The sequence below is a fragment of the Vigna unguiculata genome, chromosome 3 (genome assembly GCF_037176805.1).
Source record: "Vigna unguiculata cultivar grain cowpea cultivar isolate G323 ecotype 2 chromosome 3, ASM3717680v1, whole genome shotgun sequence".
In the NCBI taxonomy this organism is placed as follows: domain Eukaryota; kingdom Viridiplantae; phylum Streptophyta; class Magnoliopsida; order Fabales; family Fabaceae; genus Vigna; species Vigna unguiculata.
In genome coordinates this window covers 57,047,453-57,185,906 of record NC_140794.1, presented here as the reverse complement: position 1 = coordinate 57,185,906, position 138,454 = coordinate 57,047,453, and the positions used below count along the sequence as shown (strand labels likewise).

Genomic DNA, 138,454 nt, shown 5'->3' with positions numbered 1-138,454 from the left:
ATTTTAATCTCAATATATACTATTATAAATATTTAGATGAATGTAACATTAACTTTGAAAATTTATTTTCCATCAAATAAGCTAACTAACTACTGAACAAACTAAAAATAGATCTTATTAGTTAACTACTTAAAAAATTAAATAAAACTATTTAATTTTATATATAGTTTTGAAATGAACCTGAGGGCAAAATCAATGATAACACAACTTTAATGAAAGTTATTAAGTTTCTTATATGATGTGCTCAAAATTAAATTAAATTATATTATATCTTTGAGAAAACCTTTTTGAAAATAAATTCCACTAACATAAGTTAATATTGTTAATCTCAAATCACCAAACAAAAAAATAAATTTAAAATAGGAACAACAATTAATTTTAAATGAGCGAAATATTTTTATTTCAACAAGATGTTTACTACGCTAAAAAGAATTAATAAGTAGGCACCTTTATAATGCAAACACCCATCCAATATTAGTTTAAATATACTTTTTCAGTGTTTTCCTTTTGATAAATATTAAATAATAAATCATGTATATTATAAAAAATATTATCAAGTGTCCTTTTTTTTCTATTTGAGGTTCATTAATTCATCTAATACAAAAGTATAATAAATATTGAACTTTCAATAAAATAATAATTTCCCTTTAATTGTTTAAAGAAAATTATATTTTGATTTTGATTTTAACTATTTTACTTCTTGACATAATTTGACAATGATTTAAGGTAAGTCATTACTTTTTTAAAAAAAATATAGTATATTAATTAATAATTTTATAATAAAAGTAAATCACATCATAAATAGTAAAAAAATAAAAATAAAAAAGTAAAAGTCATATTATTATTCTATTTGCTTAAAATTGGGATTCTCTCGGTAAGAAAGAAAAAAAAAAAAGACTGATAAGTCAAAAATCTTCAATTTCAAGTCTCGCCAATAGGTAAACCAGTTTATACATGGGTATTGCCTGCAACTCGAAACTTTACCATGATTTTATTTTTAAAGAATCCATGGAAAGTTAAAAGAGAAATGTTAAAATAGGAAATGTGAATGTAAACTGTGACTTGTTGATTTATTTTATTTTATTTGTCTTATGTGTGGGATAGCATATGAATTTGGAAAGAAATAAATGATCTAACATAGTCTCAAAACCCTTATTATAAGTGACAAAGAACCATCAAACATAAACGAGTTAAGAAATTATAAAAAAGATTTATACAAGTACAAGTTGCTCAAATAAAAGAATAACGATATACATATGACCTATAATTTTTATTTCATGTATATTTCTTATGCACTTAGTTTTAGTTTTCTTCCTTTTTCTTTATCACCTCTTACATCTTATAAATTTATTATTTTTGTTTTTGACTAAATATATAAAAATTTTAATAAATCCTTTTCATCTACATGAATAACTTACCTCATTCATTTTAATCAATCACCTCAACAACACTTGTCTGTCTTTCTTTATTTAATTTTGTTCTTTTTAAAGTCTTTTGTAAATGAAGAAGATGTTAGAGGAGTATCGGAAAAGATCCTTTGACAGCACTATAGAATGGGACTACAAAATTTAGAGAGCTTCAAGTGATCAGTGCTCTTTATCTCTCTACTAAGATCAATTTGTAGCCAAATGCTTTGGTCTTAATTTTTTTCTTTTTCTAATTTGGGATCTCAAACAGAAGGAAGAAACTATTAGTGTGAATTATTAAATTTTTTTAAAAAAATAACAATACATTAATCAAGAGTTCATACTAAACCAAATTAAAAAAAAAGAAGTCATACTATTATTGTTCTATTTATAAACCATCCCAACCATGTAAACTTTTTTGTTTTCTTACTACGAGTACGCATGGTAACTCATGTTGCTCTGTCTTTTTTCTCTGTATAGTTTGTTCAACAAGTAACCTTATAAAGATATTGGATTCTAAAGAAACCAGTATATTGTTGAGGAAGCAGCGAAAGCAAAGCAAAGGTAGGGAGAAATAGAAAAGCCCCAAAAATGTCCAATAAAATAAGAACAACAATAATCCGTGGTCCCTACCCCAACATAAAGCGAAGGAAAACCCCCACACAATTCATCTAGATTCCCCCAACATCAAAATAAAGCTTCCTCATAATCATCACGTAACTGATGCAACAAGTGAGTATTGAGAAGCATGGGTTCAGTGGTGTTTGGAGTGTGGTTTCTCTGGGCAGCAGCATATGCAATGACTCTAAGTCGGTGTTACCCCAACACATGCCGTTCATACTGCGGCAACATAACCATAGATTACCCCTTCGCACTCCAATACGGTTGCGGCCACCCAGGCTTCCGCGACCTTCTTTTCTGCATGAACGAGGTTCTCATGTTCCACGTCAGCTCCGGCTCCTACAGGGTCCTCGAAATCGACTACGCCTACCAGGCCCTCACCCTTCACGAGCCTCACATGTCCACCTGCCACAACCTCGTCCTCGGATCCCGAGGCAACGGCTTCTCTGTCGAACCCTGGCGCGCTCCTTACATGAACCCCGCCGCCGACAACGTCTTCATGCTCATCGCCTGCTCCCCCCGCTCCCCCCTCTTCCAGGGCTTCCCCGGAAAACACCTCCCCTGCCGCAACGTCTCCGGCATGGGCTGCGAGGATTACCTCTCCTGCCCCGCCTGGGAGATGATGGGCCACAAGAGATTGGGCTCGGCTGCCTTCTTCGGCTCCGGCCCACCCGAGTGCTGTGCTGTTCCCTATCAGGCTATTAGGGAGATTAACCTCACCAAGCTTCAGTGTGAAGGGTATAGCAGTGCTTACAGCGTCGCTCCGCTTAAGGTTGATGGGCCTGGCGGCTGGTCCTACGGGATCCGTGTTAGGTACTCCCTCCAGGGGAATGATGAGTTCTGTGGCGCTTGTGAAGCCACCGGTGGCACCTGTGGCTACGGTTCCGATGGGATTAGACAGGTCTGTATGTGCGGGGACTTCAACTCCACTTCCAATTGTGATTCAGGTTCCTCCTCCATTTACCAACTTTTTCGCTAATTCATAATCATTCTTTGAAAGAAAAAAAATTGGTTTTTTCACTCTTTCTGTAAATTTTACAGTTGGCATACCGTCAGGAGCAAGGTCTACCTACAAACACGATCAAGTATTAGCAGGTACTGCCACTAAAGACTCTGTTTTTGGGGAAAAAATAAAAATTACAGTTTTAATCTTTTGGATCTAGGTCTTATATTCCAATTGAATCTCAAGTACTATAAATCAAGTTATCTGAACTTTACTTACATTAAATGTTAGAATAAGTTGATGAATTAAAATTACAGAATTATAGTATTAGGAGATCCAATCATACATAGAAATATTTACATAGAAATGTCAGTGCTTTTACTTTTTTTATGTAAATATTTTAAATTAAGATATGAAGTGAAAAAAATCAGATTCTTGTTTTCCCTATTAAGGAATCATTTAGCATTGGAGTGAAATTGATCTTTTTTTGGTTGTGTAACTTACCTTATTGTACAGGACTATTGACGTTTGTGGTATTGTGGATGACGACGACCATTCAGATTTCAAAAGTATGATATGTATAGTGTGTGAGACTATATCATCGTGAAATGGGTCAAGTGTTCCATATGTAAATGCCATTTTTTTGCTGAAGACAATGGTTATACAATGAGACTGAGAGTGAGTTTTGATTTGTATCCCGTCTTCGCCGTTTAAATGCTTACTCAAACAATTAGTTGAAGTTTGCTAATGCTGCTCCTTCTGAATCTCATTCACTCTACGATGCATGAAAAAAATATGTCGCCAGATCTTGACATGCTTCAAAATTTAACATGATTTTATTAACGATACATACCTCATTTCATTACCATTCAATCAAGTAAGGAAGTTACTTTGAGTAGACACACTCTGTTTTCAACGAATATCGACAAAAATGAGTTGTTAAAACATTTTTTTTTTCACGAATCGGTGTCTATCTAGCACTTTTTTAAAGATGCATATATTGCTGATTCTATGACTTGTCATATAATTTTAAATTTTTATATATGCCATTAAAGTTTTCAAGTAGCCTATCAACACTTAGTATTTGGTATTTACAATCTCAAGACTTAAATTTCATAAAGGAAAATTACCTATTGACAAATTTTTTTTTGACAAAGTTAACAAAGTTTCTAAAAATGGAATTAACAAACTTAAATTTTGATTTTTTAATTAAAATAAAATAATAAAATAATATTTTTTTACCTAAATAAGAAAGATTGTCAAAAACTTTGTTAAAAAACTTTGTCAACCAATAATAGCCCTTTCATAAAACTTTCAATAGAACACAAGTATCTAATAATAGAATCTTAAGTCTTGATAAAAAAATATTTTTTCAATATTAACAACCATATATTCACAACACCAACCAAAATAATTGCCCGAAAAATTGAAGTTTCATCGTTCTTATAAGATTTCAATTATCATAGCAAAAGTTTTTAGGGTTATTTAAAGATTAAGTATTATGATTAAACTGTAAAAATAATATTCTATACGAATTTCTTTGTAGTGTAAAAAAGCTCTAACGAAATAATATTGAATCTCTCACTAGGCTTTGAAATTGAATAATTTGATGAATTTTCTATTCATATAGAGGGTTTTGCCTAACAATCTTCCAAACAATAAAACTCTATAATTTCACATGACGCACTTTTAATGGTGGAGTACAGTCTGTAAGGACTAGTTTTGGAGATGGTGTTACTTACTGCTAGAGAGAGAGAAGGGCCAGCGAATAGCATGTTGAAGGTGATATTCCACTCTATTTTCTACGTCATGCAAACCCTAAATAAGGAAAAACAAAAAACCAAGCCAGTTCATTTCTCCTTTCGTTCATCACGATCTCCGCATGCACAACGTTTTTTCTCTGTTCTTATATCATCTTTCTACCTCGCTGCAAAACACATAAACCTGAAGGATCATGCCTCTGAGGAAATTAATCAAGATCGGGAATACCCTCTCCCTGTCCACCTTCACGGCGGAACCCCACGACAAACACATGTCTACAGAGCAACAAAGGAGTAATCATAACGAGGCATCAAAGCCAAATACCATATCATCACTTGTTTAATTCTCACTATTTTCAAACAAAACCAAAAGCAGAGCAATTGTTGATTAGAAGAAAACAATGGTGCAATTTTTTAACGTTCCTGAAAATCTTATTACCTGGCTATGCCTAATGCTGCTGTCGTCGTCGTTGTTAATCCCACGTGCGGGATGCTCCGGCACGGGTATACGCGAAACGGGTCTCACGTGCGGGGATTATGAGAACCCTGAGTCTACCGCGTCGAATTTCATGGCCATAATGGACATGGTGTCGTTTCAGGTCAAAGAGCGAGGGTGGGGAGCGCAGACGCTGCTGGGTTCTGGGCCTCCGATGTACGCATTGGCCCAATGCCGGCGCGACCTGAAGCCCGCGGACTGCTACATGTGTTTCAGCCAAGCGAAGCTGGTGTTGTCACGGTGCGTGCCCAAGGCAGCTGGCAGAATCTACCTCGACGGCTGCTTCCTCCGATACGACGATTACTCCTTTATCCGCGAGAGCGTGGACCCCACTCATGATATCGGCATCTGCGTGGCCCCAACTCTGGGGAATGACACGGCCAGCTTGGTGTCGGCGATGGTGTCGAACGTGACGGAGGAGGCAACGGAGCGTGGGTTCGCGGTGGACGGAGGGGAGGGGATTTTCGCCCTGGCGCAGTGCTGGTCGACGCTGAACAAAGGGAGGTGCAAGATATGCTTGACCGAAGCGGCGAAGAAAGTGCTGGAATGTGTGCCCAGTGGTGAGGGTAAGAGTCTATTCACTGGTTGCATTTTGAGGTATTCAAGGCACAAATTCTACAACGACGTTTCAACATCTAACGACATCAAGGTTTCTCCTTCTACAGGTAACACACACTAAGGATTTTGTTCTTTTACTTCTATTATAATTATTTGATAAAAAAAAACATGTATGACAGATACATACGAGGTCACTGGTAATCAAGAAACAATAGTTTAAATTAACTTTGTATACCAGATCATCTTGTCTATCAATTAGTACAAACAATAATCCGACATTTCCCCAAGGAAACCCCTTTACATGCACCAAGCTTAGAATACATAAATTGAAAGCTCTTAATGATCCGGTGACTTATTTCTATGTGTATCCTTCGGTGACTAATTATGCTTTAAGGCGACCAATTTTACCATTTGACTTAACTTCAACAGCTTAAACACACTTATACCCAATTGTCTTCTTTTTAGGTAGAAAAGGAATCAACTCTCATGTGTGATAATATTCTGGGTAAGACTAAGCATTTCAATCATTCAAGTTTGTCATCATTCAAGATATCAAGTTCTTTCTTCACATTTTAGGAATAGTTATAACGGACATAAATAAGAAAGGAGAAAACCGAAGGAGACAACCTTTGATAACTTGGAAATTGTAAATAGGATAATGATTATAGGTAGAGCTAGAGCTGGTACTTTTTTGAAGAGTTATATGATAACTAGATCTTCAGTATCAGAAGTCATGGTGTGGGTAGGTGGTGGTGAGGGACTTGAAGAAGAGGACTTACCATGTAATATGAAACCAATCTTTTGTGTTTTGCAATGTTAGGTGATCACAGGGGATGATGATGGTTCTGGTGGACTTGAAGGAGACCAGAAACTTTGAGGAGTGGTTTGATTTGGAGTGTCATGAGTGAGGAATGAGAATGGTTCAAATAATGGGACAGGTACAAATTGTTGGATGGAACTATATAGGAAAGAAGGAAAGAAAGGACTCTCTTAAAAAAGGTTGACACTTGTAGACAAGTACCTTTCAGTTTGTGAAGAATAACTAGGTTCCGCAAATTACCACAATAAAGCACAAGTTGGAAATCCTTTTTTCTGATGATATTTTACCATCATATTCTTCCAAGTGATCATAGACACTTTGGACAAGAAAACAAAGCTCAACAGATGTAGACTAAGGTAGTTTTTTACTTAAACTTCTTTGAGGTAATTGTGAGAGACTAGGTGCAAAAGTGGAAACCTACAAGGTGTTCAAAGAAGACTCGTTCTTCGGCCAGTAGTGAAGGGAGAAAAAGAAGGTTGAAATTGGGAGTTGGCGTGACAAAACTACAACTAGGAGACAGATAGGTATTGAAAAAATAAGTTAAACAATTCCAATAAATTCTCTAAATGAATCTTATGGTGATTTAAGAGATTGGTCATTTTATTTCTGGTCAAGAGATGTTCTGTGTTCATCCAAAATAAAATAAGCACCATTAAGAATGTTCAGTTGATACGCTTTATAATATCTTAATTTGTGATATTGAATTTGAATAAATAATAATAAGTTTAATTACTTGTAGCAAGAGTGTTATCACCTCCAATATTCCTTGAGTTTTATGAATGATATATGTAAACGCGTACCAAATGTGTGTGTGTATATATACAGTTGTTTATTTTGTTAACTTTTATAATAACATCATGCGGTGTAGCTATACATTCCATGCTTTAATTCATACATCCCAACACCAGGCTAGTTACGACAGGACATTGACATTGCTATTTCTTTTACAGTTCAAGTTAATTCAGAAGGGCCTGGTGTGTGGACGATCGTTGCATTTGTATTATCATTGATGGTAGGGATTTCATTCATCGTAATAGCTGCATCTATGTGCTGCCATAGAATGTCGTCACGTAGAAAAGGTAATGCTTGTTCGTTTAATGCCACAGTGGTTGTATTTTTTTGTGTAGTATTTTTCTATGCTCTAATGTGCTAATTCTATTTCAGTAAGCGACAGTGGTGGTTTGGCACCTGATTTTTCCTTCGTAGCTGGCTTCAGTTTTAGGTACGATTTGCTCGAGAACGCCACAGATCATTTTGATCCTGCAAACAAATTAGGTCAAGATGGAGCTGCTTCCGTGTTCAAAGGAACCCTCCCCACTGGGAAGATTGTTGCTGTTAAACGATTATTTTTTAATAAACGGCAATGGACAGAGGGGTTCTTCAATGAGATCAATTTGATTAGTGGGATTCAACACAAGAATGTGGTGAAGCTTTTGGGGTGCAGCATTGAAGGCCCTGAAAGCCTGTTGGTTTATGAATTTGTGCCCAATGGAAGTCTTGATCAATTCCTTTTCGGTGAGTTATACAGTTTGAGCGATTTTAGTTCAAGTCGGTGTTTTTTCTCAATTATTTACTGAGCATGATTTCAATGTCTTCGTTTTACTGGCCAGAGAGACATTTGCTCATATGTATTTAACTGTCTTGCGTATTTTTAATCGAACACATTTGGTTGGTCTATAGGAACTTTGTGGTGTTATTTTCGTTATGGACTGTAACATGTCTTACAATTCGTTAAAAGTGCTACAAGTTGCTATAGAGGAAAATCACGATTTTCATTGGTGACTTGGCGTTTAAGCTTTGTTATTGATTACTGACTAGCACAATTCAGTTTAGCTTTGAAGGGGGGGGAATTGAGGGAACACATGCATGTTATCTTATTCTCCTTTTCTATCTTGCTATGTGCTTATTTTCAAAATTGAGAATAGATCCCTTGTAATTTGCAGGTAGGGGCTCAGAAGATGCTCTGAACTGGGAAAAACGGTTTCAAATCATATGTGGGGTAGCTGAGGGCCTAGCATACCTTCATGAAGGCTCTGGAACAAAGATTATTCACAGAGACATAAACTCTAGCAACATTCTATTTGATGAGAATATGAATCCAAAAATAGCGGATTTTGGTCTTGCTCGCATTGTTACTGGAAACAAATCTCATCTTAAGACAGCAAATTCGAGAACACTGTAAGTAGAAAAGTTCTCTCATTTCAATTTATGTAAAAACACGAGGATTCTGAAATTAGTTACATATATCCAGACTCTGCGATGATCAAAACTGCACATCCTTTGTGAAGAAAACGTTTCTCTTAAAAAATTGTACAAGAATGGACAAAGTTTTAATGTCTTCCAATAAAAAAATTCACTTGTGTTACACTATTGGTCTGGTCGCATATTAAAGTCATCTGCTTTTGTCAGGGGATATTCGGCTCCTGAATATGTTTCCAAAGGACAACTGACAGAGAAGGCAGACATATATGCTTTTGGTGTCCTAATTGTTGAAATTGTGTGTGGTAAGAGGAACAGTGATCACATAGAGGGGTCAACTTCACTTCTCCACAGCGTAAGATTAACTATCCCTCACTCACCGTAACTTATTGGTATTGGTATCAATGAATTTCACTTCATCTCTTGTTCAGGTGTGGAAGAATTACAAGGCAAATAATATAACAGCATCCGTTGATCCAGCTCTGAAAGGTAAACTTACGGTAGAAGAAGCATCACATACGCTCCAAGCTGGCCTTCTTTGTACACAATCAAATGTTACTCTGAGACCATCCATGTCTGAAGTAGTTCAGATGCTAACCAAGAAAGACTACGCTATTCCCTCTCCAAAGCAACAACCATTCCTCAATTTCGGTGGGCTAAGTCAAAGTGACCGCACTGTATCCTCAAATGGGCTTGCAAGTGCAAGGTCCTCCTTCCACAGCACCACCAGTTCACTAATTCCAAATGAGATTTAACAGTACAAGAGAATTCCTTTTCTCATTCTGACAAGTTCATTGCTGGAAGCCCTGATTCAAATATCCAACTAAATATGGGGGCACCTGAGCCTAGATAGATGCACTTGAAATCTTACCATGATCCTAAGGAGTGACCTGAATGGGGATAAGAGAAAACTGAGGATAGTCAGTTATAACTTGAGTGTGTAAAATTCTGATGAGCAAGGTTTGAAGTTAAGCAAAGGAGAACATGAATGGATTTTGCTCAACATAAGACGCAAGGAACAAACTGAAGATCATGGTCATGAAGCAACTTGTAGTAGAATTGTGTACACGAAACAGGGCTTCAGGGGTAGGGAAGAGTAAATTGGGCTGTGCTGTGTCCTTGCAAGTTGTTGATGTATTACAGTTGTAATGAATTGTGGAACTGTTTTCTCATTTTGATCCTCTTCTATTATTAAAATAAATTATAGAAGAACTGGATATGCTATTTTTTTTTTTATGAATTGTGTATGGACCCTAGTTAATTGAAAGTCTGTTATTCACGAATTCCAATATTTCGCTTTGTTTCCTTAGTTTATGTCTCATAATCTCTCCTTAAATACAATGTTCATTTAATTTCAATGTCCCCTTCATTCAATGTACATAAATTTAGTAAATTGGAAAAACATAATAAGGTGTAGGATCCTGTCCCCTGCATCTTTTCTTTTCAAACCTTCTTCTTCCTTATACGTCTTTCATATCTAATTAAGTGGTAAATACATTGTTTTTTTTTTTTTCAGTTTGGTGAGACTGCTTAGAGTATGTTTTAAGCTTGATTGAATTTTGTGTTTTGTATTAGTCATAATTTTAATTAATTTGGGATTTTGAAAAATTAATTAAAAATCAAGATCATGACTTAAAGTCACAAAAAAAAATTGAAACAATTTGAAAGGAGAATATGAAGGAGATTCAAGAAAGTTATGAATTTAATAAGGGAGTTTGAATTGCAAAGGATAAAAAAAAGTCTAAGACAATTAAAGAATGCTCAAATAAATTGTTTGATATTAGTAAAGAGATAAAATGGTTGGTAAAGAAGTTTACAAATGCAATACTCTAGATAAGATTGTGGTGACAGTGCTAGAGAAATATGAAAAATCTTGAAAAGCATAAAAAAATTTGACCACAATTACTTTTCGAAGGTACTTTAATTCATAGTAAAAAAAGTGTATCGAAGTTTCAGACAGAGATGAATTTCAATTTTGGATCAAAGTTCAAGTATTAAAAATATACTTAACCCAAAAAAATAATTTAAAATATTAAGTAAGAAGGAATGTTAAAAATATTTACTTAATATATTTTTTTATTTCAATTATTTTTTTTGGAAATCTTTCGCTTTTAAAAATATTTTCGTATAAACATAAAAATATATTTAGTTATTATGTAAGTTTAGGAAATCAGGATTAATAAATTGTAATATTTGATACTTTTACATTTTGCTCTATAGAATAATAAAATAAAATAACAACTTCATGTGGCTAATATATTTTTTATATCTATCGTATCTTAAAAGAAAACCCTACAAATCTCAACCGATCCTACGTTCTTCCATTCGATAAAACTAAGAATTTCTTTGTATATTCAAAAGAATTTTAATAGTAGTTTTGCATATACTACGGAAACATGAACGCTATATGTATTTTATTATATTCTTATTTTAATAAGCTAAATTTAATACCTATAATAATTATCAATTTATTTTTATATATTTATTTAAATAAAATATATTACGAATTTTAGGAATGATATACTCGTTCTTGAAGAATTCCCGGTGGCAGATACTGCGGTAGGATGATGCTTTTGAATGAAGAAGTATTTCTATTGAATGAAATGATGTTAGCATTTGAGGATGTGCAAGTACTGTGAGATACAATGGTTCCTCAAAGCTTGGAACCCAAACTAATGAAAAATATTTTACATATGTGCATTTTCCATGGTCTCCATTTTAATATTGTAGAAGGAAGTTGCTGCTGAATTCTGCTTATCTGGTGAAGGAATAAACCCAAATGAATTCATGTTCCAATACTCTCCATTCCTTATCTTGTGGGCAACAGTGCCACCTTCTGCACTCGAAATGGCAACTTTTCTCCAGTTGCACCAGATCCTGAGCATCAGGTACAACATCACTAAGCATATCACTGTGGAAGTAAACACAATGGCCACAATGATTGCTGCCACTTGTGTGTTTGATAGCTGCATTTTCCCCTGTGCCGTGGATTCAGAGCATGATCTCAGTGGTGGGCCACACAAGCCCTGATTGTTCAGGAACGAGCTTAGTGGGAATCCTGAAAATGTTGGAGGAATCTGGCCTTCAAGATGGTTGTTTGAGAGATTCAACACGTGCAGGCTTGTGAGTTTGCCCAGTGAAGGAGGAAATTTTCCTTCAAGTTGGTTGAAAGAGAGGTTGAGTCTCTCTAGCTTCATGAGGTTTCCAAGAGATGGTGGAATCTCACCGGTGAAGAGATTTTTACTCAAGTCCAAAATCACTTGCAACTCAGCAAGCCCTCCTAGCTCAACTGGTATGTTACCTGTTAAAAAGTTCTCTGAGAGCCTAAGCTCATACAGTTTTGTGCATTGCTGCATTGTCGGAGGAATGGGGCCAGAGAATCCGTTCCTTTGCAAATTAAAGACATTGAGGGCAGTGAGGTTTCCAAGCTCTAGGGGGATTTCACCGGTCAGATTGTTGTGATGGAGAGAAAGCTTGAGCAATTTGGAGCAGTTACCAAGCTCAGAAGGTACCCTCCCACTGAAGTTATTGTATGAGAGATCTAGTTCACCAAGTTCTTGTAAGCTTCCCAACCAAACAGGTAATTTGCCACTCAACCTGTTGTTACTCATGAGGATGTGTTCAATTTTCTTGGAGTTTGAGAGTTGAGGTGGCATTTCTCCTGTTAAATTGTTGAATGATAAATCAAGAAAGTTGAGCTCCGTGAGTTGGTGAAATTCAGGAGGAATGCTTCCAGTGAGATAATTTTGTCCAAGTCTGAGACGGCTGAGGTTTCTAGAATTGGCTAGAGTGGAAGGGATGGGACCTGAGAAACTGTTGTTGGTCAAGTCCAGAATGGTAAGAGAATTTGAACCAGTGAGAGGAAAGAAATTTCCAGTGAACTTGTTGTGTGAAAAGTTGATGATTTTCAGGCTTTTGAGAGAAGAGAGTGAATGAGGGAGAGGCCCTTCAAAGGAGTTGTTGTAAAGGGTAATTTTGGTGAGTTCCGAGAGGTAACTGAATGTAGATGGAATGGAACCAGACAACGTGTTATCTGCTAAGGCCAATATCTGAAGGTTTTTACAGTACCCCATGCTTGGTGGGATGGGACCAGACAAGTCATTCTGCCTAAGATGCAGAACAACCAAGTCCTTGAGCTTACCTATAGTCTCTGGAATGGGCCCTGTGAAGTGATTTCCAAAGAAGTCAATTTCCTCTAAGCTTGTGCAGTTTGTTATCTCTCTTGGTATGAGTCCTGACATCTGGTTGTCATAGAGGTAAATGGTGCTCAATCTCTGCAGCCTTCCAATCTCCATTGGAATTTTACCTGTCAAGAAGTTACCAAATAGGAAAAGACCCTCTAAGCTACTAATGTTTCCAATTTCAGGAGGTATAGATCCAACAAAGCTGTTGTTGTTGAGAACAAGATCTGTGAGGTCCTTCAGTTTATCCAGGCTTGCAGGAAGTTCTCCTTCAAAACTGTTATCGGAAAGGTCCAACTGTTGTATTGAGGAGCAGTTGAGCAACTCCAGAGGAAACTTGCCAGAGAGCATGTTGCTAGACAAAAAGAGTTGCCGAAGCTTTGAACCTCTGAGGCAGAAGTTACTTGGAATGCTACCGGTCAGAGCATTATCAGACAGAACAAGAGTTTCAAGACTCTGCAATTCTACATTAAGGAGAGGTATTGATCCAGAGAGGTTGTTTTTGGACAAGTCTAACTTCTGCAGCTGAATCAGACTATTAAGCGCAGAAGGAATTTCTCCATGCAGTTTGTTTCCAAGCAAATTCAGGTAAGTCAAGTTAGAAAGATGACTCAAAGCATGAGGAATTGACCCAGACAAACTGTTATTGGCCAGATTCAGAATTTTTAATGATTTAAGCGACCCCATAGAGAAAGGTATGTCTCCTTCAAGCATGTTGTTTGATGCTGCAAAGTTTTGGAGCTCTTCACAGCCTTGAATCTCTTCAGGTATGGGCCCACTAAGGCTGTTCATTTCTAAATCAAGCGATATTAGATGCTTCAACTTACCAATCCCAACTGGTATGCTTCCATTCAAGTGGCAGAATCCTATCGCCAGAACTGTCAATTCACTCAAATTGGCAATACTAGGTGGAATTTCACCACTCAACATGTTGTCACCTATTCTAAGAATTTGCAACTTCCTCATGTTACCTATCTCTGCAGGAATGTTCCCAGAGAGATCATTTGAGTATAGTTGCAATATTCTTAGATTCTGAAGCTGACCCAGCTCCGAAGGGATGGAGCCAGAAAGAGAATTTGAAGACAAATCAAGTGTTTGAATAGAAGAGAGGTGTCTGAACTCAACTGAAATGGAACCGGATATTCCTGAACCAGACAGGTTCAGGGCAATAACATGTTCCTGATCAACTGCACATGTTACTCCATTCCAGTCGCAGACATGAGTTGTCGGAGACCAGTTGCCAAGTGCTCCTGATGGATCTACCAACTCTGATTTGATTCTGATAAGCCAGTAGGAATCTGTTGCATTATTGGCCATACTTGCAATTAAAGAAGTATCTAGTATGAACAGTAACAGAAAGAAATGGCACATCCAAATGGAACCCATTGCAGAATGTCTGACAGGTATGAGTTTCATTTCCAAGGTTCACACAGAAGACCAAATGATTCAAAAGGTATGCTCTAGGAAAAGGTGGTCCATTCTGTATAAAAGAACAGAGAAGAACAACTAAGAAGAGAGCTCAAGTTTTGATGGGTATCAAATGAAAATAGTAAGAAAAAGTAGAATGAGAAACGAAGGAGTAATGAACAAAGACGCAAGTTCAAGTGCTAATTGGTCGTTAAGATACGGTTTTAAATAGTAGCAAAGTTGAAATAGTAGAATGAAGAAGTTCAACCCATTATATTATATCTTAAACATATGGTGACATCTTTCTAGTTTCTACCTTTTCAGTTTAACCATGATGTTGGTGCCTTTTCGCCCTTTTTTTCTCTCTAGGCAACGAGTTTAATAGTATAAGATTCTTTACTAGCTTTTGTTTTGTGGTAGAGAACTTGATAATACAATGAGGTACGTTCAACAGAATTATGCAGCACGAAGAAAAAGATCCCCTCATGGTCGAGAAAAAAGTTGCACAAGTGGGGCCACTTTTATAATCCTCAAATTTTGTTCACAATGCTGCTGGACAAATTCATAGTATCTTCGAAGTAGTTTTTATAAGACGTTTGAGTTCAAGATAAACAAGTTTGAGCATGATTTGACTTTACAAGAGTACCAGTTGTTTAAACTTCAAAAATTGTCAACTAAATTGGTACAAAAACATTATGGCAATCCAAATGCTAAGATTTCACTCAGGATATTCAAGCATAAGATTACTTTCTGCCTTTCCGTGATAAGTTTTCTTAAAAAAGAAAAACCAAAGGCCGTGAGCTTTCAAGCATGCATGATGAAACATGAGAAAGTTAGTTTTCATAATGAAACGTGGAAAACTATGAATGAGGGTAACTTTCACACGTTTTAGGCTTTCCCTATCCGGTTTTTCCTTATTTTCTTTTTTTCTGTTTTATTTCCTTAATTCAGCGAGGGGTGAAAGCACATGACAATGTGTTAGGTTTCTCCATTGTCATCTTCCATATGTTCATTTCTATTATTGTAGGATCAAACTCATTAAGGGTTAAGCATAAATTGTTCTCAACCTAAACGACCTACTTCCAAATTAAATATGAGAAGAAAACATGGAAGAGAAAACAACCACACTAGTTTGGGTCAATTCCAGCTTCATTAATTCGTCCACAATAAAAGCCAAAACCATGTGAGGTTTGGTGTATTATACTCAATAGTTTATACACTAAAATTTTACTGCATTATCGTAATTGATTCAATGAAGTTAAGGGCAATAATATTTGTTTCAAATATCATTGATTCGCGATAAATATGTATATAAGCCAAAATACATGAAGACAAAAGTGCCCCAAATCTTATCTTTCATATTCAGCTCACTAAGCTTTCAGTGTTAGCTTTATAGCATCCACGCCTTCGCCCCAGTTTCCCATGATTCAAGCATAAGCAACCCCTCAAAAAGGAAACATCACATTACATTGTTCTAAAAACTTCAATTATTTCATCAGTATGAGTATGAAACTTTCTCAGAGGGGATAGGAAAATATGAAATAATAAAAATAATCTTCTTTAAACATAAAGATTAGTTTGTTTATTAGTTAATTGGTAGTTTTTTTAAATAAAAAATGTAAGCACTTATTTTTAAATTATACACAAGTTAAATTTACATTTTAGAGAAGTTTATTTTATTTTATAAAGTATTTACAGAGAAATTTATTTAAATATATATTCATGATGTAATGTATTGCATTTACCTTACTAAATTTTACGTTTATTGTAAAAGAGTTTTTGTAACATTTTCCTTATTTTTCGTTTTCCCAATATTGGTGGTATTTATGGGAGTGTTAGAAGAAAAATGTGGTTGGAGACTTTAGTTATCTACTTTGGTACTAACCCAATAGTGCTTGTTTTCAAAATGCTACGCTTTTTTTATTCACGCTTCTATACTTCCACTATATATGTGGTCACTACTACAAAAAGTTTAGGTGCCTACGCTTCGTGCAAATAATTACCTTTTTTCCCTTTCCTAAACGCTACTTGCACGTTATAGTGCATGTCATCATTGACCTTTCTCATGAACTTCTTGCAACCTAAAATTTGAAAAATAAGGCCATTCTAATTTGTTAACCACATTTGCACTAAGTTCACATTTATTTATCATATCTAATAATAGTTATTAAAATGTCATTAGATAACCTATTTAAGTGTAATGTGTTATTTTTTGAATTTTTTATGTCACTTGTTTGTTATCGAATCGTTATCAAATTACTATTAATATGTACTCTTAATTTTGAGATATATATGTTTTATTGTATAAAATATGTTAAAAATTATATATAATATAAAAGTAAGATGAATTTACGGTATAAAATAAATACAAATTTCACAAATTTTATAAAATTAAGTTAAACTATTAAAAATTTATTTCTTATCCTTACACATAGAAATTTATTTATCATTTATCTAATAATAGTCTCGCTCGCTCTAAAGAATGTTTTCAACTTTTAGAGTTTGATTGATAGCTCACAATTCAACAAGAGTTGTTTATTCTTTTTAATTGCTACCTAATCTTAGTTAAAGTCCATTTTTCAGAAGAATGAAAAGGAATAATGTGATGGGGAGATTAACTACTCTTGAATACAAAAATGGAGTAAAACTTAGGTGTAAAATTTTGGATTACGGGAAGAGATGCAGCCAAGGGAGAAGGTGCATTATTGAGGAGACCAAACGTATAAACAAAGATTTAAAACAACATCAAGACACAACAACGCGTTGTTTAAAAGAATATATATAAAATATGGAGATTCTGCATTGGAGTGAGTACGAATATATCGTTCCAATAGAACTTAGAATAACGTCAAAATATTATTTAAAATACTTAAATTCAATTTCGTTGTTTGCAACACGGTATTCTTAAATTTTTCAAAGCTTTTGCATCATGCAGAGGTTAGTTTGGTAGAGAAAAAGAAGTAATTACATTAAGAAGAATACAGTGCAGATTGGCTCAGCGTTGACATCTTCATTCTCTTTAGTAATATGTTGACTTGTGTTGGGTTTGAAGTGAAGCTGTATATATTTTAATGGAGTTTTGGCACCAAGTTATTTGTTGAAGCTGCTTAGACCATGACCAATAAGACAAGTTCATACAACAATTTAAGAATCTAAAACAACTGGATAAGTATTACTGACCTCATTTCTCCTCATTCTTTTTTTAAATGAATATTTTAGGGACTATATGGTAATCTTGCAAATTAAGAAAAATAAGCTATACATATATTACATTCAAATGAAAAATTAATTAGAAAAAAAAAATAGATACAGATAAATGTGTTTGGTTTAAGAAAAATAAATAAAAATATATAAAGAAGTGAACTTTAAATTTAAGTCAATTTTATAAAAATAATTTGTAAAGTGAGCATATCATTTTTTTTATTTGTTTTTCTCTGTCCAATTTTTCTACCAGCAAGCAAAGGCTTTGGAGGGAAAATGAATGCATACAGAAAACTATACAATGTATAGTTAAATTTAAATGCTTAATAGAAAGTGAAACAAATATAACAATAAGAAATAAAATTAAATGGAGCAACCTAAACATTGGATAATTGACGTTATGTTTTGGAAAAAAAGTTTTGAACACCATTTGACAATTTTTATATGAAAAAAAATAATGAACCATAGTAAAAAGAAATTCTAACGTCAAAATACCATTGTTGTTATGTTTTTATGTTTTACTTAGGGTAGAGAATGGAATACCATTGTTCTTATGTTTTACTTAGGGTAGAGAATGTAGTGGTTTGAATTGGAATATAGTAAAGTTTAATGGAATACTCATTAACAAAAATTTAATTCTATTGTACGGAAAAAGATATCTAAATTAATTATAAATTTTCATTTTCCTATTACTCTTTCTTCACAAACATTAATTTTATTAAGTTCTAATTATATTATTTTACTGAAAACTAAATATTGAAATTTGACAAATAAAATTAAGATAGTCAAATTTATAATTTTCATTTACGAAATCAAAATTGACACTTTTACAGGTCTCTTTGTATTCAATCAAAATGTGGTTTGATCTCACTTAACCGATTTGTTATTTTCTGCTGAAATAACAATTATAGGAATTATACACATAAAAAGAATATATATACGTGTCATATATTAAAAAAAAATACACATAACATATAATTATATGATAAAAGCAAGCTAAACTAATGAAGAGTTGACTATAAGTTAAACATTGTCCTGATAATTCATGTCATTGCTAATTTGATCTACAAATTTATGTTCAGTCGTACGACGTTTATCTCTCAATTTACTAGGACAGAGATTAAATTTTTTCTGCAAATTAATATTACTTATCGATTTTAATCTTGGTAGTTAATAAGCCCAGTTTTGAGTTTATATGATCAGAATTTAAGTCACACTTATAGTTGTAATCGGTCTAGAAAGCAAGAATAAACAAAGAAACGAGAAGATGATGAGGTCCAAGCATTAAAGAAAATTAGGTAAGAAATAATTAATAATAAAATTATAAATGTTAATATGCAATAAAATATTACAGCTATTACATTATATAATGTTATATATTGGTACCCAAGTTTTGTTCAGTTTTAAAATAAATATTTTTTTAACGTAAATGTTTCAGTATTACAGCATCTCTCTAAGGCCACCACAATTTCTGTAAAAGATGGTCTCTTCCATGAAACACACGGGTTTAGGAGGCAGTGTCAGACCCATTCACAAGTGAGGGTTGTTTTTTTTTTCTTTTTCTTTAAGAGATACACTCTTTTCTTTCTTCTTCTTCGTTTACTAATTAATTATCTATTGTCTATTGGACATACTATTTGTTAAATGTATGTCTAATTTTCTTTCCATCATACTGCTTCTAACTAAAAAAAATACGCTCACTCTACAGCAAAAAAAGCATTTTGTCTTTAAATTAACGAATTTATGAAAGTTTCCATTTTGTTGAAGTGGATTGTGTCAAAGCTACCTTTTTTAGTTAAAATATATTATACGTCACAACCTCAATTGGATTCTTATATGTCACGCTATGTCATGCAATTTCAGTAATATGCAGAAAGCAAATAATATAGTTTTTGATCGTGCAATTTTTTAAAACTCATTAATGATAAAAAATAATTAAAAAAAAGCCATTTTTTTGTAACTAGGGATCTATACCCTGTTTATGACATTTTGTTTCCACTGACATGTTGTGATTATGAATCACTGCTAATTATTCTAACATCAGGTTCATATTATGTGTTCAACCAACAGCAGATCTTTCTGCAACTATTCAACTATTCAACCAACTTTACACTTGTGAATCTGGAAAGTTTTCAATTCTCTACTTAAACGAATGAGGGTTCCAACATGAAAGTATACACACAGGAAATATGTAACTAGTTGTAAGGGTTATAATTTGTATGGCCGCGGAAATAGAACTACCTATGATATCTCTTCATTTGCTTTTCTACACTGAAAATCCATTATGTACAAGTTCTAGCCATCACAATCAGTAGTAAACTAGCGGGAGGATCAATTCCTTCCAATCAGATGGTTTATCACCAAAAAAAACGACTAAGTAACCCAAAGATGAGTTGGGCTGTTTTCAGCTGTGAAATGATACTAACAAACCTTACATCAACTTGGCATCACTATTTAGTTCCAGAAACAGTCTCATCAGGAAGCTTGAGAAAGACCAAAAGCAAATCACAAGAAGCAAGTAAAGGATATTTGAAAGTGTTACCAAACTGCCTGCAGGCAGTTTGCTTTTTGCAACCTCAGATCTTCCACTTTCAAATGAAATATACGTTAGCAGATTTACAGCACGATGGATTTGGTGAAATCTATATGCCTGCGCATTAAATAATTTGTTAGTGTCATAATATGAATCATCAATTGAGAAGAAGGAATGGGAATATTTCAAAGAATCCTACTACCAAAAATCCAGGAAAAGGTTAATCAAGAGGGTATTGGATTCTCTTACATGAAAGATCAAAGAAATAGCAGCCCATGATGGTGACTTCCAATATCTTGCAAGCCGCTCAAATGTGAATTGGACAAGTATACCAACCAGGTGTGGAACAAAAGTCGTGGGGACGAGAGGGAAAGTCCATTGCAAGGCCAAAATCATTGTGGCTATTGGAATTGTTATACTAAGCACCATGGTAACAACGGAAGAGATTTGATATCCCAATTGTGGGCTAAAAGTAACACTTTTGTTTGCAGAATGATTTGGTTGTCTGCGTCTCATTAAAGAGTCCAGTTGAAGAAGAAAAACCGCAACTCCACTGTAGAAAGTTGCTTCTGTGAAGAATAATAGGAGTAAAACTGGAGACGAAGAATGAAGGGAAGTTCAGAGTTAAGCACTAAATTAAAAAAGTAACAAAGAAAGGATAATAAAGTACCAACAGTCAAAGAAAATAATGTGTCACTCCAGTGTTTGTGGATATTCAACCCAAAGTGCCAACATTGCAGCAAGTATGGATCAAATCAATATTTGGTAATGTTCTACAAAACACTTCTACTAGAAAAAATAAGAAACAAAAGTAAAACAAATTTCTTTATAAATGAAAACTAACTTAAACCTTAGTTAAAAATCAACTTCTAAACATTAGCCTACAAAACTCGTTTATTTGTTTTTTTCTTCAAATTTTATTTTTATGAAAAAAGATTGTCCAATCAAGCAAGACCTCATTTCAAATCTTACATGTACTAGTTTCAACAAATTATTTGTTTGACGGTTCAAACAGTTTTCAAAACTATTAATAAACTAGCAAATTCAAACAAGTATATATATCTATATATAAATCCTATGGAATTTATATAAATTATACTAGGGAATCTCATTTTCAAGAAAGTAAAATATTCTTTCACTTCAATTTTTCATTTCTGTCCAATTGTTCGATGATTCTTTCAAACTGTTTTGTCCTAATCATGAAAGAATGACCGGTTCCCAGTCACTCTATTAACAAGACTCATACTCCAGATATGAATATCCAGAAAGTTTAACGGTACCAGTTCCTTACCCCACCCCAATAAAAGAATTCTGAGGGCAAATTTTCCATTCATCAGGGACATGTTACTTTGAACAGCACATCAATGCAAGAAATACACTACACATTGCATATGCTAAATCGTATATATTGCATGAAAAGTAACACATCACAATAGAATTTCTTTAAAAGAAAAGTTAGTTACTTAATGACGACGACTCTCCAAAATTGTTAAGCATTACTTTAGGCAAAATGAGAGGAGGCAAAATGAAAGAAGCAACTAGGATAGCAGGACCCAACATCCATGATGCGCTGTTCTGAGTCCTCTCTGAATTTGATGAAATGACTTCGTTATCTCTGTTAAGGTCACAAAAGGGGACTAGTCTTGACTTTCCACCATTTTGGGATAAATGAAAACATGATTTGTTAATAGGAAAGATGTTTTCAGAAATAGAATCATGCTTTTCTGGCACCCAAGCATGCTGTTTCTGGTGCCTTCCTCTCAACTTTGGTACTCCGTGTATATACTGACTGGATTTGTCTAACCATCACAAACAGAAGAGTGTTAACAAAGGTCACCTCCAGAAATCAGAAACCAATCTTCCATAGTCAAATTATTTACCAAACTCAATCATATAAAATCACTATTTCTTCAAACAATGAAAATGATTATTAGGTTGTCAAGTCAGAAAATAATAAAAAAACAAAGAAAATTCACAAATAAGCCCAACAAACAATCAACCAAGCTACCTTTGTCATATATTGTCCAGTGAGCGACTCTTTGGCGGTGGAGCGATAACCTCAACTGAATATGGAAGGAAACGACACAATGTAAGAGGAAGAACAAACAAAACAACACTACTAGATGGTGCCATACTAAAATAGAATTTACTATCCAAGAAAAAGAAAAATTTACAAATACATTTAGCAACAAAATTCTAGCGAACAGATTTAATAGACTGATTACATATTATTACTCGCCAATTTTGGGAAAATAAAATTTCTATAGACATTCTTGAATTGCTTAATCTTTATTCTTGAATCTTTATCCCTTAATCTTTATTCTTGAATCTTTATCGCTTAATCTTTATTCTTGAAACAGTGAAAGCTACATTGCAAAAAAATGACAGAGAAAGTTAAGTACCTTGAGATTTATGTTGCGTTGGAAAGAAGAGGGAGAAGAAGAAAAGAAGCAACTAATTGCAGTGACCATTACTCTGAGAGAGAGAGAGAGAGAGAGGGTTTGTGAGAATGTTTGCTGCTGTTAGAATTTGATTTGTTTCAATTACCATTTGTGAATGAGAACTTCATTTATACAGTGGTACTAGTCTTTGAAAATGTTACTTCATCCGCAAGTCTTTGCAAATGTTCTTTATTTAATAAAATTACTTCTAAATTATTATATTTTACTTTTTTTTCAATGTTTCTTTTATTTAATTTCAATCATACTTTCAATATTATGTAATTCCCGGGTAATACATTTCCTACGTTTATATTATTCAAAATACTTTTTTCCAATTTTTTTCCCATTTTGAAAAGAGTCTTATAGGTAAATTTAGAAAATTATGTTTGAATATTACTTTTAAATGATTTTGATAATAAAGCTACTATTTTTAATAAATTATAACAAAAAAAAAATTATTCTTATTAATGAGGAAAATGAATTTTATTTCTACTTATTCATAAATTAAAACATCTTGTAATCTTATTAACCTTTGTTTGGATTTATGAAAATTTTCTTTTATTAACTTTTAATTAAACTTTTGAGATTGAAATATATATTTTACATATAAATTTGTTTCTGTTATAAAATAAAGGTAATAAGAGAGACAAAGGAGAGGAAGAATAGAGAATGAGAGAGTAGGGAGCAACTTCTGTTTTTATGTGTGTCGCATTACTGATAGGACGAGTCCTATTTATAGGTACAATATGGTAACCCAGAAAGGATATAAAATCAAATAGTAAATACAAAATATTACATCATAAAGAGTAATGAATAATATGATTATCAATCATATGAGTAATTGTATAAATCAATGGACGACCATTAATTCATAACACTCCCCCTTGGGTGTCCATTGATAAAAGAATGTGCCTCGTTAAAACCTTACTAGGAAAAACCCTTTGGGATAAAAACCTAGTGAAGGAAAAAGAGTACATCATTCTATATAATATTGTTCTTTGCATCTTCTAATTTCTCCCCCTCATGTAAACTTACATCATTAAGATGGCGGAGTCCAATCCTATGAACCAATTGCTCAAAAGTTCTCCTTGGCAAAGACTTTGTAAATAAATCTGCTAGATTTTCACATGAGCGAATCTTTTGGATCTCTACATCACCATTTCTTTGAAGATCATGAGTGAAAAAGAATTTTGGAAGAATATGTTTTGTTCTGTCTCCTTTAATATATCCTTCTTTCAATTGAGCAATGCATGCACTATTGTCTTCATATATCGTTGTTGGTTTCATTTTTCCCAAGGATAAACCACAAGTTTGTCGCACATGTTGAATTATAGACCTTAACCAAACACATTCACGACTTGCCTCATGTAATGCTAAAATTTCTGCATGATTTGACGATGTTGCTGTTATTGTTTGTTTCACAGATCGCCATGAAATCGCTGTGCCACCACATGTGAACAAATATCCTGTTTGTGATCGACCATTATGAGGATCTGATAAATAACCTGCATCTGCATAACCCATTAGATCTAATTTTGAATCATTTGGGTAAAACAAGCCCATATTCATAGTGCCTTTAAGGTAACGGAGTATTTGTTTTACTCCATTCCAATGTCTTCTTGTAGGTGAAGAACTATATCTTGCTAACAAATTTACAGCAAATGCTATATCGGGTCGAGTATAATTAGCAAGATACATTAGTGCTCCTATAGCACTAAGATATGGTACTTCAGGACCAAGTAGTTCTTCATCTTTTTCTTGAGGTCTAAAAGGGTCTTTATCAACATCTAATGACCTCACCACCATTGGAGTGCATAGTGAATGTGATTTGTCCATATAGAACTTTTTAAGCACTTTCGTTATATAAGCTTCTTGATGTACAAGAACACCTTTGTTTAAATACTCAATTTGTAATCCCAAACAAAACTTTGTCCTTCCAAGATCCTTCATCTCAAATTCTTTCTTTAAACAATCAATTGCCTTTGTGAGCTCATTAGGAGTTCCAACTATGTTTATGTCATCTACATAAACAGCAATTATGGCAAATTCATTCTCGGATCTTTTCATATAAATACAAGGACAAATAGGGTCATTTTTATACCCTTCCTTTAATAAGTACTCACTTAGACGGTTATACCACATACGTCCTGATTGTTTCAATCCATAAAGGGACTTATTCAATTTTATTGAATAATCCTTTTTAGAATTTGCTTTGTTGGGCACATTAAATCCTTCAGGGAGTTTCATATAAATATCATTTTCCAAAGAGCCATACAAATAGGCTGTAACAACATCCATGAGGTGCAAATTCAAACCTTCTTGTGCAACAAGGCTAATTAAATATCTAAATGTTGTTGCATCCAATACTGGAGAATATGTCTCCTCAAAATCAATACCAGGTCTTTGTGAAAAACCTTGAGCAACTAACCGTGCTTTGTATCTAACAATTTCACCATTCTCATTTCGTTTTTGTACAAAAACCCATCTGTACCCAATAGGTTTTACACCCTCAGGTGTGCGAACTACAGGTCCAAAAACCTTTCGTTTAGCAAGCGAATCTAATTCTGCTTGGATTGCATCTTTCCATTTTGGCCAATCATTTCTTTGCCGACAATCTTCAATTGTCATTGGTTCTTGATCATCATTGTCACTTATGACATCCTTTGCTACATTATATGCAAAAACCTCGTCAATATTGACTTTATTTCGATTCCATATTTTATGATTCATGACATAATTTATTGAGATCTCATCATTTTCAACAATTTCAGGTACCTGAGGTTCTTCTGGAACCGAATCATTGATTATGTCAAAAGAATCTTTTGGGACTTTTACCCCCTCGATTAGGCCATCTTGCCTTTTTTCCCTTTTTCTCACACGAGGATTTTTATCTTTGGAACCCAAAGGCCTACCACGCTTTAGGCGTGTTTGAGATTCATTTGCTATATTAGATTGTCCAACAGGAATATCAATTCTGATTGGAGTATTAGCAGCGGGTATATGCGACTTAGTTACCCTTTTTGTGTCAGTAAAAGCATCTGGTAATTGGTTGGCCAATTTTTGTAAATGAATTATCCGTTGAACTTCTAGTTCACACTCTTTTGTACGAGGATCAAGATGAGATAATGATAATTCATTCCAACCAATATCTTTTTCCAGTTTCTTTCTTTCTCCCCCTAACGTTGGAAAAATTGATTCATCAAAATGACTATCAGCAAATCGAGCTGTAAATAAGTCACCTGTTGATGGTTCAAGATATTTTATTATCGATGGAGAATCATATCCAACATATATTCCCAAACGTCTTTGAGGACCCATCATAGTCCTTTTTGGTGGGGAAATTGGGACATATACAGCACACCCAAAAATTCTTAAATGAGAAATATTTGGTTGTTGACCAAAAACCAACTGTAAAGGAGAGTATTTGTGATAACTTGTTGGTCTGATGCGAATCAATACTGCAGCATGCAGAATTGCATATCCCCAAGTAGTCATTGGAAGATTAGCTTTCATAAGTAAAGGTCGTGCAATCAATTTTAGACGTTTTATCAATGATTCTGCAAGTCCATTTTGAGTATGAACATGTGCTACTGGATGTTCAACTTCAATTCCAATTGACATACAATACTCATTAAAAGCATGAGATGTAAATTCACCAGCATTATCAAGACGAATTTTCTTAATTGGATAATCTGGGAAGTGGGCTCTTAACTTGATCAATTGTGCTAATAACTTAGCAAATGCTTGATTTCGAGTTGATAGTAAACAAATATGTGACCATCTAGTGGACGCATCAATTAATACCATGAAATATCTAAATGATCCACATGGTGGGTGTATTGGACCACAAATATCACCTTGTATTCGTTCTAAAAATGAGATTGACTCATTTCTAATTTTTTCTGGTGATGGTCTTATTATCAATTTTCCCTGCGAACATGCAGTACATGAGAAATCATTGGACTGAAGAAGCTTTTGACTTTTAAGTGGATGTCCACATGAGTTTTCAGCTATTTTTCGCATCATGATATATCCAGGATGACCCAACCGATCATGCCAAACAAGAAATTCATTCTTATTTGTAAGCTTCTGGCTTACAATAACATGCGTCTCAATCGCATTAATATATGTGTAGTACAAGCCATAAGAGAAGGCTGATAATTTCTCCAATACACATTTTTTATTTGACTCAATTTGAGTGATATAAAGATATTCAACATCTCCTTCATTATTTGTCTCAATATGATATCCATTTAGACGAATATCCTTGAAACTTAATAAGTTTCTATTGGACTTAGGAGAATAAAATGCATTTTTAATATGCAATCTTGTACCTCTTGGCAGAAGTACTGTAGCTCTTCCAGAGCCTTCAATTATATTTGTAGTACCAGAAATAGTACTAACATTGACTTCTCGCATTACCAAAGTAGAGAAAAATTTATTACTCTTGAGAATTGTATGAGTTGTTGCACTATCAGCAAGGCACAGATCCTCATCATTGGTGTTAATGCCAATATTCATTCTTCATATAAACATAAATATCAATATTAGAGATTACTTTGTAAGAGGAGAGAAAGAAAAAAAAAATAAAATAGAGGATTTTATTCATAAAAACATAAAAACTTGTACATATAAAAGCAACATGAATTAAATATAAAACATTGTCTTAAAAATTAATCATAAAATAAAACTATTTTCTAACACTCCCATCACCAATAAGGTGATCAATGCTTCCATCGGGTTTAGAAAAGAAATCACCAATATCAAGATGAGTAGTATCCATATGACCATAATCAGAATCACCATCTTCATAAGCAAAGTGTGTTTCTACATTCTTCTTTTTAAGTGATTCTTGGTAGAGTTCAACAAGATGCTTTGGTGTATAACAGGCACGGGTCCAATGACCTTTACTACCACAACGGTAACATATATTTTCAGCCTTTTTGCCATTATTTTCACCCCTTTCTTTTTCCTTTTTCGCATTCTTGTTCCACTTCTGTTGATGAAGTTTCTCTTTGAAAATTTCCTTTATAACCATGTCCAAATAGCATGACCACGACCACGACCATGGCTACGACCACGGCCAAAATTACGACCACGATTATTATTATGGTCTTGACCTCGTCCATGATTATATGGATCAGATGTTGCTGCATTCACTTCTGGGAATGGAGCAGAACCAGTTGGTCGGGCCTCATGATTTTTCATCAAGAGCTCATTATTTTGTTCAGCCACAAGAAGGCATGAAATCAATTCATAATATTGATTGCTCCATTCACTTCTGGGAATGGAGCAGATTAGGCGGATCTCATGATTTTTCATCAAAAGCTTTATTGCTTTGTCCAGCCAGCCATGCATAGGCATGAAATAAATTCACAATATTTGTGAAGTCTCTTTTCACAATATTTTTGTTATGAGCAAATTAGTTGCTTTATTTCTTTATTTAATGGTATCCCAATATCCATTGCATCTAAATATATTTCAACATTTAAAATCCAATATAAGGAATTCTTCCTTACAATATCAAGGGTCACAAATCCAAATTTTGCAACGTTTCGCGTGTTTAAAACTAACACATAAAATAATAATATTAATAATAATCATCATCATCAAAATAATAATATTAATAATAATCATCGTCATAATAAAAATATTATGACAGAGAATTTTGCAACGTTTCGCGTGTTTAAAACTAGCACATAAAATATTAATATAATCAAATTTCATGTATGAAATTATTAAAATCAAATAATAATAATAATAATAATATGACAGAGAAAAATAAATCAAACAATTATCATTACACAAAAAAAAGAAAATGAGATAAAGTTTGTGAATGAGAAAAAGATTAGAAAGAACCTCGGTTAAGGAATATAGAGCGTTGTTCTTAGGGAGAAAAAAAAATATGCCTTCACGCTCAGTTGGATAACCCTCGTGCTGATAACGTGTTATAAAATAAAGGTAATAAGAGAGACAAAGGAGAGGAAGAATAGAGAATGAGAGAGTAGGGAGCAACTTCTGTTTTTATGTGTGTCGCATTACTGATAGGACGAGTCCTATTTATAGGTACAATATGGTAACCCAGAAAGGATATAAAATCAAATAGTAAATACAAAATATTACATCATAAAGAGTAATGAATAATATGATTATCAATCATATGAGTAATTGTATAAATCAATGGACGACCATTAATTCATAACAGTTTCTAAATTAAGGTGTTATAATAGTGTAAAATATTATAATAATACTTCTCATTTTTCTATATAAACAATAAATGGAACTATTTTTCCTAATTATAAAAAAGGAGGATTCAATTTTAATTGTATTACTTGTTAATTCTTCTTTATATCCATAACTTATTGTGACATTTATTAGTGTTATATCCAAATACAGGGCCTTGCCAACCAATCAGCACATCCCTTAAATAATGAAAAAGATTTTCTTTTTTGAAAATCTTTTTAATAAATCACAAAAGAATGCATTGTTATTGTTACACATTTCAATGATAAATAAAAAAAAAATCTTTTTTTCAATTCCTTCTAAGAACAAAATTAGCTTTTGTCATCAATATAAGTTATATTTATTGATTAATAAAGTTAGTATATGGCAGAGTGAGTGTTAACATCCACAGCGTATAAAAGACTAATTAAATATTTTGGTTCAATTCGGGGAAGAATTTTGTTTGATAGAGAGAAGGTAAGAATTTATTGTTCAATATACTAAAAAATGAAATTATTTGGATTGGGAGACATTAAATAAGAAATTTATATTAGATTTAATTCCGTGATAGAATAGAGTTAGTGATATATTAATATATTTAAAAGACAATTTATAAAATAAGGTTTTAAAATAAGTTAACATTAAAAATAAATTTAAATAAATAATGATAAAAATTTATTAACAAAAAAAACTATATTTTTCAATAAACATACATTAAAGTTTAAATTAATTCTATTTATTATTTATTATATTTATATTTATATTTATATTATTTATCTTTTAATATAAAATATATTAGCAAAATATTTATTTAATTTCATTTTAGTTTATTAATTATTTTAAATTTTATTTATTCTTCATTTTATTATAATACAATATAATATATTTATAAATGTTTAACTATTATTTATGTTTACATAATTTATTATACTAAACGGTACAAATGGTTATAACTTTGTTCGTAAATATTGAGAAAAAAATTTAAAGATAAAATCATTTGTTGCTTTTTTTTATCATTTTTCATTTTTCATTTTTCAACATTAATTTTTAGGGGTGTTTATTAGGATAAATTATTTAATTATTTAATTTCATCCAATTTAATCTAATCAGATTGGGCTCACTGGGCTGAGTTTAATTTATACAAATTAGATGATAAATTTACTGAAAATATTAGAGATCCAACCAAAAACTCGGTTTATGTTTTTATTTTTATCTTTCATATTAGTTTCGAAAATGACTGAATTTATTGGATTATTTCAGGTCTTAAATAACATTTTGTAAAGTTACTTTTTAATTAGATTGATACCTGAAAATTATGACTACTGAAAAAATTTTAAATTAAAATTTTGACTCAAATTACCTAATTTAATCAATTCATTTAAGGATAAGTTGAGTCAAAAAATCTTATACCTCCAAAATATTTCCAGCATCTCTAAACAAATCTCAAAAATATCTTCGAACCATTTAAGCAAATTACGAAAATCACACTCCCAAAATTATTTTTTAAATGTCAACTTATGAATGTTAAAATATATTATTTAAAGTTGACTTCTCAAATATATAATACCGATTTCTAGAATATATATATTACCGAAAAATTACAGAAATAAATTTTTAAATATATATAATATCAAAAGTCGACTTTCAAAATATATAAATATATATATATATATATATATATATATATATATATATATATATATATATATATATATATATATATATTTAAACTAAAGTATAACTGTTTTTAAATTTTATTTTTTTAGTTTAATTTTCTTTTCTAATATATTATATGAAAACAAAATTATGTACATATTATATATATATATATATATATATATATTTAAAAGTTTTTTATTTTAAATTTACTTTAACATAATTTATTCAAAAATTAATAAAACTAGAAATTAAACATAATTAAAAAAAACATTAAATTTCAAAAAAAAAACAATATATATATATATATATATATATATATATATATATATATAAATGGAACTCGAAATTTTTTATATATACTAGTGTAAACACAGGTACGCATTTTTTTAATATACATGATAATATATTAGTAATGAACGATATTGTAATATTATTAAGTTAATAAATTAAATAAAATTATATTTATAAAAAATAAAGTGAAATGTATGGAGAAAATAGGAAAAAATAACTGTTGATGAATATAAAAAAAATGAAGAAGGAGAGAAGTAAATAGTTTTATAAAAACTTGTAAAAGTAACTGTTAATTTTTTAATATTTAATAAATAATAATATTTTAAAGGATAAAGTTAAAATTATGAAATGTGTATATAAAAAAGAGAATTCTTTATTTATATATATATATATATATATATATATATATATATATATAATTTAAAACTTTATTATTTGTATTTAAATTATTTTTTAATTTTATTTATTTATAAGTATTTTTATAATTATTTTATTTATAGAATTAATATATGTATTGTTTTCTATTTTATTTAAAAAAAATTAATTGTATTTAAAATTTAAATTTTTAATTTAAACTATTTTCTTTTATTTTTTCTATTATATATTTCTTGTATTTTTAAATATTTACTTTAATATAATTTGTTAAAAATAATAAAAATAAAAATGGAATAGAAGTAAAAAAATAAATTTAAAATTTAAAAAGAAAAACGAAAAAAAATATATATATATATTAATTTAAATTATGTTTTAATTTTATTTAATTTATAAGTATTTTTTTAATTAATAGAATTACTATATTTATTATTTTATATTTTATTTAAATTTTTTAATTCTATTTAAAATTAAATTTTTAATTTAAATTATTTTTTCTTTCTCCTTTTAATTATATACTTTTTATATATTTAAATTCAAATTTACTTAAATATAATTTCTTAAAAAATTAATAAAAGTAAAAATTAAATATAATCAAAAAATAAATTTTGAATTTAGACACCAAAAACAAATATATATTCAGAAGTTGACTCTCGGTATATTTTTTTTATATCCGTAAGTTCAAATTCACTAGATGTCGGCATCCAGAAACATCTTTACTAAAGTTGAGATTCGGATGTAATTTTGGGTGCGATTTGTGTTATTATGTTTAAATGGTCAAAGGGTAATTTGAAATTTAAAATTTTTTTGGAGGTGAAAAACAATCTTGGAGGTGTAGGAAGAATTCCCAATAATGTTGGAAAGCAATCCAACTTAAGTGAACTCTGTAACAAAATTGTCCAAAATTTATCTGACCCAACTCATAAATATCACTACCAATATCCATACTTTTCCTTGTTTTTACATCGGCAAGCACAGTAAATATATAAATCTATACAAATTGTAAGAAATAAGTACACCTTTCAAGGACTCTTTTTACTTATAAGTTCCCAGGATTGAATTGAAAGCACCAAGCCAAAAACTACATTAAACACTATAAAATTTGTAATTTATATAAAATTTATAAGTTCCCCTGAATACAAGTATTATATATTTTATGATAGAAAAAACTTTTACACTTTTCATCAAATAACATTGTAATGAAATGATATCAAAAACTGAATTCATGCAATTTCTTGTCGAGCCCAACATTTGAGGTCATTTGAAAAATGTTTGCGTTGGAAAAATCTTAAAAAGACTACTATTAAGAATTAAATATAAAAAAATTCTATAAAAATTATTAAATTTATGTTAATGAAAACTAAATATAAACTTCAAATCATGTAAAAAGTTGATTGAATTGAAAACTAAAAAAAAAAAATGAGACAACAAAATTATAAATTATAAAATTTTAATTTTAAAATTCGATGTGATGATAACTAATTAAGATCACAATGTAACAGTCTTATTAATTCAACGGTTACATACATTACCTAGTTAACAAAAAAATTTGAATAACAGAAACTCAATTAAAAATATAATTTTAAAATACTCAATAAATTTTAAAAAATTAATAAAAAATTTTAAATTTATTATATAAACTTGAAACTTAATTAAGTCTAAAATTTTAAACGACTTACAATTAATAATATATACTAATAACATAAAAGTAATAAACAAAAAATATTCTAAATTTCAATGTAGCTAAATGCAATGATTTTTTATGACCCCTCATGGAATTGTGGTAATGAGAAAACACAGAGATCTAAGGTTCATATGAATGAAAATAATGAGATAGAAAATGTAATCTCGTAGCACAAGGATGGACTAACTTTTCAAGAGAACTAATACAAAAATTCTTTCAGTAACCAAACAACCAACACGATACACATTCAAGGACACAATTTATTATTTAGTCCAGGTTTGACCTTTTATAAAAAATTTTATTGTTTTCAACTTAATTATTTTTCTATTTTAAAAATGAGACTCCTGTAAATAGTGAGAGAAAAAAAATGAAGTATGTTTCAACATTAACTTTTAAATAATAGATCTAAAATAAAAGTTCAATAATTTTAAAATCAATTATCGTAAAAACTGTTCTTAAATTAAGACTCCTGGTTCTAGTAGCCATCTTGGCAGTGAAACTACATAATTTGCACAAGAAAACAATGGTGGGGTGTCACGGTTTAAAAAGAACCCCACCAATGAGCAATTACGAAGAGAAACAATCTACTAGATAACCTCGTACTCAAGCATCGATAAAGGTACAACCTAACCTAATACACAACCTCTGAGTCTCGCTCAACTCAAAACACCAGACCCCAGTATAAAACGGGATTGGCCAGCTCTCACTTGAAATCACAACCAACTTTCCCCACCCCACTCACTAACTTTAAATAAGATTAGCCCTCTTCAAAAATCTGATTGTCCGACAATAGAAGGGCCATATTGATTCCACAAAATCAAGATACTTCTCTACTATCCATTCTGACAATTCTTTCAACTTTTTTCTACCCAGCTGTTTATAATCAGTATTTGTTATGCTCAATATAGGCTGCAAAATATGAGTCTCGATGTCTTCTTTGAGCTTGCCACAAAAGACATAGCTGTATGCCAGCATGCAGTACGAGGGCGAATTCTTAACTACTTTGATGGTCTGCTTGAAGCTGAAGACATATAGTGCACATAGCCACCGCCACAACATGATGTAGAGAGCCATAATGAGTGGCCCCAAAACCCATAAAGGAGCTAACTCCTTCGACACCTCTGCCCCATAAACTACATTAACAGCCAAGTAGAAAGGAGCACTGCAGAGAAATATGGAATCAGAAGATGAGCATCATCAAGCATTATTGTGCACTGCAGACTGTTGACATTGCCAGTTAAATACGCTGAATATATTAAGGAAGAAAATGTAGTTGCCTAAATAGAGGTACTCTCTTTGCATACAAATAATCTGTCTAAAAGCAAATACTTTTTTGCAGTTTTGTTATATATCAGACTTCAGAGTGTCCCATGAGCATCTCTCAGAAAAAAACAAAACAGCATTAAAAGCAGCACTTTCTTTTTTAAGCAAGCTTTCTGTGCTTCAAATTACTATTAAGGCTGCTTCCTAAATCGACTTAGCGAGTCATCTCCCCCCAGTTCCCCTTTCTCTATAAATTCTTATAACCTAACCTAACATTTGTTTCAAACTAAAAGTCCAAGTAGACGCGTCATTAAATTAAACATGTGATTACCTAACAGCAATGCATATGATAGAATAAGAAACACCAACACATCCTTGTTTTCCTCAACCCCAGCAAACACGTGGTGCAGGGACAGGCAGATAATAAGAGCAGGGAAGGAAAAATTGTCATACTTACAATATTAAGAAAGGAATCTTTATTGCTGCATCCAGGGCTAGAAAATACGACCATGCTGCCTTCAAACTCTGACCTTTTATGGTCTTTTTCGTCCCTTGTAAAGAGTCTGGTAAGACATCCGGAGGTGGTTCTCCCAAGATTTCCTCCTCCCCTTGATTTGGTGGTGGTGTTTGTAACATTGTAAGCCATTTTTGGAGAAGTTTATGAATACCAGATGATACTGCAAGGTTCTCATTTGCTTCAGAAGCCCGAGAGAGTGGAACATTGTTGGACTTTGGAGATTCTGATTTGACTTCGCTACTCTTATCCAGTCTAACAGAGGTCTTGGGGTTGGGAACCTTCAACCCATTTGCACTGGTTACTGAATCATCACCTTTGGCACTGCCTTTGAAGCCTGAAATCTTCAAAGGTTTGAGTTTAGATCCGCAAATGTGAGGAGGCCCTACACTGGAAACAAGAAATCCTTTATCTGTATTTTAATGCAGGTCTTTTGCTGAAATTTTCCAACCAGTATGTAAATGAATCCTTGGACATCTAACTGAAAATTTGGTATTACAACCAAAAAGTGAAAACATGTAAGCAGTTAAATAAATCATTATTGCGAAAATTATGCACATGCAATAATCAGTCTCTTCCTCCCCAAATAGTATTTGGTTTTACAGTATCAACCTCATTCTATGAGCACAAAACTATGCCCAGATGGCAATGTTATCATGTTAAAAACAATATAAATATAACTAATCAATCATGACTGGAAAGCTTTTTAACTCTTTTTCAAGAAGGCTCATTAAAGTAGCATGTCAAATTGACTTTGCTAAATCTTGTTACATATCCACCTCATAATATATTTTAAGACATTTCTATCGTTATGTAAATATGTTCCACACATTTTTAAATAATTGAAAATAGTGACCCATATGACAGACCAAAATTTTCATCAGTGGTACAACAAACTCTCCACCTTAGTATGCAATGCCAATCAGCTCTTCCAATCAAGTGACATTTTGATAAACATTGCTTCAGCTTCAGCCTTTTGCTCCATAACAACTGCCTTGAGGAAAATGCCACAAACAAGCCCTGAGGAAATAGAAACAAATTATTCATATTTCGTATATCCTTTTATTTGAAATCTTAACAAGGAAAATCTGAACTGTAAAAGCAGAACACCACTTACACTATACGAAAAGCATATTGAACTTGGTGTGTTTGTATTGACAAAGAAAAATAATTTAGGCAAAATTGTAGTAGATTTCTTCTCAGCAAACAAAGCTTTGGAAATTTTGAAACCGTGTTTACCAAAGAATACCAACAGACCTCTAAAATCACGGAAGAATTTGAGAGAGAAATAGAGATGCTCCGTAAAGCTTCATCTTCAGATAAAATTAAACCTTCAGGATAACTGATAACTAATAAATGTTGACAACTCTCCGATGTTCAAATTACTAACAGAATACAAAATACAAATAACCACCAGAAAATATCACTGGGACAGCAATACTACTCTACTGACAATACAAAATACAAATAGCATTGATAATAAACTTTGAGATCATCATAACACAATGTAAATCTATCCTAAATTCTTAACCCTTTAATCGGCAAGTAATCATGTAAACAATCATCAGCAACCTTTAACAACGATAAACTAGCCACATTGTCATTGATATTACTATGGGCTTCACTTTTATCCATAGAAGGCTAAAATCTTGATGAAAGCGATCAGTAAAAGTTGGCCATAAAAAACAATCCAATAGGAGGTCAATTTGATAAGTAAGTACCTGCTGTTGATGAGCAACAAAAGCCATAAGCCTTTAACCACCAAATTATTTACTGACAGGACCTATTGCCAAAAACAAAACAATGAAATCAAAGAGATAAATAAACACAACAAAAACAAGGAGTGACCCACAATCAATCTTTAACAAAATTCGGTAAGTAATGTATAGCGCATTGACATTTCAACTTCAAAAGTTGAATGTCTTCATCCATCGGCATACAAATTGTCATATAATTGAAAATGAATTTTAGAATGCAACAGATCAAAATGTCAGCGACACCGACCTCGATGCTTCGAAGGGTTTCAGATAAACAAACCATAAATAGAAAGTAAGAGAAATCCACGTTACGCAAACAAAACGAGTACGAATTAGCGCAACGAAATGATTGAGGAATTACTTGTAGGAATGGAGATAGAGAATTATGAATCGAATTTTGAAGAAGAAAGGTATGAAGCGGTGAAGAAATGAACGGAAATCGGAACTCTGGAAACCCTAAAACCCAACGACAACGCTATGAACGATGGATGAACAAGACGATATGCTTATCTTTCATTCCTGCAAGTTCACCATCAGATGTCAATTCCCAGTCAAAGTTTATTTTGAATATATATATATATATATATATATATATATATATATATATATATATATATATATATATATATATATATATATATATATATATATATATACACTAGCGAAAACACGGGCGCTGCCGCACATGTGTGTTCGTTTTTTTTATGTGTCTATACGTATAATATTAAGAATAATCGATGACAATTTATGATGGGTATACATAGATTGGTTGGAAAAGAAAACAGTAAATTGCTAAGTCGTAAAATTATATATCAACTAATATTTAATACATTTGATCAAGATTTGGGGTTAATGAGTTATATGTGATGGAGTCAATGGTAGTTGTTTATAAATATACAAACTATTTTAGTAGGTGTCTATAAATATACATTCATTAAAAGAATGAAATATATATTTCATACATACATGATGCAGAAAAAAATAGTAAATGAAAGTATCATAGATTTACATCCTTAAACATTTCTTTAATTGGGAGGCCAAATAAAGATTGATGTCTAGGATGTGTTTCACTTCCCTGCATTGTAAAAAAAGTAAATATTATTGCTAATATATATGCAAATAACAGAAATATTATGTAGCAATTGAATTATGTATAGATAATAAAAAAAACTTTATTTACCTTTGAAGCAGTCTTCTTAATTCTTTGTAGAAGACATGGTCCATAAGTTGTTGAGTTTTAAAGAACTAAAAAATATCATTGAATAATGTTATTTACTTATGAGTCATTAAATGTATATGTAATGGTATACAAATATTGAAGAAATAGTAATAACCTCATTGATGCATATATTTTGATAAACACAAAGATTGTTGTTGTAGCGAGTATGGATTGGTAATGATTTTTGTTGTTTCCTGGTAATGGAAAGAAGTTAAATAAAAAAGAATAAAGATTTTTTGTGGTATGATAGAAGAATAATGGAAGAAAGTAAATAATTTTAAATGTGCATAATACCTGCATGTCTTTTGAGAAAGTAATTCTCGTTTGATTAGATTTGAAAGTTGTGTTTTATCAGTTATCACAGTGGATCCCCAACCAATAGAATAAATTTCCAAATGATGAATCTACAATTGAAGAACAATATATGTAAACACGATGCACAATATAGTTGTATTGATATATGTAAACATGTCATATTATAGTTGAAATGAATTAATTTGATTACCTTGTTGTCTATTGGCCTAACCAATGAAAGTGAATATTCATCCTTCCAGGTGTTCCATTGGTTTAAAAATTTTGCATTCTACGAAGAAAATGTCAACTATTGCAAGATTGGGAACTAAACTTTTAAAACTACACTTATTGCATATCACCTCTTGTGGTATAAAATTGTGGAAATGACTTACATGTATTTCTTCATGGAGGTGTAAGTTGTCCTTAGTTATTATCGTATCTGCAAGGTATAAAATAAATATGATGAATTTTATTATCGTAGTTGTAAATATAAGTATAATTAGGTAGAATATGAAAATATAGTCTTTTTAATGACACAAATGAAGTAAAAAACAAACAATACCTAGTTTTGAGATAACAAAATTTCCTTATAAACAACATTCTTGGTAAAAATGCCTTCTTGTCCTTCAAGGTGTCCTTCTTTAATAAGGATTTTTGTGGAAGTTTGAGAAACACCTCTTGATAAAGCAACATATAACTGACCATGGCTAAAAACATGTCGTGGAAGGTAAATTCCAACGGTAGGTATAGTTTGTCCTTGTGATTTATTTATAGTAATTGCAAAACTCAATCTCACAGGGAATTGTTTCCTAATAAGCACAAAAGGAAGACCTGCACTCTCTGTTGTTTTATGTTTAATTCTTGGTAAGAAAGCTCTTTTTCCTGCATGGTGACCTGTCAATATTTCAACATCCAGTATGTTCATATAGAACTCACGACATAATAATCTTGTCCCATTACATAACCCAGATTTAGGGTCTATGTTTCGCAACAACATTAACGGTGATCCTTTTTTAACCTTTAAGTTATGTGGTGGCAAACCTCCTGGACAAATAGTGTGCAAGTACTCATGTTGGTATAAATGATATGTGTCTCCTTCAACCTCAACGTTCTTCTCCTGGAAATAGATCGATAATTATGTCATTAAGTTTTTCTACATCTTCATTTTTTGGAGTTAGTATGGCTCGTTCAGCCATATAAGATGCATCCCATGTATGAAATTGTAACTGAGGAAAAGTTTGGTGTATGAGGTGTTGTATTGAGGTTTCTCCTTCCCATGATATTGCTAGTTGTTGGGGTATTTTAACCATGTCATCAACTTGTGTTGGTTCAATACCATTTCCAATGCGCATGAGATATTCAGCAAAATTGTGATCTTGTAATGATCTCATGTTTTGTTGTAAATGTAATATCTTTGTGTTACTCCATAAATGAGAGTTAATAATACAGGCAGAAATCATTTGTGCTTTTGTACCTTTTTGAACAACTGGCAGTACCTGACGAAAATCACCTCCTAATATGATCACTTTCCCCCCAAATGGAGCATCAGAATCTAGAATGTCCTTTAATGTCCGATCTAGTGCCTCCAAAACATATCTGTTAATCATGGGTGCTTCATCCCAAATAATTGCCTTTGCTATTTTTATTAGTTTTGCAAGATCTGATTGTTTACTTATAGAACAAAACGAACCGGCCTCGACATTGATAGGTATTTTAAATCGAGAATGTGCAGTTCTACCACCCGGTAATAATGTTGCTGCTATACCAGAGGAGGCTGTAGCTAAAATAATTTGACCGTTGCTCCTACAATGTGCAATTAAAGTACGATAAAGAAATGTTTTACCGGTTCCGCCTGGTCCATCCACAAAAAAGACTTGACTTTGATTACGGTTGATTACATCTAAAATGGTATTGAAGGCAATGAGTTGGTCATGATTCACTCTGTGTACATTGTCAACATCTTCATTAGGTATCTGTATCGATAATTCTTCTTGTATAATTCTTGGTACTGAAGTAGTTGGCAATGCATCATAAGATAAAGGTGACAAATCAAAATCCTTGATTGTTTTACCATGTTGAATTAAAAGGTCATTTAAATCCCTCAATAACATAGGAATCAAGTTCTTATTGACATAAGTGTTGGTTGAAGTATAATCTTCTAGCATATAGGTGTGGAAGTGATTCCAAAGGCTTCTAACATCAGTTGGTTCACAAAGAAGTAATATGGTCACAAATAGTCTTCGTAAAGCATATGGCATTTTTAAAGTTGATGCTTCAACTAAGCATTCATGAATACTATTGTCACTTTCTAAAAATCCCCATTTCTCAACCGCCTTTTTGAATGTGTGACAATATGTTTCATTTGGTGATAATAGATATTCCCAACTGGTTGGTCCTCTTATGTGAGAAAGCAAAACCCGCAAGAAGAACTTATCTCCTTCAGAAGGAGATACAGTATAAATTCGGCCGATAACTTTCTTGTTTGACCTTCTTGGATACCATTCCTTATGTCTATTATTCCAACAATAATGCTCTGGAATTTCCCGATACAAAAATGTTCTAGATTGGGGATCTCTTTGATTGAGGGCAAAAAATTGTGTGAGCATGGTTTTGGAGTTGTTATCATCATTCAACACGTCATTGATGTTTTGGTGCTTATAAAATCGCACTTGTTGTCGATTTGGTAAATGAATTTGCAATCTTTCAACAGCTGGATTCATTCGATAGATTGTAAATCTGAAGATTTTCCATAAAGCCTCGGGAGCACAAATCCATCTAGCATCGAGATATTGCTGGACTTCATCTATAATTGGTCCTCTATGAATCTCCATTGCTACTCGATCTGGTCCTTTGTAAACATACTTATACAAATATTTAATACTTTTGATGCTGCTGCAGACCTCAACATTTATATGACAGTCGTATTTTAAGAGTAACCAAGGATTATAAGGAACCACCCATCTATTGTCAACAGTCACATTTCTATTTATGGAAATTGGTTCATCAAAACGTCTTCTATATTGTGGATATGAATCATTACCTTATCGTGTTTCTTCCAAGAAATCCCTGGGAAATCTCTTTTGGCATTGATTGCGCTTCATACATGGTGATCTAGGATTGAGAGTTCCGCAAGGACCATGTATCATGTGTTTCAACACAACTTCATGCAATTGTGGTTCTTCTGCCTTATTTGGTATTTCTGCCCTCACAATGCTATCATAATCTTGTGGATCGCGTAACTTATCATTATTATCTAAGATCAATAGCATATGTACATGCGGCAACCCACGTTTTTGAAATTCAGTAACATACATATAACTAATAACTTTTCCGAGGACTCCTTTATTAACAACATCTTCCTTCAATTGCTCAAATTTTGCTCGAAAGATTCTTGTGAGCAAGTCAGGGCGATCTTGTGGAGTTTGTTGATTTTGTAGTTCAGAAGAAATTTCACTCCAAGATGGATTGCATGTCATTGTAAGGAAAATATCAGGTTTTCCATTGTGAGCAACAATTACCATACCATCTTGATATTGTTATGTCAAGTCTCGACGACTACCAATAAATAACGATGGTAATATTGTCCTCTTTCCAACAGTATCTTCAAAGAAATGAAAGAGTGAATGATAATATATTTAGATGTAATAAATGTTGTTTTAAATATATTTACCTGCGTGAGTTTGTCCTTCATGCAAAGCATCCTGCAAACCTTGGTACTCAATCTTAACGTAGTTGTTTTGATGATTACGAATCCATCGTAACCTTCCGGTCTCAATCTTAACGTAGTTATCTACAACATATTGTTGTAAAAGTCGTCCCGCTTGTAATATTACAAACTGATCATTTGGACGAATCTACATTAAATAATCACGTGTTTCTAAAATATGTTAGCCTTCTTAATATTACAATTTAATGAAACTGGGATAATTATGATAGAAGTTACTTGAAGCATGAAACTATAATATTCTCGGCAAGAGATACTTTGGCCATTATGATTTTTTGTGTTGGTGTCCCAGCCATATGTTCCAAATGGAAATAATAAAGGATATTGTAAAGGATCATAATATCCTACGGTTTCTTGTATGTTTATTAAATTTCCATCATGACCTACAACTTTAACATCTCGGCCACGTGCCATTGATTCTGTGTCTGCAGTAACAATAATAGCTGCTACTTGAGATGCAGTTGGAAGATTATATTGTGGTTGATTCGCAGGACGCTCTTTAATGAGTAAAGAACACATCTGAATATTTGGTTCTTGAGCAAGTTGTCGAAATACATGCACAAAAGGATTGCACCGGTGTAATATTTGTTGCAATTTATGAACAATAGTTTGATGAAGTTGAGGGTTTTCCAACATCCTATTTTGTAATTCATGTTCAGTGTCATAAATGTACAACTGCAAAAACCGGGGTCTGGACCCATCATTTGGATAAAATCCTCCTATCCTATGATAGATTGCACCTTGAGCACGAAAACTATATATACCACGACCATTTGCTACTATAGTTTCATCCATATGAACACCAAGAGAAGTGAATGAGAAGACATGATTGTAACTTCTTATATGTTGTCTAAAATGTCTACTTTCAGATGTTTGATATGAAAATATTTGAAGAAGCTCATGTGGAGGAGGAACACGTGGAAGTAAGACTTTCCCACCAGAGCAACACATATCGCGCGATTCATGATAAAATAATCGTTAGAGATGTCAAAATGGGTTTCAACCCGTGAGTCAACCCGGCTCACCACGGGTTCGAGCCGGGTTGGGTTGAGAAAAATTCAACTTTTTCAAAAGTGGGTTGAACTCAACCCGGCTCACTTAACCACGGGTTAAACGGGTTCGAGCCGGGTTGAAGGTGGGTTGACCCACTCAACCCACCAACATTTTTTTACAATTTTATTTTTATTTTTTTAAAATTTTCTTTTATTTTTTTTAAAATTATTTACTACTCCAATTATATTTGTTCACAATTTCATATTTTTAAATGCTAGAATGTTGCTTAATTATATTTGAATTATTTGAATGTTTAATTAATTTGATTGTCAAGTTATATATATGTTGATACTTTAATCTTTAACTATAATCTTTATAGTAAATTACTCAAGTAACCGTCTTATAAACAATTTTTTCTAAATTAGCATGAAAAAAATGTATAGTTTTTTTTATTTATATTTTGTTGAATAGCATGACAGAAAATTTGTAATATTAGTCATGCTTTCTTAGACTAATGAATACTTTCTTGGAAATAATTCTTCATATATTGGTGGTGAGCATGATCAAAACATTGGTTCTTGATTTTACTATGATTGTCATCTCATGGGTGACTTAAAAATTTATTTAAATATTTGAATAATAAAAAAAATAAATAAATAATTTTTTTAGGTGGGTTGGTGAGCCAACCCACTTAACCCACCAACCCGTGGTGGGTTGAGCCGGGTTACAAAATTTCTGGCTCACCAGAAAGTGAGCCGGGTTGGGTTCACTCATTTTGAACCTGGCTCGTGGTGAGCCAACCCGTGTGAGCCGGGTTAGCTCACTTTGACATGTCTAATAATCGTGCATGACAATGTGGACATGTAGTTGGTGTAGACAATTGAAATTTGAGCATCAGAACCGTATTTGAAAATTTTCTAGCACTATTATGTGTTCGGGGGAATCCATGTAGCATATCTACATTATTGTGATAAATTGGAGGAATAGTAAATAATGTAGTATTATAAATTGCAAAGTATGAAAAGTGCATTCTTAAAGCACATCATGTATTAATTATGGTAGGAAAAAGATACAAATAAGGTTAAATGGTACCAAAATTAGTACTAACTATTGATGGAAATAATTTACTAACCATGTTGAAGGGTACTGACGTGTGTATTACTTTGTCCTGGTTCATTATGATTACATCCTTCCAATCTTTGTGTAGGAAAACCATAACCTGTGTGGTATTAAATCAATGAAAAAAAGTGCATAATAAAAAACCAATATCACTGTAATAAATCAAGAGAAAATTAAAAACCATGATAGTTAGTAATAAAGTATAATCATATCTTGATACACAGAAAAAAAAGGAAGTAATTGCGAAAATTAACGATACTTAAAGGTGTTTTATTATTCAACACCGTAATAAATTATATCAAAATCATAATTACAAATCCTATAATAGTAAATAAATAGAATGAAAATAATTTTTGAAATGGAATGTAAACAACATAAATTAACTATTGATGAATAAAGTTGACTAACCATGTTCAGTGCCAGTAATGTGCGTATTACTTGGCCCTGCTTCATTATCATTACGACATGGAAACCTGTCAGTAATGTGCGTATTACTTGGTCCTGCTTCATTATCATTACGTCCTGGAAACCTGTCAGTAATGTATGTATTACTTGGTCCTGCTTCACTATGATTACGTCCTGGAAACCTTTGTGGGGCAAAACCATAACCTAATATTTAAAAAATAAGATAAATTGTATTTGAATCAAATATATACTTTACAGGAAAGAACTAAAAAGAATGTAAGCATACTCAGAAGGATTTTCTCGGCTAATGACATACAGTAGTGATGAGGTGGGTTTAAATCTAAACAAAGAAGTTGGATTATACTTTTTTGTATAGAGTTAGATATAATTTTACATCTAAGCGTAAGTAAATGTAATTATTTATGAAGTATTTTTAAGATTGTTAGAATACATTATTGTTTATATATGTTTTTTACTGTTGTACATAATACAAATATAGTGTACTGACCACAATCTATGTTACTGACAGGTGAAGTACTTGACAATGCTCCATATACATTATATTCTTCAAACCTTTGCGGTGCATGAGGAGAACCTGTTATGTGAAAGCATGAAGCATAATAAATATAAATATGTAAATATTTCATAAAATGGTAAGTAAATAACATGTATTAAATATTGATGAATAAAATTGACTGACCATGTAGAGTTTCAGTAATGTGTGTATTACTTGGTTCTTCTTCATTATCATTACGTCCTGCAAACCTTTGTGGAACCAAACCATAACCTAATATTTAAAAGATAAGTTAAATTTTATTTAAATCGAATATATAGTTTACATACAATAGTGATGAGGAGAAATGTGATGTTACCTGCATTAGTTACGGATCGAGTCATTTGTCGAATAGATGTCATTCTCAATCGGGGAGCTCTGTTTGGCATTTGGACAATGTTGGTTGTGTTTTCAGGATTATTTTTCCTTCTTTTAGACTGTTCAATAAGTCTTTGTTGGGGGGTCATTCTACGTCTTCTATTTGCAGCATTTATTCTCCATCTTTGTCTTTGTTGTTCTGATGTTGATTTGTTAGAAGGAATATTTTCCATTTAGGTATGTTGTCTATTTAAACAAAAAACAATAAATAATAAATCCATAATTAATATAAATTTAAAAATGCATTACTTGGAAGAAAGTAATGAATGAAAAGTAGGACAATGAAAGCAGTGCATAATATGTACAACAAATAAAACTAAAAGAAGATAATGATATAGGAAGAAATACCTAAATGTGTGAGTAGAAAGACTACAAAATTTGATTTGATGTAACAATGAAGAGCAGCAATGTAGATGATGACAGGTTAGTTAGCAAATTACTGAAGAAAAATAAATTGTATTTAAAAAAAGTAATTTGTCAGTTTTAAAATAATACAGGATGTAAAAAAGTTGCTAATTTCTAAATAAAATTGATTAGTATTAGTATATTCTATGTTTTGTTTGGACATAAGGCTTGGGACATAGAGATTTGTACAATAATAAGAAGAAAAATACATTTTAAATTTCATATTAATACATGATTATACTGTTACAATTTATTACTTTAACACTAATCTTATTATCAAATGACCATTTACATTTTTTATTTGGTAAAATGATAAAATAAATAATACATGAAGGGGTAGTGTAATGTAAATGTAACTGTTTTATCACAAAATAATACATTTGTTAATATATATTGTTATAGATTTTAAAAACCAATATCAAGTGTCATAAATTTTTACGTGATAAATAACGAAATAAATTGATAACCATATTAGAGAGAGACTAATGGATATAAAATCTAGGCTGAATTAAAAAGTTTATAAAATATGTTTTAATTAAAACGTTAAGATGTATACTGGCTAAACATAAATAAATCTAACATTAGTACCTTAAGTTTTTTTTGTTTCCAACCGTATTAAAATTGTTCAAGCATCTATTCTTAAAAATATTAAGTTTTATTGATTTCTATAAATAATCAAACTTAAAAACCGATGAAAACTATATTCAGTATTCTCTGTCACCAAAATGAACTTTAAAACATATTGTGATAAATATGGTAGCTTTTTATGTCAAGTTTATATATGATATAAACAAACACACCCCTCTTATGTAGAAGAATATTATTTTTATATTGAAAACATATATAGTAACCCTGTTATTTCATTATGCATCTGTAGTAAATAAAGTATGATATGTAGTTATTTCGTAAAGTAAAAATAATGCATACCAATGACTTTTAATTGAAGTAATTTGATAAAATTAATTAAAAATAGATATAAGTTAAAAAAAAATATATATATATATATATAATTGTTATTGTTTTCTAAAATGATGTTTCTCTTCTTTTTCACTCCCGCCAAACATTATTCTATTACCATCTTCACTCATCTTCCATCTCCACAACGAAAAACTTTACACTGTTCCTTTGCACAATGCTTGATAATTTAAGAATTAATTAACCTTCAAATTTCAAAGTTAAAATAATTTAATCTAAATATAAACTACAGCTTTTGTTCAGATAATTATGTTATAGTGGCCACGGTACTTTTTAAAATGAAATAGAATACATCGCATTAATAATTTCTAAAATTTTGTTAATTTAATTTGAAAATAGATATGAAATATATTACAATGTTCCAGATATGAAGTATCCTTAAGTTGACTTTGAATCTGGCATGTTTTGGAGATTCCGAAAGTAAGTGCTTTTGTTGTTCCTTTGTTCATTCATCTCCTTTTCAGGTTCGTTTCGTAATGTTTAACCTTCATTTTCACTCGCTACTTTGTTTCATGAATTTAATTTAACGTTTTGATGCGTCGTTGTGCAGAAGTGATGGTCAAACTTACTGAGTTTTGTAGTTCGTTCGTGATCTTGAAGTGTCAATTATCCAAGGGAGACTTGGAGATCCTGATTTGCATCACCAACGAAGAAGATCTCGCCAACATCTATAACATAAATGAAAAAAGGAAATTGGACAATTACCCAAAGCGAATAATCATAAATGAAAAGGAACAATGAAAAATACCGTTATTGTTTTGTCCAATGAAGATAAATAACATCGACAGAGTGAGTGTGAAAACAAAGACAATAAACAAGACAAAACAACTTCACGAAAGGAATAGAAATTATGTAAAAACAAACTGTAAAATAACGGTTACTTTTGAAATAATTTTAAAAATAATAAATAACTTATTATATTAAAAAGGGTAAAATAGGAATTAAAGAAAGTGGACACAAAAATGGAAATCTCCTTTATATATTGTTATAGATATATTGCTGAACATTTTTTTTTGTAAAATTTTATTTTCTCTAATAAATCTTTCGTAACCATTTTTCATCAAATGAAATTTTTAAAAACTCTGCAAATGTTCCATTTAATACTCATTATAGAGAGATTAAATAATCAAATGCACTCGATTTAAAGGGCAAATACAAAATTAGGAAAAATAAATAAATAAAAAACAATGAATGGTATGTTCTTAACAGTAATATAACTATAACTATAATAAAATAACAAAAGTGAATAATTGTTATAGATACATAGAACAACAAAGGAAATTGAGAAGCGCTTAAAGTGCTTCTTTTCTTTTTTTTTTTCTTTTTTTAGTTCGAGTAAATTTACAAGCAAAACACAGTGGAAGAAGAAGAAGCATCCACTAACAAAGAAAGAACAACATAATATTATATATATATATATATATATATATATATATATATATATATAACTTATAAAATGAGCTAATTAAACAGTTATTTTTTAGCCTCTAATTCAATAAATTGAGCTGCAATGAAGTTTTATGTTAGATATCCGCACACCGCAAACAATAATCATGTTTCTTAATTTATTTTCATCTATCTAATTTAGGTTAGATCATTTTATTGGTGCTATTTTCGTAGAGAAAGTTTAAGTAATTTTTTTTCTTAATTATGTTCTTATTTTGGAAGATTTGATGTAATTAGATTTTTTCTTAATAGTATACTAAGAACATTAATTATGTGTCACATGATTCTTTTTGTTATCACGTGATATTTTTTTTGTAAAATAAAAAAATTCACAACGTATCAAGATGATGTTATGTCATGTGGCTGAAGTAGTATGATGTGGCAGTCTCAGTGTTATGTGTCACTATTCAAAATGAAAATTCTTAATTTAATCTCTATATTTGTTATTTTGTCTTAATTTGATCCAAATATTTTTAAAATTGAAATCATTTCATTCTTATTCAAATTGAGACAAAATTTAACCTTTATATAAATGTCACAATGATATTTTTAACAAGATTAATTTTTTTATTTTAAATAAAATTTTATTTAAATATAATTTTAAATATTTATATATCAATAATTTATAGACAAATATTAGAACTGGTTTAAAAATAACAATTTTATAGATTGAGTTGTAAAATTTTAAATAAATATATTTATTTTAAATTGTTATAATATCAAATTACCCAATCTAATATTATTATTAGTTTTAGTATTATTATTAGTTTTATTATTATTATCTTTAGTATTATTATTAGTAGTAGTATTATTATTAATATGATTAGTTTTAATATTATTATATTATTATTAATACAATTAATTTTATTTTTATTTTAGTTACTATTACCATTAATTATTAACAAAGTTTGATAATAATAATAATAATTATTATTATTATTATTAATTTTTTTAAATAATTTAAATTATTAATTTGTTCATATCATATTTAAGTAATAACATTTTTTATAATTAAAGAAATTTTTGTATTAGTACAAAACATGATATAAGACAAAAGAAATTAATTGATACAGTTTCACCTACTTCTGATTAAAAATGCAGGTCTGTTAAAAAAAATAATTGATACAGTTTCACCTATCTCTGATCAACAATGTAGGTCTGTTAAAAAAAATTAATTGATACAGTTTCACCTATCTCTGTTCAATAATGCAGATCTGTTGGTCTGTTATGATACTGACTCTTTAGTTGGTCAATATAAATATATGCATTACTACATTTGCAGTTAAAAAGCATGCAAGAGTAAGTTGGAATTTAAAGAAAGAAGTTAATACGAGCATCAGTTTGAATCACTCCATTTGCAGTTAAAAACCATGTGAGGATAACAGAATTAAAACAAAATTATAGATATTCAAGTAAAAGCATATTTGTTAAGTTGGAATTAAAAAATAAAAAAAAAAAACTGATAGATATTTAAGTAAATGTATATGTATTGAGTTTTCTTTTCTTCTCCATCTCAACATCTATGTAAGAATGACATAGATAAAGTGTATAGAATTTTTTTTTTCTCAAATTGGAGAGAACCACCTCATCTTTGATACTGATAGATTTTATATCTATTTTATTAAAATATTATTTTGGAATATTGATTTTTCAAAAAAAAAAAGACAAGAAAAACTTAACACATTTAAAAGTGTAATTTATATTGCGCCCGGTGTGTCATGCGTAAGTGGCGTAAGCAAAGAGAAGTTGCAAACATCGTCGCATTCATATTGCAATAATACTGGAGTAAGAGAACCTTCTACTTGTTCTGATTTTTGAGCAATAAACTGTCCCTATTAAGAGTTTAACATCGAGTAACATTAATCACTTGAGTATTATTTAAGTTTTGAAACTCTTTCACCTAATAACCTAATATTTTAAATTTGTCTTTTCTCTTAAGTTTAAGTCAATTAGTCAAGTTAGTTCATTTTCTTGCATTGGTATTAACAATTTGTTTTCACAGTGCTTTTAATAATTTCTTTCCCACGTGTTAATTGAAAATTTCAATATCATTTTCAACTCAGAAAATGTTAGATGAAGCAAACAATCTATAAAAAAATATCATGTTAATATTTTATTTTATTTTTACTTTCTATAATTCTTTCCCACAAAAGTTTTGTTGAAAATATCCTAAAGAATTATATGAAGTTATCGTTAATGTAATATTGTGTATTTTTAATATTAATGAATTCTCTTTCATTTTATAATACATTACTTTTTAGATAAAAGAAAAGGATAAATGACTAATTCATTTCTAAGTTATGTGACATTTTCATTTTAATTCTTGAAATAACATAATTATTAAATTATTTTTAAAAGTAAAAAAAGTTAGCTAATTTTGTCATATTATTAAAACAGATTTGCTAAAGTTAACGTCTCTTTATATGTGACATTACTAAATCTATGTGACATGTTCTTAGTATGTATGAGATATGTCATGTTAAGTCTAAATTGATGATAAAATTGATATTTTTATTATTTTTTGTAATTAAAGTGATAGCATCATACTTTTAGAGGTCAATTTGACCATTTATGAAAGACACTTTAATAAAATCTTGTTAAGGAAAGACTTAAAATCTTAATAATTTATTTATTATCGACACTATTTATTTTTGGGTAAACTATTGAATTCTTCCTTAAATAATATGTTGCGCCAAATTTCTTACAGAAATAAATTCTTAATGTTTTGTAAATTTAGTATGTTTAATTCATCAATATATAGTGTGTCATGTTCTCTTAGTTAGATTTAGTGACATTAAAATATACGAGAAACATGTTTTCCATAGCAAACTGTTCCAAGGATTCCTTCGTAAGTCCAAACACAGACTCGAAACAATTATATAAATTTGTACAAGTGTTTAGAGAATCAATTCCTATGATGGTCTACCACTGGAGGAATAGTATAAAATTACCTATTAACTACGATTGCCCTAAATTAATAGTGTATTTATGATAACTTTTTGTTTTCATTTTGAGGTGTTGTAAATTTAATTTTGAAAATAAAAATATAATAATCTCTAAAATAGTATAATTAAGTTTGTTTAGACACACAGAATTTCAATAGATCCGAAATGAATGTCATGATATCTTCATCTATCTATACCATTTTAATAAAATTTTATTTATGAGTCATGATTATGCTCAAAGCCACTCTAATATTTGATTAATGTTTAATCATCCAATTATTTAATTAGTGTGTACCAGGTCAAGATATTTCAGACACTGCAACTAGTATAGTCTCAAATCATGAACTATATAATAAGTTTATTCAAGGAATATTCTATAGCGTGAGTTTAGGAAATTAAATTTAAGGAAATAAAATTTATATATCTCTAATTAATATTCATATGAGTAAGTTCTAAAAGTTTAGAAGTAAATTTTCAATATTCGATACAAAATTTAATAAAGTTTTAACTAAAAAATACTCTAAATTAATACTTTAGTTAATGTGTCTTGGTACTAGAAAAGCCACACAATAAATATATGATTAAAAATATTGTACCCAATAATTTTATATTTATCGTATGAGTATTATTTATGCAAATCAACTTATAATTTATTAAAGAAACACCGGAAAGATTCTTTTTAACGTATTTTTTAATAAATGTTTTTTCAAATTACTCAATTGAAGGCCTAACTTAACCTTATTATAATTGGGTTGCTAAATAAAATTAGGGTTAAATATGTTTTTGATTCCTTAACTTTTATTGAATTTTAAAATTAGTTAATTTCAAAATTTTGGACCAATTTAGTTCTTCATCTTTCGAAATACGTGGATTTAGTCTTTTTAATCAAATTTTGTTAAGTTTATTTGACATTTCAAGCGTGTTTCATGATATGGACTAATTTCAAAATTCAGTGAAAGTTAGGGTACCAAAAACATATTTAACCCATAAAATATATATAAACTCACTCTACCCAATCTAATAAATTTAAATGAGTTAATTCAATATTATATTAAACTCAATCCAGTTCTACCTCTTATACTTAGGGATGACAACGGGTCGGGTCGGATACGGATAATACCTGACCCGCAAAAAATAGATTCGTCCGTTACCTGCCTGTTTACCTACCGGATACTCGCTTAAAATATATCCGCGAATTCTTTTAAAATCTGCAGGTACCGTGGATACCTGCATACCCACAAATATTTAAAAAACATATATATTTTATAAATTTTTTAATATAAAACTATAAAAATATAACTAAACTAAACTAAATTTTAATTTTAATTAAATTTAACCTAATAAAATGTAATTTTAATTAAATTTAACTTCATAAAATATAAATTAAATTTAAATTTTAATGTTTTACGGGTACCTGTATGATATCCGTACTCGACTCGTTTATAAATGGATATTAAAATGTCCACTACTTGTTACCTACGAGTAATAAATATCTATAGGTATTAATTACCCGCCGCAAATTTTTCCGCAAATATCTGCAAGCACGAATATTTTTACCATCTCTACTTATACCCATTTTGATTAACCAAGATAGATATAAATAATGCCAATCTTTTTAATATACATTATTCTCTTTTTGTATTTATATGTATCTATAATACTTATTATTTTCTAAAATAAAAAAGTAATTTCTTAAGATATAAACTCAAATAATTTTTATCCACAATATATAATCTGGATAAAATTGTATCCTACAATATTAGTATAATTAAAATAAATTATAAAAATTCCAAACAAATTTTTAAGAATAAATTTCATCGAAAAGTATAAGTTCAAATTAAAATATTTTTTAAAAAACAACTGTAATTCCAGAATTCCAAACAGAAGCGCATAAATTAATAAAATCAAACTGAACACTTCTTATTGATGTTTTTCTAGTTAACTTAATTTTGTAATTAAAATTACCAACGAATTATATAAAAATGCATATAATATTCAAAATAAGGTTTTAAAGTTGATCTAGATTTTATAAAAGATAGTAACTGGTTTAGAAGACCGGGAAGAACGTATAATGTATAAATAAATCCCATTTCTTTTAATATTGCACCAAAATCCCAATCCCTCCACGAAAAACAAAGCAGTATCCTAATTGAAATAATTATATTTACTCTGATTGCGCAAACGCGTGAGCATATATCATATATTTTCCAGTCAAAATAAGAGGAAAAGGGCACCGCAGAACACACGTTCTCTCTTTGGTATCCTAGTTATCCCTAAGCAATAGACACGATGAAACATGTGTCAAGTATTCATTACATACTTGGATTAAGAAACAAAATGCCATCAAATTACTAATTTTCAATCAGATACACTAGAAAAATAACAATCAACCACAGGGAACTCTATCCACGAAACCCTTTTATGCCCCCAGCCCCCCACAAAAACGGGGACACCATCTTCATCGCTCCTAGCCCTGCCCAACACATACACATACCGACATCAGTACATAAATGATGTGACTACATAACGCAAGATATCTGGAAGCTACACTGCATGTACCTGAAAGCTCGGCTTAATATAGAAGCACAGTTGATGGGGTTGTGGCCTCTGAAGGATGACAAAAAAAAGACTGCCTTACGAAAGTATCTTCACTACTCACTAACTCAGCATGTCTAATCATAAGATTCAAAACCACCCTGGCGTCCATAAGAGTTACCCCCACCTCGGCGTGAATGAGTTGAACCCCTCTCCCTGAATCTTCTTTCACCATGGTTACCATTTTTAGGTCTTTCAAAGTTGTCCGATTTGCCATCGTCATATGGGCCAAGAGGGTGATACTCGTGATGCATGCTTGGGCCCTGCCTTTCCCGGTTTGTAGGTTGATTATAATGTCGGTTATCCTGGGTTGGTGGCTTCAAATTTCCATGCGATTCATGTCCTCTTCGAAACCGATTTTGGTTCACATTTTTTCCAGACCCAGACGATGGGCGTTGGTCCTGCAAAAGATCTGCACTTGTCGGAGCCTGCTCAACTGAGGTAACAGAAGCTAGATTCGGGGAGTAGTGTTGCCTTTTTGATGGAGCATTTCTTCTCTCTTTCTTACCCTCTTGATTAATAAAATGGGGAGCTTCCCCAGCCTTGGCTTTCTCAAAGACTGGTTGATCAGGGAAAGGTTGTGGGACGTGAGCATTGGAACTCTTGCCACCGCTTACTGGAAGAGATTCCCCGTCGTGGGTGGGATCCCTTTTGTTACCTCCAACAACTACCGAGCTAACATTCTGGTCACTAGTTAAATTTCCTCTGTGATTATTTGATGCTTGAGATTTAGGTTGCCACTGAGACATCAAACGTTCACCCACAACTCGATTTTCTTTAGAAGCCATCCCAACATCTGGTTGACCATGCTCAGAAGATGAAATAAGGGTTTCAACTTTGTCTGCCTCCCAAGAATTTCTTTTGTTATCAACTTCACGGTTTCCTCCTGCGCCCTTGTGTCCTCTGAAAGGGGCCCACCTCCCTCTGCCTGTTGCAGCATGATCTTTAACTGGAGCTGAAGCCCAAGCAGCTGAATCATTAGAGTTAGAATTGTTAGGACCATCGATTTCACCAGTGTCACTTAAGTGCTTGGTTTGCCCTCCTTTCACAAAGCTTACTTCAGACTTGTGATCATGATGATGCTCTGTTGGTTTCTGAACGTTTAGTTCAGAGTTTGAATCATGGTCCAGTTCATCATGCACAGTAGTTGATTCAGTCATATTTCGTTGCCGCCATGATCCATATGCTTTTCCCTGCTTAGTATGCCTGCCATCTCTAATTTTAGACTCCATCCCAAAACCCACTTTTCCAACAACTGGATTAGTATGCTGAATTACTTGAGGGCCCTGTGAACCAGAATCAACTCTCGTAATGCTATCACTAGTAAGAGACTGACTGCTTGATGAAGCTACCTGTAGTATATTTCCTTGCTGAGCCATTTCTTTTGCAACAGGTTTTGGAATATACCTCTCCATTTCTGCCCTCTTATTTTTTGAATTATGCACCTGCTGCTCATTCTTTACAGGATTAACTGCCTCAGTTTTACTTTTATCCACCAATTCATCCATGATCTCACTCTTGTTCAGTGGTTTAACCGGCGCCCACATCACAGCATCGGTCCCATGGGATTTCTCTGCTGGTCTATTGGTCTGCATATTTCTTGGCAACCTACGAGAATGCTGTGATTTCCACTGGCTATTCTGTTTACCATGGGATTCCTCATTTGATGAATATCTGTGTTGTTCTGGAAACTGATTTGGATCTTTAGACAAGGGTTGTGCCGGTTGAAGTACGCCCTGTTCTAACTCAAAGTCAGAAGCCTTTGACTTGTCACCTTCAACAGAGCTTTTGAAAAGATGGGTTTCTTTTGGTATAGGTAGTACAGCCTGAGTTGAAGTTTCTTCATGTTTCTGTTTGTTTTTGCTATTCCTAATATTCTTCTTTTTTGGGTTTGCTGAAGACTCAACCACAGCAGTTGAATTCATGGGTAAGTCAGATCCACAGGCAGAACCAATTTCGTTTGTAACACCACCAGAAGAGAGAGAAACATCAATCCTTGCGTCGTTCTCAACTTTCAGGGCAGTTGAGGTGGTAGAGACAACTTTGTCACTTGATGTTTTCTCAAAAGGAAGATTTTGCTTCTGTTTATAACTCATTCGCTTCTGCTTTGAGGCAACATTGTTATGAGCATGCAAGGGATTAGTAGCATCAGCATTATTAATATCATGATGCAGAGCCACAACTTGATTCTGCTTCATAATAGGATCTTGGACAGAACTTCTGAGTGTCTTCACAGTTGGTTCGCCAGGCAAGACTGGTGATTTTTCCACTCTACTAATGCTGGGTTCATTTATCTGACACATGACATTACAATTTACAGCAGAATTGACGGCTGTAGTTTTTGACTCAGAAGGTTGTAACTCCTCTCGCTTATTCTGGATGGCAGAATTGGTAACAGACTCTTTCTGAGTTGAGCCATCAGGTGCTTGAGATTGGTTGTTTAACTCATCCAACTTTGCAAAAGCACTAGCCTTTTGCTTTCTTGTCCATTCCTCCTCTTCTTCCTGCATTTGAGGATTTGTAATATACTCTTTCTGAGTTGGTCCATCTCCTGCTTGAGATCGCTTGTTTAACTCATCCAATTTAGCAAGAGCTTTAGCCTTTTGCTTTCTTGTCCGTTCCTCCTCTTCCTCCTGCAGTTGTCTAGTCCGTTGCTTGGCTAACTCTTTCATTTTGGCACGCTGATGTGTTTCAAAGTGTATCATGTAAGTACTAAATGCCGAGAGTTAAGCTAACAAGCACAGAAAAGGTACCCACATTACCTGTGCATGGCTGTCACCAGAATCAGACCAGGTTTGAACAGATTCTCCAAAGTGCCTTGCTTGGTTATAGGATCCTGACCTGTCATAGGTCTGAACTGATATTTGATGATCACCCACAAGAACATTAGATGCTTCCAACTGTACACCTGATAAGGCTGAAGAATCTTCAACCACGGATTTCTTTCGCCAACCATCAGCATCTTGATTGTTTGATCTTCCTTTGTTACGATGATCACCTCTACCTTGCATTCCATGAGCAGATTGCCTGTGAATAAGCACTTCAATAATTTTAACCAATATAAATGAACCATGATTACAGTAATAGACACCTAGTAAAAGTTTTTGCCAAACCTGGATGTCGCTTTTCCACTGGAAGACAAGGATTCAAAATTCTTTCCTGCACCAGCAGCACCCATTTCCTGATGAGCAGGATTTACGATTTCTGTGGCATGAGTTCGTGCTGGAAACACATCAGCCCTGACAGTATTTTCCACATGGTCTATTGCAGCATTACTGGTATGAAATTTACTCCTTTGCTCCTCTCTAATTCTAGCAGATGAATTATCCCTGGCCTTTGCATTTAAACCCTCGATCTTTTGAATCAGACTGGCATCTTTTGGAGCAGATGGTTTGTGGGAGATTTCTAGCATATCTGAGGCAACACCCTCCAATTTCCTCGCTGAATTATCATCAAATTTTGTGTTTCCTGAACTTTCAGGAGTTCTGCCCTTAATGACAGAAGAACTAGATACTTGATTTTCTGAAGTCTGAGAAGAAACTTCACCACGGGTCATCGTCCTCTGATCCATCTCTTCATTCTTTCTGTAGTTTGATCTCTGCTCATTCTCCCGAACAGTCATTCTTGGTTGGCCCCGACCATCAACATATGCAGCATTGGTTTTCTCTGGATCCTCAAAATTTGTTGATTCATTCCTACCATCAGATTCCGGCTGCTGCTTAAGAAGAACTCTGTATGGTCCAGCAGTATCAGGAGGATGGCCAGATTCCACTTGCTCTGAAGTCAATTGCTTCCCAGCATTACCATATCCAGCAGATCTACCATGTGCATTGCCAGGTTCAGGAGGATTTTGATTTGAGTATCTATTAAAGACGGGAGGAGGTCCAGCAGCCATTCCCATGAAAGGAACATCGCGCTCATTTGCATTGCAATACCCCATTGGAGGACTGTAATATCCCTCATAAGCCATTGAACCAGGATAAAATCCAGGTCTCATAGGAATGCCTGGACGAATAAAGGCATCAGCTATATGAGGCCTGTAGACATCTCCATTCTTATGGTGCCCTCGTGGTCCAGCTCCAGGAGGGGGAACTGAGGGAGGGTTTGCAAGACCAGCAGGAGGCATATGTGGACGGTAATATGGAAATGGTTCCATTGGAAAGCCACTTGGAGTAACAGGATTTCCAAATGGAGGACCACTGGGAGGACCCCTGAACCAAACACAGCCCTGAGGGTTATTTACTGGAGGACCATGCCAAGCTTCATAGTGTTGAGGAGGAATACCAGCATTAGGAAAAAGCTGGGAGTTTCCCTGCCATTTCTCTATACCTGGCCGCACACCTTCCTCATTATAAACCTGATAATCTCTCCTCCAAGAATTTACACTTTCACCCTTAATATTTGCATTTACAGTATCATCTGAAAACAAAAAAAGAGCATCAGACAAAGAACAAAAGCCTAGCATCAGAAAATGGCAGAATAAAAATTGAACCAACATTAGTTTAAAAGACAAGAGCATGAATACATACCAATAACAGTAGTCTCATTGATCTCTTTCCTGAGTTCAGAAGGTGAGTCAGGGTGAGCTTGAGAGTTTGGGTCTGCCATTGGTTGATAAAAAAATTTATTAAAGAAATCATTGCAAAGACAGGTAGTATACATCAAGATACTAATGTAGTTTCTATATTGTATATTTCAAAGTAACAAACTAACAGCACCATATTGCAGTATAACTACTGAACAATTAACAATAAAATTACTATAATCACATTCAACCAACTTCTAAGCCAATATGGCCATATGACTGTAGAAGATGAATTCCACACTCAAAACATGCACAAATCATTCATTTTAACACACTTAAAGAGAAAAGGTGTTTTAAGAGATATTAAATTGGATCTCCGTGTTTATTGATGTTCACACACACACACACACACACACACACAGAGAAAAGAAACCCCTAGGACGCCATTCTAACATGCAGATACAACACAAAAATGCTTTCTTTGATCAGAAGATGATATAAACTATTCTAACAATCCCCTCAAGCTGGAGCATACAGATTATATGTTCTAAGCTTGGAACATATAAATTGAATCCAGTCCTCTCCAGGATTTTATCAAAATGCCTGCAAGTTGATTATAGGAGCCAAAAAACTCAAGCAAATTTCATTGGACAACAAATTTTCTCTATAATCAATTTTTGTGTTTTTTCATCTCATGAAACAGAGGGATGGAAGCAATGCCCATAACTGCTTGATTATCAAAGTACATTCTCATTGTTGAATTTCAAAAAACTTTAGTACCTGCAAAAAATGTTTTATCAACACAAGTTCACAAATGAATGCTGTCATTCCCTATATTTAGTTTTCGCACTTGATCGAACAACTACATAGTGTTTCTTATTTTTCCAAGAAATAATATTTCTCCCAATGAAATCATATCATACATATATCTTGTCATCATGCATTGCATCTCTAATCAACCTTTACTCCTAAAGTACATTTTCAAACTATAGTTTGCATTTTTATTTCAAGCTCTCACATAATGTTTTTGTGATTTGGGTACTCATGCGCACTCTTTATGTGTTGGGTCTCCATACCCATCTTTTTATACATTGGGCATCTATACATTGGGAATTGATCATTTGCGCATTCACGCTCATTGCTTTTATGTTGTGGGTGCCCGCACCCATCCTTTCTTATTTTAAATGTTCACACACCTTGTTTGCCCATTTGACACTTTTAGTCTTCAAATTAAACTGGTTTTCATATCTTTGCTGATGTTTTACAATGAAAACAAAAAAACTTAGTTATTCACAATATATTCTCATTTGTTGAATTTCACAAAAACTTATTTCTTGGAGAAAGTGTTTTACCCACATAAGTTCTCATGTTAGTGATGTCACTGTCCTATATTCAGATTCAAATTCAACACTTGATCAAGCAACTAAATTGTGTTCCTTGATTTTTCAAGAAATCATGCTTGCTCAACACAATATCCAATAGTGAAACATTTGTCTAAAGGAGACCCAGCCCAATCATCGACAAAAAATCCATACTTGGGTACCTTCTTTATTATCATACAGTAGACCCTGTCCTAGACCCTTTTTGAGATACATGAGAATGTTATGATCAATGCATGGAGCCTACATAACCGACTCACCAAATCAACTGTGAAAGATAGGTCAGGTCTAGAAATAGTAAGATAAATAAGTTTTCCCTCAAGGATCTTGTATATCTCACTTTGTTAATTTCTTATTTGGATCCATGGAATTATCAACTGGTTTACAATCATTCATTCTTATTTCTTTCAAGATATCCAACACATTTCCTTCTAGAAATCACAATACATTTTTTTGATTGAGACACTTCAATGCCTAGGAAGTGTTAAAGACTATCAGGATCTTGGGTTTGAAAGTGTTTTCACAAAAGTTGCTTTAGCTGAATAATTTTGGTGGCATCATTTCCTATAATAACTAGATATACATTTAGATAAACACGTTTGCCAAGTGATGTATAACAATAAAACACTGAAATATTTACTTCGCTGTGTTTCATCTCAATGATCTGAACAATACGATTGCACTTTCCAAACCAAGCACATTGAGATTGCTTGAGACCATAAAGGGACCATTATAATTTACAAACCAATCCTAACTCTCCTTGATCAACAAAACTAGGAGGTTGCCCCATGTAAAGGTTCCACCAAATCACCATAAAAAAGTATTCTTAATATCCCACTGATGAAGAGGCCAATGGTAAAGAGCTGCCACTACAAAGTGATGTACAATTGTCATTTCGGATATCATTGTAACCTAGACCATATACCTAAGTATATTCTTAATCAACCCCACCATTTGGCCCCGCTTTAAAGCCATACACCCCATCTACAACCAAATGTTTTCTGCTCAAGTGGTAGAGGAACTACGTCCCATGTTCAAGAGCCTACAATTCAGCAGTCATGGTTTATCGCCATCTAGAATGATCCAGTGCCCCGATCACATCTTTTGGAACAGTAAATATGAGATACAGAGAAAACAAATGAAAAATAGGAAGGCAATGCCCTATGATAGCTTAACAAATTCTCAATAGGACGAGGGAACGAGTATGTTTTTGGAAAGAAATGGGCCAATTGGAATCTATATTATCACTAGTAACAATATTGAGTGATGATGGCAAAGGAGTTGAAGAAGATGACTCACCATGCAATATGGGACCAGTCACTTGTGGCCTACGTTGGTAAGTGATGAAAGGCATCAATGATGACCGGGTGGGTTTGATGTAGTAGAGGAACCAGGATGATTATCACAAGTACGAAAAGCCAAGGGTTCACCTACTGAAATGGGTAAGACTTGTTGGATCGAGTCGACTTTGTGAAGGGACAAAGAGAAGAAATATGTCCCTTCAAAAAAGGTGACCATTGTAAACATTTAGTGCTTTTTTGTTTCAACAACAATACCCTTTTCAGAGATCTGAATATACTAGGAAGACATATTTGATGGCTCTAATTGATAGTTTGTCCAAACCTAGAGACAAGTACAAAACACAACCAATGACACGAAAAGTAACTTGAAATTAAGGTTCATTTGGAAACATAATGGAAGAAGTAACTTTACTTTCAAACGGATGAAGAAGGCATTGTGTGTGTGTGTGTGAATGAGAAGCTTACAACAAAGGCTTAAGGAAAGGGAAAACAAGAAACCCCTAGGATACTAGGCTACATATAGATACAACACAGAACAACTTTGTTCAAAATATAATATAGACTATTGTAACAAGCACACAGTGGGCACAAAAATAAGATGTATTCATAAAATATAAGTGAATCCTTTTCCAACCATTCCCAAATTACACTTACAAAGGAATACAATATAAAGGAATTTTTATTACAAAAACCAGAGGACAAGTGCACAGCCAAATAACCACACACATTAAAAACTTTAAGCAGAAAGTCCTAGAAATTAAGTTAAAACCATTTTATTAGGTAACCATTAAATAGTAAAGATGTTCTGAATTTAAGAAAATGCAAAACTAAACTCCATAAAAGAACATATACTCAAATTAATAAAGCAATCACCATAATAGTTATACAGAGTATGATTGTATGATGATACCTTGCAGCTCAGAATTCAGAACAGACTTATCTTTATCAGAACCAAGGGTTGGAAAGTCTCCCGAGCTTAGAGAAAATTCTTCATTCTTGGGTTGTGTAACGCCCTGTAATTGCACCAAACTATTATCAGCGGCAGGGATAGCAATCTATGAGAAATAAAGTATACGTTGACAGTTGGACCTAAGAATACAAGGAAAAGACACCTAGTTTGATTGTATTCCAAATTATAGTGGATAAACATGATGTTTGGAATATCTACAACCAGGTCTTAACCACAAAATTAGTCATAGAAGAAGACAAAAGTTCTTACTGTCTTACCACACAAATAACAAATCATACCTACAAACATGTGCATCGTCACATAACTATACTCCACAACAAGGTGTGGACCATCCCCAAACCAACAAAATGTGGGTAGGAAATGGAATGTCTTTTACAAAGGTAAAATTCCAGTGACAATCACTGTAAGACCAGACATCTTAAACACTAGATTAAATCAGTAAATGATCACAGAAACAAGTTTTAAGCAGAAGCCTACCAGTTTTTCTGTAGTCCTAGCAGCATTCCAAGCACCTGAATTTTCAGTCAAGGGTTCAGCAAATCGGGATAGCTGAGAGCTGCCAGGTCTAGTTTCTGCACTCCGAGGACGCAATGATGTCAATGAAGACTGATTTTTTGACAGTACCCCAGATGCTGATGAAGGCCGAGAATTTGTCCCCCATGAATTAGCAGTGGGCTCAAGAACCCTATCACTGCCAGCAGTAGAAGGGCGTGTGCCACTTCCACCGGATGATGGACGGCCACTGAGGTGACTGGGCGAACTACCACCACCATCAGCATTTGGGGACAGAGAAGAAGAACCCCATGCATTAGATGTAGAAGATGATGATCTACTGCCCCAGCTGAGTGTACCCCTAATAAAAGATCAGACAAGCATCCATAATATAAAACTACAAGAAAGAAGGCATCAGAAAAAGTCCTAGCATTTGGGTTTATAGAATATATACTCACTTAGGAACAATCTCCACGTTTGGGTCCAGACCATGATTTTCTAACCTTCAGAAAATTAAGAGGTAAATTTTTCAGATGGCAACCCAATCAGAGTTAGTTGATTGAAAGGTTAAAAGTGTTCAGCCAAATCATAAATACCTCTGACTGGGTAAGTTGATAGGTTTTGGAACTGCAACTTTCCCTAAAACAGTCATACCACCTCTTCTGGAAGAGGAGGCCCATCTGCAACAGCATTATCATATCATCAATGTCAATTTTCTTTTGATCACTTAATAAGTTAATATATTTATAATTCATGTGCACATTGAGGGAACTATGATAATGGATAAGATACTGGCATATGGCCTAAGTAAAATAGCAAGCCATGATGGGACTTAAAACAGATACCAGATTTGTGCAGAAAGCTAAAACAAACATGTCTGAATTCCGTATACTTTGTTACAAAAGGTGATGAAAGGGTACAAGGGATATTTTTATACTGGGTCCGCAAATCAATGAATTAGGTTAGTAGAATATAGGGAGGTAGAATGAGCAGTTAGGTATGTTGTTTTTTTCTCTCAGCTCTTTAAATACAATTACTCTAATACACTGGTTTCTGGTCTTAGATGTTCAACCAACTTAACAATGGAATCAAATTGCCATATCCTCAGGTGAAAAAAACACCATAAAATTTACTTCAAAAACCCTAATGACACCACAGGACCTGCATACTGCCCAAACTTCTCACCACCAGTTCACTTTACTGACTTCAAAAGCACACAAATTTAAACATACCTCCGTTCCCCACTCAACATGCTTGAAGTCATAGTCTAGTTGCTGCCACACGGTCATTCAATCCTAATTGAAAGGCCTGCTTAAGAGAGACAGAGAAACATAATTCAATTAATAAGGCGTATTGTAATGATTTCATACAGGAGCAGAATTTAAGATGTATAATAAATTATAATGACAACATTAAACCAGTGAACATTTAGTAAATGTACTCTTTCATAAATTTCAAGGGAATCATGGGAGCTATCAACTAGTAACTAAAATGTCTGAACTAGCAGCAGCATATTCACAACAGCCTATTCCGTAGTCAATATATTATAGTTCTAATTTTAGGATGCCATTCATCTATAACATCATTCTAATACAAGCATCTCAGGCAGTTACCAAGGTTCTTCAAATTCTAATTTTCAATGGCAGCAAAATACATTGCTATCTATTATTTTCTCCATTTATTACGAAATCTGACCTGTCTCCAATTGGAGCTGAGCCAATAAATAAAAAATGTTAAGCGTGACAGAGTTCAACTACTGATGGTTTTAAGTAATATTATCAACTCGCATGAAATTTAGACTCCTCTAAAACACAAGGAACAGTTCAGATGACCCTTAAATCTTTCTGTCGTCGAAATAGCAACAAAATACATGTGTATCAACAATCAATTTCCCAATAAAAATTATAACTTTCCATTTTACTCAATCAGCCAATCAAATGAAATAATATCCAAAGTAGTTATCTTATCAGCAAAACCAGAGATCCAAAAGCAGAGGTAACAAGAGCAACACAAGCTTTCAACAACAAGCGCTCCTCAACAATGCTACCACAGGCAAGTTACGCCCAAAAATCACACATGCGCAACATCTTCAAAAACTGAGAAAACAAGGATCCAAACGAAGTTCACAGGCACAATCGCCATAAAAAAAGCATTTGATCATTATATTCCTCAACATAAAAAATATATACAAATGAACGATTGGACAAAATACACTTTCGCGATAAAAACATATTTTACACCGCTCCATTTAATATCTCGCAATAGAAAAAAAAAACAATGCATATCAAATCCCACAGCAGTTAAAGTTACAGTTGCAAAAATGCCAGTTCTAATCCCCCACGAAATACGCGTTTTTTCCTTCCTTTCCCCGTAATCAATCGCGGATGAATTAGAGTTGGAAGTGGAAACGAAAGTGTACCGGATACAGTGGAAAATCCGTGGCCTCGGAGAAACCCTAGCAAAGCAATTGCAGAAAGCTGCGAGGAAAAGGAAAGATAAAAGGAGATGAATATACGTTCAAAAGGCTAGGGGAATTTCGCGGAAGGTGTTGAGTGAGGTTGAGAAAGAGAGATCTGAGGGAGTTAGAGACGATGGGTTTCGGATCGGAGAGGGAGAAGGGTACACGAGTGAACGAGAACGAAAATGAGAAAATGAGAGAGAGAGAGAGAGAGAAAGAGAAAGAGAGAGCTGAAAGACGTAACAGTTGAGTTACCTTACCATCCGTGAGAAAATTGTTTATTCATATAGGTGTAGGCCCAACCTACAAGTTACATTAGTTTATTTTCTTTATCTTACATACAAAATTTATATAAAAAAAAATCAACAGTAAAATAATATTTTATTTCGTATAATATTTGTGTGAGGGAGTCCGAAATTGATTTTTTAAAAAATTAAAGTTTTAATTCAAAAAAACTTAAATTGATTTTTGTGCTTACAGAAAAATAACATGCGATGGAGTTAAAATAATCTAATGATAAATTGGCAATTTCTTTATCTGTTTACGAATGTTGCTAATTATGGCTTAGTGAAAATATTTTCTGCGCAAATAATAGAGTTTGTTGCAAAATAGAAAAGTGGAACGAGTAAAATATACCAGCTTTACAAAAGTATATAAATTAATTTGGATTGGAAATATGATTTCGTTTACAAAAGAGACTAAGGTTTTTTTTTTTTGGATTTTACTTTTTGTCTTATAATAAAATGAGTGGACAAAAAATGAATAAGAGTCCTGAGGAGTGAAATGATGTTAAAAGTGGATAAGAATAATTTTATTATTCGTAGTGGTCAAGTATGGCTTGAATCGCATTAGTCAGATGTGTAATGTGGTGTTGTTTAAATATTAAGATTCCAATTCAAAATAGATATTACTAAAAAATGTTATAGTTTAACATGAACCGTACTTTAAGAAAGTTGCTTCTTACTAGCAGTACCATGATAAAAAATAAAACCACGTCAATCGTTTCATTAATTGTTATTTATTTTACATAAATATAAGATAATTGTGATCGATTAATTATTAATGATAAATAAAAGGTTACACAAACATTAATCATTTTGTATGATAATTCATTCAATGGGGGTAATAATTGTCTTAAAAATCTTAATCACAATAACTTTTTATTAGTCAAAAGTATACAAATATTTACACTAACAACATTGTATAGTTATAAACTCAATAAATAGTATGTCTATAAAAATAATAATAATAGAATGTTATTTGAAGAGCGAAACAAGCCAAAAATACTTAAACCTTTGTTTTAATATATATCATTTCAGTAAAAAAGTGATGTTATTTTATTGAAGTACAAAGGAGAATTTGATTATATTTAAAGGTAAAATTTATAAAAGTTTACGAAAATTTAATAGATGTGGTAGATATAAAATAATATTTTAATAACTAGAATTATTATATTACAAATTTTCTTTGATAGTTAAAATTAATATAAAAAATAAAATATAATTACTATTATTAGTTTTATTATTATTATTATCTTTAGTATTATTATTAATATGATTAGTTTTAATATTATTAATGTTATTATTATTATCATGAATACAGTTAATTTTAACTTTAATTGTTATTAAAATTAATTATCAAAAAGTTTGATAATAATGATAATTGTTATTATTATTATTACATTTTTTAAATAATTTTAATTATTAATCTGTACATGTATATTTAAGTAATAATATTTTTCATAATTAAAGAAATTTTTGTATAAGCACAAAACATGATATCAGAATAAAAAAGTTAATTGACACAGTTTCACCTACCTTCCTATGGTCAATAATGCAGGTCTGCTCTTGATGCAGATTCCAAGGATGCAGAGAGTCCCTTTGGTCGACCAATATAAATACATGCATTACTGCATTTGCAGATAAAAAGCATGTGACAATAAGTAGAATTTAAAGAAAGAAGTTAATACGTGCATTACTTAAAAGCATGTGAAGGTAAGTTAGAATTTAAAAGAAAATATAAACATTTAAGTAAAAGCATATTTGTTTAGTTGGAATTAAAAAGATAAAAAAATTGATGAATATTTAAGTAAATATTTATGTATTGAGGTGTCTTCTCTCATTCGTCTCTTCATTTATGTAAGAATGAAAATATTTATTTTTTTCTAAAATCATATGGACAATCACCTCTAATAACCTTTAATCCTTAAAATGTAAAACCATATAAGCAAACATAACATTTGAACATAGAGTTATTATTCGTTAGCGTCTTATAACATAAAAATTGATCGATTATCCGTCTCGTTTTACTCACATTTTACTCACAAAATATCTGTTTATAAAATAGTAATAAATATCTAAAAATATCCATAAATATTTTAAAAAACTATAATTTTTTAATTAAATTTAACCTAATAAAAAATATATTAAATATTAAATATTAATTTTAATTAAATTTAATCTAATAAAATAAAAGTTAAATCGTAAGTTCAAATTTATACAAGTAATAAATACTCACAGGACAGTTAATATGATACCCTAATTTACCTATTTATAAACAAATATTAGATTACCTATAGATACCTATTTGAAATATTCACTTAATACTTGTAACATATTGTATTCTCAAATACATACGAACATATTGTAACGTCCCATTTAATTATTAGACGAAATTAAAGGAAGCGTCACGCGATAAAAGTATAGTAGCGTAGTCTTGGGGTCCTCAACACAACCCCTACAACTTAGGCACACCACAATGTCAACATAAACCATATACGATCCTAACAAAGAGTGTAGAGTAAGAAAGCATAAAACGATACAGGGGCCGTAGCCCTAAATAAATAGTGAATAGAACAACTCCAGCCCAGATGGCTAAGCAGGAGACTCGCATTCCCTTGTTGACCACGAGAACCTCGCCCATCTGCTCCATTAATCAAATTGATGATCATCGCAAGAAGAACAACCACATACAACACAACCATGCAACAAAACGGGTAAGCTAGAGCCAACACATATTCATCAAACAGTCAAATACATTATCATCATCCCATATCCATATAATAACCAAGCATGTCATGACTCTTCATTCAATACACTATGACTCGACTCGACTCATCCGGATACGTATAACTGAGTCGGATTCAGCGGATGCTTGCACTTGTGGTGGATACCTCTACTCGACCCTGAGTTGCTCGATCCTGAGCTATGTAATACAAGTGTTATGATGAATCAAATTTCCCTCACCACAAGGTTAGCCCTTACTGGATTTAAGGCCTCCTGCTACTCTCACCACAGGAGTCAATCCGCTCTAGGTGAGACTAACTGGCTCCTCAGAGTGTCAGGATGCAACCTTACCTTGAATCCTTACCTAGTTATACAGATTAGGCACCACCATGGACACCCACTAACAGGGGCCATGGAATTACGTCCCGACCACTGAAGCGTAGCCCCGGAGGTCTCACCTAGAGACCCCAAGGAATTACACGCTGACACGGACCAACACTCATAAAAAACAGTAGAAGAACATCAAAATCGTGTTTACAATTCCATACCCATTCATGAGATTTATTCCTCATACGCATCACATTTTGAATCCATACATCTGATCATCACCACTCCATGAGTCTAGGGTCTCCTCTCATGTCAATACCATGTTCCTTTAGTTCCAAACCACTCATTCATTTCATATGCCAAGATCATACCCAACCTGTCATACACAATTCACGAATCATGCCAAGCATACATAACATCCCATTATATACATATTTCTCATTATACCATTCATTTCCAAACCAATACTAACCATCCAGGAACAACCAAACATCCAAACAACACAATGCATCGCCCAGCCCCTCGCTCACGGCTGAAGGGTCTCACTCAAGCGAGACGTGCTCGCTCAGGCGAGTCCCTCTTCGCCTAGGCGAGGGCTCAAAAAGGGGGCAGGAGCATGCACGGGATCTCGCTTAGGCGAGATCCCTCTCGCCTGGGCGAGTTGCCTGTTCGCTCTCAAAATGAAAGAGCTGGTCGTCTGGGCGACCTTGGGCGAAAAAGGCTTTGGCGAGCCTCCGCCAGACTCGCTTAGGCGAGTCCGACTCGCCTGGGCGAGATTACCAGGTCTCGCCCTGGATTCACCTGCAGCAGATACGATTTTTGATCCAAACAACCATATAGGGTATTCCACGCACCAAACACAATAATTTCACCATACAGCATCAAGCAAACTCAAGAATAGACCAGAAATCAACTTAAACCCGAAACCCTAACTTCCCGTACCTGGAAATGGGTCCGTACAGGTCTTTCGGCACAGAACAAGGAGCACGACAGCTCTAGAACCCGATTCGCACTGGAACAGTGGATGAAATGAGTCATAAAAGAGTCTCCACTGTTACTGTGAAAGCTATACGAAACAGAGGCGGTAAGGGTTAAAGGTACTTACGTGAGCAGAACAATGGCCAAGACGGAACGCGAATCGGAAGAACGTCGGAACCCTAGCAGAAGTGAAAGGCGGCTGCGGCTCTAAGACAAGAACAATAGTTTTTCTGAAAATGCGAAGAAGTGAAATGTTTAGGGTAGTGACTTTATTTGTTGGGCCGACCTTAGGCCCACTTACAAGGACAACTCACTAACTTTAGGGCAGAAATAAAAAAGAAACCTTACATAGATAGAAGATTGAACAAAATAGATAGAAGATTCAACAAAATATATTGAAGTATTCCACGTACACCAAATCAAATATATCATAAAAATAAATTGAAGATTCAACCAAATATAAATTTAATTATCATTCATAAATCATTTTGCACAATTACATCAGCGCCCGAGTTAGTATGCACATTGATTGGTAGAAGATTTTGTTTATCAATAATTTTTTTTTCATATATATATATATATATATATATATATATATATATATTCAATTTAATAACTAAAAGAATACTTTTCCGTTATATTTTTAAAATCCAGGATAATGAAACCATAATAATTCAACAAAGTTTCATAATTAAATCTCTCTAAACCTTTTAATTAAAAAAAAATAACTTTTTACAAGTATGTTGTTAGCAATTATTGTAAAATTATACCTTTCAAAATAAAAAATTCTAAAATTCTAAAATTTAAAACTAATAGGAATATATATCTTTTATTATCAAGTATATTAATTAGATATTCACTTATTTATCGTGAAAGTGGCTGTCCATTATAATGCTATATTGAATGTATTTATTCGACCATTATAAAAACTAGTAATTATATTAGTTGGAAACTATTCGTTGAGTTGTGGTAATGTCATTGAATATAATAACCACTTAAATTAGTTAATTTTATAAATATATCTAAAAGAAAATTGAAATGTTTGAGACCATTAATTATAGAACTTGAAGTAATGTTGTTTTTTTATGGATTTACCATATATTCATGAAAAAATTTTGAATAAATATTTTTAATATTTTTATTTTTGAAAATAGATCATAGATCAACATTATTTTTAAATAAATTTTAACATATGTTTTATCTAATTTATTGAAATCTGAATTAAAAATTATCTGATTTATTAATTTTCTTTATATATCTCTTATTCATTGTTTTTTTTTGTCTTATCACATAACAAAAAAAGAAATCTGAGTTGCCACCTTCTGAGTAGGTCAATTATCTCACTTATTTTTTCTTCTTATTTTTTAAGACTTTGGACATTCACCAATTATACAGGAAGTTTCGAACACATTTTATTTACATTACTAATGTTTTTGTTTCCTTTAAGAAAGAAAGATGAATAAAAGAAAATCAGTAGATAATTGTTTAATTTGTTAGGAGAATGAAAAACAATAGAAGAAAGGAAGGAAATATTCAGGAGGACACACCAACGACATAAATAAAGTTTATAATATTTCTTTTTCTCGAATTGGAGAGAACCACCTCATCTTTGATACCGATAGATTTTATATCTATTTTATCAAAATATTATTTTGGAACATTGATTTTTCAAAAAATAAAAATAAAAAAGACAAGAAAAATTTAACACATTTAAAAATGTAATTTATATTGCACCTGGTGTATCATGCGTAGGTAGCGTAAGCAAAGAGAAGTTGCAAACATTCTCGCATTCATATTGCAATAACACTGGAGTAAAAGAACCTTCTAACAACACGTCGTAAGCAAAGAGAAGTTGCAAACATTGCTGCATTCATATTGCAATAACGCTGGAGTAAAAGAACCTTCTAACAACACGTCGTTCAGATTTCTGAGCAATAAACTGTCCCTATTATGAGTTTAACATCGAGTAACATTAATCACTTGAAAATTATTTAAGTTTTGAAACTCTTCCACCTAATGAACTAATATTCTAAATTTGATTTTTCACTCAAGTTTAATTCAATTAGCCAAGTTAGTTCATTTTCTTGCATTGGTATTAACAATTTGTTTTCACTGTGCTTTTAATAATTTTTTTCCCACGTGTTAATTGAAAATTACAATATCATTTTCAGCTCAGAAAATGTTAGATGAAGCAAACAATCTATTAACTTTCTGTTTTTATGGTTTCTGTTTTTTTCCATTGTTTCCTGCAACAGCTCTTATATATAGATCTTCTTTTGCAACAAGATGAAACATACAGCTGAAGAGTGTTACTCTAAACACGGTTTTCCACCCTGGTTCAAACATAAGACTGAGCATGCTACTAACAATTTCTCTGTTGCCAGTTAATTTAACAATGCAGAAGGAAACACAGATGAAGGAACTCAGAATAATGATGCTATCACAAAAGGCAAAGAGAACATTACGGACAACATTCAAATTACTCGAGAACAGATGCAACGGATATGGAGAATCATGCAAGAGTCAAAGAATGACTCAAAACATAAAGCCAACAATCTCATCGGTGAGTGCAATGCAGATTCATCTAAAAAAGGTAAACAAAATCAAAATCTTTAAAATCTTTGAATTCTTGATACTGGAGCAACGGACCGTGTCACTTACAACACTGATTTCTTTACCAGTTATTACAAAATAAGACCTGTCTCAATCCAATCGCCGAATGGTTTGAAAGTTGTGGCAAATTATTCTGGAACAGTTCAATTTTCTAAACACCTTTACATCGACAATGTTCTCTATATACCTGAGTTTAATTTTCAACATAATTTCTGTTCAACGCATAATACAAACTTTAAACTGCAATCTAATTTTCTTGCATGAGTTTTGTCAGATTCAGGATGCTCATTCCCAGAAGATGATTGGCAAAGCTGAATTGCTTAAAGGCTTGTACTACCTAGAGGGGTTTGAACATCTTATAAACACTGTTTAACTCTGATAAAAACAGTTCTTGTAATAATGTTTTTGACATCTGGCATTATAGGCTTGAACACCATCTGATAATGTTTCACAGCACATTAGAAATATGTTTTCCTTGCTAAACAGCGGAAATTACGTTTCACCCAGAGTAATAATGTGTCTAAACAAGTTCTTGATTAGATACATATTGATATATGAGGACCCATAAATATATCTTCCATGCACGGACGTAGGTTCTTTCTCACCATAGTTGATGACTTTAGTACTTGGGCTTTTCTTATGAAAAGTAATATCTTACCTGATTATGTAGGTTTTGAAACTCTTTCACCTAATGAACTAATATTTTAAATTTGACTTTTCTCTTAAGTTTAAGTTATTTTGCCAAGATAGTTCATTTTCTTGCATTGGTAGGAGTTTAACAATTTGTTTCCATTGTGCTTTTAATAATTTATTTTCCAGCCTTCGTTAAGCATGTAAAAGACGTGTTAATTGAAAATTACAAAATCAATTTCAGCACAGAAAATGTTAGATGAAGCAAGCAATCACTGAACAAAGAAATGAGCAGTTTGGTTTGGTGGCTTTATGTTACTTTCACCTTCTAATCCGTGGCCCGAAACTGTTCCTTCTAAAGTCATCAGAGTGAATACTTGAACAAGCAAGAAAACCTTCATCCTCTATCCTTGAAAATTTGATACCAAACAATGTAAATCTCTTAAATGTTGGTATCTTTAACCTTATTACCTCTGATGATTAAGATTAACATGCAGATCAAGTGCACTTTTTTCAGGGTAGAGGTGTATTAGTCTAAAACATGAAGAGGGAGCGGTTGTTACAGGTTTTGTTTGTGTAATGGCTGCCAGTAACCTTGCAGACACTGCTATAACTATTTTAGACAATTTGACAAATGCATATGATACAGAAAGTGCCTCCATAATGGCTGGTGGGAGACCCTGGGCCTATGAAACTTAGGAAAAAGTCCTTAAAATGGATCATGAAAAGTTGTGACTCGATATGTTAATCCAATGCCTCAACCCAAACCAACTTTTCCGTCTAAAAATTAATTTCTTTAGATAGCACCAATTTGACAGCATTAATTTTCTAAGCTAAAAGTGACAGTGATGGAAGAAAAAAAACGAGTAGAAAGTTCAATCCATGCAATCTAACTTGTTTACAATGACAAGGATTAACCATATCTCTTGATTCAAGTTAGTTTATAAAATGTAAAAATAAAAAGTTATAAATTCTCTAAGCTAAACTCCTAAACAAACTCAACAAAGATTGTCTTTTTATGTTCTAATAATTACAAAGTGTCTCCTTTCATTATTGGTCCTCACATAACTTCGCTTGCCAACAAACAAGTTTTAAAACTGTGAAACACATGGCATGATTGCACACTGAATTGCCAAACCAATCACAACCACAACTTAAAACATTCAGTTTGCTAACAAACAAACAAGCCAAAAATAATGCATCTAGAACAAACAATCACTTCTGTTCTAATAAAAGTTTCTTAAATTTGCAAGACCTGAGTAAAAGCATTAATGTTGAGCCATTGTTCCCTTTAGCACGTTGTCTGTTTATAAGGTCAGACTTGGTTATGGTCTTATACTTAAAAGGTGAAGTGTTTGCATGTTACGTCTTGCGTCTTACCTTTCGTCCACGATCTTCCTATTTTCATCTATAAATCCCATCATAACATAACTGACACAGCGCAACTGAGTCAATCTGTTTTCCATAGGCATGATCGTGTGAAAAATCTCACACAATCCTATTATTTACAGACACAACACAAGTCTATGTTTCATGACAGTTAAACAATATGAACATATATCACACATCAGACAGACCTGTACAAGAAGCAGGCAAGCAACACCTTCACAAGTCCCAAACCATTCTTCCATACTCCTTCCATCAATACGCGGAAACACCAACCGATTCACAGCCTGATTGGGGAGCATCGATGTCCACCCAGACCTCGTTTTTGCGATTCACAATTCGGATGGGAGTGTTGTACTGCGCGATCGAGTAACCACGGCGAGTCTTGGACTGCGCCCAGGGAGAGCGACTGAGGCTGGTGGCGAGCTTTTCCGCCTCCTTGACAATCCTCTCATCATTGGCGAATCCAGAGAACTTTCTAACCGCAACGCAGTGGGTGGTGAACTCATAGGGCCTGATATTGAGTTCTGGAAGCGGCAGTGGTGGGTTTCCTTGGAACTTAACGGGTAAGTATAAACTAACGTAGTAGCCTTGGGACTGAAGAGGACCGGCTCCGGGGACGGTGGTGGTCAAGACGGGAACGGTCATTGGGATTCGCGAGAAATTGAGGTTGGCGCCTTCTGTAAACTGGAACAACCTGGGAGATAGTAAAATGGGGTTAGTTGGTTGGTTAGTTAGTTAGGTATTGTGAGGGGAAAGAAGAATTACCTGTGAAAACCGTCCCACGTGGCTTTCTCGAAGGAAATGTCGAGAGCGGGAGCAGACATCCAAACGGAGGTTCCATAGAGTCTGATCTCGAAATCGGACTGCGAGTGCACCACAGTGTACGGTGGGGACTCCGGCGCACTGCTAACCATAGCCAAACATGTCGCGATCGCTGTTATGGTTAGTAGTGTTATTCCCTTCTTCATTCTCCTTTCCTTTTCCCTTCTTTACTCTTGCTATTTCCTTCCTCTTCTGTCATTTTATGAAGGCTTTTAGCCGTTGACTTTTGTAACAATTGTTTTATTCTGATTCTGATTGTGATTTTTAGTGATTATATACCTAATTGAAGATTTCAATATATCAGTTTCCTTTTGTAACGTAACCTACCACATCTGCATCAATGAGAGTTGCTTGTCTTCAGCGCCACAGTTTGGGTAAGAGAGGGTGAAAAACTAGGCAAGTAAAAGACAAGTAACAGCTACACAGCTTGTTATTGAAAAATAGTCTATTTTGTTACATATAGATTTTCTAATGATAGTTGAAATGAAACAGTGAAATATATAATAGAGTTATGTACTAAAATTAATGTGTTATGATTTTAAATACAATCTAGTAAGATAGAAGAATGATTTGTATTCAGAAAAAACAGTTACAAAAGGAGTCTCTTTGTCAATTGTTATACACGATAGAATTTTATATAATAAAATTATTGAAAGCTGTAGCTAATGGTGGAACATTCCTCACGTACGGCAAGAAATTACCTCAGCATCTTGTCTTTGAAGAAGCAGATCATAAAACAGTTGAATGGACCACTTTCCTCAAAGAAAAGAACCTCAAACTCAAAGCGTTATGTCAAGATTGTTTTCCTAGGAAACAGTAGTGAGTATTGTCAAGATTTCCTCCCTTTATTTTTGCTCTCATTGTCAAGAGCTCCTTTATCTGTCGTTTTCATTATAGGGTCAGTTCTTTGAGCGATGAACTCATTTTCATTGAGGCCAGATATTGATATTAAGGTAATTTCTCTTCTTAATCCTTGCTATTGTATGCTTTGGAAAATTTTATATCCAAGATTATTTAAATGCATCGCTAATATCGTTGTTTATAATATCGGATCAGTAAAGCATAAGTGTAATTTTCTTTAAGTGAGATAATTTTCTTAATTGGCAAATTTAGAAGTTTTCAAGTAATTCGTCTTAAAAATCTATTCTTTATTTAAAGGAAAATGGAAAAATAGAGAGACTTTTAACCCCTATTCGAACTAAATTATATGTATTTCCCATCTCTTCTATTTCTAGCACAATATTATACTAAACTATTATCCAATTGTATGACCGCTAACGTCGAATATTCAGAAGAATTGAGATGACCAAAAAAAAATTAATATGCTGTGTTGCTATTTCAAGTTTTTAACGAAATAAATGCTGTGCTGCTATTGTCATCCACATGTTGGTCCTTCTAAATCCCAAGATAAACGCGCTTACTAAGTAAGAGTGTGTTTGCAAAGTTTGCTGCAATTTTTTATTCCATCCAACTTTCAGTCTCTGAAGTTTGGTGGCAAAGTTTCTTCTGTAAAATATTCCTTCCTAACAGTCTCTGCGGAGCAAAATCTCACCTGTAAATAAAAGGGGGAGAGGGAGCAAAAGAAAGAATTACAAGAGAATGAAGATGGAGCAGCACAACGAGTTGATATCTAACGCCAAATAGTGCTGAAATTAATCATTATGGTTTGTTCAACTTAAAAATATGAGCCAACAATCTTACATCCCATATCACGTAAGCCCCATTACATTTCAGCTAGTTGACTTAATCACAACCTAAAGTCAATTACATGATCGTCATCCCAAAGAAATGAGGGAACTCGTGGATGGGAAACATTGTGCTATGAACAGCAGCAACAAACATCCCTAGGTTGGGATACCTATGTGCAAGGAAGATTCCTCAAATCTGGCCTAGATATTTAGTGCTGTGGTGTCAATCCGCTATGTTTGTTATTACATTCCTCTATTTCCTGTTACGCATTTGCTATTGCATTCCTTTACTTTTTGTTATGCTTTTGGTTATTTTCCCTTATATATAACCTGCCGTAATGAATTACGACGAATGAACAGAAAGTATTATTCATCTCTTTCCTCTCATTATTCTTGGGAGGCAATGTCCCTGGCCTCTAATTCAGCAACTCTATCCAATCACCTGTCACTTTGTCACTACACCCCTGGCGAAAATCACAGGGAACTGCCTGAGCCTAATGGGAAGGGTCTAAGACATGAGCCCTCAACCTCAGATTCAGAAGGTGAAATGCATGGTCAGCTACAACCACTACAGCTACTCTTCAGCAGGCAACTGCCTCCTATTTCTGTGATGTTAGATCAAATTACAATGAGCAACACTAATTTTTTTCTTATCTTAGAGCCCAATAAACCGGTTCAAATTCCAAAGAAATTCACAAATATGAGTAAGGTCCACCGCAAACCCTATTGGTCCAAGCCCACAGTTTCCATCAGATAACTCACTTTTCCCCCTCAAATTTTGAGCTTCAACACATAGGGTCAGGTTATATACTACGGGGTAACCCTTCAGAAAGCTCAAGGCATCTCAAGCACTCAACCCTTAAACATAAAGGGAAAAACAACTCTTTTCATATTAAAAACAGGCATTTAAGACAAGAAACACTTACCAGGGAAGTATATGATTTTAACAAGGGTTTGGCTAGCTGCCAAATTGGCTTAAAAACAAAAGGTGCATCCACAAATAGTACTTGATCCAATCTCTTCGGATAGTAATAATAAAATACATCAAACTGCAAAAAATAAAGAAATATATTAGCTGTTGTGCTGCTGGTTGCACAACTTCTTTCTAGTGACGCACTACAGTTCAAACCACATTAGGTGATAATGATACAGACTTCTTAACTGAATTATGTTTGGCAGATAGTAAAAAATATTACCAAGAAAGTCAAGAATTTAAGATCAGCATTTTCTGTTCTGAAGCCTCTGAGATCAACTATTCCAAGAATTTTTTCTTTCCCAGTTGGAAGCTTACTCAATGCCTTCTCAATTAAGAAAACACACAGCCTCTCATCGTCTGCAGGGTCCACTGCCTGTGACATAATTATTTGTCCATATTGTCACAAACAGTTATCCATAAACTGACGTATATCTGAGGCTGCCGGTTATATCTGAGGTATATCCATAAATTAAGAAATGAAAGTACAGTATGTAATATGTAATGCAGAAAGTGAGAAAATTGACAAAAGTTGACCTCAGTTATGCCAAGTGACATCAAGTTGCATATACTTACAACCAGAAATTTGTACCAAAATTAGGCAATCACATTAATTCCCCAAATTTAACACCTATGATACAGAATAGAAGTGTCAATTGCAAGTGATGAGGTGCTAGAAGCAGGAAGAGTGTGTTTGTTTTACTCATTTCCCTCATTCCAATGAATTTCCACCATCAGTCCCTGTCTCTATGGCCATGATGTTCTAAACTAAATAGGTATTCAAACCCAAATCAGAGTATCAACGTCAAACTCTTAATTATTATCCTCAGAAAATTGAAAAACATATCCTTCAGTGCAAAGCAAATTTTCGCTGCATGCCAGTATTGACATGTTCTCGAATCAGTTTCATTTCACGGAATATAAAAATAACAAGGAATATAAAGCAATAAAGCACAATAAAACACTAACAACTACCACTTCTACTCTTACCATAGGAATATGCTTTGATCCAACCACCACAAGCACAGGTCTATCATTAATATCTAGAAAGTCGTGTACGTATCCTTTTCCAGTTTCAGCAGCATCTTTAACAGTTTCATCGGTCAATTTGGACACCTCAAAATCTTGACGCCATTTCTTATAGAGTAGAAAGCAAAGCAACAAGATGAGTAGTAGGCAGAAATTTGAATGAAAATTAATCCCATTAATACGAACAATATTAGTTAAGATATATCGAAAAATGGATCTAATTGACATGTTCGAGGTGACCCTTTGACTTGGATTTCACCCTGGAGGGTGTTGACCATGGATTGCTTATTGACGCAGTAGATTCCTTGATGACCTGAAAGAATGAGCGTCTTTTACAGGTATACACCCATCGCCATGGCGTGTCAACCTGACTGGAGTGTTAACCGAACTCAAAGACCTTGGAACTCAATTGCTCAATGTTAGAGTATATAGAATTATATTCTGCAATTCTGTTTTGACTCAGATTCTGTATTTGTTATACGGTTATAACCACTGTGACAGCTCAGCCCTAGAGAATATATTCCTTTCTGTTAGATGTTCCCTATATATAAAGGCCAACATTCTGGTCTATGAATAACAAGAAGATCTTTCATAAATTCTCTGTTGGTTTTCTTTTCTCTGTTGTTTTTCTTTCTATGTTACAGTAGATTTAATTCTAATATGGTATCCAGAGCGTGAAGCCTAATTTATGGGCACCGGTCCTGAGCTCACGACTCCTCTTTCTCCAATGGCATCTTCGTTGTCGACTCCGGTCATCTTCTCGTATGTCATATCTGAGAAGTTATCCGACACTAACTTTTTACTTTGGAAACAACAAGTCGAGCCTGTGATTAAAGCCCATCGTCTTCATCGCTATCTCGTCAACCCGTCCATTCCCTTGCAATTTCTCTCTCTCTTGTTGATCATGAATTAGGGATTGAAAATCCAGAATATACAACTTGGGAGACCCAAGATCAGCTCTTACTTTCATGGTTGCAGTCTTCCTTATCTGCTCCGTTCTTAGCGCGTATGCTTGGTTGTAATCATGCGTTTCAAGTTTGGGATAAAATTCATACCCATTTCCACTCTTAGACAAAGGCTCGGGCACGACAGCTGCGTACAGAACTCCGCACTATCAAGAAAGGTGATCGCTCTATTAGTGAATTTCTTCTCTGTATCAAGGCTCTCGTTCACTCTCTTAATTCGATTGGTGATCCTGTTTCTGAGTCCAAACAGTTAGATATTCTCCTTGAAGGCCTTCCCGTTGAGTATGAAGCATTTCTTTCTCTTATGCATAGCAAACCTGAACTGTTCTCGTTTGCCGAGATCGAGTCACTGTTGGTTGCTCAGGAAGCACGCCTTGAGTGATTCAAACATGATAATGAAAGTGTTTCTCTCAATCTCACTCAGGCAAATTCACAAACAGCTTCAACCCCCACTGTTCAATTACTCACATGCGCTCGCCGTCTCATCTTCGCTTTCCCCATCCGCCCTCTACACGAGGAGGTTATTATCAGCGCGGCAGATCCGGTCGTGGTCACAGGGGTGGGCGCTCTGGTCGTGGCAACGTTCAATGACAAGTTTGCACCAAGTATGGCCACACCGCTTCAGTTTGTTATTTTCACTTTGACCCCAACTATGTGGCTCCGTCATATACTTTTGCTTCTGCACCGCCTCAACAACACTTTTATTCCTCCTATTCACCTCACTTTCAAGGCACTCAGTTTCCAGGAGCCTCTTTCTCGCCACGTTCTCATCCACCACAGGCGTCTTCTCTTCATCCTATGCCATATGTTCCACCTCATGCATATGTTACTCATGCCCCACCTCCACCGCCTCCACCTCCTACATATGCCCCACCTGTCCCAGTTCCTACCCAGTAGTCTCAGAATTGGTTCGTTGACTCTGGCGCGTCACATCATATAACCCTTGATGCCACAAATATTATTGACCCTATGCCTTCTTCCCGGGATGATCATGTCTTCCTTGGTAACGGACAAGGTTTGCCCATTCATCTCTCAGGTTCTGCAACATTTTCTTCTTCTCATAATCCACACATCTCTTTGCAGCTTAAGCATTTGTTACATGTTCCTGCCCTTAATAAAAACCTTGTCAGTGTTAGTCGGTTTGCCAAAGATAATAACGTGTATTTCGAATTTCACTCCTCTGTTTGTTTTGTCAAGTCTCAGGTTGATCATTCCATCTTGCTTCGTGGGTACCTTGGTCGTGATGGTCTGTATCAGTTTCCTCTGCCTCCGTTGCGTTCTCATTGTCAGCCTTCTCTTCATGCTCCATCTGTTTCTGTTACACACAAATCACCCTCTGTTTCCACTGTACCCACACACAAGTTCACTATGTTTTCCCTTTGGCATAATAGGCTAGGTCATCCATCTGTTACAGTTTTACAAAATGTTCTTAAATGCTATAATCTTTCTCCATTAAATAAAATTCCTTCAGATTTCTGTGTAGCATGCTGTATGGGAAAGTCCCACCAACTTCCTTCTCACTCCTCTTTAAATTCTTATACTAAGCCGTTACAACTTGTTTTTTGTGATTTGTGGGGTCCCTCGCACATTAAATCTTCCATGGGGTATAACTATTATGTTTCATTTGTTGATGCATACAGCAGATACACTTGGATCTATTTTCTAAAGCACAAATCTGAAACCCTCCATGTTTTCAAACAATTTAAAGTTTCTGCTGAACTTCAATTGAATCACAAAATTACAGAAATTCAAACAGATTGGGGTGGTGAATTTAGACCTTTCACTCATTATCTCACATCCCTTGGTATTCACCATTGTCTTATATGTCCTCATACTCACCATCAAAATGGTGTAGTCGAACGCAAACATCGTCACATTGTGGACATGGGTCTTACTCTTCTATCTCAAGCTTCTCTTCCTCTGTCTTTTTGGGACCATGCTTTCCACACTGCCGTTTATATCATCAATCGTCTTCCCTCATCTGCTGCTCCTTATCATGTCCCATATTTCACTCTTTTCCACAAAGAAATTGACTATCCTTTCTTCAAAATCTTTGGTTGCGCTTGTTTTCCACACACACGTCCTTACCATACCAACAAATTACAGTTTAGGTCCAGAGCCTGTACCTTTTTAGGATATTCCCCTTGTCACAAAGGGTACAAATTACTCGATACTAATGGCAAAATTTTTATGTCTAAGGATGTTGTTTTTGATGAACATACTTTTCCCTTTGCCACTCAAGTCCAGCCTCCTTTGTTAGCCCCTTCATCCTCTCAGATTCTTCCTCTTGGCATCATTCCTTCTATGATTGTCACTCCCACTCAGCATGCTACTCTTGACACACCTCTTGTTTTGTCTCCTCCTGTGTCTTCCTCCTCCCAATCCCATTCATTAGACCCACCTGTTGTTCCTCCTTTTCCTGTGTCAACTTCTTCTCCTGAGTCTCACTCCTTGCCTCCTGTTTTGCCTTTACCATCTCAACCCACTCATCCTATGCAAACCCGTTCAAAATCTGGCATTGTTAAACCCCGTAGGTTTCCCACCTTACTTCTTACTGTTGCAGAACCTTCCACTGTTAAGCAAGCTTTGTCTTCTCCTCCTTGGCGTGAGGCTATGCAATGTGAATATGACGCGTTAATGGCCAATCAGACCTGGTCCCTTACTGCTCTCTTCCTTCTGGCCGCACTGCTATTGGTTGCAAATGGGTGTTTTGCATCAAAGAAAACCCAGATGGTTCTATCCAAAAGTATAAAGCCCGTCTTGTTGCTAAAGGGTTTCATCAAAGGTTAAGCTGTGACTATTCTGAAACTTTCTCTCCAGTTGTTAAGTCGGTTACTGTTCGGTTGATTCTTACACTTGCTCTCACCAATCGCTGGTCTGTGCAACAAATTGATATCAATAATTCCTTTCTAAATGGCATTTTACAGGAAAATGTCTACATGACTCAACCTCCTGGTTTTGAGTCTCCTGATTCCTCTCTTGTCTGCAAACTTCATTGTTCCATCTATGGCTTAAAACAAGCCCCACACACTTGGTATGACAGACTTACCTCTACCTTGGTCAGTTTTGGATTTGTTCACAGCAAGTGTGATCCCTCTCTGTTAGTTCTCACTACTGCTTCTGATTGTGTTTATGTGCTTATCTATGTTGACGACATAATTTTCACTGGGTCTTCTGCTGTGTTGCTGCAATCTATAATATCCAAACTGCATGTTGTTTTTGCTCTTAAACAACTTGGTGATCTTGAGTATTTTTTGGGTATTGAGGTAAAACATCTTCCTGATGGCTCTCTTCTTCTCTGTCAAACCAAATACATTCATGATCTCCTTGTCAAAGCTGGCATGACAAAAGCTAAAGGCATTTCCACTCCTCTTCAAGGTGGCCTCAAACTTTCCAAGTATGGCTCTGACTACTTTGATGATCCTGCTCTCTATAGATCCATTGTGGGTGCTTTGCAATATATCACTATAACCAGACCTGAGATTTGCTTTAGTGTCAATAGAGTTTGCCAATTCATGTCTCAACCTTTATCTGATCACTGGAAAGCTGTCAAACGCATCCTGCGCTATTTAAAGGGTACTCTTTCTTATGGGTTACATCTTCAACCTGCTCCTAGTTCTACCCAGTATACTCTCACTGCTTTCTGTGACGTTGATTGGGCCTCGGATATTGATGACAGAAGGTCCACTTCAGGTGCTTGTATTTATTTTGGTAAAAATCTGGTTTCTTGGTGGTCTAAGAAACAAACTTTGGTTGCTCGGTCCAGTGCAGAGGCCGAATATCGCAGCCTTGCTATCACTGCTTCTGAGCTCTTATGGTTGCAATCTCTTCTTAAAGAGTTAAAAATTGCGTGTGCCACACTGGTCATCTATTGTGATAATCAAAGTACTGTCGCTTTGAGCCATAATCCAGTTCTACATTCTCGCACAAAGCACATGGAATTAGACATCTTCTTTGTTCGAGAAAAGGTTTTGGATCGCTCTTTAATTGTCTCCCACATTCCTGCTATTGATCAAGTTGCTGACATCCTCACCAAATCCCTCTCTCAAGCTCGGTTCTGTATCTTACGTCACAAACTCAATGTTATTGATTCCTTTCAATAACCTTGTGTTTGAGGGGGAATGTTAGAGTATATAGAATTATATTCTGCAATTCTGTTTTGACTCAGATTCTGTATTTGTTATACGGTTATAACCACTGTGGCAGCTCAGCCCTAGAGAATATATTCCTTTCTGTTAGATGTTCCCTATATATAAAGGCCAACATTCTGGTCTATGAATAACAAGAAGATCTTTCATAAATTCTCTGCTGGTTTTCTTTTCTCTGTCTTTCTTTCTATGTTACAGAAGATTTAATTCTAATACTCAAAGCACACCATGGTCAAAAGGCATCAGAGCAAAACCCAAGTTTAAATTCCACATTGAACACGTCAACAAGGCTCATTTTCGAACAGATCAAATTACACGTGCAGGTAGAAAATAAAATTTGTCAAATTCGCTTATTCCCCAGTTCTCAAACAATGGGGGTGATTTGTTATGAATAAAATTGGACATTACAATCACGAGAAGAAGGATACAATGGTTTTAGTCAACTTGGAAATAGCATCTTCAACAGAAAACTTGCGATCTTTGAGAAACCACAGTATCATATCTTCGTCATCCCTTCCATTTCTTCCAACAGGAAGGCTGTGGTGTTCTTTTTCGAGCTTTTCCTTCACTGAAAGAACTAACTGCATTTTTTTTTTAAATTAAGAGTAATGAACATGACGAGGATATGCGCCAAACTAAAATTATGCATTTGAATTTGACCGAGTATTTAACTGTTATTGTGCACTTAAAGAGAAAAAAAAGTGTGAAATGCTGAATGGAAGATTGAGAAAGAAGTGGTTACCTTGCGCGTGTCCAGTTGCGGTTGCGAGTGAAGGTTACTGCATCGAACAGGGAAATTGGTCCTAAGGGAAAAGTTTGAAAGAGAAAGAGGAGCAGCGACAGTTGGGTACAGAGTTCGCATGTCTATCAATTCCCTGCTGTTCCTTACTCTCACGTTAATGGTGGGTGGAGCTTTAAGGTTGCTCCACCGCCATACCACACCCTCTATACTTTTCATATATTATCAATAAATTTTTTCTTTTATTTATTTTTATATTTAACAAAATAACTCTTAATTATAATTATTTTCTTCACACACACATAAATGATTAATTTCTAGTTTTAAATATTTACTTTTTAATATCTCTTATATACGACAAATTTTTATATAATTGATTTATTCAACTTTTATTTTTTAATATATCACACATCAAACAAATAAGAAATTAAAATTAAAATATATTTTAAAATTTCATTTTTTATAACATTAATTTAATTGTAATATTTAATAATTTTGCAATTGCTATTTTAATATATACAATTTTTTTTTATCAATTTTATCCTTAACCAATATATTTTATCGTATTATTTTATTTTTAAGTTTTGTAAATATTTTTAAAATTAATTAACTATGTTTAATAAAAAAAAGATATGATAAAATTACAAAAAAAATATCTTATAACTACTTTTTATACGAATATTTTTAAAATAAATATTTTTATTTTAATAATTATAATAAATTTCATCTTTTATTTTTTATTGTGAAAAAAATGAATACATATATTTCTTACAAGGTCAGAAAATATCTTAGGTATCCCTCACCTATATAAAAAAAAACATGGAATAAAACTAAAATCACACAACTTGTATTGGTAAAGAAGAGATGAATAACGTTTGCAAATTTTATGGAACAATTTTAATTTTGTAAATAATATTTAGTTGATATTAAGCATAGAGAAAACTATAAACATCTCAAAAGTAAATTTGTTGTAATGTAAAAGTATATATATTATTGTCTATTTTTGTATTTTTATAAAGTCTACTTAACAATTTATATATTGTTCATCATCTTTGTTATTAAAAAACCAACTATTACATTTTTCTGCATTATCTATTAAATACTTTATTTAATTTCTTAATTTTAATTAACTCAATTTTAATATATTATTTAAAATAATTATATACAATATATTTTGTTAAAAATATATATAAATAATTTAAATAAATTTTTATCATAAAATTAATTAGAAATTTATTTAGTTTTATAAAAAAAATTATATTAAATTTAATTATATTTTTAAATTTTTAAAATCTCGTGCCCGTGCATTGCACGGGTAAAAGTACTAGTATATATATATATATATATATTTCTTGTAGTCAATCATTCATTTAAGGCTATAACCAGATCAGGTAACAGCTTCACCATGGAAAAAAGGTAGCATATTTTTAAACACGCATCCTCCATTTTCTACCCTAAGAAACAGGTTAAAAGTACATTCAAAACAGTATAATTAATGTTCTTGAACTTTATATTTGTACTTCAAATAAAAATTGATTCCTTTTCAACTTTGCGTTCAAATGGAACCATTTTTCTATGTATCTGGTTTTGATGTTCAAGTTTGTCAGTCAATTGAGTCCCCTGCTATTATTACACATCCCATAGTTATTTTTATGTACCACCACCATTTTCTTTTCATATTGTCAACGTTTGATATTCATTCACAATCAACTTTACAGCTGGAAGTACAGCAATGACTGAGGTTCAGCCATTTCCTGTTTGCCTGAATGCACAAAGCAGAAGCATTAAACTCCTCCTCTGGCAAGCTTTCTTGATAATCAGGAAGCGTGCCAAGGTGGAAACTTCGAGAGAAAAGGTGGAGGAACAGAAGACGAAACATGAAAAGTCAGGTTAGTGTAGAATGGAAATGACGTTGGAACTGGAACTGAGTAACCTGCAAATGGACATCTGCATGTTCTTCGAGGATGGTGGGTCATGCTGGTTTTTGTGTCAGTATACAACAAAGCAATATTTTCTGAAGAGGAGAATGTTTTAGGAGAAAATTACCGTAAGAAAATTGACCTCAAACAATATAGATATTCATTCTTGCCTATATTTATAGATCACATTTACATCAGTAATATCATGGATCATGACATTGCCACCTTATACTCCTGCATACCACACTGGAGGCAGAAGCTCCAAACTGCGCAAACCCATTTGTAACATAGTAACATTATGAATCTGTGTAGTCAACTGAATATAATCAGATTGGTTTTTGTTAGTCTAGTTTAAGTAATTAACTCAAACCAATTTCTTAAAAGATTTTAAACCAACCCAACCAAGGCCGTAGCAGAATTAGACCATAATTTATGCATAGCATCTTTGGTGTTAAGAAGATTCATAAAGTGAGATTAATTTATTGTGATAAACAGAAACAAAGTGAGATTCATAAGGTCGATCAAGTTGAGAATCATTTCTCAAGGAGGTGATCTAGTTTTGCAGGTCCCAATCTGAATTATGTTTTGAGAATATGCGACACGAATGACAAGATTTCTCTAGGATGATGTTTTTCTGAATGTTTTCAAAGAGCGACATGAGAGACTGGTTTTTTACAGCTTGAGTCACAGCAATTATGTCTCTCGTATATTGTCCTAGTTTGTGAAAGCTTATTCTTTGTTAAATTCAATGTTAATGATAGGATTGGAGGAAGAAAATAATAAAAGGTCCAAATTTCAAGTAGCCGTAGGAACACAAATTTGCCCTCAATGAGTATAATATGTTGCCTCGTAAGATCAGGGTTCAGGGGTTAATTCAATTCTCCATGAGGCACAAACTCCTTTCCCCAGATATGTAAATAAGTGTGACCAGGGAAACTTCACTAACTAGGAAAATTGGAATCAAATGCAACAAGCAATTAAGTAGATATGGTAATAAAAATAAATACTAAATCAAACAAGAAGCATTACAATAAAAGAGAGACATTAATAGCATGCTCTTTTCAACACACATATGTTCATGGGAGTGTGACCTACCAAATAAAGCGAGGGACCTACATCATTTAATGATGAGATGCCTGTGCATTTTTCTAAATAAAACAAAGCGTTTAGAAAAGACTGGTAACAGCATTCCTTCACAAAATATCATGTATTTATAATGTCTTCAACTACAGTCAACATATTACAAAGTGTCAAGTTTCTTCGTTTTTCTCTCTTCCATATAACATTGCTCTAAAGTTAACTCTAACTAGTCAGTTCATGCAGGGGTGGGGTTTGTCTTTGGTAATGTATATGATGGTAGTGAACAGGAACATGTATGCACCTCATAATTCTTAGGTGGGTTTATGTCCTGTACTCATAGCATATCTTATGTTATCAATGCTCCTGTTTTAATAAAAAATTCTCTTTGCCTATGAGAAAAACTTTAACTGTCAGTCTAGAGGCCAAAGGAGTTAGCAGCGGTGAAAGCTCTCTTTCATTATCTCAGTCCCTGGATCCACCAGGTGACCCATAAAAATCAAGAAAAAAAGAGGAATGGGCAAAAGAAATATCAACTAAAGGAATTTAGAATGTTTATAGCAACTATATTTATACTACAATTATATTATACTTATTTCTTCTATTTTGATGTTCAAGCAATAATTTATACAAGGTAAGTCATTAATATCAAATGTTAAGATAGTACAAGCACTGAATCATAGACAAATATTCATATTGGAACATATTTTTGACTTCTGAAGCCATGTTCTTAATTTTAGAATTCCCTAAATATGACTTGGATGGCTTTTAGGTTTCATAAAATACTTTCAGGTTACATCAGTTGAAAATGTAACTTCGAATACATGACAATCCCTCAACAATTTTTCATTAATATTGTGCAATTGGTACCAAAACATTGGGGACAAAGTTGGTTTCCTCCTATTAAAGTGTCAGTTTTAAAATTGAGTAAGTCAAAGTAAATAAACATTGATTTCTAAAACTTCCAATGTCATGTCATTCTTCAAAAATGAACAATGCCGAAATATTATTAGTTAGATCGACGTCTTACAGGAGTATAAGATGGCAAAGATGAGCCAGGAGCAGAATCCCTTCTACTTGGCATTGGTAGCTTAATTTGACTACAATAAACAATCAATGAAAGTAATACGAGTACAGCAAATAGAACAGTAGGAGAAGACGTGACCTTGACATTCTTTAAAGTTGAAATGATAACATGAGCTTTGTAGCTTGTACTGTTTAACCACAAAAATTTCCCTTCAATCAATGCAGCTCCTAAAGTCCACGAAATGTCACCTGGGCCAAATACCATTTCAACATCACCAAGACAGAGACCATAATCAATCAATGATGCCATATAAGCCACCTGGAAACAAAATTGTCCAGCATAATTTGGATTATCAGAAACACTGCTCAAACCAGACCATAAATTTGAACATATTTGTTTGCCTGACTCCCAAACCATTGTTAAGTTGGTTCTTGGGCTCAAATCTAGCTTACTGTAGACAAAAAAGAAACCAGACAATGCATGAAACTTGGCTGGTTGTGCAACAGCTGTTAAATTAAGTATACCAGTGCCTGCAAGGTACGTAATGAAACACAGTAAGTTCGTAGCAGCACATAATAGAAACAAAACTTTTAACCACCCCTTCTTCCATGTTATCAGGGAGCTAGGGCTGTGCAATGTCAACACTTACATAGAGAAAAGGTGGACTGTATGCCAACCTTAGTCATCAAAAGTGAAATAGTTTCACACAATCAACAAGTGAATTTTTTGGTATGATCATAGAGGGGATGCGATAATGTTTCCTTATTGTTTGATCTACTTTTCATTTTTATGAATTTACAAAGTAGCGTTTTGGAGAACCGGTGAGAGGTTGAGAAAATGAAAGTAACTACATATATCCACCGGGCACAAACCAAACCAACTGCTAAAAATTTGCCATGCTGAAATTATTATAATTTTCAATTAACATGTATATTCTACAGACTTCGAGAAGACCAACAGAAAAATTTATAAAAATTGTAAGGCGTGAATTAATAAAATAAGAAAACTACAATGCAAACAAATGATTATACCCTTACCAGTACCAGAAAATGAACTAGCTTGGCAATTTTTGCTAACTGTCAGATGTGACACTTTAGAACTCGAGTTCATGGCGGCACCAATAGCTAGTTCTTTGCATTGCTCCCAATTAGGTTCTCCAGTAAGACGTAAAGAATAAAGCTCACTTGCCTGGTGTTGACTGTGATTTTTCTCATAAATGGAAGCCAATCCAGAGCAAGAATGGCATGTATAGTTTTGTACATAAGTTGATACCAGACAAGGATGTCTGAGCTCAGAGATACTGGCAGTTCTTTCCACACTTTGATTGTTTCTGAGCATAAGAACTGTCCTATCAAACGCTTTATTTAGGCCAAATGCAGGCAATGAATATGCCATAATCCGATGCTCCATTGATCCGAGCCTTGATTTCATCACATGCACATCATCACCAGCAACATCTATCTCTGCCACAATCTGCAATGACGAGCCTCCAATATCAACAAGTCCCAAAGTGGGAGACTTGGGATAGTTATAATCAAAAGTGCCCATTTTATAGTTCAAAGCCACCCAGCCATAATAAGCTTCCTCCTTCCCACTCAAAACCCTTATCCAGCTCTTGCTCATCATAAAGCTATGACCTTTCACAACAGCCTCAATATCTCCCAATACCCTATCAGCGTCCTCCTTGGGTAGCCCCCTCAACCCAGCAGTAGCCAAGACAAAAGCAGGAGTGTTGCCGCGCATTTCTCGCGGCACCACTTGCTCCGCCCACACAATCAAGGGTTCCAAAGCCTGTCTCACTCCTAAAGAATCATTAACAAAGTTGTGTAACCCGGGTTGAGTTTGCATACAGTGATATTGACAAGAACCTTTCCAAAGTGAACTCTTCCTGGTTGTGTTATCAGGATAGGAGTGCAGCAACACTGGCAAGTTCCCTTTGCTCGTTCCCTTCACCCCTACCATCCACTCATACACATTCACCCGTGTCCCAGTGCTTCCACAATCCACGACCACAGTGTAAGACGACGACGCATTGAGTTTTCCGGTTTCTGACTCGAGATAAAAACCCAGAAACAATAGCAGCATGACCAAAATGACTAAACCGAATTTTATAAGCAATTTGTGATTGGCGATTCGTTTGTATTTGGAAGGGGATTTGGGGACTTCCATTAGAAAAATGATGTAATAATCATATAGGAAAACCCCTTTTAATCGAGTTCCAAAATCGGGTTGAGGAAAACGCGTACTTGGTTGAGATGAGATCTACTTCACTAGTTGTAGCTACTACTGAGTGCATAATAGAAGATGAATTTACCAGAGCTATGGCTGTAGAGTTGCTGTAGTTTGATCCGAAATTATCTGATGGAATTTGGAAACTCATAAACTACTCCTGAAGTGGCTATGATCACGATACTCCGCAACTTTCAAATCTTTTTTGCTTTGAGATTGGATTGGTTCGTGTCGTGACTCAATCATGGGAAGGTATTGGTTTCTAACGAGATCTTTTTACTGTTAAAATAACGAAATTCTAAACCATAAATCACATCTTTAACAAGATCTCATATTACCGAAAAGCGAACATACATGTATTTATAATTTTATAGTCTACGGAAAAAACTAATAATTTTTACACATACAAACACAATAAAACTTACCCCGCCCTTCTTCCTGTTTTTGGAGAAAACCACTGTTTTGTTATTTTTAATGAAGAAAATGTATTTCTCATGACAATTAAATTTTTTTAAAAATAACTTCTATTATTATACTCTTATGATGTATTTTTGAAAGGATTTATTAATGACATAAAATATACATGGATTTATTATTTCAAAATAATTGGCATAGGTTATTATACATAATAATATAGAAACTATAGTAACATGTACAATCGACTATTAAAATAATTTATGAGAATATTACTGATTGACATTTTTTTATTAGTCTCCATTATATATTTAATTGTTGCTTTCTTTTTTCTTAAAAGAAGTTACTGCTCAATCATTTAAACACATTTCAGATCATTTATATATATTTGTATTTCTCTACATTCAACTAGATGTTAAAATTGGTTTTAAAACGTGAATAAACCTGGTTTACCGCAAGTTTGAGTCCAATTATGATAAAGAAAAATTCAGTTTTTTTTTTTTATAAATGGGTTGAACTTAGTCAGTTTCACTTAATCCACATGTTAAACAGTTCGAGTCGGGTTGACCAACTTAATTCACTAACATTTTTTATAATTTTTTTATAATTATTTAGTACTTCTAATTATATAGGTTCACAATTTCATATTTTAAAATTCTAGGATATTACTCAATAATATTTGAATAATTTGAATGTTTAATTAATTTGTTTGTTATATACGTTGATACTTTGATCTTTAACTATTATCTTTATAATAATATTTCAAGAATTAGTTGAACACTCTGGGTCCACTATTATAACAAATAAATTAAATCAATTTACTCTCATCATAATACAATAAATATATAAAATAAGTTGAAAAAGTCAACCCACTAACCCGTGATAGGTTGAGTCGGATTGTAAAATTTTTAGCTCACTAAAAAAGTGAATCGGGTTAAGCTGGTCCTTTTTAAACTCAATCCATAATGAATCAACCGGTGTGAGTCTGATTGGCTCACCTTGAAACCCCTACATTCAACCTTAACCCTTTTTACATTGTCTACATTTTCCATCTTTAGCCAATTGTCTATACTGTGCAAATTATATATTTGTTAATCTTAATCGTTTTCTTTAAAGGATTTAGTTAGTAATTGGTTTACAAGTGATGATGAACTTCATGTTTGGATGTGATCATGATTTTATATTTAAGTTAATGTGAAATCAAATATAGACATTTTTTTTACAATCGTTTTATTGGATTATTATTTGTTTATTAGAAAGTTGGAAGTGATACTTGGGATGGGTAATATGTAAATTTTATATGTTTTTATATTTGTTTAGGGTTTATATAATTCAATTTCATAATATACAAGATTTTATATCATTGAATACTTAAAAATTGAGATTCAAATAATCCCATGTAAAAAAGTAAAACAGTAACTAAAAATATTAAAAACAATACAATATGTGTTCTAAAAATTGTTTGATTTAATGAAAATATGTCTTTTCTAATATGTCATATATCATTTAAACGAAAACTAAACAAAAGAAAAAAAAAAAATATTATCAAGACTGTGACAAGAGTAAGGGTATCTTTGGCATGATCTTTGTGATTATTGCACAAGTTAAATAACAGCAGAAAGAAAATGAAAAATTGTGTGACACAAAAAAGTTTTTCAAATAAAAAAAAATTAAGGATAAATATTAAAAGAATGAGACAAGTATAACGGTCAATATAAGAACTTCGACAAATAAATATACACCATTAAAATTGCATACACCAACTTGACATTATTTATTTAATCAAAACATTGCACCAATTTAATTAAAGTGTTGTGATCTTGAAAAAGAAAGTTTAAAATGCCATGTGTCTTCATCATAACTAAATAATTGATTTTTTCATGTTATCATCATGTTGGTAATTATAAGAGTTTTAGAAAGTCTTTTAATGATTATGTAATGTTTAGAGATGGGTTACAATTGGCGATTCAGATTCATAAAATTAATCAACAATTATACTAGTTTAATTAAAACATTGAACTAGTTTAACCCAGATGTAAATGGGTAGAAAAACTATACCATACATCATACATGAAGGTGTGTGTTTACCATTTTTGAAGAGGACAACGCATACTTTTACGTATATCAGATTTTCTTATTTTTACCTTATTGTATTAAGGTGCAGAGATTCGATCTTTTTTGTTTGTATTAAGGAATGATCACTTTCTCTAAACATGAATCACCAAAGAAAAAGGAACTACGAACTCTTCAATGATAAATTGAAATTGAAATTGATGGTGGTAAATAGCATAGTACATGTGCATCTTAAATGGTGTTATGGGACTCTAGCTCCCAAAGGCTCCACGAACACACTAGCCTTAGGATACAAGGCAGCTTCTTTTAGACTCATTCTCATTTGGTCAACACCATAAGCTCTTCTTGGGAAGTTTGATATCAATCTGTAGTTTCCAATCCCTGCCATTCCTAATGAATCAATGTATGAGAAAATGGATTGGATTTTGTCTGTGCAAAGGAAACTATGCTCTCTTCTTTCCCCGTTCGGAAACCTTATCAGTATCTGCAACACAAAATCAACTTCAACTTTCACCTCATTCTAACTTTGTTGTTGTGTACTACTAAAGTATACGTACCTGCGTGGGTTGAGACTCCATTCCTTTACTTGCAACTCCCTTAGTGGACTCATTCACTCTGCTGTTCTGTTTAGTCACATTCATAGAATTGTTTATCAGTTTCCCATAATTTTTGGTGCTCTGAACTCCCTCTCTTGAAGCTAAATTATTGAGTTTCTCTTTTTCCTATATTTAGCACAGAGAAGAGTGTTAGTTAACCATTGCTTTTAGGAAAGACAAATAACACTTAGAATGAAAGGGTACACTTAGATTAGTAGCTAAAATGTGAAGTGTGGAGAGGTATATATACACCTTGTCAATTTTCAAAGCTGCAAGATATGCAGCATCCTGTTCTTCTCTAAGCCTACGGTCTGCTCGAATCTTTTCTTCCTGCTTAGCTTTAGCACTTCCGAAAGCCACCCCTTGTTCTTCCAATGTTCTTTGTAGAATCCCCACTAGCTCGGCCGGTGAAAGAGGTCCTTCTAGCTGAAAACCATAACAAAAATGTTGTTTTGAGTTTCTAACTGATGATGCAGTCATGGATCAAATTCTTTTGAGGCATAAAGCATAATCCAGACAAATATGGGTGACGAGATTTAACCAACCTGTTGCAGAACTGCTATGCTCTCACCCGGAGTAGGGGCTATTACAGCACAACAGGGAAAGGTGTCAGGGCTAAGCGTTGCAACCATTTGCAAGCCCTCTCCTCTATATGCAAGTCCTCCCCAGCAAACAAAATTCACGTCAAGAAACTGAATCACCGCCTCCGAACACAGTGTTTCCTTGCAGAACACGTTTGCAAAAGGGTGGTCAGGTGAGTGGAGGTACATGAACAAGAACTTGTGATCTTCTTCTGCTAATTTCATGGCTTCCCCGAGACGGCAAGCATAAAAGAAAGGGTGTTTGGTGCCATATTGCTGCTCAAAACTCTCCAGAAAACTCCATTCCTCCTGAACCACTACTTGATCATGTGATTGTGGAACATGTTCTTGAGCCTGCAAAGGAAAATTAGCACCATGATTTCTTCTTCTTCCTCTTCCTCTTCCTATAAAGCCTATACCATCCTCCATTGCCCTTGAAATACCCTCCATTATGCTTCGAGGAAAGTTTGCCATTCTGCGGACAATCCTTTGATCCCTCCCTGTTGATGGCATTTCTTTTGGTTTCCACTATAGTCCCTCCAAATTATTCATGCAGCAACTAGAAGATTGAATTTTGATCGGGCGTTCTAATGAAACATAAGCATGTGGTGAATTATCGACATGTTATAGGAAATCAAGTTTTGTTAGCTTTTTAAGGAGGGGTTTCACCATGAACATACAACACCAACTAGGTCTGAATCTAATTACATAAGATATTGACATCATTCTCAATCCAAAACTTTAAAACAATAAATTTATGGATCTTTTTATTCTAATAGAGTGTTCTACTTTCTTATTTTTAATCAGTACGAAACTTAGATTCACACTTGAATTGTTAACAAGTTTAACATGAAATCATGTTCTCCATATAGAAGACTGAAGAGGAGTGTGGAAGAATTTTTAGATGCCATGCTGTACATTTATTTTATCCTTTAGACAAAGTATAAAGAAGATTCTTTGCTTAAGGCCGAATGCGCCGTTCATTTTTACAGTTCAGAATCAAATTATTACTTATTCTTTATAGTGGGTTCAATATATTTTTGAGTTTAAATTTAATTACATGTTACTTATTCTTTTCCTATGTTCCTTTTCATTATCCCGATACCAAAGTAAAGTAATGAAATAGTAGAGGTATATGCCCAGTGAAAACTGAACTTTATTCAGGTGGTGTTGAGTATCACTTCCCACTGACAAAGCCTAACCTCTGCCTACATTTCCCACAAAATCTTTTATTCCTGCAATTGTGCATATCAGTCCCAAAGAACGATAAAGTAATAGTTTTCACATTCATCGCCTGAAATTGCCATAGATGATGCAACAGATGAAGGCCTCTTTTTCTTGGGCCGTACATAAGGAAAATAGCCCAGCCCATACAACAATGCGTAGGCCTAACAACAAATCTGTAAAATTAATGCAGTTATGAGCAAAGAGAAGTAACCAGACATGTCAAAGTGAATCATTCTGATTCACTTGACTCACCACAAACCAGATTAAAAAGATTAAAAATAAGTAAATTCAACTTGATTTATTTTGTGGTAAATTAGAAATTTTGTAATCCAATTCGACTTATTATGAGTTGGTGGATTAAGTGGGTTGACTCACCAACTTACATCCAAAAATTTATTTATGTATTTAATTTTAAGTATTTTAAATATATTGTGGCTAAACCATGTTGAAACTGATACAATTGCTCTATTATGTTTCATGTATTTATTTTATCTAAATCGAGATATTGAAGGCTTATAAATGTCCAAATTGAAATGCAATTTTCCGTGCTTCTTACGCGACGTGTAGAGCTACTAAAAAACATATTTGAATGAACTTTTCTACAAAATCTTAAAAAACATGACATAATTTTTGTATTGATTAAAACTAAAGTATGTACAAGTTAATAAAAGTATTCTTACAAAAATTAGTTTATCCATTATTTAAGTTATAGAAAATAATAATTTAATTGTTTTTCATATAAATGCTTGGAGAAGACTATTTCTGAACGTGTAAGGCCATGTTACTCCTACAATTGAAAGGTCAAATTTGGGACCAGATAGGCTCGTGTTTCTTTTTCGTTACCTTTTTCTTCTTTTTTTCTGTTTATAGCATAGCCCGAAATGAAATAGCTGTGTTTCTTTTTTCTTTACTTTTGAAATGTTTTATTTTAAAAGATGATAAATGAACCTGTGTATTTATTTACTTACAGCATATAGTTAGGTTGCCCGTAAGATATACAAGTTAGTTGATTTATATTAAATATTTAAGATGACACATTTTATTTAGAAGAGTAAATATATAAATGTATTATAATTGATTTTAAGAAATTTGTAGAAGTAAAATATTTGGTAAAAGCAAACTCGCCAAAACTGTTTTTCAAAGAAGTCGCTGAAGATATATAACTAAACCAAAATGATTTCAATCATAGAAAAAACAAGATAAATGATGCATATAGAATCCTTAATATATCTCCAAAATTTAATGTCCAGTTATCACCTTATTTCTTCAACAATATCTACTTTTTTTTCTCACACATGTAAACCATATCGAGTTCCAAAACACATTAAGGATTCAAACTTCTTCACCACAACAAATCAAAAAAAATAAAAAATAATAATAATAATAATAATAGTAATAATAATAATTGTTGTTGTTTCGAACAAAACGTGAAATGAATATGTAAAATATTATTGTTTAGTTAGGTGAAATCTATCAGAACTTGGCCCAAGGCCCGTTTCTCATCTCCTTTTTTCCTTATTTTTAATCTTTTTCTTTTCAAAAACAAAAGTTTAGCATGCGTCGCTTTTTCCCCTTTTATCAATTCTGATTCTGATTTTCATCTCTTTCATGATTATATCCTTCCATGTAGATGGCAACAAATTAAGAAATACATTCATCTGATTGGTTATAAAATAATGAGTTCAGTATTACATATAATTTCTCTCATCCTCGTAATCTTTCTTAGTAAATTAAAAATTTTAATTCTCTCAGCTAACTTCTAGGATTCATTTTATTGGTATTTTTTATTGTATTTAAATTTAAAAGCTTGAAGGTGTTTTGGTTCTTAGAGTTGTAAGTTGTTTGATCTCTTTTGGAGTTCAAGTCAATTTAAGTTAATGAGAGTTAATGGATTTTTAAGTTAAATCAAAACAAAATAGTTAGATGAGTAACATTTCATCCTAGTTTGACTTATTTTGTTGATGAAAGGGTACTCTTTAGTAGAAGCATTTAGGATTGATAAATGAATGTTTGATTTATAGCTGCAGATGTGAAATTTAGTTTGAACAATCTTATTAAGTTAGAATAATGTTTTTTAGTTTTGAATACTTTATCTTAGTGTTGATTATTGTTTGAATGAATTGTTAAAAGTAATTGTTGAATTTTGGTACTCTAGCAATATACTTCTAATGATAACATGCATGAATGAAGCTCAAATGTAATCGTAGTAGTTGATTTTGGTAATGTTATGAATATGTGTAAATAGTGAATGTTGTTGAGTAATGATGATAACAATTGAAATAACAATTGATTACATTTCAATTGTTATTATGGATTAAGTAATAGATATGATTGAAATAACAATTGATTTTGATGTTGTTAAATTAAAATTGGTTAAGTCATATGAGAATGATGTTGATAATGTATGCATTTAAGAGTATTAAGTAAAGATCTTTCCGTGTAATAAATATCTTTCACTTCATAAATAGTCTACTTAAATTAAGATATCATGTAATGACAATTTAAAAAATGAATAATTGCACGCTCAACACCAAATGTTATCTACGGAATTTGTGTTTAACTCACCCTAATCTTAGATTCTTATAATTTGGTTATGATAAAAATCTTGATTCCCTAATATTGAATTCTTATAATTTGATTATGATATAAATCTTGATTTTTTTTATCAGCGATTGTAAATGGTTAGTTTTTTTATTAGCAGAATAGTTAAACCTAAAACCATCCTCCTTTTAAATTTAATCAAATCAATTTTATTTTTTCAAATTGTTAGCGAGAGATATAAATCTTGAATTGAGTGACATGTCATTCTTTATTAAGATTACTTAATATCACTCTTTTGAAACTTGTATATCTATTATTGTTTATTTATTATGTAATTGTATAATATCTCAAAATTTATGTTGCAATATTTTTCAAATACAAAGTTTTAACCTATTACTATTAAAAAAAAAAAAAAAACTAGTTAAAGAGACGACGTTATATGGTTCAAAACTATTGTCGGTCTTAATATTATAAAATATTCCTTTTTATTTATTTATTCCACTCATTACAATTTACAGGAGTTATTGTTTTTATACCTTTAAAAGACGAGGGGAAAAAAAAATCAGCCGCTGGTAACATGTTCAGCGGGAGTGTTGATATAACTAACCACTAAAATTAATTTAAACTCCACAAAAGAAAAAAGTATAAAAGAGTTTTAATGTGGAACTTAATTTGTTAAGAGTTTGAATCTAATTAAGACTCCCTATAATAACTGTAATTTGATTACCGATAAAAAAATAGTAATTAATTAACCATTTCAGTGGTTTAAGAAGTTGAAAAATGTAACAAATATATCTTTTATACAACCAGAAAACAAAAAGAAAGATCATTTACAAACCTATTATACTTATTAGCTTATTTCCTAAACATGGATGGAAACTAACTAAAATAATTATTACACTACTCTGGACTCCTCTATTAGATCATTTCTAAAATCTTTAGTTTTCATTTGTCAATATTGACAAAGAAAAAGTTATATTTATTATTTTTATATCATTTTACTTATTATGTTAATTATTTGGTAGAGATGTTCTAAACTTCCTTTTATTAAATTATTATATACTCATTATGCTTATTATAGTTTAATACCCTAAATATCATTTGTCAGATGTAACGGTTACAATTTAAAACTACTAAAATTTATATTTTAGAGTAAACATATAATAGATTATTATATCACTATCTTTTTATATATTTTTAAGCACGTTTTCTATACATGGGTTTTAGGTAGGTTTAGGTTGAGTAGAGTTAAATGAAAGATGTGTGTGGGTACATTGAATGAGCTGAAAGTAATTACAGATGTTCCCTCTCAAATTAATACGTAGGTTTAGATTAGACAGAATTAAATTCGGGATGCGGTACATTGAATGACCTCAAAGTAAATTTAATGAGAGAAATGTTAATAATACATTTTTATTATTATTATTATTATTATTATTATTATTATTATTATTATTACTTAACAATTACTAGACACTACTTTTTTATCTGTAAAACTCAATTATCTATTTTAAATCAATAAACAATAATTAATAATAAAATTGTTCCAAAGTTTCGGTGATATCTCTGATATTTATAGAAAAAAAATGTTCTAAATTTATGTATTTTTTAAAAATAATCCAGTCTTTAATATTTTAATTATTTTTCGTATACATGTTTTTCATTAAAAGTAGTATAAAAATAATTAAAACAATAAACGTTATGAATTGAATCTTAAACACAGGTTCTACATTTTTTAACTTATCAATAAGAACAGTGAAAATATCGTTTTTGAGCTTCACTTGTATAGTAAAGACTACATAATGTTTATAAAATGTGTTAAAAATTATAGTTAAAATACTCATCATTGAATTGTCGACATTTAAAAAAAAATTAGGTTCGTGTGACAAAACTAACTTCTAAGTTAGTTAGTATATGATAAGTTAATTTCTGGTTGATAAATTAGTTATTAGTTGATAAATTTCTAATTTATAAGTTTAATGTTAGTTATCAGTTATTATTTGATCTAATTGATGTATCAAGTAACAATTTAATTATTGGGCTGGTTAATAATAATTTGAAATATATAAAGAAAAATTATTTATGATTTTGAATACGTGATTTAAATTACTCAAAATTTTTAAAATATGGTATAAACCACTTATATTTTAATAACCGTTATATATAACTATTTATATCTTCGAACAACTCACTTAAAATAAATAAACAATATTTTTACTATATACTATGAATTAGAGACTAATAAAATTTATTATATAATCAACAATAAAAAATAAAAAATAATGACTTATTCTTATCTTAAATAATAATTTTGAATGTAAATGTGTCTAATTTATAAAATGGTCTCGAAAAGTTCTTATCTAATTTCTTCTTTTTTTCTCCTACATGTAAATGAAATAGTTTTTCTCACAGCTCCTTTACTTTTAACATGCGCAATAAAAGGATGCAGGACTAGTTTTTAGAATTTACGATTGAAAAAAAATCTTAAATATTGTATAGGTAAACATAAATACTAATCCATTTACGTAGAAGTGTGTTATATGTAATTTTATTGATCATATCATACTTCAGGAATTTTTCCCCTGAACTTTTAACGTTATATATAATATACACTTTTAATCAAACATAATAATGGATATTCAAAGACAAATAGGCTGAAAAGTATAATATTATTTTAGGATAATGATATTTTAACCTATTTTTTTTAATTTATTTTTAATCTATTATTTCAATCACCATTAGATCATTTATTATGATTTTTTTTAATGATGTGGTGTGATAATCTAATAGTGATTGAAGTGGTGGATTAGAAGTGAGTAAAAAAAAATAGGTTAAAGTATCATTGTCCATTATTTTATACAGATTTAGAAATACCAAATTAGTGGCATTAGTTATGTCTTTAGTATACTTCTAATTTACCATCCATTTTATATGTTAATAAATTAGTAGTGAATACTTCATTACCCATAAATAAGTTTATGACACATGGAACATAGACCCTACATATAATGAGTGTCATGAATTTCATAATAAGTGGGTTAATATGATAGTGATTGAAACTATATCCTTGCTTAGATATAATTAATAAGAAGGTTATACTTTGTTAGTCTTTATACTCTTTGCATTTCCCTACAAGGAATCATTACTTGTGCCTCTATAGTATCTAATAAGTCAAATGTGTTGAAAAAATGTTTCTTCAGTGCTCTTCACACTTGAATAGTTTTGACTCCTTTGCGTGAACATTTACTAGTTGGGTTGGTGCGTTTGCCTCAAACATAGCCTTTTGAAACCATTTGGCACCCACAAACAAGAACCAATGAATAATCTAAAGGAAATATAATGTAGCTACTCTTTAAAAACATTTAACTTTGCATGTTACAAACTATAAATATATTAAACGTTATAATTGTTTTAGGGAAACTCTTAGTCTATTTAATTAGGTTTAAAAGTAACGTTGGGTGGATTTAAGAGAAAAGGTTATAAAGACATTGATATTTTCATTTTGACTTGATAATAGAAAGAGTGAAAGATTATATGCAAAGGCAGAACAACATCACATGGCTTCCACATTGAGAGCGTAAGACAAAGAGGCAGCATCATGATCATGATTTTGAACCCACTACGACCTAAGTGGGTGATGGATTATGAAATGAAAACACACTTTCTTTCAAGACCCTATATACTCATTCCCTTCCTACAAATTGCCGCATGCTTTGAATATGTTTTAGGTGCTCACAAAAAAGTTTATGTTCCTATGGCCCAAATGCACCTCCACTTGGCAACAAGAACAAATTCCCCTCCAATTTATTCTTATTTTATTTTAGGCTACATCATACATCATTCTTCTTTTTAAATCTTGCAATATATCAATATTTTCTTTGATCTTCTCATCCCAAGCTTGTTTCTTTCAATATAAAGTGAAAAAGTTTCACATTACTTAAGTGAATATTAAGTGTTTCTACCTTAAGTTTTTCATTCAATTGAATGAGGTTTAGGGATGAGGATTGATTTTAAAAATAGTTTTTTATTTTTTATAGAAAGATAATATTATGATATCAAGTTTATTAAGATGATATTGTTAAAGGTAAACTATTACATTTCAAATATTATTTGGTTTGGAAATACACATAAAGATCGAGAAAAAAGTTAATTAAGTTTTTAATGTTTAAATTTTTAATTGAAATTACATTTTGGTTCCTGTCATAATTGTATATTTTTTATTCCACAATTTATGAATGAGTGTATAGATTATTGATAATTTAATAAATTTTGTATTCAATTTATTATAGGATTTATGAATGTATATATAAATTATCGAGGATTTAATCGTAAGTCTAAGTTTCACATAAGGTAAATATAAGAAAGTTGAACATCATATAAGAATGAAAACTTATAGACTCACAGTCTTAAAATTTTGAATTGGAAATGTTGTCGATCTCTTATATGGATGAACTCAGATTTCATCGATGTTATGTCTTCCTAATGAAACTTTTTTCTAAAGATCCATAAATGATATCAGAGTCTACTTCAAGATGAGAGAGTGTATTAATATGAAAATATTAGATATTATAACATTTTTAATTATCAATAAATATATTTTATTTTATTTGATTGCCTCAATATTTATTGTGTGAAATGTAATTATGTGTGGTTCATTCCCCTATACTATTTTAAACAACCCATCAGATGCTGATTCCTTTTAAAAGCACGCTGAGCTGTGGCAGGCTTTAGCAAAATCCAGCGAACCGATTTTATACTAATGCTTATGCCATGAAATCACACTTTTACGATAACAACTATGAATGAAGTTGATTCTAGGAATGTTGAAATTTGTAAAGCTCTTCCGGAATCTGTTTTCTGAGACTCACTTTTGGAAAGTGCATGACTACAAAAACACTGTATATTATATTAAATTCATCTCCTCCGATCATACGTACGCGACTTGTGTGGACCAATGTTCATGGTGACTGGTGCAGCGTTCGTGGAGTGCTTATCTGCACAAGTTTGGTGAGAGAGAGTGAGTGGGGATTTGTTAAAAGAAGAGAGGAAAATAAAGAATGGAAGTGTAAGTGGGAAGCATCAGCATTGTCCTGTCACAGAGCTAGAAAGATTATTAGCAGTGCATGCATGGACCCATACTTTTGTGCTTCCTAACACACCAAACAACACATAGCTTCCTAGTGCTAACCCAGAACCCAAGACAATTTTACTACCTTCATTGCTACATAAGAATAACTTTCTAATCCCTTTGCATAATTTATCATATGCTACATACTTATATGCTCATTCTTTATCTCATCAAAAACTTTAACCTCTAGTAACATGCTGCCCTCTTAGATTTCAACACTTTTTATTAGCTCATAAATATCACTTCACTTTTAAAAATTCTTTCATCAAATTTAACTGAATTATAATAAGTTAAATTAATTTAACCGGAATACATCGTAGGATAAGTGAACTGAACCAAGTTTTTTTTTTTCAATAAAGAATAAATAAATTAAAAAAGAGCACTTATAGGATGATCTAACTCTTTTACCAAAAAATATCAATAATCTATACAAAAGAATGCAAAAATTTGACATCAAAATCTTACAAAACAGTCAATAATTAGAGATTTATTAAAGATTAAAAAGATTTCAAAGAAGATCCAGTTAATCTATAAACTGTTTAATTCATACAGAGAAATTCATTTTTTAAATGAAGTTATATAATAATTCGATTAAGTCTTTTTATGCAATTTAATTTAGTACTATTTTGATTAAATGCAAGTTTTCTTTCTTTTTTTTTTTTTTTTGGAGAACCTTACTTTTTAATGGCTGTGGACTTTGTTATTATAAAAGTAAATAAAAATGTTAGTTTCAGTTTAAATTTAACATTTTGTTAGATAGATGGAGATCACAAAAGTAGATTGAATCACACTTTACTAAAACAACCTCGATAAATAGGATAAATATCTCTTTATTTTGAGATGGGCTTAAATACTTTTTTGGTCATCATTTTTGTAGTGTTTGTTGCGGATGGTCCTCATTTTAACAGAATGTTTAAAATGGTCATCATTTTTACCGAATGTTTAGAATGGTCCTCATTTCGCAATTCGTGTTTTATTTGGTCCTTTTCTGTGGCACAGTTTCTATTAAGGTGTGTTACGTGTACTGTACAGGTGGCTAATTAACGTTAATTTTTCAATTTAGGGGAAATTTTGCAATTAGGGAAATTTTGTTATCTTCGTCTTTCTTGAGTTCAGATTTGTAGAGGAAGCAGCTAATACTTGTCATTTCATCATTGGATTGCAGTTGCACTCTTCATTTCAATTTTTTAATTAATCATCATCAACGAGGTAAGTGGGTTCAGGATTTTCTGGGTTGTGTTTGCTCGTGGGTTAGGGTTTTCATAATTCTATTTTTGGGTTTGTTTATCTTTCGATTGTTGTGATGTTCTGCATGGTTTCTAAATTACTTCCATGATTTTGTGTAGTTTGTGTCTGTAGGTGGGGTTCAGTGGGGTATTATTTTAGTTGGTTTGTTTGTCGGTTGTCGATGTTGGTGTAATGGTTCCCATTATTTTATTTGTAATTGATTGTAGCAGTGGTCCCCCATTGCGTTAAAGTAGGCTTAATAATACATCTTTTTTATCTGTTTAATTTACTTTAGGGCAATGAGTGATGATAGGTTCAATGTTATTGTCCACCATTGTGGTGAAGTAGAGGCCCATGAAGAGGCTGCTGAAGTAGAGATTGGGGATGCCAGTGGTCTGAATAGTGATGTTGAAGTGGAAGGTGAAATTGAAGTGGAAACTATGCCTGAAAGTGATGATTTTAGCAGAGGTAGATTTGAAAATAGAGCACGTCATTTAATCAAGTTATCTGATGATGAATAGCATTCAGAAGAATTACTTAGTGGGCCAGATAGCGAGAGTGAAACAGCTGGGGATGAAGAAAATAATGATGAAAGGACAGGATGTGGTCCATTCCAGACATTTGTAATGCCAAAAAGTATGGCGGATTACAAATGGGAAGTAAGAACTGTTTTTCTAGACAACAACCACTTCAACAACCCCTAAATTGAAAAATTAACGTTAATTAGCCACCTGTACAGTACACGTAACACACCCTAATACAAACCGTGCCACCTATACAATGTTTCGTTAATGATTTAAACGGCGTTACAGTAAATGACCAAATAAAACACGAATTGCGAAAATGAGGATCATTCTAAACATTCGGTAAAAATGAGGACCATTTTAAACATTATGTGAAAATGATGATCATTCGCAATAAACACTACGAAAATGAGGACCAAAGAGATATTTAAGCCTTTGAGATGAATTCAAGAGAGTTTGTCGTTACATAATTTAATAGAAAACAACTATCAATACTATATGAATAAATATAGATTTTTAAAAGAATTGTAAAAGAAAAAATCTTTCGGTAAGATAATTAGTTTCGGTATATATTATTTATTTTGACTTAGAGTTATTGGCGAGTTATTTTAGTTTGTTTATAAACTTGTTTGAAAAACAACATATATCACTATCAGCTACCTGATCAATTTTTAGTAGGAAAAATTATTATACTGCATGTATTAGGTAAAATTAATTGCTCAATTAACTGAGAGATATAAATTAAAATAACTTAAAACGATTTAAATATTATAAATGTTTATAATATATTCTATTTTGACAATAATATATTTATAACTAGTTAAATTTTAAGTCTTTTTAGTTCATTTTGAACTCTTCTCATTTTTCTTATAATGTGATTTTTGTGAAGATAAAATCTGTCATTAAAACTTAAAATAATTAATGTAATTATTAGTACTAAATGATTTTTTTTATTAAATAATGTAATATTAAATGAGGTCAAATAACGAATTTTATTTAAATATTAAAGACAAAATAGTCAAAAAGTAGTAAACAATACCCGACTTAATAGTATCGTATACAAAACCTTATATATAAAGATAAAACTATTTACCAATATTTTTTTTTTTGGAACAAATTAGTTTGTAATCCAGTAAAATAAATATAATCAATTTCAAATAATTTGCCAAACATAGCGGTTTGATAGACATTATACTTGGTGTAAAAAAAGAGTACGCATGATATTTAGTTAATAAAAACTAACATAACCCTATGTGTATACATTTTTTAAGTATGCGTGTTATTATATTAGTAGGTGATAATATTGTAATGTTATTAAGTTAATATATAAATTAAAATTATATTTATTAAAAATGAAGTGAAATATATGATAACAGATGAAAGAATAATCATTAATAAATAAAGATGAAGAGAAGAAGCATAGACATCCAATTTTATAAAAATCTTGTAAGAGTAACGGTCAATTCTTAAAAATTTAATAAATTATTATATTTAAAGGATAAAATAGATATTTTAAAATATGGATACAGAAAGGAGAATCTCCTTTATATATGATATAGATAATCTACAAATTAAAAAGTTGTTAGATGTAAATTGTTTGTTGATCTTGAAAGCTATAAAGCTAAGTATATTAGAAGTATTAGATAATACTTGTTCAAGAAATTCATAACTAAAAAGTCATATAAAACAATATATTTATGACTTTTTTTATATAATTTTTTATTTCATAAATGGAAATATAGTTGTAGGTAGTGACGTCAAGTAAGTTTGACCAACAAATTGAACTAAAAAGTTTGTAAATCAAATTAGATCAGAATAAAAAATGGTGGTTTTAAGGTTATTTTTTGTGCTGTCCATCTTGATTGCAACTTAAACGAATCAAGACTGAATTGACTCGTTATGTATAATAATAATATTATTTTAAAAATAAAGATAATACTATTTAAGAAAAATACATATGTTATAATTTATATATTAAATTATTATACCTAAAATTAAAATCTGAATTCAATAATTTATGTTAATTTTTAAAATATGTTTATAGTTAAAGCGAATCAAAATATTTTCTTGATCCAACGCAGAGTTCAACTAGTAAAAAAAGGTTATCAGCTTAGAATTTTAAAATCAAAGTATGCAAATTTAAAATTTTAATTATCCTTATCTTGTAGGATTTTATTAGGTTTGGGAGAAATTCATTATAATTTTCCACTTTTATGTGTGGAGTGTCAATGTGAACACCCGAAAAATAATTTTAGACTATAAGTTTAAGTAATATTAAGTACAAATTCTCCTTGAAATTAAAGTTAATTTTTGTAATCATATTTTATTAATATTTTGTCTCGCTAGTTATTATTTTTTAAATATTTTGTTGGGTTATATTTCATATTGGAATTAGTCAAAGATTGTGGTTATATATATATATAATATAGGTCTTACAGATATAAATCATGTGACATAGTTTTTCAAAAAAAAATTTAAGACAGTGAGTTATGAATCTTTTATTTTATATAGTGTTTAACTTTGTCTTTCTCGTCTAATGTGAGACTTTGACTCAAATTATAATTATTCTCAACAAATTTATTATTGTATTTAGTTTTTATTGTCTTAGTGGTTGAATTGAATCTTTCGTGATTATTCTTTAAAAGACCCATAAATTGTATATTAAATTAAAAGTAAATATTTTAAAATTTTTTAGAATATGCTATTTATTATTATGATTATTTCACTCTTAAAATGATTTTTTATAATTTTAAAAATCAAATATTATTAAATCAGAAAGTATACAATAATTTTACGAAATATGTGAATGTTAAATAATTTTAATGCTAATTATTCATGTTATATGGTTCAAATTTCTTCATGTTAATCTTATGAAGTAACGAATCTTCAACAAATATATTAAAATATCAATTTTTAAAAATATATACAAATTTGAAGAAACCAAATATATAAAATATTATAAAATAAAAAATATTTTATATGTATAATAACTTGTGTGTATAAAAACAGAAAGTTTGATAATACTCTTTTTATCATTCTATTTATAATCGTTTCCGTTTCATGTTTCACAATAATTAGAGATAAGACAATTTTATACTATATAAGGGGAGTGTAAAATTTACTTTACAAACCACTTTTCTGGGATTTAAATTAGGTTTTATAATAATTATTTTTTAATCTATTTTTTATAAGATTAAAACTAATTAAGTATAAATATTTGTACAAAATTAAGTACTAATATTTATATTAAAATTTAGTGGTAAAATTCATTTTATTAAGTCATTTTTACTAAAAAAATATTAGTATAACATTCATACAAATAATAAATTTGGTCTCAAATTGGAGAGAGACAATATTATTTTTTATTCTAAAAAATAATAATAATTAACAAAACATGTATTAATAATATACAATAATGTAATATGTTAAAAAGTCATTTTTTAATAAAAAAATTTAGTATAATATTTATATAAATAAAAAATTTGGTCTGAAATTGAAGAGAGACAATATTAATCTATTTTAAAAAAAGAAAGAAAGAATGATTATATTGCTCTATTAGTATAATATTTTTTTAACACTAAATTGTAATATAAATATAAGTATTTAATTTTGTAAAATAATTTATACTTAATTAGTTTTAATCTTATAAAAATGGATTGACAAAATATTTTAATTATTATAAAATGTTGTAAACAAAATTGAATCAAATACATGTAAATATGAACGAGATTGAATCAATGAAACATATATGAGAATTAAATTGAAATCAAGACAGTGATATCTGATAGTGACACTCACATGTGACATTGTCCCTCTCACGTGGCATTGCCCTGCCACGTAACATTGACAATGTCACATGACACATTAGGAACCTGACCTGTGTCAACAATTTTTTATGCAAATTTTTTTTTTTAAAAAAGACTATATATAAATTGACTTATGATATGTCGTTAATAACATTAGTAATTCTTGTCAAAAAAGGATTCCACCTTTTTAAAAATTAGATACAATTGATATATTTTTAAAAGTAAAAACTAAATTGACACACCTCTACTCTACCAAAATAGAAACCATTCGAGTAATTAAATCACAAAATTACGATAAAATATTTTAACAAGTAAAACAAATAATATGTAAAATGTGATCATCGTAACTATGTCGGTGTAAGTGAGCTTAAAACATAAATAATGTAACTCTATTTATCTAAAGCATTTGATAATCTGTATGAGAAAGGAAGTTCCTTATCAGGTTAAAAGGTTATTTTCATGATTTTTCTCATTTAAAAAACATTTAAATGTATTTTAAATAACAAAGTTATTTTATACGAAATAAAATATATCAAAATGGTGTGGTTAAAGAAGCTATCTCACCAAAGAGTATTTTTTGTAGAAAAAAAATGTTCAATTGACAGAAATAAAACGATAACTTTAATTATAAAAACACGAGTAAACCAAGCATAGTATTTATAATTAACGATAACTGTGATTTTTTTTTTCTCGACATTTCTTTGACTTCATGTAATTCGTATAATTGCATGCAAAATATATTATATATGTGTTAAAGAGAATGAAATATAGCATATATTAGTATATAAATTCGAAAAAAATAGAATGAAAAATATATAAAATAGAGTTATTATAAAGTTATTGTCTGGTTTTGTTGTGTTGGTTCTTACAAAATTTACAGAAGCTACGACAGCAGTTAGGTATAGAAAGTAAAACTTTGAAGGGACAACCTAACAACACAACAGATACTCTCCAATGAATTGTCATTTGTCGGCACACACTCAGATTATTCACTCCTTTGACTATCAATTCACATCAGTTAACGATCTTCTTGTTTCCTTGCGTAAAAAGAGTCATCCTTTGATAGTGAAAGAAGGTAACATTATTTTCACTATATAATTTCACATTACTTATTTCATTTTCTATTTTACTCTCTCTCTTCACTGTAAAATATTTATTACAACATACTAAATTCACTTATATTTATCCATCATGTACTAAATTTACCTCAATTTATCCATGATATTCAAATAATATTATTGTTCAGTTCAGAAATATATATGTTCATTTATTCTTCCGTTCCACTCAAAAAATTTATGTAGGTTTCAAAAAGTGAATAACCTTGTAACTATAAATAATCGTTCTTCATAAATCGTACATGAGATTAGTTCGTCGTGCACACCCTTTGGTGTGTTACATCAAAGAAAGAAATAGGACAATTTGAACATTCTGATTTCTAAATTTCTGATCCAATGTTTAAGAAATATTAAGGGTGTGTTCCTTTGTGTAGATAGATATGGGGAGAGTGTGAAGATGGATTTGTGTAGATTTAGGTGAATGGATATTTGTGTTTTTTTGAGTGGATTTAGAGGGTAAAGTGAGTGGATTTAGAGATAATTTTTATGAAAGTTAGTGAAAGATTTGATTGATGTGATAAATAAAATTATATGTTAAAATAGATATATTTATTAAGTTACCATAATACCCTTGTGTAAAAAAAGATAATGATTTTGTAATTTGATGTTATAAAAATAATTATAATTAATTAATACGAATTAAAAAAATATTAAAATTATATAAAATTTTAAAATAAAAAAAAATTAAATTTTTATGAATGTAAAAAAAAAATTACACAATTAAATTTTAAACAAAATTATATAATTAATTTTTAAACTAAAGTTAAATAATGTTAAAAAAAGTTAAAAAAATAAAAAAAAAAAGTCAAAAGAAGTCAACAAAAAGGTAAAAAAAAAAACCAACGACACCGATGTCGTAACCGGTGTCGCCCCCTTTGAAAACAAGACACCGGTTACGTAACCGGTGCCGTCCCTCTCTCTTCTCAGCACAACACCGGTGCCCACACCGGTGCCATCCCAACCTCATGCAACAACACAACACCTCACCACCCTCACCTGCTAGTGCCATCCACTCACCACCCCAGCACCTGCCACACCCCCTGCAACACCACTCACAACACCGGTGTCCACACCGGTGCCACCCCAACCTCACGCAACAATGACACCGGTGCCTCGCTCACCACCCCTCACCTGCCAGTGCCACCTATCACCACCCCAACCCCGCAACACCAATCACAGCCCGACCGCAACACCTCTCATGCAATATTGTACTGCGTGTGAAATGAAAAGCGAGGGCAAATATGGTAATGTGCTCATAATACTCTCTAATCTGCTCATTCTATGGTGGATGAAAAAAATTGTGGATCCCTCAAATCCGCAGTCACTTATCCGTCCAAATCCATGCAATTGAACACAACTGTATTCATTCATCAATCTGCGCTCGCTAATTTCTTTGAACAGTATAATCAATAACAGGCCTTAAGTATTATTTATTAAGAATGACAATAGCTCAAGTACACATACTATTTATTCATTACATGTCTCATTTATAAAAAAACATGTTTTTTTTGGGTATCCGTGAAAAAATATTTTTAAATTTTTCTTATAATTACAAATCTATGGATATCCATCCGGTGATGCTTTTACATTTTACACATTTTAATTTTTAATAAAATTATTTAAAAACAAATATTAAAAATATAAATTTATTAAAAAATTGATTTTGAAATACAATTCAAATCAAACTACTCACTAAATATTAATGAAAATAAATTTAAATTTTCTAAAAAATAAGATTAAATGAGTAGTACAAAAATGTATATTTAAAACATTATTTTTGTTTAAAAATAATTTCAATTTAATAGGTTTAACTAAAAAAATTGAAATATAAAAAGTCAAATTTTAGATAATTTTTCAATGATTAATATGTATTTCATTAATAATTTTATTTTGATAACTTGTTTTTTTTTTAAAAAAAAAGGTTATATATGTTTTTGATCCCTTAACTTTCAGTGAATTTTGAAATTAGTCAATTTTGAAACTTTGAATCAATTTAGTCCTTTATCTTTCTAAATAGGTGAATTTAGTCATTTTAATCAATTTTTGTCAAGTTTATTTGAATTTATTTGACATTTCAAACGCGTTTCAAAATAATAGTTGACTTAACATTAAAGCAAAAATGTGTCAAATAGTATAAATAACTCAAATACAATATTGAAATGCTTACGAAACATCAAATAAACCCAATAAAATTTGATTAAAAGGACTAAATCCACATATTTTGAAAGATGAAGGATTAAATTGGACTAAAGTTTTGAAATAGACTAATTTCAAAATTCACTGCAAGTTAAAGGACAAAAAAACATATTTAACCCTTTTAAAAATAATCAAATAAAATTTATTAATAATTATTAATATTTGTAACCGTTATATGCTGAATTCATTAAAAAATATTTATTTGTTATCCATCATAATTTTTTCCTGTAGATATTAGCATATATGATTTTTTTTTGTTATACTATTGCTGACAAATCATATATTTGATTTAAAATATTCTCATTTAAAATCTGCAACTTCAAAAAGTAATTGCTAGTAGAATGTTAATTATTAATTGGAACACCAACCTTAATATGATGTAAAGACATGGAGTGAAGGAGTTAAGAGTATAGGAGAAGCTGTGAGTGTGGTTTCACCATTCATGATGGGGTGTTGGCAATGGTATAAATATAAATATAAAAATAATAATAATAATTAGGTATGGTCCATTAAAGTTGCTTTGGTTTGTGGTGCATCTAACAGTGGAGGTAGCTCCATAATCTTAAAGTCAGTTTCCCTAGGGCCGTATCAAATGCAATTAATAATATCAGCAGAAGAAAGTAAAAGCAGATAGATATATCCCCATAACCTCTTTCAACACAAATAGGATCACTACTTAAGCTTTAATTCCAAACTCATTAAACAATTTTAACTCCAAATTGGAAAACCATCATTGACGGGACACTTATTTTAAGGACATGTCCCACATTTTAAGGCCTTCTACCCTTTAAAAACACTCCTTAGCGAGAAGGATCTTATCTATACATGGCTTTAAATAAAATCTAATTTAAATTCAGTTATGTTAATAATGATTGTATTGAAAATATTTTATTAGGTGTAATATTTAGAGGAAACTCACATTTGACTGGTGATTACGAGAAATTCAAGTATAAAATAAGAGGTCTAATTGCTTAAGATGGTAGGTGGAAAACTTGTCTCAGTTCGGAAAAACAAAACTTCAGAGATACTTCTTAAAGTTTTCAACAATTCAAAAAATCTTAATTGGAGTGATTACTTAAAAAAAAGGTTAAATTGAGTTGAGACCAGTTTACTAAGTAATTAATGCCTTCCATAGGATAATTCATTAAGTATTGTTACTCTAAAAAGCTGTATCGGAAAAACCACATTCAAAGTTGTTTATTTATTAAATTAAAGGGAGAAAATTAAAGAAATAAATTGCCAGTTTATTTACAGTTGTAATGCTTTTCGTGGTTAAGTGGAAAAATTCAGTGGAATTAAATAACAAAAAAGAAAAACGCTAAACGACAACTTGAATTTTGATCACATAGCTTGAAACAGAAGATATCGTAGTTTGCAGTAGAAAGAAAGTTTGGGTCTATATTCTTATTCTGATGAATTGGGTGGCTAACGCGGCATATTAATTAGCAGAAAACCTGTGTTCAGCGTGGAATGAAGAAGAAGAAGAAGCATGACATAAATGTTGGGTCATAATTATTTGTTTCTCTGCTTAGGTATTCCACAGTGTTGTGTGTGTACACAGTCCTTTGTGAGGTAAAAGTAAATTTGGAAAATGCGACCCCACCTATTCGGGGTCTGGGTCTATTTTTTGTGCTGGTGCTAGTTTTGATGGTATGGTGAGGGAGCATAAAATTAAAATCACTATACTCTCTCTCCTCTCTCCTCTCTCTGTGGCTATGAGCAGTGGGAGGAGTTGTTTATAATTTGAAAACTTGAAGGCAGGTAACAAAGTAGGGTGGTGTTCTTCTTTGTAGTTCTTCTGTTTTGTATGGACATGAAGGGATATTCAGTTTCCTGGACAAAACATAAGAAAGAGCCATATTTTGCAGCTGGTCACACAAGAAGACAACAACAATGCATACAAGCAAATGATGATACCGCAGAAGAAACAAGTTTACTAAATCATTCCCTCAAATTGGCTCTTTCCACTTCCCAAAATACTCTACTCCCTACGCTACCTTCCTTTGTTGCTTTCCTCCTACTTCTTACTTCAATTGCCACCGCATTTTCTCACCCCATTCCCTCCAATTCACCATTGCCACCACCCTCTCACCCCACTGCTAACAACACTTTCACACCTTTGCACAAGTTGAGCAGAATCAGAGCTCACCTCAACAAGATTAACAAGCCTCCTGTTAAAACAATTAAGGCATTTTTTCTTTTTCTTTGCAATCTCCTACAATGACACTTCTGCATTCCCCTTCTCCCCATTCAATGATCTATGTTTCTGTTCCTTTCTTGCAGAGTCCAGATGGGGATTTGATAGATTGTGTTTTGTCTCATCAGCAACCTGCTTTTGACCATCCTCTGCTCAGAGGGCAAAGACCATTGGTAATTTCATCCAACTCGACCCAGGGAATGTGACTTTCCTTTGAATTCATACACACATCCACATTCCTCTGGGGAAGGTGGAATTCCAATTTAGCCACTACTCGTATTTTAGTCTAAAGGTTTGATTTTGTGGATTGCATTTTATTTGAGAGACTGAGAAAGTAAGAGGCTTAAGGTTTACAGGATCCACCAGAAAGGCCAAAGGGTCACCCCAATGGGGAAACAGTCATAGAGAGCTTTCAGCTTTGGACTGATTCTGGTGAAATATGCCCTCAAGGAACTGTTCCGATCAGAAGAACAACTGAACAAGATTTTCTACGAGCAAGCTCCATCAGAAGATTTGGAAGAAAAGTACGGAGGGACTCAACTGGCACCGGGCATGAGGTTAGTGCTTACAAATGTATTTTGCTTATTCAAATTTCATTGCCAATTCAATCCTTTTCCCGCTACTGTTTCCGTTTCTCTGAGAAACTTTCTCACCATGCTTTCATTTCAAAGAAAAAAAAAACTCTGCTCTTATTTTCTCAGCATTGCGTTCATTTCAACCGTTTTTCTTTACCATAAAGAAAAGAACAACCCTGTTTTTCTTTATTCATTAAAATTCAACATGGATTGCAAAAACGAAGACATTGAAGGGACTCCACTTGCAAAAGTTTGACTCCTAGGTGCACCAAAAAGTAACGTGGAAATCATTATGCCGCGTGCAATTTCTTTCCAGAAGGAGCTAAAAATTGAAAAAAAAAAATAGAAGTCCTAAGCACACTATAGGAAAAAATGTTCATTCTTAAGCACGCATATGTGTAATTTTGATTTTTGACAGACATCCTGTTGCAGCATGCAGTTGTTTTTGTAAACAGAGATCAATACTACGGAGCAAAAGCAAACATAAATGTATGGACACCCAGCGTAACCGATCCATACGAATTCAGTTTGTCACAGATATGGGTTATTGCTGGATCTTTTGGCAATGATCTGAATACCATAGAAGCTGGATGGCAGGTATGTCAACATCTACTTGTCCAAAAATTCAATCCATCCATTTTTCTTAATAGTGAAGGTGTTGAAGAATGTACTAGGATTACATTTTGTCTTTATCATTTGCTTTAGTTTTCGGTCCTTTCGATTTCTAGCTAAGTAACAAGCATACTTTCCTTCAGGTGAGTCCTGAGCTATATGGAGACAACTATCCTAGGTTCTTCACTTATTGGACAGTAAGTAATGCACGTTTCTCTTTTCTTCTTCTGTTTCTTCTTTAGCCTCATTTCTTTAACATCTTACAATACGTGCTATCTGACAGACGGATGCATATCAAGCAACTGGATGCTACAACTTACTGTGTTCTGGATTTGTCCAAACTAACAACAGGATAGCAATAGGGGCTGCAATCTCTCCAAGATCCATCTACAATGCCAGACAATTTGATATTGGCTTAATGGTTTGGAAGGTGAGTCTTTTTCTTTTTCTTTTTCCTTTTTTCCACAAAACAATTCATCACCTAAAGTCAATCAAAAAGAAAACACCAATTAAGGAGAAAATAGGGTGTGGTGTGTTGTTAATTGAAGCTTTTATGCTTTTCAAACCGTTGTTTGCTTCATTTCACAAGTTAATTACTTTGAGAAAAAAAAAAAAGGTTAAACATGCATAATGAAACTAAGAGTAAAGAAAATCATATCCAAGTGAGGCAATAATTCGTTTACTTCTTTTCTGACCCTTTTCTTTTGAATTTTCTGCATGTTATTGTTATTCAAATGGAAGATTCCCTTGCTTTCCTTGTACTAGTGTCCTTCATGGGGTCGACTCTAACTGAGCCTTTTCCTTTCGTTCCTTTATTAAAGCAGTATTTCGCGGCTGACGCTTTTCTTTTATATTTTGGTTTTGCTCTAACTGGCATATTGATTTGTCTTACCACTTGTTTTTCCTCAGTTTTACTCTCGTCCAATAATATCATTAATAATGGCAATGAACCACTTTATACTACTGAGACACGCATTGATTAATGAAGGCGTAAGGGGAAATTTTTGGTGTTTGCATTTATGCCAACACATTAATGTAGGTTAGACAGTTGGAGTGAAGCTGTAACATACTAAGTTGCATTTTCATTTGGTGAAATAATTGTAAGATAGCATAATGAAATTGTGTGTGTATAGGACCCAAAGCATGGACATTGGTGGCTGGAATTTGGGTCGGGTCTACTTGTTGGGTACTGGCCAGCATACCTGTTCAGTCACTTGAGAAACCATGCTAGCATGGTACAATTTGGAGGAGAAATAGTGAATTCTCGTTCAAGGGGCTACCACACTGGCACTCAAATGGGTAGTGGCCATTTTGCAGAAGAAGGGTTTAGAAAAGCAGCTTATTTTAGAAACTTACAAGTTGTGGATTGGGACAATAACTTGCTTCCTCTTTCAAATATTCACCAATTGGCTGACCATTCCAATTGCTATGACATTAGGGTCGGATCAAACAATGTTTGGGGAACTTACTTTTATTATGGAGGTCCTGGAAGGAACGTAAGATGTCCATGAATATAGTTCCTATTACACAGGCTTCTCTGTTCTAAATATATAAATATTCTTTTTTTATCCCACTTTTTCTTTTGGGGGTTTTTGGTTTCATTATAAGCTTCACATGGTTTGGCTATATTTGTTAATTTTGGTTTTGGGTTAACAGGTTAGAGACAGTTTGTTCCGTTGTTAGAGATTATGTAAATCCACGAAAAATATGTTGTCGGTTTATAACATTAAATTCAGGAGTTCTGTATTCTTCACTTCCTGTTTCTTTCCTCTTCGCAATTCAAATCAACTCGAGCCTTGGGCGGGTAATAGTTGACTTTCAATTGGTCAATAAACCTTTAAATGCAACTTGTCTTTCCCAGATGGAACCTTAATTTTTCATGCTTCTAAAATCCAGGGATAGTTATATTTTACTGCTGGTGAATCCGTCATAGGTGGTTTTGCATGTGGGAGAGCTACAAAGAAGCAAAATACAAACATATCTGCAAGACTAAATGCGTTTAACCTTCTATATCTTCCCTGTTATAGTCTTGCTAAGCATATTTATTAACTAACATGAATATTCTATCTTCTTGGTATATAAAAACAGAATAGTTAATGCATACGCAGTGTCCCCACTTAATTTTGCACTGCAGATAAAATAATTGGTTGAATACTATAATACAGTGAAATCAAGACCAGTTAACAGTGAACCATGTTTTCCCACGATTAAACTTGAAAAAAAAAAGAGAGCTTTAGAAACTGCACATTGGGAAATACAATGCGGAACAAACATTTTTCTCTTCTTGGTTGAATATTGAAAGGGAGATGAGATAATCTGATGATGATTTTTTAAAGAGTAGTTAACAAAGGAATATATAATAATATTAAAGAGACTTAATCTCAACTATATAAAAGATCGATACCACTTATAACTTAAAATTTTTAAAAATGAGTTTATGAGTTTTTATATTATATGTGTTTGATACAGAGATCATACTCATATGAATCGATTACCAGGATTAACCGTAAGTTCTAATATCACTAATAAATTTTTGAGAGAAGAATTCATCGCAAGATACAACACAAATAAAACTAAATCTAATCATATAAGAAATTATCACCATTTTGAATATAAAATCTTTAAGACAATAAATTTAGGTGTATTAAATGATTTCAACTCCCTTAGAGCCGCAGCATTGAACGTATAAGTGCAATATCCATCCGGGGATGGAGAAAATAAATAAAAAAGAGGTTTTTGAAGGAAAAAAATGGTTGAAAACTAACGGTCAATGTCATGATTTTATTAAATCTTAGAGCATCCGAAAGTAGACAAGAAGAGAAAAGAAGGGAGCACATGGGTCTTGAGAAAATAAGTTTATGATGTTGGTAGGCTAGTGTGGAAATGGATGTTGGTGGAAGTGTGAAGTGACAGAAGATATGGATCTTTTGTTTTCAAAAGAATAATGATAATAATATTGAGAAAGGGTAGAATAGTAAGTGAGGGTTCCTTGCGTGACAACAAAGCGATCCCCACCACATTCGATTAAAGAATAAAGGACAGTGATGGTCTACACTACACGGGAATCCAGAACCGTATTATGGAAGACTATGCAAGCAAATGGAACAAACCATTCTTTTTACTACGAGTTAGGGCTTCTTCTGCCTCAATCTGGAAACCCTTATCAAAAAAACATCCTTTGCATACGAAGCAAGAGATGTCGTAGTGTCAACAGAGCCTACAGTAGCAAGCAACAGATACATTCTTTTTTTCTTCCAGGGAAACTATCTGTCCCTTTCCGTACAGTTATGTTTCTGAATTATAAAATTACACTCAACACACTGTCTTTATTTTGCACATGATAAATGTGATTATGTATTGGTTCGTTGAGTATAAGGTTTAGTGTTTTTGAGTCTTGCGATTTACTTTATCTATTGTGAGTGAAAAACAAAACAAAACTGGAGTTGATTAACATGGATAAGAACACGATCCAAAACAAACAAAACACAGAAGGTGGGTACAGCATCAACAACCACAGTTTCTAGCGAAAAGTAAACGTCAAAGAGGCTCCAGCTATGATGGAGGAGGAGACACTTCTGCAAAAACATGTCTGGAGAAACACTCACCAATGCATCATTAGCCACAAAATTTCTTCTGAATCACATTGTAATTATATGCTGCCTAAAACATATAAAATTTGATAAAATAAAGAAAAAGTATTTAATTAAATTAAACAATCAGTGTTTTGGAAGTTAATATAACTTAATGAAATAGTACCATTATTTAGTTATTTTTGTATTCTATTTATATTTATGTAAATTTAAAAAAGGAAAATAAAAAATGTAAGGATTAGTATGTGAAGTGACATGAGAATGCCTTTTTGAGACAGGTGCATCTTGTATGTTTGATATGGATATGGTGCCTTTATTTTTAGAGTGGTCCTTACTTCGGTCTTAATAACTTTGGACACTTGTTCGTATTGAAGATTATGTGGTATCCCAGAAAAATTCTTTCCACCTTTGAATTTAATCAAACTAACAAATAACAATGTGTAATCACTATTCAACTCTACGCACTTTTATGCAAGTTATTTTCTCTTTACATTCTTGAATGAAACCTAGACATAACTGATATATAGATGAATGTTTGGTTATTTTTCATGTTGTTTCTACATATTTTTTAATAAACAGGACAAATTTATCAAGCGTCACATTAAAATAAATTTAATTTAAAATTTTTTCAATTCTTTAAATAAATGAATTATTTTTTTAAATTACCTCGTCCAAATATGTAATTAGATTTTTTTTTGGGTGCATTTTCATCAAGACTTTTTCCCATTAAAACAATTAGATTCTTTTTTTGTCCACTGCAAGTATAAGAAAATTGTGTTTAAAAAGTTCATGCCCCTCGGTGTGGGGTCCAATTTCCTCCACGCCAGAATTCTCGAGATTTTGGAATTACCTTCTCAGTAGGGATGTATTTTTTACATTTTAGAAAGCCCAGAATTTTTACAGGTGTGGAAAGAAAAGCCCCTCGTTATGCTAGGATTATATGGCCCAATAAGTATTGGTATCCTTCGACCCACTTAGCAGAAGCAGAACTAATGGGTCAATATTCGACCCAAATTGCAAGCTGCCCTATAGTATTCCTGAATGACTTAACTCCCTTTCGTACAAGCTTATTAGTAATTAAGTGATACCATCTAAAGCAACCCATAAACTACTTGTCATCTTTCTTAACATTCACAGACCTAATAATTTTATGCCACTGTCCAAATTCCAAACAAAAATAAAAGGCTTTTCTATACTCCAGGAACAATGACACATTATCACAGATAGGGCCAGTCCAATTTATGTCAAAACCCAAACTAAATTTTAGGTTGAGACGTTTTTAACTTAATTAAAATTATTTTATAAAAACATTAGTAATTTATTTTGATGTATATGCTTAAGGAATTTTAAGATGTAAAACCACTTCTTAAATTATTATATCAATTTCTTTTTATATTTCTTTTTACTTGATAATAAAGTCAAGTCTTTACTTTTTTTTTATATATATAATAGTTATTCTATTTAATCTTTCCTTTGATATTATTTATGTTTTAAATAAATCATTCAAATTTTGAAAAACTTGCCCATTCTTAAATAAGAAGAATCAGGTTGAAATGTTTCATAGACATTGTATAAATAATATGTATTTGACATGTATGACATAACTATGATATGCATAGACCTCTGTTTGCATCCATTTATCATTTACAAGCAAAACCTCACGATAACCATAAGTTTTTCATCACAAGTGTGAAATTAGGATTCTACCACGTGTCATTTTTAAGTTTTTTTTTGTATTTTTTTTACTTTTTAATTTAAAAAAAAAATCCTACCACGTGTCAAATTGATGTTCAGCCACATGTCATTGTTATGCGAAAAATTTTAAATTGGTCCTTATATTTATTATTTTAAATTGAAGCAATTTCATCTCTTCCAAATTGAGACCAAATTTAACCTTTATATAAATATTAAAATCATATTTTTATGATAATAAATATTTTTAACCAAATTAAGTTCATTAAAATTTATATTTTGCATTGAACTTTATTTAAAATTTGTTTTAAATATTTATATATCAATAATTTTTTGACAAATATGTTAGATTTGGTATAAAAACAACTTTATAAATTCAAATATAAAATTTTAAAACAGATTTATAACAATTACAAAATTCAAATGTTTGTCTAGAAATTCTTAAAAGATATTTTAAATAAAGTTCAATGCAAAATACAAATTTAAATAAACTTAATTTAGTTAAATATATTTAGTATGATAAAAGTATGATTGTAATATTTATATAAAAGTTTAATTTGGTATCAATCTGGAAGTGAAGAAATTGCTCCAATTTAGCAAAAAAAAGACTAAATTGAGACAAATAATAAATATAAGGACCAAATTAAGATTTTCACATGACAATGTTATGTTGCAAAATCATAAATTGACATGTGGCAAAGTTTTTTTTTTTAAATAATTCAAAAAAAGTTAAAAAAAAAACTAAAAAAAAAACTAGAGCTAACACGTGACACAAAATTAACCTCCTCAATGTTGCACTATCGAAAAAGGTCAAATTGGAAGACATTTAAAAAAATAGTACTCAATTGATACGACTTAAAATCTGAGGATCCAATTGAGATTTTGGTACAAAAACGAGATTGTTCCGAGGATCAAAGTAAAAAATAAAACAAATAATAATCCTATTCTTTGTTCCTTATTATACTTATTTTCTAGGTAAAGGTAGTGATCTCTTGAAAAAGTTAATTGGATTTATTCTTGGTTGGATTATAATGTTCAATTGTGTATTTGGACAAGATAATGATATTTTGACTCACTTTCTTTTACTTACTTTTAATTCACTATTTCAATCACCCTTAAATTATCACATCATATCGCTAAAAAAAAAATCAAAATACATAATTGAATGTTGATTGAAATGGTGAATTAAATGTGAATAAAAAAAATAAATTAAAATATCATTATGCATTTGAAAATTTTGTTATTAATATGATTTCAGAAAAATAGCTATGTAAAAGAAAGGTTACACAGAATCAATGATCTAAAAGTGGTTGTAATTATACAGTCCAATTTTTGTGATCCAACAAACATACCAACTTATTTCCTAAATGCATGCATCTTTCAAATTTATGGTATGAAATTATGAATAGTCTATGACATGACTCTTATCTTCCACCTCGAAAAAAATACTCATCAAATATAATTAGATATAATTAGGTTAGGGATCATAATTTTCTGGTGTTACTGTAAAAGTTGGATGAAAAATAATACTCCCGTTAATTTTTATCACCCGTTAATAATGTGGTTTTTAAAAATAGAAAAAATAGTTCATTTCTATAAAATTCTAAAAATGATATTGACTTGTTCTACCTTAGTAATAAACATATAATTTCTGAATGCAGATAACAAAAAAAAATATTAAGAAAATAAAAATGAATAAATGTATGAATGAAAATAGAGGGAATTATAAATAGTACCATGTCATCAATAAATCAAAGTATCATATAAAAGAAACTTTATATGATAATGGAATATGTAAGGTGAGGTGCCGATTGGGGTAAATTTGTTATTCCTTCAAAATATGAAAGAATTCCTTTTATTTTCTTTTCCAAATGATAAATTAACTTATTCCTTTACGTCTTTATTACCAATAGGGTTTCTAATAACAAATACAATAGTAAATAAATTGTTTTTAAATCACAAAAAATGAAAGATTTATTCATTGAAATTTAAGTATTTTTCCTTATTTTCCATATTATGAATTATACACTTCTATTCAAACATTGATTTTTGCAACCAAATTTTACAATCTTCAAACATGTTATCAAAATAAGAATGCTCTTGACTTTCAATGGTATGACCATGTGATATTTGACGAGTCTTAAAATTAGAAAACACATTATGCTCAACTTTATTTTTTTACTCATTGTGAGACTTAGACTTATATTTGGATTTCCAAAATATTTTTCTCAAGTGTGAGCACTTCACATTACACTTCTTCCTTGAGCTTTCACCACGAATATCTTTCTACTTGTATCATTGTTTATCTTAAAGGAACATATTTATTTGATCAGAAAACTTTCAATATAAGAACTCGTTTAAGTCGGTCACACCAAGACTAGTCATCGACTCTGATATCACTAATGGGTTCGAAGAATGATCATTAGGAAGACATGACATTAATAGACATGAACTCAACCTATACATAATGGATTAACAACACAACCAATCAAAAACCTTAAAATAATGAGTTTATAGATTTTCATTGTTATATGGTGTTTACATTTCTTACTTTTACTTAATTTGAAATTTAAGCTCATGCTTAAATTATCAATAATATTGACCAGTGATTTATCGAAAAATAATTCTTCAAATACAAGACTTTTTTTGGGTTAGTAAAGAATTAATTTAAATTAATAATAGAGTATTCGTGTGGAACATGACTATTGTTAATCTTAATTATATGAACGAGGTTTTATTCCTATGTTTATTGGTTGACATTTTTTTTTATATTCCTAATTATTTGTTTTTATACAATGGTGTACTCTTCTAAAGTTAAATATATTAAATTAGAGCACCATTAGTGTTATTATGGATGCAAAAAGGTTCATACCAAATAAAAGTTGATGGAAATATATTTTATTATAAAACTTACACAGTGTTCAGTCTCCAATATTTGAATCCAGGTAACTTATTTAATTTTTATTTTGATTATGTTTGGAATATGGAAGAGGGGTTGTTGACCTAGTGAAAAGAAAATGGATCAAAATGTTTATTAAAATTTTATGGTGTTATTTATTTAATTATTTTTTAAAGGAGTCATTTCCAAAAGGTGCCTTTTGATATGGTTAAGCATTTCCGTCAAACTTTTGTGCTTGTCTGTTATTTCCCTCTTATTACGACAAAGTATAGTTAACTTCGATTTCAAGATCTAAGAGGGTGTACTAAATTCAAGTGTTTGTTGAATTGAAAGGAGAATTTAAACTGTTAAAAAATAATTTTGGATGAAGTTGAGATAGGCATGGTCCTCCTATTCAATAAAAAAACTATGGTTAACTTCCGACATAGAATTTAAGGTTTAAATATTAGTTTGCTTGGTCGCTACTGAAAGTCAATCATCGCCCACATAACTAATTATGATAATTTTATAGATATTTCTCAATTTATGGACAAGATAAAAATTATCATTTTATCTACCCTAATAGGGTATTACCCATCATCACCTGACTAAGTAATTTATTTTGCTCGCACTTTTTCGGAATGTTAGTTTAAACTTTTTGGGCTATACACGGAACGTGAAAATCGACTCCAGGAACAGCCATACCTGTTATGGCTGCGGTAAATCTCTCTAATAAATGACACATGCATGCAACGCTTAACTTTTTTTTTTTTAGAGGTAACACGTAAGGAAAAATAACATTGGAAGTAAATTATAAATTACTTGGTAATGTCTGGTTGTCATTTTCATTATTTGATGGAAGGAGGCATATGTAATTTGTTGTTTTCTCTTTGTAAAGCAATAGATGAAAGATCCCATGCACATGAGAGGGGGGGGGGGGCACAGCCAGAGTCTCCGCTACACATTGATCTGCATGTGCAGCTGTTAAGCACCATTAAATGCAACCCTCTGGTGAAAGAAAGAATTTTTTTTTTGTACAGTCTTGAATAATACTGAGGGGTGAAAAATTGAGAAAACCTGAGAGGCTAAAAGCGAGGAAGAAACTGAGCACATTAACGCGGTTATATTTGGTGTTGATGACACGATGGTTGTGTGTTGTCAGGTATTGAAAGCAGAGGAAAGGGTTATGTGCGGAAAGTGTGGTGGTAGTGATTGGTAATTGCTTGCCCAAAAGTGTTCTAGACTTGAATGGAGAATGCTCGTAGTTGTTGTTCACATGGTGCGGGCCAAGATAGTTAGTTGAAGGAAAGCAAGCCAACTCAGTTCCTTTTCCATAATCAGCAACAATGATAATGGAAGGCTGAAAAGGTACCTAGTGATAGTCTACCTTCCTGCGCAATCTGACATCTCCCACTTTTACTCTTTGGCTTTCAGAGTTACACCACACATTAATATTATTGCCCTCTTTTCAAGAATTCATGAAAGCAGCTTCTTATGGAAACCTCCCCCTATTTGATTTTATACCATATAAGGATACGAATGTAGGCCCCCTCACATAACCAGTGCAGTTAAGACGGTGGCAGAAGCCATAGTTTGTGTGAACTCAGTAATAAAAGAAAAGGAATCCTGTCAATCAATTAAGCTTCTGTACACTCATTTCATTTTACCTTTTACCTTATCCAATCAGGATACTCAAAGTACCTTTACACTTTCCCAAATTACACTGACGTTAATCACTACTACTAACTAACTCATTGATTAACCAATCAATATAACTAAAAACATCTAACACATATATATATATATATATTTTTTTTCCTGAAAAACAAAGAGGCATTAAATTTGAATGGAGGATTGATTCCTTGGAGGGAGGTAGGGTGCTGCGGAGGAAGAGGAATAAGCAAGGGATGAGGAGTTGGAGGAAGATTGTAGGAGCAACAACTGAGCAGGGGTGACAGAGGAGGAGGAATAGGAGGAAGGTTGAGATGTTTTGGGTTTGGGCTTGTGGGGCTCAGCGGCTGGTGGAGAATCGTGACGAATTTCTCTCAATAATGCCGCAACATCTTTCATCGTGGGTCGATCCTCTGCACGATTACTTGTGCACAAGAGGGCAATACCAAGTGCTTGTAGCATCTCTTGGATTTGTGTGTCTGGATGGCCTTGGAGCTTGGAATCTAGAACCTGGATCGGGTCCTTCTTGCTCTTCAGCTGCTCCCTGACCCACTGAATAACATGTTGCCCATCCGGGAATGATGGATCCACTGGCCTTTTCCCCGTTATTATCTCCAGTAGGACCACTCCAAAGCTGTACACGTCGCTCTTCTCTGTGATTTTCAGCATGCAAGCATACTCTGCAAGATTCCAACCCAACAAAACATTATATACTCTCCACATGTTATCAAGACACACAGGTAACAGACATTTGCTGTCTGTAAAGTATTTCAACAACGATTAATCAGATTAGGTTGGACGCATTCCCTATTCCCTCTCTGTCACCCCTCATCATTTGGCTTTTTTGCCGCCACCATCATCATGTCTTTCACTTCTCCAAACACAAACATTACGTCTAATTATTATAGATGCATGCAGGGGATTTGTAACTTTCTGCCACCAAGTACATCAGATGTACATGTAATCAAACCCAAAAACCAACAAATCACTAAACATCAACCATAATGAATGGAAAGCCTTCACAATGGATTATTCCCGTACGGTCCCCATTCACCAACGTTCATGTGGAAAACTCAAATTCTCACTACCAATTTCAAATTTCTTATCCCCTTCGTTCACCGGTATTATCTAATTAAAATCAACACTCTCCTTATTTACAAATCACCACATGTATATATCACTGGATAAACTTGTTAATCAATGGAAAATAAAAAAAAAAAACTTTTAACTCAAAAAAAGATGAAAATTAATTGACTTACCGGGAGCAATGTAACCGTAGGAGCCGGCGAAATGTGGATTAATCGAAAAGGAGGCGTGATCCTCTTCCACGAATCGAGCGAAACCAAAATCCGCCAAACAGGGCTCATATCTGTCTCCTAATAAAATGTTCTGCGCCTTGACGTCCCGGTGCAAGATAGCTGGCACGCAATCATGGTGCAGGTAAGCCACGCCCTCAGCCACGCCCAAGGCTATCTTGAGCCTCGTCTCCCAATCAATTAATCCTGTGCACCCCTCGTGTAACAGCGTGTCCAGGTTACCGTTCGGTAAATAATCGTAAAACAGTAACTTTGTTCTCCTGTTGGCCCCCCAACCCAGCAGCCGCACGATGTTCCGGTGACGGATTCGCGCAAGCGTCGCAATCTCCGACGAGAACGCTGCCGCGGAGAATTTCTCCGACAACCGGAACTTCTTCACCGCGATGGCGAGTCCCGTGCTCGACAGGTCCACCCTATAAACGACGCCGGATCGGCCTTGGCCGATGACGTTGCCAGCAGTGAGACATCTCGCTACGTCAGAGATGGACAAATCGAGTTTCTGGTACAGTGTCACTTCCCAAGGTGGGGCCATGTCCACGTCGCTGTCCTTTCCATCTAGTTCCACGTCGTTTTCGCGGTCCCCTCGCCGTTTCGCTGCGACGACGACGTACAGCGCCGCCATGAGTAGCAAGCACGCGGTGCACAGCAGGACCACCATAGCCACGCGCGCTACCCTCGCCCGTCGACCCGACCTTCCACCACCATCGCCACTGCACTCGTTGCCGGAAAAGCACAGCGCCGGGTTCCCCGCCAGCACACTCAGCGGCAGCTTCGCGAAGAAAGGCGTGTCCGGAACTCGTCCCGAGAATTTGTTATTCGAGATATTGAGCACCACCAGATTCTGCAGACCCGCGAGATATTGAATGTTTCCGCTGAGAGTGTTGTGAGATATGTCCAGCACCCCGAGCTTCGTCAACCCGGAGAACTCCCGAGGGATCTCGCCGGATAGTTGGTTCAGGCTCAGATTCAGAGCGATTTCCAATGCCGGAATGTTGCCGATGCTGCCGGGGATATCGCCGGAGAGATTGTTGCTACTGAGATCCAGTAATTGTAATTTAGAACAAGACCCAATTTGACTCGGAATTGAGCCAGAGATTCGATTCTTCGAGAGAACTAGCTTGGAGAGCGCGGTGAGTTCGCCGACGGTGGGGTTTAGTACACCTTCGATCATGTTGTCGGAAACATCGAGAAACTGAAGCGAATTAAGCCGGCTCAAACTTTCCGGTAGGTTGCCGGTGAGAAAGTTCGAATGTATATCTAGAAATGCGAGATTCCGGCAGCCGGATATCTCCTCCGGGATACCGCCGGAAATCCGATTATTCCCTAGGTCAAGGAAATTCAAATTATTGAGATTCCCAATCTGCGAGGGAATGTTCCCGGTGATGTTGTTGTCGTTGGCTCGGAATCGAATAAGGGAAGAACAATTCCCAATCTCAGAGGGGATTCTCCCTGAGAGGTTATTGGACAGGAGCAAAAGCTTGTTGAGATTCTTGAGCTGGAATATCCCTTTGGGTATGGGACCCGTTAATCCATTCTGTGACAGATCAATAGCCTCTAGGTTTTGACAATTGGAAAGGGAAGAGGGAATGTTACCTTGCAGCTTGTTGTGCCATAAGAACAAGAGCGTTAGATTCGCTAGGTTTCCTAATTCGGAAGGTATGGTACCAGTGATGAGATTGTTGTCAAGCTCCACATGTGTGAGTTGCTGACACTTACCCAGTTCTCCTGGTATCTCCCCCGAAATCTGGTTCACACTGAGTTGGAGCTCTTGCAATGATGTCAAGTTCCCGAAAGTGTTGGGAATGCTTCCGGTTAGTGAGTTCATTGACACGTCAATCACTGACAACTCCTCACAGTTGCCAATCTCGGGGGGCAAGGTACCAACTAGGTTGTTCTGCCACAGTAGAAGGTTTTCGAGGTTCTTAAGGTTTCCCAACTTGCTTGGTATGGATCCAGTGAGAGAGTTCTCGTAAAGGTAAATGTTTTGAAGCCCTGTGCAGTCCCCAAGTTCAGGTGGTATTTCACCGGAGAGTAAGGAAGTGTAAATGGCAATGGTTTCAAGGTTCTTGAGAAGGCCAAGAGTTGGTGGCAGAGAACCTGAGAGGCTAGTTTCAGCAAGACCCAACATCACTAAACTGGAACAGTTGCCGATTTCTCGTGGTAGAGGACCCTCCAGGTTCTTGTTTCCTCCTGCTCTTATGACTTGAAGGCTCTTAAGGTTGCCGATGGTGGTAGGAATTTCCCCGCTGAGTTGGTTGTCATATAGGATCAGCTTCTGCAAGTTCGTGAGGTTCCCAATTGCAACTGGAATGGAGCCCACGAGGTCATTGGAGTTGAGATGGAGTTCCTCAAGTTTAGGCAAGTAACATAGCTCACTTGGTATTTCGCCACTCAAGGCATTGTCACTTAAGTCCAAGTAGCTGAGTTCCACAAGGTAACCTATTTCTTTTGGAATTGAACCCGTGAGATTGGCTCCGGCTAAGATCAGACTGCTTAAGGAAAGCAATGAGGTGAAATCAGTGGGCAGTGTTCCAAGCAAATCCACATACCTCAGATCCAGCTGTACTACTTCGTTCTTGGTGTTGCAACTCACTCCATACCAGCTACATGGGGTGTCTTGAACTGGGTCCCAGTTACTCAATACCTCCAGGGACCCGTTTAGGGTTCTCCTCCATGATAGAAGAGCCTCCCCTTGTTGATTCACTGCAGCAGCTGTGAGAAAATGGAGTGGGAGCAGAAGGGAAATGCATAAGAAGAAGAGGGTCCATGGATTTACAGGCATTACAACTAAGCTACGAACTCCAATGAAAGAACACGCAGAAAGGTTTGAGCCTAGGGAGGAACAACGGGAAGGAACCAAATCATGTCTTGTGGGTTACTGTGTTTATAAAAAATAGAGTTATTATATACAAATTAAAATAACCCAGAATCTCCGGATCCAAGAAACAGCTAGGCCATGATGTTTCTGCAGGGAGAAATGGAATTTTAGATGGTTGTGTAGAAGTATTTGTTTATGTTGAAGTGGAGTGCAGGGGTGGGTGGGTAGTAGAAGAATTATAACAGTTTAAAATCTTGAGAAGGAGTAACATAACAGAGATGGGATGGGTGGGTGAGTGCCTTTCTTTCTAAATATTGTTTCAATATCAACCGTTTATCTTTTTTGATGTGGTTTTGTTATAAAATAAGCTCTCATTTTCTCATGGATTTTTTAGTGACATGGATGAGACGAATTATATCCTAAAAATATGGGCAGGCTCATTTTGTCTACCACGACACATTCTGTCCTTGGCCAACTAGTTTTGAGTCTGACTCTCCATTTTGTATTGAAAGGTATATTTAGTTAAATCTAAATATAACCTAATTAGATTTAAGACCTAATATTTTAGGCTTATGCGATTGATGACCTTATAACCTCTTAATGATGGCGCAAAGAAACATACGGTTTTCATATGATAACGACAGATTTGATACTCTTCTTTCAACAGGAAATACGCTGGTTTTATGTGTAACATCATGTGAAAGTAAATATCCTTATTTCTTAAACTACTAAATTTCTCACTTTCCTTTCTCGTACGAATTTCTTTCCTCATTTCGTCCTATAAAACACTTTCAACTTAATTTTAAGAGAGGGGAAAAAAAGAAGATAACTTCCATACTCTCCGGGGGGGTCTTTGAGTACTGGAGTAAACGCTGCTTCATAAAACCTACACAACATATCATAAATAGTTTTTGTTTTTTCTTCTTTTATTTTGAATTAGCTGCTAGCGGTGCATTAATCCGCATAAAGCTTTACCCTTTTTTTGCTACAGGCACAGGATGCAGAGTCCGTATGCAATAATTTATTACCAAAATAATCTTTTTCCCTGGTTTTGAAAGCAAAATGAAACTTTGGAATAAAGGGTCTGCTATCTGCCATGGATCTCAATCAGATTTGAATTTTTATTTGTTTATGCAGAATATGTTTTGGGAGTGGACTTGGGTGCTATGCTGCTACACTCTCTCTTGCGATTCAGATGTTGCTCCTATTTACCCTGTCAAGCATAATTAACTTTGGATCTGATCCATACTTACAAAAATCAAACCCCGATAGGATTCTCATTCTCATGAATACAAAAACCTGCTCCATTTCGCAAAACTTGTTCATCCATGATGCGATCTATGACACCCTCCATTTGTCCTGAGAATCTCGCATTATTTAAGATCAAACCCATCTCAAATGACAAACATAAACCAATAGCACCGCTAAAAAATTGTCACCATACACCCGTTCGATCTTTGAACTAACTTGAACCCCATTTGTTAATTTAAGCAGGAATTAAAAAGAAAAGAAAGAAAAGTCACGTGGTGTCGCGTGACATGAGGGGACTTGTAGAGCAGAAAGGAATTGAATTATGTTATGTGGTTGACACTTGGCAATGGAGTGATATACAGAATTACAGATATACTGCATGCCCTCGTGATGATGCAGGAGATGAAGAATATTATAGTAAAAATAATTTGACAAGTGCGTGAATTGGGAATCTAAGCACGAGGTAGATGAAAACAGGGGCAGATGAGAGAGAATTGGAGTGGTTAAAAGGTGGCGTAGGACAGCTTTATGTAGTAAAATTCGAGAGAAATATAGGGTCCCTTTAAGATGTTGATGCCAAAGTCCACATCTTAAATTTCATTTTCCTTGTTTTGTTTGTAGGATTAACCTCTAACTAGGTTACTCCATGGCGACTAATACACCTAATCTGTGTGACACTTGCTTAAGAGTTCAACCTCAGAAAAATGGGTGATATTTTGTTTTGAGGGTGTGAGGAAATAAATGATTGAGGAGGCAATGATACAGCTAGCTAAGGTAGGAAGCAAAATGGGGTTTCATTTATTGCACTAAGAATAAGAGTGAGTGGGTTTGATTCTGTTGTCGCGCACGGATGGGACCTTTCTCAACTGCTTGCTTTTTGGCTTCGCACCTAAATTTCACACACTTTCTTCTAAATCCTCTTTAAATTTTCCATTCTTTTTTATTATTTTCATTTTCTTCTAATCTTATCTAATATTATATAAATTCTTAATTTGGTCCTGTTTATTGTGTCAATATTTTATTATATTTTAGATAATGGAATTAATTATAAATGTAAAGTGATAATTATAGAAAAAATATGGTTTTCAATTCAAATAAATTTATCAAGTTCTAATTTTGGTCTATGTAATTTTTTTAAGGATAAAATTATAATAAAGTCGACGTTCCAAATACACAATATTTTGGATGTATGATGATTGATCTTGTCGATGTTCTAGGATCGGAATATTGGCATCCATCGTGGGACTGATAACGAGATTCAACATATGAGTCATTGGTCCCTTAAGTCCTTCATTGGAGATGATCAGTCCCACATCGCTTAAAAATCGAAATCTAAGGTAGTTTAAATACCTCTTCCTCCAATTTCATCCATTGAGGTTCCTTTTAAAGACAAAATCATGTCAAAGTTGATACTCCAAAATGGACTATACCTTAAATGTATAGTCATTGACTCTAACAATGTCCTGGATTGCATATTTTAAGCATTATATCTTGCAAAAATTTCATCTAATGTCATCTTTTAAGTTTGTACTTCATTTGTCTATTCTTTTCTAATCATATATTTCAAATAAGTTATGTTCATATTAAAAAGATTTCATGTCTTATTTTAGTGTTTAAAATTTCAAAGTAAAGTTGTATAAAAAAAAACGTCATGCATAAAGAAAATGACAATTGCAACATTATGTCGTTGGAAACAACTTACTTACCATATAATAATGAAGTGTGAAGTAGCAATTGTAGTAAAGAAGTTGAAGACAAGCATCTAAAACATATTAAGTAGTTCAAATGTATTCAATAATTCAACTCTTAACGAAGCCCAAGTTGGATGCTCCAACTGTTAGAATTAATTAACAAATTAATTCTATTAGTGACTTATTTGAAATATTATGATTGTTATTTAATAAAATTTAAAGATTTATTGGTTATTATTATGGGAAGTGATAATAAAATAAGATAAAGATAAAATAAAAACCAACTTGACAACTTGATGGACGTTGATTTATAAAAGGGATTGAGGTTCTGTCTCTAAAATTGAAGACAAGCATCTAAAACATATCAAGTAGTTCAAGTAGTTCAAATGTATTCAATAATTCAACTCTTAACGAAGCCCATGTTGGATGCTCCAACTCTTATAATTAATTGACAAATTAATTCTATTAGTGACTTATTTGAAATATTATGATGGCTCAATTGTGATTTAATAAAATCTAAAGACTTATTAGTTATTATAATAGGAAGTGATAATAAAATAAGATAAAGATAAAATAAAAATCAACTTGACAACTTGATGGACATTGATTTATAAAAGAGATTGAGGTTCTGTCTCTGGCCATAAGATTCTTTTCACAAGGTTCTGTCTCTGGCACAATTGTGATTTAATAAAATCTAAAGACTTATTAGTTATTATTATGGAAAGTGATAATAAAATAAAATAAAGATAAAATAAAAATCAACTCGACAACTTAATGGACGTTGATTTATAAATGGCCCAATTGTGATTTAATAAAATCTAAAGACTTATTGGTTATTATTATGGGAAGTGATAATAAAATAAAATAAAGATAAAATAAAAACCAACTTGACAAGACGTTGATTTATAGAAGGGATTGAGGTTCTGTCTCTGGCCATAAGTTCTTTTCACAATAACATATCAAGAACGTGTGAGAAGAGAAAAGAAAGTCAAAGAAATAGATTGAAAAACAGTGGTTGAAGAGTACAAAAAAGAATACAAATTAAAGAACGCATATTCACAGAATCTTTCTTCCATGGATCAAAATTAGTACTCTATTATATTTTATTGTATGAGAATCATGTATCTTAGCATCTTTAATTGATTTACACCAATTTCATAAAAAGAAAAATGAAATTATGTAAAACGAAAAATAATCTCAAGCTCTTTTTTTAATGTACAAAAGAAAAGTGAATATAAAAAAAAATAGAAAAAAGTCGCCGCCAATGATATTATACATCTTGACAAACAAGAAATTTTAAGGTTTCTTTTTCATTTCTTTATAACAATTATCGACTATTGTTTATCCAAAAAGCAAAAATTTAGTGAGATTAAACCTTGTATCCGTTGTGATCTAAATTTTTTGAGATACATTCCAATATCTTTTTTGTAAACATCATTGTGAGTAAGTTATGAGTGATTTAGTTGTTAAAAAATATCTGTGAGTAAAATTTTGGAAAAAATTGTAAAATAATATTGGTGTGTTTAGTTTGAAAAAACTAATAAAAGAGTATTAATGTTGTAAGTCAATGATGACCTCAGAATATATCGAATTGATATGGAACTTAACTTGTGGATCAAGAAAAAATATGTAATTTTCAGGTAAGACAAACAAGTACACGATTTTTTGTTTTTTATTTATTTATTTCATTTGCTCTTTAATTTCTTTGACTAAACCTTAAGTTGTGTTTTACCCCTTATGAGAAAACGTTTTAATTAATCATTGATTATATTTTTTTATCGTATCCTCATTTCATACTAAAATTTATCAACTTAAGACTTGTTTACAAAATATGGAATAAAGTTTTTTTCTATTTAAAATATTCTTTAAAAAACTTAATTTAACTACTTATAGTATTTTTGTCATTTACATATTATTTTTAATCCTTATAAAATGTGGGGATTTTGGTTTTAGTCCTTAAAAGTTTTTTTTATTATTATTTTCATTCTTCCAAAAATTTTAATATTTTTTTAGTTTTTAATATTCATTTAAAAATATACGAATAACATTTATTTTACGAATCTTAAAAGTTATTTTAACGATATATTTATTAACATTATATCACACCAACAGTATCTATTACTTAAAATGGAGATTTAACATTGTGTTAAACATAAGTATAGTTAATTAGGGCTATATAATATAATATTAAGAATCCGAATTAGCATTAAGGACAAAAAGCAAAAAAAAAAAAATCTTACAATAATTAAAATAAAAACTCACTTGTTTTACATGAACAAAAGACATATTTAGACTAAAATTTAAATATTTCAAATAAAATAATTATTAACTATTAAAGCAAATATTTTTTTTTACATTTTTTCATAACATAAAATTGAAAATTCATGTGAAATAGATAATAAATATAAAGAAAAAACATAGAAACATAGTCTATAAGAATAGAATATAATGTATAGTCAGTTAAATCAAATCAACCTGATTTTAATTGATTTCAAGTCATTCAAATCAGTAAAAAAAGTAACTTTAACAAATCCATTAAATATAATTGATTCTTTTCTTAAATCTAAACTAATTCAACAAAGACCAATTTATTAATATTTTTCTACCATTGGAACAGACTACAGGATTAGAAAAAGTGAAAGCAGAGAATAAATTATTTTCTCGAAGAATAAAGGGAAACACTACATCAATACAATTCACAAAGGATTATTTTTCACTTCCCACGTGAGAAACTCAATCAATCATCAGTGATATTTTTTATTCTTTTAAAATGAACATTTAACAAGTCTAATAAATTATTGAGATTTAAAAGGGATTTATTTCCTTTCTTTCTCTATGTCTGGAACTCTACCCATACTAAACGTTTGTGTTTCTTGTACTTTTTCTCACAACCCCTACAATATAAATAAGCAACATTCCAAACATACACACTCTTTGACGTTGTACGCCCTATACTCCTTTTTCTTATTTTCACTCTCTCTTCCTTCCTTTCTATTTTTCAAATTTATTTTCTTTTTTCTCTGTGAGATTTCTTTACCATACCTTATCAATTTTAAAATTTTACCACAGCTAAAGATTTGAGAATATCATATTTTGAAAAAAAAAATATTTTCTCTATAGATTTGTATTCTCTTTCTTTTATGATTTTGTTACCAATTTTGGTGGGATCAATAGAAAAAAATATCATTTGTCATATACTAAAATTTAGTTATATTTAGATTTATGTCCTTAAATTTTGAATAAGTTTATGTTTGAATTAGAACATTATTTAAAATGAGGAATTACGGTAAAGAAAGTTGTTTATATCTATTAGAATTCGTGACGGGACAACGAAGCAAAAATAAAACTTGCGTGGAGAAGGTCTTAAGACGATACCTTTAATTACATGTGGAGAAATGATGTGTTTTTTTTCAAAATATTTATTTTTCCCAAAAATAATAATAAAAAAATGTACAGAAAAAACACATATTTTTTTGGTTTTTTGGGTCCGACAAAGATTAATCATTACTCCTACTTATCTCCATTCACAATAGAGAGAATTAGGGTTACGAAGTTCTTTATGGAAAACCTATTTGAGAAAAGATTTAATTTTTATTTTATGAACTCGACAAGGATTGGCTTCATTCCTACATTATTCATAATGAAAAATTAGGGATCACGTTGTTCTTAAAGAACTTGTTAGAAATTGTTGATTTGATTTTTTATTTTTTATAATTTTGAAAATATTTTTTAATTATTTGGAAATTAGTGTCATGGAGAGAAAAATTATTTTTTATGATTTTTAAAATAAGATATTTATGAATAATAGAAAACAATATCCCTAAAGTAAAAGACCGAAGTTAAGTGTAAAATAAAAATATAATAAAATTTGGAAATGCATAACTGAAACGAAAAAATAATGACAGTGACGGCTTTATAAACTTCAATTTCTCTCATTTCTATTAATCTTACCCTTTTGTTAACTACCTTTTCTCCTTCTTTGTTTTCTCCTCTCCTGAGATTCTTGTTTTTTTTTTCTCAAAAGAGGTAAAAATGGTAAAAATAAGGTGTGTCTGCATGAGTGGTAATGAAAAAGAAAGGAAGAAATATATAAAATATTTTCTTTTTTCCGATTTCATGTGACACATTGTTTCTCAATCAGGAACGAAGGATAGAAAAACAAAGAATGAAGACAAAAATATGTTAGGTTGTTGGGCTCATGAGAAGGAGTGTGATAATTACAAACTAATTGGGTTCTTCCTTCTTCTTTATTTTCTTTTATTCATGTCTCTTCTTTTTTTCCTTTTTTTACTAAAATTAAAGTTTGTAAATCTATGAAGAAAATTTTATTTTACATTTTTTATTTACCATTAATTACAAAAAAAATATTATTTTTTATTTTTTATTTTTCTTTTCAAAAGTAAATTTATTCACTAGGATGAAATTGGGTGTTGACAATATCTTTGATAAAAATCAAGGATAAATGATATGAGACTAGAAGTGACATGGTCACAATATTTTGAATTCTATGTAGGGAATGTGGTTGGTTAAGAATTTATTTGATTGCCTAGATTTTAATGTTTATGAGTTTTGTTTTTTGGTCAATGAGTGATTGTTTAAAACATTTTGAATTTGATACTTGCAGTCATATGTCAATCTAGAGACTATATTAGGCATGTTAATTGTAGAGTTTTCTTGAATTGAGTTTTGAATATGGTTTCCATATTTTTTTTTATGATTATTTATGCAATTGATATTAGAATAAACATGCATATTTTGAGTTTGGGACCAAAAATTGGTTATATATGGGTAAAAGATAGTGTTTGACCAAAGTTGTATGATATAAAATACATTTGAAAACATTTTTGAAATTGATCATTTTTTCTTCTTATATATTTTTTTTAATATTTTCGTTCAAGTGGAGGAATTTCGCTTAAGCAAAAATAGAATAGAGATTCATACCTATTCTCGATCATATTTTCATTTTGAAAATATAGCTAAAAGTAACTTTTCTTAACCATGTTTTTTATCAAGTGAAGAATTTGTCGCTTAAGAAAAAATAGTACTGTCACTTAACTATATCTTTGTCCAATCTTTGCTCAAACAAGTAATTTTTTCGTATAAGCTAAAAAACTGATCTCTTAGACTAATTGAATATGTATGTTTTTATATATGCAAAATAAGTATTAATTTTTATATTTGATTGATTTATGGTTTCATTTGAAAGAGTTACATTGCATTATAATACTTAATCAAATTGATGAGACTTGTATGAATTTGAGACTATACATATGAGATTATGTGTGAACCATTGTTTGTCAATTAAGTATTAATGCCTATGTTATAACATATATTTCCTAGTTTCACTAATGGTCTAAGTGACATGAATTAAGATATAGTGTTACGTAATCCTACGGATTAGTCACATGACACATCAATAAAACTAGTTCATACTTTTATATAATCAACCTAATTAACTTTTTGCGGGTCAAATGTGAGAAAAAAATAAAACGGAACAACATATATCAACTATCGTTTTTGCATATTAAGGGTGTGTGTTTGCTTCCAAATATGAATTTGAGGAAAAGTGACTGAATGGATTTAAGGGGATATAGAGAGAAAAGAGAGGTTCTTTGTTTTAAAGAACAAAGAGGTAAGTGTAAAAGGATTTGAAGGTAAAGTTTGTCAATGATTTGATGAATGTGATAAATATAAAATAAATTTTAATAGATAAAATTGTTAGATTAGAGTTTTATTCCTATTATTAAAATTTATAAAATAAATTTAATTTTTATTATTAGTTTTAACATTATTATTATTATTATTAGTTTTAGTATTATGATTAATATTATTAATATTATTATCAATATTATTAGTTTTAATATTATTATTATTATTATTATATTATTAATTTATTATTATCATCATTATTATTATTAATATAATAATGATTATTATTATCATTATTAATAAATAAAAACATATTTATTAAATTGTAATTTAAAAAAAATCGAAAAATATTTAGATAAATGGGTATTATTGAGTTTTTTTTTCCTCCCATTCTCTTTATCCATACAAAAATAAAAATATTTTATTCTTTCTTAAATTCATTTACAAAAATAAGTTCTAACTCCTATAAGAAAACAAAGTTTTCATTCTTATTTATCTTCGTAAATTTCTAGAAGAGCATGAACAAATTAATTTATAGTAGTTTGCTACCATATACGAGCTAGCCATAGAATGTCCCATCATTGGTGAAAGCTATGTATGCTAACGTTACCAATGTACCATATGATAATTAAACATCACTGAACATTTAAATAGTTTAAATCGACAGTGATATACTGTCGCTTGACATGTACTATACTCATCAAAGTCACACAATAAAAATAGAGACCTCTTTCACTCTCAACTCATCATCTTTATCTCTAGTGTTGCATTTTTCTCAAGAAGTGAAGCAAGTGGAAAATAAAGCATATTTGTATGAAAAATAAGAAGACAAATATAAAAATTAAAGACAGATTAGCTTTTTATTTTCTTAAATCTTTTTTTATTTATTATTTTTACTTCTGTTCACTTTAATTTTTACAATCAAATGGATAAACCACTTGAGAAGTAGTGTACGGTTTGGATAGTGGCTAAACTCGGATTTGCCCCATAACCGAGGGAAGAAAGAAAGGGAGTATACAAGGTA

General features: G+C 32.2%; 12 protein-coding genes, 1 long non-coding RNA gene and 2 pseudogenes across 19 annotated transcripts; 3 read left to right on the top strand and 12 right to left on the bottom strand.

Moving 5' to 3' along the window:
• Window positions 1-2,024: 2,024 nt before the first annotated feature.
• On the top strand, window positions 2,025-3,718 carry LOC114178879 (wall-associated receptor kinase galacturonan-binding protein). Its single transcript, XM_028065014.2, has 3 exons — window positions 2,025-2,974; window positions 3,069-3,122; window positions 3,487-3,718. Exons 1-3 carry the CDS (start codon window positions 2,155-2,157, stop codon window positions 3,543-3,545), a joined length of 933 nt encoding a protein of 310 aa, XP_027920815.1. The 5' UTR covers window positions 2,025-2,154; the 3' UTR covers window positions 3,546-3,718.
• A 767-nt stretch (window positions 3,719-4,485) lies between these two features.
• On the top strand, window positions 4,486-10,069 carry LOC114175524 (cysteine-rich receptor-like protein kinase 1; annotated as a pseudogene). Its single transcript, XR_014993596.1, has 6 exons — window positions 4,486-5,891; window positions 7,555-7,683; window positions 7,769-8,119; window positions 8,548-8,782; window positions 9,014-9,158; window positions 9,235-10,069. The product of XR_014993596.1 is annotated as a cysteine-rich receptor-like protein kinase 1 (transcript).
• Window positions 10,070-11,374: 1,305 nt separating this feature from the next.
• Window positions 11,375-14,763, bottom strand: LOC114175068 (uncharacterized). Its single transcript, XM_028059827.2, has one exon. The coding sequence runs from the start codon at window positions 14,398-14,400 to the stop codon at window positions 11,491-11,493; it is 2,910 nt and encodes a 969-aa protein (XP_027915628.1). The 5' UTR covers window positions 14,401-14,763; the 3' UTR covers window positions 11,375-11,490.
• A 5,021-nt stretch (window positions 14,764-19,784) lies between these two features.
• LOC114179535 (uncharacterized) lies at window positions 19,785-22,655 on the bottom strand. The gene is made up of 5 exons (XM_028065906.2): window positions 22,528-22,655; window positions 22,134-22,188; window positions 21,589-21,924; window positions 20,375-20,718; window positions 19,785-20,242 (listed from the first exon to the last, which is right to left on the bottom strand). Exons 1-5 carry the CDS (start codon window positions 22,594-22,596, stop codon window positions 20,024-20,026), a joined length of 1,023 nt encoding a protein of 340 aa, XP_027921707.1. The 5' UTR covers window positions 22,597-22,655; the 3' UTR covers window positions 19,785-20,023.
• A 10,552-nt stretch (window positions 22,656-33,207) lies between these two features.
• Window positions 33,208-36,879, bottom strand: EMB2759 (embryo defective 2759). 2 transcript variants are annotated; one of them, XM_028060757.2, is made up of 5 exons: window positions 36,690-36,879; window positions 36,293-36,354; window positions 35,441-35,591; window positions 34,515-34,956; window positions 33,208-33,956 (listed from the first exon to the last, which is right to left on the bottom strand). In XM_028060757.2, the coding sequence occupies exons 2-5, from the start codon at window positions 36,317-36,319 to the stop codon at window positions 33,542-33,544; spliced, it is 1,035 nt and encodes a 344-aa protein (XP_027916558.1). In that variant the 5' UTR covers window positions 36,320-36,354; window positions 36,690-36,879; the 3' UTR covers window positions 33,208-33,541. The 2 variants fall into 2 exon arrangements, with proteins under 2 accessions (XP_027916558.1, XP_027916559.1); XM_028060758.2 differs by having other exon boundaries at window positions 34,515-34,961; window positions 35,476-35,591.
• Window positions 36,880-38,403: 1,524 nt separating this feature from the next.
• On the bottom strand, window positions 38,404-40,672 carry LOC114175523 (uncharacterized; annotated as a pseudogene).
• Window positions 40,673-40,882: 210 nt separating this feature from the next.
• LOC114175522 (uncharacterized) lies at window positions 40,883-41,362 on the bottom strand. Its single transcript, XM_028060279.1, has one exon. It carries the CDS (start codon window positions 41,360-41,362, stop codon window positions 40,883-40,885), a length of 480 nt encoding a protein of 159 aa, XP_027916080.1.
• Window positions 41,363-52,957: 11,595 nt separating this feature from the next.
• Window positions 52,958-64,765, bottom strand: MOS1 (modifier of snc1). Of its 2 annotated transcripts, none has more exons than XM_028063230.2 (11): window positions 64,466-64,765; window positions 63,279-63,354; window positions 62,643-62,726; window positions 62,505-62,549; window positions 62,032-62,407; window positions 61,495-61,597; window positions 57,909-57,980; window positions 56,493-57,798; window positions 56,142-56,406; window positions 53,344-56,060; window positions 52,958-53,257 (listed from the first exon to the last, which is right to left on the bottom strand). In XM_028063230.2, the coding sequence occupies exons 2-10, from the start codon at window positions 63,308-63,310 to the stop codon at window positions 53,457-53,459; spliced, it is 4,887 nt and encodes a 1,628-aa protein (XP_027919031.1). In that variant the 5' UTR covers window positions 63,311-63,354; window positions 64,466-64,765; the 3' UTR covers window positions 52,958-53,257; window positions 53,344-53,456. The 2 variants fall into 2 exon arrangements, with proteins under 2 accessions (XP_027919031.1, XP_027919033.1); XM_028063232.2 differs by having other exon boundaries at window positions 62,032-62,395.
• Window positions 64,766-67,189: 2,424 nt separating this feature from the next.
• LOC114176610 (uncharacterized) lies at window positions 67,190-69,039 on the bottom strand. Its single transcript, XR_003603030.2, has 4 exons — window positions 68,942-69,039; window positions 68,779-68,848; window positions 68,058-68,212; window positions 67,190-67,426 (listed from the first exon to the last, which is right to left on the bottom strand). It is a non-coding gene; the product is annotated as an uncharacterized LOC114176610 (long non-coding RNA).
• Window positions 69,040-73,480: 4,441 nt separating this feature from the next.
• LOC114177884 (uncharacterized) lies at window positions 73,481-74,721 on the bottom strand. Its single transcript, XM_028063473.2, has 2 exons — window positions 74,212-74,721; window positions 73,481-74,140 (listed from the first exon to the last, which is right to left on the bottom strand). Exons 1-2 carry the CDS (start codon window positions 74,412-74,414, stop codon window positions 73,699-73,701), a joined length of 645 nt encoding a protein of 214 aa, XP_027919274.1. The 5' UTR covers window positions 74,415-74,721; the 3' UTR covers window positions 73,481-73,698.
• Window positions 74,722-75,460: 739 nt separating this feature from the next.
• On the bottom strand, window positions 75,461-84,035 carry LOC114175521 (Sec14p-like phosphatidylinositol transfer family protein). 2 transcript variants are annotated; one of them, XM_028060277.2, is made up of 6 exons: window positions 83,814-84,035; window positions 83,500-83,652; window positions 77,920-78,066; window positions 77,153-77,305; window positions 76,883-77,005; window positions 75,461-75,820 (listed from the first exon to the last, which is right to left on the bottom strand). In XM_028060277.2, exons 1-6 carry the CDS (start codon window positions 84,027-84,029, stop codon window positions 75,743-75,745), a joined length of 870 nt encoding a protein of 289 aa, XP_027916078.2. In that variant the 5' UTR covers window positions 84,030-84,035; the 3' UTR covers window positions 75,461-75,742. The 2 variants fall into 2 exon arrangements, with proteins under 2 accessions (XP_027916078.2, XP_085527513.1); XM_085671387.1 differs by lacking the exon at window positions 77,153-77,305.
• A 1,441-nt stretch (window positions 84,036-85,476) lies between these two features.
• LOC146887966 (putative apyrase 7) lies at window positions 85,477-90,394 on the bottom strand. Of its 3 annotated transcripts, XM_085671386.1 has the most exons (3): window positions 88,871-90,391; window positions 87,972-88,363; window positions 85,477-85,824 (listed from the first exon to the last, which is right to left on the bottom strand). In XM_085671386.1, exons 1-3 carry the CDS (start codon window positions 90,000-90,002, stop codon window positions 85,783-85,785), a joined length of 1,566 nt encoding a protein of 521 aa, XP_085527512.1. In that variant the 5' UTR covers window positions 90,003-90,391; the 3' UTR covers window positions 85,477-85,782. The 3 variants fall into 3 exon arrangements, with proteins under 3 accessions (XP_085527512.1, XP_085527511.1, XP_085527510.1); XM_085671385.1 differs by lacking the exon at window positions 85,477-85,824 and having other exon boundaries at window positions 87,796-88,363; window positions 88,877-90,394; XM_085671384.1 differs by lacking the exon at window positions 85,477-85,824 and having other exon boundaries at window positions 87,796-88,363; window positions 88,871-90,390.
• A 2,316-nt stretch (window positions 90,395-92,710) lies between these two features.
• Window positions 92,711-94,426, bottom strand: LOC114177033 (plant UBX domain-containing protein 10-like). The gene is made up of 4 exons (XM_028062260.2): window positions 93,691-94,426; window positions 93,398-93,571; window positions 93,107-93,271; window positions 92,711-93,033 (listed from the first exon to the last, which is right to left on the bottom strand). Exons 1-4 carry the CDS (start codon window positions 94,237-94,239, stop codon window positions 92,791-92,793), a joined length of 1,131 nt encoding a protein of 376 aa, XP_027918061.1. The 5' UTR covers window positions 94,240-94,426; the 3' UTR covers window positions 92,711-92,790.
• An 18,528-nt stretch (window positions 94,427-112,954) lies between these two features.
• Window positions 112,955-116,627, top strand: LOC114178859 (protein neprosin-like). Its single transcript, XM_028064984.2, has 7 exons — window positions 112,955-113,678; window positions 113,774-113,860; window positions 114,044-114,244; window positions 114,695-114,859; window positions 115,018-115,071; window positions 115,158-115,304; window positions 116,008-116,627. The coding sequence occupies exons 1-7, from the start codon at window positions 113,298-113,300 to the stop codon at window positions 116,383-116,385; spliced, it is 1,413 nt and encodes a 470-aa protein (XP_027920785.1). The 5' UTR covers window positions 112,955-113,297; the 3' UTR covers window positions 116,386-116,627.
• Window positions 116,628-124,644: 8,017 nt separating this feature from the next.
• Window positions 124,645-129,135, bottom strand: LOC114178200 (uncharacterized). Its single transcript, XM_028063967.2, has 2 exons — window positions 125,965-129,135; window positions 124,645-125,385 (listed from the first exon to the last, which is right to left on the bottom strand). The coding sequence occupies exons 1-2, from the start codon at window positions 128,801-128,803 to the stop codon at window positions 124,871-124,873; spliced, it is 3,354 nt and encodes a 1,117-aa protein (XP_027919768.1). The 5' UTR covers window positions 128,804-129,135; the 3' UTR covers window positions 124,645-124,870.
• Between the last annotated feature and the right edge of the window lie 9,319 nt (window positions 129,136-138,454).

What these genes read in the sequence shown, in the direction of transcription:
- LOC114178879 (XM_028065014.2), top strand. Translation starts at nt 2,155, where the DNA reads ATGGGTTCAGTGGTGTTTGGAGTGTGGTTTCTCTGGGCAGCAGCATAT. An exon ending in CACTTCCAATTGTGATTCAG is followed by an intron (nt 2,975 to 3,068) that starts GTTCCTCCTCCA and finishes TAAATTTTACAG; the next exon opens with TTGGCATACCGTCAGGAGCA. An exon ending in ACACGATCAAGTATTAGCAG is followed by an intron (nt 3,123 to 3,486) that starts GTACTGCCACTA and finishes CTTATTGTACAG; the next exon opens with GACTATTGACGTTTGTGGTA.
- LOC114175068 (XM_028059827.2), bottom strand. Translation starts at nt 14,400, where the DNA reads ATGAAACTCATACCTGTCAGACATTCTGCAATGGGTTCCATTTGGATG.
- LOC114179535 (XM_028065906.2), bottom strand. Translation starts at nt 22,596, where the DNA reads ATGGTCACTGCAATTAGTTGCTTCTTTTCTTCTTCTCCCTCTTCTTTC. An exon ending in CTGGACAATATATGACAAAG is followed by an intron (nt 21,925 to 22,133) that starts GTAGCTTGGTTG and finishes TGTGATGGTTAG; the next exon opens with ACAAATCCAGTCAGTATATA. An exon ending in TGGAGAGTCGTCGTCATTAA is followed by an intron (nt 20,719 to 21,588) that starts GTAACTAACTTT and finishes CTTCGTCTCCAG; the next exon opens with TTTTACTCCTATTATTCTTC.
- EMB2759 (XM_028060757.2), bottom strand. Translation starts at nt 36,319, where the DNA reads ATGGCTTTTGTTGCTCATCAACAGCAG. An exon ending in TACCACTGATGAAAATTTTG is followed by an intron (nt 34,957 to 35,440) that starts GTCTGTCATATG and finishes TTTCCAGTGTAG; the next exon opens with GGCCTCCTCACATTTGCGGA. An exon ending in AAGATTCCTTTCTTAATATT is followed by an intron (nt 33,957 to 34,514) that starts GTAAGTATGACA and finishes ATTTCTCTGCAG; the next exon opens with TGCTCCTTTCTACTTGGCTG.
- LOC114175522 (XM_028060279.1), bottom strand. Translation starts at nt 41,362, where the DNA reads ATGGTAATTGTTGCTCACAATGGAAAACCTGATATTTTCCTTACAATG.
- MOS1 (XM_028063230.2), bottom strand. Translation starts at nt 63,310, where the DNA reads ATGACTTCAAGCATGTTGAGTGGGGAACGGAG. An exon ending in CTAGGACTACAGAAAAACTG is followed by an intron (nt 61,598 to 62,031) that starts GTAGGCTTCTGC and finishes GTGCAATTACAG; the next exon opens with GGCGTTACACAACCCAAGAA. An exon ending in AGTGGAAAAGCGACATCCAG is followed by an intron (nt 56,407 to 56,492) that starts GTTTGGCAAAAA and finishes GCTTATTCACAG; the next exon opens with GCAATCTGCTCATGGAATGC.
- LOC114177884 (XM_028063473.2), bottom strand. Translation starts at nt 74,414, where the DNA reads ATGAAGAAGGGAATAACACTACTAACCATAACAGCGATCGCGACATGT. An exon ending in ACGTGGGACGGTTTTCACAG is followed by an intron (nt 74,141 to 74,211) that starts GTAATTCTTCTT and finishes ACTATCTCCCAG; the next exon opens with GTTGTTCCAGTTTACAGAAG.
- LOC114175521 (XM_028060277.2), bottom strand. Translation starts at nt 84,029, where the DNA reads ATGAAAAGTATAGAGGGTGTGGTATGGCGGTGGAGCAACCTTAAAGCT. An exon ending in CCAAGTTGACTAAAACCATT is followed by an intron (nt 78,067 to 83,499) that starts GTATCCTTCTTC and finishes CTACTCTATAAG; the next exon opens with AAATGGCGTCAAGATTTTGA. An exon ending in TAAAATCATATACTTCCCTG is followed by an intron (nt 75,821 to 76,882) that starts GTAAGTGTTTCT and finishes TTTTATTTACAG; the next exon opens with GTGAGATTTTGCTCCGCAGA.
- LOC146887966 (XM_085671384.1), bottom strand. Translation starts at nt 90,002, where the DNA reads ATGGAAGTCCCCAAATCCCCTTCCAAATACAAACGAATCGCCAATCAC. An exon ending in TAGTTCATTTTCTGGTACTG is followed by an intron (nt 88,364 to 88,870) that starts GTAAGGGTATAA and finishes CGTACCTTGCAG; the next exon opens with GCACTGGTATACTTAATTTA.
- LOC114177033 (XM_028062260.2), bottom strand. Translation starts at nt 94,239, where the DNA reads ATGCCATCAACAGGGAGGGATCAAAGGATTGTCCGCAGAATGGCAAAC. An exon ending in CAGCTTTGAAAATTGACAAG is followed by an intron (nt 93,272 to 93,397) that starts GTGTATATATAC and finishes TGCTAAATATAG; the next exon opens with GAAAAAGAGAAACTCAATAA. An exon ending in TGGAGTCTCAACCCACGCAG is followed by an intron (nt 93,034 to 93,106) that starts GTACGTATACTT and finishes TTTGTGTTGCAG; the next exon opens with ATACTGATAAGGTTTCCGAA.
- LOC114178859 (XM_028064984.2), top strand. Translation starts at nt 113,298, where the DNA reads ATGGACATGAAGGGATATTCAGTTTCCTGGACAAAACATAAGAAAGAG. An exon ending in TCAGAGGGCAAAGACCATTG is followed by an intron (nt 113,861 to 114,043) that starts GTAATTTCATCC and finishes TAAGGTTTACAG; the next exon opens with GATCCACCAGAAAGGCCAAA. An exon ending in GGTTCTTCACTTATTGGACA is followed by an intron (nt 115,072 to 115,157) that starts GTAAGTAATGCA and finishes GCTATCTGACAG; the next exon opens with ACGGATGCATATCAAGCAAC.
- LOC114178200 (XM_028063967.2), bottom strand. Translation starts at nt 128,803, where the DNA reads ATGCCTGTAAATCCATGGACCCTCTTCTTCTTATGCATTTCCCTTCTG. An exon ending in CTACGGTTACATTGCTCCCG is followed by an intron (nt 125,386 to 125,964) that starts GTAAGTCAATTA and finishes GGAATCTTGCAG; the next exon opens with AGTATGCTTGCATGCTGAAA.